Consider the following 142,501-nt stretch of genomic DNA (forward strand, 5'->3'; position numbering starts at 1 on the left):
AAGGATGTGAGGCCTCCGGTCGCAATGAGGCGGAGAACTAGGTCATTCTCTGTGGTCTCCACAGGGGATTCAGACAACCCTTCGTCTTGGGAGATGCAAGACGAGCCTGCATTCAATTCACTGCAGGCATATCCGGCCTTACTTCGAGTCAGAGCATCTCGCTGCCCATTCCACTTTGGCCACAAACTCAGGGTCCCTCTCACATACCTGTAGCTGAGAGAAGCCTCCTCTTGAGTGGCCTGTGGAAAGTTCGTATTCCTCTTGAGTCGAAGCCAGGGACTAAGCTCTCATCTCGAGTTGATTTGGGGTCCACGGAGCCCTTTCGTGTTGCTCCAGTGACCTCAGGATCCCTCTAGACTTGAGACAGTGATCTTGGGTTTTCTCTGGAGTGCCATCAAGGAAATCAAGGCTCCTTTCACGTTTGATATGGAACACGTAATTGCTCTGCACGCAGTGCAGGGGAATCGGGCCTCATCTCGCGGTGAGGGGAAATCTCATGGTTTTTCTCGAGTTGCGGCCGGAACCTGGGGTATATTCTCGAGTTACGACGGGGAGGGCCCTTCCAGACACGTGTTTGTTCAGCGATGTCAGGACTCCCGTCTAGGTGCGAGGGACACCTCGGGATTCTCCTCGAGTCTTGGCATGGCAATTGGCACACGTCTCCACGTGAGGCGGGAGACACAGGGTCCCTTTCCACGTGCCACAGGGATCCTGGGACTCCTATCCATTTTCAAGAGGAGTCAGGCATCGTCTCCTTTGGAAGCATTGATCGCCGCAGACCTGTCAAGTTCTCATAGGATGTGAGGCCTCCGGTCGCGATGAGGCAGAGTACTAGGTCTTTCTCTGTCGTCTCCACAGGGGATTCAGACATCCCTTCGTCTTGGGAGATGCAAGACGAGCCTGCATTCAATTCACTGCAGGGATATCCGGGCTTACTTCGAGTCAGAGAATCTCGGTGTCCTTTCCACTTGAGGCCACACACTCAGGGTCCCTCTCACATACCTGTAGCTGAGAGAATCCTCCTCTTGAGGTGCTTGTGGAAAGTTGGTATTCCTCTTGAGTCGAAGCCAGGGACTAAGCTCTCATCTCGATTTGATTTGGGGTACACGGAGCCCTTTCATGTTGCTAAAGTGACCTCAGGATCCCTCTAGACTTGAGACAGTGATCTTGGGTTTTCTCTAGAGTGCCATCAAGGAAATCAAGGCTCCTTTCACGTTTGATGTGGAACACGGAATTGCTCTGCACGCAGTGCAGGGTAATCGGGCCTCATCTCGTGGCGAGGGGGAAGTCTCATGGTTTATCACGAGTTGCGGCCAGAACCTGGGGTATATTCTCGAGTTCCGACGGGGAGGGCCCTTCAGGACACGTGTTTGTTCAGCGACTTCAGGACGCCTGCCTAGGTGCGAGGGACACCTCGGGATTCTCCTCGAGTCTTGGCATGGCAATTGGGACGTGTCTCCACGTGAGGCGGGAGACCCAGTTTCAGTTTCAACGTGCCACAGGGATCCTGGGACTTCTATCTATTTTCCAGAGGAGTCAGGCATCGTCGCCTTTGGAAGCATTGATCTCCGCGGACCTCTCGAGTTTTCAAAGGATGTGAGGCCTCCGGTCGCCTTGAGGTGGAGGGCTAGGTCTCTCTGTGGTCTCCACAGGGGATTCAGACCTCCCTTCATCTTGGGAGATGCAAGACGAGCCTGCATTCAATTCACTGCAGAGACATCCAGCCTACTTCGAGTCAGAGCATCTCGGTGTCCATTCCACTTGAGGCCACAAACTCAGGGTCCCTCTCACATACCTGTAGCTGAGAGAATCCTCCTCTTGAGGTGCTTGTGGAAAGTTGGTATTCCTCTTGAGTCGAAGCCAGGGACTAAGATATCATCTCGAGTTGATTTGGCGTACACGGAGCCTTTTCATGTTGCTCCAGTGACCTCAGGATCCCTCTAGACTTGAGACAGTGATCTTGGGTTTTCTCTGGAGTGCCATCAAGGAAATCAAGGCTCCTTTCACGTTTGATATGGAACACGTAATTGCTCTGCATGCAGTGCAGGGGAATCGGGCCTCATCTCGCGGTGAGGGGAAATCTCATGGTTTTTCTCGAGTTGCGGCCGGAACCTGGGGTATATTCTCGAGTTACGACGGGGAGGGCCCTTCCAGACACGTGTTTGTTCAGCGATGTCAGGACTCCCGTCTAGGTGCGAGGGACACCTCGGGATTCTCCTCGAGTCTTGGCATGGCAATTGGCACACGTCTCCACGTGAGGCGGGAGACACAGGGTCCCTTTCCACGTGCCACAGGGATCCTGGGACTCCTATCCATTTTCAAGAGGAGTCAGGCATCGTCTCCTTTGGAAGCATTGATCGCCGCAGACCTGTCAAGTTCTCATAGGATGTGAGGCCTCCGGTCGCGATGAGGCAGAGTACTAGGTCTTTCTCTGTCGTCTCCACAGGGGATTCAGACATCCCTTCGTCTTGGGAGATGCAAGACGAGCCTGCATTCAATTCACTGCAGGGATATCCGGGCTTACTTCGAGTCAGAGAATCTCGGTGTCCTTTCCACTTGAGGCCACACACTCAGGGTCCCTCTCACATACCTGTAGCTGAGAGAATCCTCCTCTTGAGGTGCTTGTGGAAAGTTGGTATTCCTCTTGAGTCGAAGCCAGGGACTAAGCTCTCATCTCGATTTGATTTGGGGTACACGGAGCCCTTTCATGTTGCTAAAGTGACCTCAGGATCCCTCTAGACTTGAGACAGTGATCTTGGGTTTTCTCTAGAGTGCCATCAAGGAAATCAAGGCTCCTTTCACGTTTGATGTGGAACACGGAATTGCTCTGCACGCAGTGCAGGGTAATCGGGCCTCATCTCGTGGCGAGGGGGAAGTCTCATGGTTTATCACGAGTTGCGGCCAGAACCTGGGGTATATTCTCGAGTTCCGACGGGGAGGGCCCTTCAGGACACGTGTTTGTTCAGCGACTTCAGGACGCCTGCCTAGGTGCGAGGGACACCTCGGGATTCTCCTCGAGTCTTGGCATGGCAATTGGGACGTGTCTCCACGGGAGCCGGGAGACCCAGGGTCACTTTCAACGTGCCACAGGGATCGTGGGACTCCTAGCCATTTTCAAGAAGAGTCAGGCATCGTCTCCTTTGGAAGCATTGATCTCCGCAGACCTCTCGAGTTTTCAAAGGATGTGAGGCCTCCGGTCTTGATGAGGCGGAGGACTAGGTCTTTCTCTGTGGTCTCCACAGGGGATTCAGACATCCCTTCGTCTATGGAGATGCAAGACGAGCCTGCATTCAATTCACTGCAAGGATATCCGGCCTTACTTCGAGTCAGAGCATCTCGGTGTCCATTCCACTCGAGGACACAAACTCAGGGTCCCTCTCACATACCTGTAGCTGAGAGAAGCCTCCTCTTGAGGTGCTTGTGGAAAGTTGGTATTCCTCTTGAGTCGAAGCCAGGGACTAAGCTCTCATCTCGAGTTGATTTGGGGTCCACGGAGCCCTTTCCTGTTGGTCCAGTGACCTCAGGATCCCTCTAGACTTGAGACAGTGATCTTGGGATTTCTCTGGAGTGCCATCAAGGAAATCAAGGCTCCTTTCACGTTTGATGTGGAACACGGAATTGCTCTGCACGCAGTGCAGGGAAATTGGGCGTCATCTCGCGGCAAGGAGGATGTATCATGGTTTTTCTAAGTAGCGGCCGGAACCTGGGGTATATTCTCGAATTACGACGCGGAGGGCCCTTCCAGACACGTGTTAGTTCAGCGACTTCAGGACTACTGCCTAGGTGAGAGGGACACCTCGGGATTCTCCTCGAGTCTTGGCATGGCAATGGGGACGCGTCTCCACGTGAGGCGGGAGACCCAGTGTCCCTTTCCACGTGCCACAGGGATCCTGGGACTCCTATCCATTTTCAAGAAGAGTCAGGCATCGTCTCCTTTGGAAGCATTGATCTCCGCGGACCTCTCGAATTTTCAAAGGATGTGAGGCCTCCGGTCGCAATGAGGCGGAGAACTAGGTTTTCTCTGTGGTCTCCACACGGGATTCAGACATCCTTTCGTCTTGGGAGATTGAAGACGACCCTGCATTCAATTCACTGCAGGCATATCCGGCCTTACTTCGAGTCAGAGCATCTCGGTGTCCATTCCACTTGAGGCCACAAACTCAGGGTCCCTCTCACATACCTGTAGCTGAGAGAAGCCTCCTCGTGAAATGCTTGTGGAAAGTTGGTATTCCTCCTGAGTCGAAGCCAGGACTAAGCGCTCATCTCGAGTTGATTTGGGGTCCACGGAGCGCTTTCGTGTTGCTCCAGTGACTTCAGGATCCCTCTAGACTTGAGACAGTGATCTTGGGTTTTCTCTGGAGTGCCATCAAGGAAATCAAGGCTCCTTTCACGTTTGATGTGGAACTCGGAATTGCTCTGCACGCAGTGCAGGGGAATCGGGCCTCATCTCGCGGCGAGGGGGAAGTCTCTTGGTTTTTCTCGAGTTGCGGCCGGAACCTGATTTATATTCTCGAGTTACAACGGGGAGGGCCCTTCCAGACACGTGTTTGTTCAGCGACGTCAGGACTCCTGCCTAGGTGCGAGGGACACCTCGGGATTCTCCTCGAGTCTTGGCATGGCAATTGGGACGCGTCTCCACATGAGGCGGGATACCCAGGGTCCCTTTCCACGTGCCACAGCGATCCTGGGACTCCTATCCATTTTCAAGAGGAGTCAGGCATCGTCTCCTTTGGAAGCATTGATCTCCGCGGACCTCTCGAGTTTTCAAAGGATGTGAGGCCTCCGGTCGCGATGAGGCGGAGGACTAGGTCTTTCTCCGTGGTCTTCACAGGGGATTCAGACATCCCTTCGTCTTGGGAGATGCAAGACGAGCCTGCATTCACTTCACTGCAGGGATATCCGGCCTGACTTCGAGTCCGAGCATCTCGGTGTCCATTCCACTTGAGGCCACAAACTCAGGGTCCCTCTCACATACCTGTAGCTGAGAGAAGCCTCCACTTGAGGTGCTTGTGGAAAGTTGGTGTTCCTCTTGAGTCGAAGCCAGGGACTAAGCTCTCATCTCGAGTTGATTTGGGGTCCACGGAGCCCTTTCGTGTTGCTACAGTGACCTCAGGATCCCTCTAGACTTGAGACAGTGTTCTTGGGTTTTCTCAGGAGTGCCATCAAGGAAATCAAGGCTCCTTTCACGTTTGATGTGGAACACGGAATTGCTCAGCACGCAGTGAAGGGGAATTGGGGCTCATCTCGTGGCGAGGGGGAAGTCTCATGGTTTTTCTCGTGTTGCGGCCATAACCTGGGGTATATTCTCGAGTTAAGATGGGGAGGGCCCTTCCAGACAAGTGTTTGTTCAGCGACGTCAGGACTCCTGCCTAGGTGCGAGGGACCCTTCGGGATTCTCCTCGAGTCTTGGCATGGCAATTGCGAGGCGTCTCCACGTGAGGCGGGAGACCCAGTGTCCCTTTCCACCTGCCACAGGGATCCTGGGACTACTATCTATTTTCAAGAGGCGTCAGGCATCGTCTCCTTTGGAAGCATTGATCTCCGCGGACCTCTCGAGTTTTCAAAGAATGTGAGGCCTCCGGTCGCGATGAGGCGAGAACTAGGTCTTTCTCTGTGGTATCCACAGCGGATTCAGACATGCCTTCGTTTTGGGAGATGTAAGACGAGCCTGCATTCAATTCACTGCAGGGATATCTGGCCTTACTTCGAATCAGAGCATCTCGGTGTATATTCCTCTTGAGGCCACAAATTCAGGGTCCCTCTCACATACCTGTAGCTGAGAGAAGCCTCCTCTTGAGGTGCTTCGAAAGTTGGTATTCCTCTTGATTCGAAGCCAGGGACTAAGCTCTCATCTCGAGTTGATTTGGGGTCCACTGAGCCCTTTCGTGTTGCTACAGTGACCTCAGGTTCCCTCTAGACTTGAGACAGTTATCTTGGGTTTTCTCTGGAGTAAAATCAAGGAAATCAAGTCTCCTTTCACATTGGATGTGGAACACGGGATTGCTCTGCACTCAGTGCAGGGGAATCGGGCCTCATCTCGCGGCGAGGGGGAAGTCTCATGGTTTTTCTCGAGTTGCGGCCAGAACTTGGGGTATATTCTCGAGTTACGACGGGGAGGTCCCTTCCAGACACGTGTTTGTTCAGCGACGTCAGCACTCCTGCCTAGGTGCGAGGGACACCTCAGGATTCTCCTCGAGTATTGGCATGGCAATTGGGACGGGTCTCCACGTGAGGCGGGAGCCCCAGGGTCCCTTTTCACGTGCCACAGGGATCCTGGCACTCCTATCCATTTTGGAGAGGAGTCAGGCATCTTCTCCTTTGGAAGCATTGATCTCCGCGGACCTCTCAAGTTTTCAAAGGATGTGAGGCCTCCTGTCGCGATGAGGCGGAGAACTAGTACTTTCTCTGTGGTCTGCACATTGGATTCAGACATCCCTTCGTCTTGGGAGATGCAAGACGAGCCTGCATTCAATTCACTGCAGGGATATCCGGCCTTACTTCGAGTCAGAGCATCTCGGTGTCCATTCCACTTGAGGCCAGAAACTCAGGGTCCCTCTCACATACCTGTAGCTGAGAGAAGCCTCCTATAGGTGCTTGTGGAAATTTGGTATTCCTCTTGAGTCAAAGCCAGGGACTAAGCTCACATCTCGAGTTGATTTGGGGTCCACGGAGCCCTTTCATTTTGCTCCAGTGACCTCAGGATCCCTCTAGACTTGAGACAGTGATCTTGGGTTTTCTCTGGAGTGCCATGAAGGAAATCAAGGCTCCTTTCACGTTTGATGTGGAACACGGAATTGCTCTGCCCGCAGTGCAGGGGAATCGGACCTCATCTCGGGGCGAGGGGGAAGTCTCATGGTTTTTCTCTAGTTTCCGCCAGAACCTGGGGTATATTCTCGAGTTACGACGGGGAGGGCCCTTCCAGACAAGTGTTTGTTCAGCGACGTCAGGACAACTGCCTAGGTGCGAGGGACACCTCGGGATTCTCCTCGAGTCTTGGCATGGCAATTGGGACGCGTCTCCACGTGAGGCGGGAGACCCAGGGTCCCTTTCCACGTGCCACAGGGATCCTGGGACTCCTATCCATTTTCAAGAGGAGTCAGGCATCGGCTCCTTTGAAAGCATTGATCTCCGCGGACCTCTCGAGTTTTCAAAGGATGTGAGGCCTCCGGTCGCGATGAGGCGGAGGACTAGGTCTTTCTCTGTCGTCTCCACAGGGGATTCAGACAACCCTTCGTCTTGGGAGATTCAAGACGAGTCTGCATTCAATTCACTGCAGGGATATCTGGCCTTACTTCGAGTCAGAGCATCTCGGTGTCCATTTCACTTGAGGCCAAAAACTCAGGGTCCCTCTCACATACTTGTAGCTGAGAGAAGCCTCCACTTGAGGTGCTTGTGGAAATTTGGTATTCCTCTTGAGTCGAAGCCAGGGACTAAGCTCTCATCTCGAGTTGATTTGGGGTCCACGGAGCCCTTTCGTGTTGCTCCAGTGACCTCAGGATCCCTCTAGACTCTAGACAGTGATCTTGGGTTTTCTCTGGAGTGCCATCAAGGAAATCAAGGCTCCTTTCACGTTTGATGTGGAACACGGAATTGCTCTGCCAGCAGTGCAGGGGAGTCGGGCCTCATCTCGCGGCGAGGGGGAAGTCTCATGGTTTTTCTCGAGTTGCGGCCAGAACCTGGGGTATATTCTGGAGTTACGACGGGGAGGGCCCTTCCTGACACGTGTTTGTTCATCGACGTCAGGACTCCTGCCTAGGTGCGAGGGACACCTCGGGATTCTCCTCGAGTCTTGGCATGGCAATTGAGACGCGTCTCCACGTGAGGCGGGAGACCCAGGGTCCCTTTCCACGTGCCACAGGGATCCTGGGGCTCCTATCCATTTTCAAGAGGAGTCAGGCATCGTCTCCTTTGGAAGCATTGATCTCCGCGGACCTCTCGAGTTTTCAAAGGATGTGATGCCTCCGGTCGCGATGAGGCGGAGGACTAGGTCTTTCTCTGTGGTCTCCACAGGGGATTCAGACATTCCTTCGTCTTGGGAGATGCAAGACGAGCCGTCATTCAATTCACTGCAGGGATATCCGGCCTAACTTCGAGTCAGAGCATCTCGGTGTCCATTTCACTTGAGGCCACAAACTGAGGGTCCCTCTCACATACCTGTAGCTGAGAGAAGCCTCCTCTTGAGGTGCTTGTGGAAATTTGGTATTCCTCTTGAGTCGAAGCCACGGACTAAGCTCTCATCTCGAGTTGATTTGGGGTCCACGGAGCCCTTTCGTGTTGCTCCAGTGACCTCAGGATCCCTCTAGACTCTAGACAGTGATCTTGGGTTTTCTCTGGAGTGCCATCAAGGAAATCAAGTCTCCTTTCACGTTTGATGTGGAACACGGAATTGCTCTGCACGCAGTGCAGGGGAATCGGGCCTCATCTCGGGGCGAGGGGGAAGTCTCATGGTTTTTCTCGAGTTGTGGCCAGAACCTGGGGTATATTCTCGAGTTACGACGGGGAGGGCCCTTCCAGACACGTGTTTGTTCAGCGACGTCAGGACTCCTGCCTAGGTGCGAGGGACACCTCGGGATTCTCCTCGAGTCTTGGCATGGCAATTGAGACGCGTCTCCACGTGAGAGGGGAGACCCAGGGTCCCTTTCCACGTGCCACAGGGATCCTGGGACTCCTATCCATTTTCAAGAGGAGTCAGGCATCGTCTCCTTTGGAAGCATTGATCTCCGCGGACCTCTCGAGTTTTCAAAGGATGTGAGGACTCCGGTCGCAATGAGGCGGAGGACTAGGTCTTTCTCTGTGGTCTCCACAGGGGATTCAGACATCCCTTCGTCTTGGGAGATGCAAGACGAGCCTGCATTCAATTCATTGCAGGGATATCCGGCCGTACTTCGCGTCAGAGCATCTCGCTGTCCATTCCACTTGAGGCCACAATCTCAGGGTCCCTCTCACATACCTGTAGCTGAGAGAAGCCTCCTCTTGAGGTGCTTGTGGAAAGTTGGTATTCCTCTTGAGTCGAAGCCAGGGACTAAGCTCTCATCTCGAGTTTATTTAGGGTCCATGGAGCCGTTTCGTGTTGCTCCAGTGACGTCAGGATCCCTCTAGACTTGAGACAGTGATCTTGGGTTTTCTCTGGAGTGCCATCAAGGAAATCAAGGCTCCTTTCACGTTTGATGTGGAACACGGAATTGCTCTGCACGCAGTGCAGGGGAATCGGGCCTCATCTCGCGGCAAGGGGGAAGTCTCATGGTTTTTCTCGAGTTGCGGCCGGAACCTGGGGTATATTCTCGAGTTACGACGGGGAGGGCCCTTCCAGACACGTGTTTGTTCAGCGACGTCAGGACTCCTGCCTAGGTGCGAGGGACAACTCTGTATTCTCCTCGAGTCTTGGCATGGCAATGGGGAAGCGTCTCCACGTGAGGCGGGAGACCCAGGGTCCCTTTCCACGTGCCACAGGGATCCTGGGACTCTTATCCATTTTCAAGAGGAGTCAGGCATCGTCTCCTTTGGAAGCATTGATCTCCGCAGACCTCTTGAGTTTTCAAAGGATGTGAGGCCTCCGGTCTTGATGAGGCGGAGGACTAGGTCTTTCTCTGTGGTCTCCACAGGCGATTCAGACATCCCTTCGTCTATGGAGATGCAAGACGAGCCTGCATTCAATTCACTGCAGGGATATCCGGCCTTACTTCGAGTCACAGCATCTCGGTGTCCATTCCACTTGAGGCCACAAACTCAGGGTCCCTCTCACATACCTGTAGCTGAGAGAAGCCTCCTCTTGAGGTGCTTGTGGAAAGTTGGTATTCCTCTTGAGTCGAAGCCAGGGACTAAGCTCTCATCTCGAGTTTATTTGTGGTCCACGGAGCCGTTTCGTGTTGCTCCAGTGACCTCAGGATCCCTCTAGACTTGAGACAGTGATCTTGGGTTTTCTCTGGAGTGCCATCAAGGAAATCAAGGCTCCTTTCACGTTTGATTTGGAACACGGAATTGCTCTGCACGCAGTGCAGGGGAATCGGGCCTCATCTCGCGGCAAGGGGGAAGTCTCATGGTTTTTCTCGAGTTGCGGCCGGAACCTGGGGTATATTCTCGAGTTACGACGGGGAGGGCCCTTCCAGACACGTGTTTGTTCAGCGACATCAGGACTCCTGCCTAGGTGCGAGGGACACCTCTGTATTCTCCTCGAGTCTTGGCATGGCAATTAGGACGCGTCTCCACGTGAGGCGGGAGACCCAGGGTCCCTTTCCACGTGCCACACGCATCCTGGGACTCCTATCCATTTTCAAGAGGAGTCAGGCATCGTCTCCTTTGGTAGCATTGATCTCCGCGGACCTCTCGAGTTTTCAAATGATGTGAGGCCTCCGGTCGCGTTGAGGCGGAGGACTAGGTCTTTCTCTGTGGTCTCCACAGGGGATTCAGACAACCCTTCGTCTTGGGAGATGCAAGACGAGCCTGCATCCAATTCACTGCAGGGATATCCGGCCTTACTTCGAGTCAGAGCATCTCGGTATCCATTCCACTTGAGGCCACAAACTCGGGGTCCCTCAAATATACCTGAAGCTGAGAGAAGCCTCCTCTTGACGTGCTTGTGGAAAGTTGTTATTCCTCTTGACTCGAAGCCAGGGACTAAGCTCTCATCTCGAGTTGATTTGGGGTCCACGGAGCCTTTTCGTGTTGCTACAATGACCTCAGGATCCCTCTGGACTTGAGACAGTGATCTTGGGTTTTCTCTGGAGTGCCATCAAGGAAATCAAGGCTCCTTTCACGTTTGATGTGGAACACGGAATTGCTCTGCACGCAGTGCAGGGGAATCGGGCCTCATCTCGCGGCGAGGGGGAAGTCTTGGTTTTTCGCGAGTGGCGGCCGGAACCTGGGGTATATTCTCGAGTTACGACGGGGCGGGCCCTTCCAGACACGTGTTTCTTCAGCGAAGTGAGGACTCCTGACTAGGTGCGAGGGACACCTCGGGGTTCTCCTCGAGTCTTGGCATGGCAATTGGGACGCGTCTCCATGTGAGGCGGGAAACCCAGGGTCCCTTTCCACGTGCCACAGGGATCCTGGGACTCCTATCCATTTTCAAGAGGAGTCAGGCATCGTCTCCTTTGGAAGCATTGATCTCCGCAGACCTCTCGAGTTTTGAAAGGATGTGAGGCCTCCGGTCGCGATGAGCCGGAGAACTAGTTCTTTCTCTGTGGTCTCCACAGGGGATTCAGACATCCCTTCCTCTTAGGAAATGCAAGACGAGCCTGCTTTCAATTCCCTGCAGGAATATCCGGCCTTACTTCGAGTCAGAGCATCTCGGTGTCCATTCCACTTGAGGCCACAAACTCAGGGTCCCTCTCACATACCTGTAGCTGAGAGAAGCCTCCTCTTGAGGTGCTTGTGGAAAGTTGGTATTCCTCTTGACTCGAAGCCAGGGACTAAGCTCTCATCTCGAGTTGATTTGGGGTCCACGGAGCCCTTTCGGGTTGCTCCAGTGACCTCAGGATCCCTCTAGACTTGAGACAGTGATCTTGCGTTTTCTCTGGAGTGCCATCAAGGAAATCAAGGCTCCTTTCACGTTTGATATGGAACATGAAATTGCTCTGCATGCAGTGCAGGGGAATCGGGCCTCATCTCGTGGCGAGGGGGAAGTCTCATGGTTTTTCTCGAGTTGCGGCCGGAACCTGGGGTATATTCTCGAGTTACGAAGGGGAGGTCTCTTCCAGACACGTGTTTGTTCAGCGACCTCAGGACTCCTGCCTAGGTGCGAGGGACAACTCGGGATTCTCCTCGAGCCTTGGCATGGCAATTGGGACGCGTCTCCACGTGAGGCGGGAGACCCAGGGTCCCTTTCCACGTGCCACAGGGATCCTGGGACTCCTATCCATTTTCAGTAGGAGTCAGGCATCGGCTCCTTTGGAAGCATTGATCTCCGCGGACCTCTCGAGTTTTCAAAGGATGTGAGGCCTCCGGTCGCGATGAGGCGGAGGACTAGGTCTTTCTCTGTGGTCTCCACAGGGGATTCAGGCAACCCTTCGTCTTGGGAGATGCAAGACGAGCCTGCATTCAATTCACTGCAGGGATATCCGGCCTTACTTCGAGTCAGAGCATCTCGGTGTCCATTCCACTTGAGGCCACAAACTCAGGGTCCCTCTCACATACATGTAGCTGAGAGAAGCCTCCTCTTGAGGGGCTTGTGGAAAGTTCGTATTCCTCTTGAGACGAAGCCAGGGACTAAGCTCTCATCTCGAGGTGATTTGGGGTCCACGGAGCCCTTTCCTGTTGGTCCAGTGACCTCAGGATCCCTCTAGTCTTGAGACAGTGATCTTGGGTTTTCTCTGGAGTGCCATCAAGGAAATCACGGCTCCTTTCAAGATTGATGTGGAACACGGAATTGCTCTGCATGCAGTGCAGGGGAATCAGGCCTCAACTCGCGGCGAGGGGTAAATCTCATGGTTTTTCTCGAGTTGCGGCCCGAACCTGGGGTATATTCTCGAGTTACGACGGGGAGGGCCCTTCCAGACACGTGTTTGTTCAGCGACGTCAGGACTCCTGCCTAGGTGCGAGGGACACCTCGGGATTCTCCTCGAGTCTTGGCATGGCAATTGGGACGCGTCTCCACGTGAGGCGGGAGACCCAGGTTCCCTTTCCACGTGCCACAGGGATCCTGGGACTCCTATCCATTTTCAAGAGGAGTCAGGCATCGTCTCCTTTGGAAGCATTGATCTCCGCGGACCTCTCGAGTTTTCAAAGGATGTGAGGCCACCGGTCGCGATGAGGCAGAGAACTCGGTCTTTCTCTGTGGTCTCCACAGGGGATTCAGACATCCCTTCGTCTTGGGAGATGCAAGATGAGCCTGCATTCAATTCACTGCAGGGATAACCGGCCTTACTTCGAGTCAGAGCATCTCGGTGTCCATTCCACTTGAGGCCACAAACTCAGGGTCCCTCTCACATACCTGTAGCTGAGAGAAGCCTCCTCTTGAGGTGCTTGTGGAAAGTTGGTATTCCTCTTGAGTCGAAGCCAAGGACTAAGCTCTCATCTCGAGTTGATTTGGGGTCCACGGAGCCCTTTCGTGTTGCTCCAGTGACCTCAGGATCCCTCTAGACTTGAGACAGTGATCTTGGGTTTTCTCTGGAGTGCCATTAAGGAAATCAAGGCTCCTTTCACTTTTCATGTGGAACTCGGAATTGCTCTGCAAGCAGTGCAGGGGAATCGGGCCTCATCTCGCGGCGAGGGGGAAGTCTCATGGTTTTTCTCGAGTTCCGGCCGGAACCTGTGGTATATTCTCGAGTTACGACGGGGAGGGCCCTTCCAGACACGTGTTTGTTCAGCGACGTCAGGACTCCTGCCTAGGTGCGAGGGACACCTCGGGATTCTCCTCGAGTCTTGGCATGGCAATTGGGACGCGTCTCCACATGAGGCGGGAGACCCAGGGTCCCTTTCCACGTGCCACATGATCCTGGGACTCCTATTCATTTTCAAGAAGAGTCAGGCATCATCTCCTTTGGAAGCATTGATCTCCGCGGACCTCTCGAATTTTCAAAGGATGTGAGGCCTCCGGTCGCAATGAGGCAGAGGACTAGGTCTTTCTCTTAGGTCTCCACAGGGGATTCAGACATCCCTTCGTCTTGGGAGATACAAGACGAGCCTGCATTCACTTCACTGCAGGGATATCCGGCCTTACTTCGAGTCAGAGAATCTCGGTGTCCATTCGATTTGAGGCCACAAACTCAGGGTCCCTCTCACATACCTGTAGCTGAGAGAAGCCTCCTCTTGTGGTGCTTGTGGAAAGTTGGTATTCCTCTTGAGTCGAAGCCAAGGACTAAGCTCTCATCTCGAGTTGATTTGGGGTCCACGGAGCCCTTTCGTGTTGCTCCAGTGACCTCAGGATCCCTCTAGACTTGAGACAGTGATCTTGGGTTTTCTCTGGAGTGCCATCAAGGAAATCAAGGCTCCTTTCACTTTTCATGTGGAACACGGAATTGCTCTGCATGCAGGGCAGGGGAATCGGGCCTCATCTCGCGACGTGGGGGAAGTCTCATGGTTTTTCTCGAGTTGCGGCCGGAACCTGGTGTATATTCTCGAGTTACGACGGGGAGGGCCCTTCCAGACACGTGTTTGTTCAGCGACGTCAGGACTCCTGCCTAGGTGCGAGGGACACCTCGGGATTCTCCTGGAGTCTTGGCATGGCAATTGGGACGCGTCTCCACGTGAGGCGGGAGACCCAGGGTCCCTTTCCACGTGCCACAGGGATCGTGGGACTCCTATCCATTTTCAAGAGGAGTCAGGCATCGTCTCCTTTGGAAGCATTGATCTCCGCATACCTCTCGAGTTTTCAAAGGATGTAAGGCCTCCGGTCGCGATGAGTGGGAGGACTAGGTCTTTCTCTGTGGTGTCCACTGGGGATTCCGACATCCCTTCATCTTGGGAGATGCAAGACGAGCCTGCATTCAATTCATTGCAGGGATATCCGGCCTTACTTCGAGTCAGAGCATCTCGGTGTCCATTCCACTTGAGGCCACAAACTCAGGGTCCCTCTCACATACCTGTAGCTGAGAGAAGCCTCCTCTTGAGATGCTTGTGGAAAGTTGGTATTCCTCTTGAGTCGAAGCCAGGGACTAAGCTCTCATCTCGAGTTGATTTGCGTTCCACGGAGCCCTTTCGTGTTGCTACAGTGACCTCAGGATCCCTCTAGACTTGAGACAGTGATCTTGGGTTTTGTCTGAAGTGCCATCAAGGAAATCAAGGCTCCTTTCATGTTTGATGTGGAACACGGAATTGCTCTGCACGCAGTGCAGAGGAATCGGGCCTCATCTCACGGCGAGGGGGAAGTCTCATGGTTTTTCTCGAGTTGCGACCGGAACCTGGTGTATATTCTCGAGTTACGACGGGGCAGGCCCTTCCAGACACGTGTTTGTTCAGCAACGTCAGGACTCCTGCCTATGTGCGAGGGACACCTCGGGATTCTCCTCGAGTCTTGGCATGGCAATTGGGACGCGTCTCCACGTGAGGTGGGAGACCCAGATCCCAATTCACGTGCCATAGGGATGCTGGGACTCCTATCCATTTTCAAGAGGAATCAGACATCGTCTCCTTTGGAAGCATTGTTCTCGCGGACCTCTCGAGTTTTCAAAGGATGTGAGGCCTCCGCTCTCGATGATGCGGAGAACTCGGTCTTTCTCTGTCGTCTCCACAGGGGATTCAGACATCCCTTCATCTCGGGAGATGCAAGAAGAGCCTGCATCCAATTCACTGCAGGGATATCCGGCCTTACTTCGAGTCAGAGCATCTCGGTGTCCATTCCACTTGAGGCCACAAACTCAGGGTCCCTCTCACATACCTGTAGCTGAGAGAAGCCTCCTCTTGAGGTGCTTGTGGAAAGTTAGTATTCCTCTTGTGTCGAAGCCAGGGACTAAGCTCTCATCTCGAGTTGATTAGCGGTCCATGAAGCCCTTTCGTGTTGCTCCAGGGACCTCAGGATCCCTCTAGACTTGAGACAGTGAACTTGGGTTTTCTCTGGAGTGCCATCAAAGAAATCAAGACTCCTTTCACGTTTGATGTGGAACACGGAATTGCTCTGCACCCAGTGCAGGGGAATCCGGCCTCATCTGGCGGCGAGGGGGAAGTCTCATGGTTTTTCTCGAGTGGCGGCCGGAACCTGGGGTATATTCTCGAGTTACGACGGGGAGGGCCCTTCCAGACACGTGTTTGTTCAGCGACGTCAGGACTCCTGCCTAGGTGCGAGGGACCCCTAGGGATTCTCCTCGAGTCTTGGCATGGCAATTGGGACGCGTATCCACGTGAGGCGGGAGACCCAGGGTCCCTTTCCACGTGCCACAGCGATCCTGGGACTCCTAACCATTTTCCAGAGGAGTCAGGCATCGTCTCCTTTGAAGGATTGATCTCCGCGGACCTCTCGAGTTTTCAAAGGATATGAGGCCTCTGGTCGCGATGAGGCGGAGAACTCAGTCTTTCTCTGTCATCTCCACAGGGGATTCAGACATCCCTTCGTCTTGGGAGATGCAAGACGAGCCTGCATTCAATTCACTGCAGGGATATCCGGCCTTACTTCTAGTCAGAGCATCTCGGTGTCCATTCCTCTTGAGGCAACAAACTCAGGGGCCCTCTCACATACCTGTAGCTGAGAGAAGCCTCCTCTTGAGGTGCTTGTGGAAAGTTGGTATTCCTCTTGAGTCGAAGCCAGGAACTAAGCTCTCATCTCGAGTTGATTTGGGGTCCACGGAGCCCTTTCGTGTTGCTCCAGTGACCTCAGGATCCCTCTAGACTTGAGACAGTGATCTTGGGTTTTCTCTGGAGTGTCATCAAGGAAATCAAGGCTCCTTTCACGTTTGATGTGGAACACGGAATTGCTCTGCACGCAGTGCAGGGGAATCGGGCCTCATCTCGCGGCGAGGGGGAAGTCTCATGGTTTTTCTCGAGTTGCGGCCCGAACCTGGGGTATATTCTCGAGTTACGACGGGGAGGGCCCTTCCAGACACGTGTTTGTTCAGCGACATCAGGACTCCTGCCTTGGTGCGAGGGACACCTCGGGATTCTCCTGGAGTCTTGGCATGGCAATTTGGACGCGTCTCCACGTGAGGCGGGAGACCCAGGGTCCCTTTCCACATGCCACAGGGATCCTGGGACTCCTATCCATTTTCAAGAGGAGTCAGGCATCGTCTCCTTTGGAAGCATTGATCTCCGCATACCTCTCGAATTTTCAAAGAATGTGAGGTCTCCGGTCGCGATGAGGCGGAGGACTCAGTCTTTCTCTGTTGTCTCCACAGCGGATTCAGACATCCCTTCGTCTTGGGAGATGCAAGACGAGCCTGCATTCAATTCACTGCAGGGTTCTCCGGCCTTACTTCGAGTTAGAGCATCTCGGAGTCCATTCCATTTGAGGCCACAAACTCAGGGTCCCTCTCACATACCTGTAGTTGAGATAAGCCTTCTCTTGAGGTGCTTGTGGAAAGTTGGTATTCCTCTTGATTCGAAGCCAGGGACTAAGCTCTCATCTCGAGTTGATTTGGGGTCCCCGGAGCCCTTTCGTGTTGCTCCAGTGACCTCAGGATCCCTCTAGACTTGAGACAGTGATCCTGGGTTTTCTCTGGAGTGCCATCAAGGAAATCAAGGCTCCTTTCACGTTTGATGTGGAACACGGAATTGCTCTGCACGCAGTGCAGGGGAATCGGGTCTCATCTCGCGGCGAGGGGGAAGTCTCATGGTTTTTCTCGAGTTGCGGCCAGAACCTGGGGTATATTTTCGTTTTACGATGGGGAGGGCACTTCCGGACACGTGTTTGTTCAGCGACGTCAGGACTCCTGCCTAGGTGCGAGGGACACCTCGGGATTCTCCTGGAGTCTTGGCATGGCAATCGGGACGCGTCTCCACGTGAGGCGGGAGACCCAGGGTCCCTTTCCACGTGCCACAGGGATCGTGGGACTCCTATCCATTTTCAAGAGGAATCAGGCATCGTCTCCTTTGGAAGCATTGATCTCCGCATACCTCTCGAATTTTCAAAGGATGTGAGTCTCCGGTCGCCATGAGACGGAGGACTAGGTCTTTCTCTGTTGTCTCCACAGCGGATTCAGACATCCCTTCGTCTTGGGAGATGCAAGACGAGCCTGCATTCAATTCACTGCAGGGATATCCGGCCTTACTTCGAGTCAGAGCATCTCGGTGTCCATTCCACTTGAGGCCACAAACTCAGGGTCCCTCTCACATACCTGTAGCTGAGAAAAGCCTCCTCTTGAGGTGCTTGTGGAAAGTTGGCATTCCTCTTGAGTCGAAGCCAAGGACTAAGCTCTCATCTCGAGTTGATTTGGGGTCCACGGAGCCTTTTCGTGTTGCTACAGTGACCTCAGGATCCCTCTAGACTTGAGACAGTGATCTTGGGTTTTCTCTGGAGTGCCATCAAGGAAATCAAGGCTCCTTTCACGTTTGATGTGGAACACGGAATTGCTCTGCACGCATTGCAGGGGAATCGGGCCTCATCTCACGGCGAGGGGGAAGTCTCATGGTTTTTCTCGAGTTGCGGCAGGAACCTGGGGTATATTCTCGAGTTACGACGGGGAGGGCCCTTCCAGACACGTGTTTGTTCAGCGACGTCAGGTCTCCTGCCTAGGTGCGAGGGACACCTCGTGATTCTCTTCGAGTCTTGGCATGGCAATTCGGACGCGTCTCCACGTGAGACGCGGGACCCAGCGTCCCTTTCCCCGTGCCACAGGGATCCTGGGACTCCTATCCATTTTCAAGAGGAATCAGGCATCGTCTCCTTTGGAAGCATTGATCTCCGAGGACCTCTCGAGTTTTCAAAGGATGTGAGGCCTCCGGTCGCGATGAGTGGGAGGACTAGGTCTTTCTCTGTGGTCTCCACTGGGGATTCCGACATCCCTTCATCTTGGGAGATGCAAGACGAGCCTGCATTCAATTCATTGCAGGGATATCCGGCCTTACTTCGAGTCAGAGCATCTCGGTGTCCATTCCACTTGAGGCCACGAACTCAGGGGCCCTCTCACATACCTGTAGCTGAGAGAAGCCTCCTCTTGAGGTGCTTGTGGAAAGTTGGTATTCCTCTTGAGTCGAAGCCAGGGACTAAGCTCTCATCTCGAGTTGATTTGCGTTCCACGGAGCCCTTTCGTGTTGCTACAGTGACCTCAGGATCCCTCTAGACTTGAGACAGTGATCTTGGGTTTTGTCTGAAGTGCCATCAAGGAAATCAAGGCTCCTTTCATGTTTGATGTGGAACACGGAATTGCTCTGCACGCAGTGCAGGGGAATCGGGCCTCATCTCACGGCGAGGGGGAAGTCTCATGGTTTTTCTCGAGTTGCGACCGGAACCTGGTGTATATTCTCGAGTTACGACGGGGAAGGCCCTTCCAGACACGTGTTTGTTCAGCAACGTCAGGACTCCTGCCTATGTGCGAGGGACACCTCGGGATTCTCCTCGAGTCTTGGCATGGCAATTGGGACGCGTCTCCAGGTGAGGTGGGAGACCCAGATCCCAATTCACGTGCCATAGTGATGCTGGGACTCCTATCCATTTTCAAGAGGAGTCAGGCATCGTCTCCTTCGGAAGTATTGATATCCGAGGACCTCTCGAGTTTTCAAAGGATATGAGGCCTCCGGTTGCTTTGAGGTGGAGGAATAGGTCTTTCTCTGAGGTCTCCACAGAGGATTCAGACATCCCTTCATCTTGGGAGATGCAAGACGAGCCTGCATTCAATTCACTGCAGGGATATCCGGCCTTACTTCGAGTCAGAGCATCTCGGTGTCCATTCCACTTGAGGCCACAAACTCAGGGTCCCTCTCACATACCTGTAGCTGAGAGAAGCCTCCTCTTGAGGTGCTTGTGGAAAGTTGGTATTCCTCTTGAGTCGAAGCCAGGGACTAAGCTCTCATCTCGAGTTGATTTGGGGTCCACGGAGCCCTTTCGTGTTGCTACAGTGACCTCAGGATCCCTCTAGACTCTAGACAGTGATCTTGGGTTTTCTCTGGAGTGCCATCAAGGAAATCAAGTCTCATTTCACGTTTGATGTGGAACACGGAATTGCTCTGCACGCAGTGCAGGGGAATCGGGTCTCATCTCGCGGCGAGGGGGAAGTCTCATGGTTTATCTCGAGTTGCGGCCGGAACCTGGGGTATATTCTCGGGTTACCACGGGGAGGGCCCTTCCAGACACGTGTTTGTTCAGGGACGTCAGGACCCCTGCCTAAGTGCGAGGGACACCTCGGGATTCTCCTCGAGTCTTGGCATGGCAATTGGGAGGCGTCTCCACGTGAGGCGGAGGCCTAGGGTCCCTTTCCACGTCCCACAGGGATCCTGGGACTCCTATCCATTTTCCAGAGGAGTCAGGCATCGTCTCCTTTGAAGGATTGATCTCCGCGGACCTCTCGAGTTTTCAAAGGATATGAGGCCTCTGGTCGCGATGAGGCGGAGAACTCAGTCTTTCTCTGTCATCTCCACAGGGGATTCAGACATCCCTTCGTCTTGGGAGATGCAAGACGAGCCTGCATTCAATTCACTGCAGGGATATCCGGCCTTACTTCTAGTCAGAGCATCTCGGTGTCCATTCCTCTTGAGGCAACAAACTCAGGGGCCCTCTCACATAACTGTAGCTGAGAGAAGCCTCCTCTTGAGGTGCTTGTGGAAAGTTGGTATTCCTCTTGAGTCGAAGCCAGGAACTAAGCTCTCATCTCGAGTTGATTTGGGGTCCACGGAGCACTTTCGTGTTGCTCCAGTGACCTCAGGATCCCTCTAGACTTGAGACAGTGATCTTGGGTTTTCTCTGGAGTGTCATCAAGGAAATCAAGGCTCCTTTCTCGTTTGATGTGGAACACGGTATTGCTCTGCACGCAGTGCAGGGGAATCGGGCCTCATCTCGCGGCGAGGGGGAAGTCTCATGGTTTTTCTCGAGTTGCGGCCAGAACCTGGGGTATATTCTCGAGTTACGACGGGGAGGGCCCTTCCAGACACGTGTTTGTCCAGCAACGTCAGGACTCCTGCCTAGGTGCGAGGGACACCTCGGGATTCTCCTCGAGTCTTGGCATGGATATTGGGACGCGTCTCCACGTGAGGCGCGAGTCCCAGGGTCCTTTTCCACGTGCCACAGGGATCCTGGGACTCCTATCCATTTTCGAGAGGAGTCAGGCATCGTCTCCTTTGGAAGCATTGATCTCCGCGGACCTCTCGAATTTTCAAAGGATGTGAGACCTCCGGTCGCGATGAGGCGTAGAACTAAGGCTTTCTCTGTGGTCTCCACATTGGATTCAGACATCCCTTCGCTTGTGAGATGCAATTCAATTCAACGAGCCTGCATTCAATTCACTGCAGGGATATCCAGCCTTACTTCGAGTCAGAGCATCTCGGTGTCCATTCCACTTGAGGCCACAAACTCAGGGTCCCTCTCACATACCTGTAGCTGAGAGAAGCCTCCTCTTGAGGTGCTTCTGGAAAGTTGGTATTCCTCTTGAGTGGAAGCCAGGGACTAAGCTCTCATCTCGAGTTGATTTGGGGTCCACGGAGCCCTTTCGTGTTGCTAGAGTGACCTCAGGATCCCTCTAGACTTGAGACATTGATCTTGGGTTTTCTCTGGAGTGCCATCAAGGAAATCAAGGCTCCTTTCACGTTTGATGAGGATCACGGAATTGCTCTGCACGCAGTGCAGGGGAATCGGGCCTCATCTCTTGGCGAGGGAGAAGTCTCATGGTTTTTCTCGAGTTGCGGCCGGAACCTGGGGTATATTCTCGAGTTACGACGGGGAGGGCCCTTCCAGACACATGTTTGTTCAGCGACGTCAGGACTCCTGCCTAGGTGGGAGGGACACCTCGGGATTCTCCTCGAGTCTTGGCATGGCAATTGGGACGCGTCTCCACGTGAGGCGGGAGACCCAGGGTCCCTTTCCACGTGCCACAGGGATCCTGGGACTCCTATCCATTCTCAAGAGGAGTCAGGCATCGTCTCCTTTGGAAGCATTTATCTCCGCGGACCTCTCGAATTTTCAAAGGATGTGAGGCCTCCGGTCGCGATGAGGCGGAGAACTAAGTCTTTCTCTGTGGTCTCCACAGGGGATTCAGACATCCCTTCGTCTTGGGAGATGCAAGACGAGCCTGCATTCAATTCACTGCAGGGATATCCGGCCTTACTTCGAGTCAGAGCATCTCGGTGTCCATTCCACTTGAGGCCACAAACTCAGGGTCCCTCTCACATACCTGTAGCTGAGAGAAGCCTCCTCTTGAGGTGCTTATGGAAAGTTGGTATTCCTCTTGAGTGGAAGCCAGGGACTAAGCTCTCATCTCGAGTTGATTTGGGGTCCACGGAGCCCTTTCTTGTTGCTACAGTGACCTCAGGATCCCTCTAGACTTGAGACATTGATCTTGGGTTTTCTCTGGAGTGCCATCAAGGAAATCAAGGCTCCTTTCACGTTTGAGGAGGATCATGGAATTGCTCTGCACGCAGTGCAGTGGAATCGGGCATCATCTCTCGGCGAGGGAGAAGTCTCATGGTTTTTCTCGAGTTGCGGTTGGAACCTGAGGTATATTCTCGAGTTACGACGGGGAGGGCCCTTCCAAACACATGTTTGTTCAGCGACGTCAGGACTCCTGCCTAGGTGGGAGGGACACCTCGGGATTCTCCTCGAGTCTTGGCATGGCAATTGGGACGCGTCTCCACGTGAGGGGGGTGACCCAGGGTCCCTTTCCACGTGCCACAGGGATCCTGGGACTCCTATCCATTTTCAAGAGGAGTCAGGCATCGTCTCCTTTGGAAGCATTGATCTCTGCGGTCCTCTCGAGTTTTCAAAGTATGCGTGGCCTCCGTTCGCGAAGAAACGGAGAACTAGGACTTTCTCTGTGGTCTCCACAGGGGATTCAGACACCCCTTCTTTTTGGGAGATGCAAGACGAGCCTGCATTCAATTCACTGCAGGGATATCCGGCCTTACATCGAGTCAGAGCATCACGGTGTCCATTCCACTTGAGGCCACAAACTCGGGGTCCGTCTCAAATACCTGTAGCTGAGAGAAGCCTCCTCTTGAGGTGCTTGTGGAAAGTTGGTATTCCTCTTGAGTCTAAGCCAGGGACTAAGCTCTCATCTCGAGTTGATTTGGGGTCCACGGAGCCCTTTCCTGTTGGTCCAGTGACCTCAGGATCCCTCTAGACTTGAGACAGTGATCTTGGGTTTTCTCTGGAGTGCCATCAAGGAAATCAAGGCTCCCTTCACGTTTGATGTGGAACACGGAATTGCTCTGCATGCAGTGCAGGGGAATCAGGCCTCATCTCGCGGCGAGGGGGAAATCTCATGGTTTTTCTCGAGTTGCGGCCCGAACCTGGGGTATATTCTCGAGTTACGACGGGAAGGGCCTTCCAGACACGTGTTTGTTGAGCGACGTCAGGACTCCTGCCTAGGTGCGAGGGACACCTCGGGATTCTCCTCGAGTCTTGGCATGGCAATTTGGAAGCGTCTCCACGTGAGGCGGGAGACCCAGGTTCCCTTTCCACGTGCCACAGTGATCCTGGGACTCCTATCCATTTTCAAGAAGAGTCAGGCATCGTCTCCTTTGGAAGCATTGATCTCCGCGGACCTCTCGAGTTTTCAAAGGATGTGAGGCCTCCGGTCGCGATGAGGCGGAGAACACGGTCTTTCTCTGCGGTCTCCACAGGGGATTCAGACATCCCTTCGTCTTGGGAGATGCAAGACGAGCCTGCATTCAATTCACTGCAGGGATATCCGGCCTTACTTCGAATCAGAGCATCTCGGTGTCCATTCCACTTGAGGCCACAAACTCAGGGTCCGTCTCACATACCTGTAGCTGAGAGAAGCCTCCTCTTGAGGTGCTTGTGGAAAGTTGGTATTCCTCTTGAGTCGAAGCCGGGGACTAAGCTCTCATCTCGAGTTGATCTGGGGTCCCCGGAGCCCTTTCCTGTAGCTACAGTGACCTCAGGGTCCCTCTAGACTTGAGACAGTGATCTTGGGTTTTCTCTGGAGTGCCATCAAGGAAATCAAGGCTCCTTTCACGTTTGATGTGGAAAACGGAATTGCTCTGCACGCAGTGCAGGGGAATCGGGCCTCATCTCGCGACGAGGGGGAAGTCTCATGGTTTTTCTCGAGTTGCGGCCGGAACCTGGGGTATATTCTCGAGTTACGACGGGGAGGGCCCTTCCAGACACGTGTTTGTTCAGCGACGTAAGGACTCCTGCCTAGGTGGGAGGGACACCTCGGGATTCTCCTCGAGTCTTGGCATGGCAATTGGGACGCGTCTCCACGTGAGGCGGGAGACCCAGGGTCCCTTTTGACATGCCACAGGGATCCTGGGACTCCTATCCACTTTCAGGAGGAGTCAGGCATCGTCTCCTTTGGAAGCATTGATCTCTGCAGACCTCTCGAGTTTTCAAAGGATGTGAGGCCTCCGGTCACGATGAGGCGGAGGATTAGGTCTTTCTCTGTGGTCTCCAGAGGGGATTCAGACATCCCTTCGTCTTGGGAGATGCAAGACGAGCCTTCATTCAATTCACTGCAGGGATATCCGGCCTTACTTCGTGTCAGAGCATCTCGGTGACCATTCCAATTGAGGCCACAAACTCAGGGTCCCTCTCACATAATTGTAGCTGAGAGAAGCTTCCTCTTGAGGTGCTTGTGGAAAGTTGGTATTCCTCTTGAGTCGAAGCCAGGAACTAAGCTCTCATCTCGAGTTGATTTGGGGTCCACGGAGCCCTTTCGTGTTGCTCCAGTGACCTCAGGATCCCTCTAGTCTTGAGACAGTGATCTTGGGTTTTCTCTGGAGTGCCATCAAGGAAATCAAGGCTCCTTTCACGTTTGATGTGGAACACGGAATTGCTCTGAACGCAGTGCAGGGGAATCGGGCCTCATCCAGCAGCGAGGGGGAAGTCTCATGGTTTTTCTCGAGTTGCGGCCGGAACCTGGGGTATATTCTCGAGTTACGACGGTGAGGGCCCTTCCAGACACGTGTTTTTTCAGCGACGTCAGGACTCCTGCCTAGGTGCGAGGGACACCACGGGATTCTCCTCGAGTCTTGGCATGGCAATTTGGACGCGTCTCCACGTGAGTCGGGAGGCCCAGGGTCCCTTTCCACGTGCCACAGTGATCCTGGGACTCCTATCCATTTTCAAGAGGAGTCAGGCATCGTCTCCTTTGGAAATATTGATCTCCGCGGACCTCTCGAGTTTTCAAAGGATGTGAGGCCTCTGGTCGCGATGAGGCGGAGAACTTTGTCTTTCTCTGTGGTCTCCACAGGGGATTCAGACATCCCTTCGTCTTGGGAGATGCAAGACGAGCCTGCATTCAATTCACTGCAGGGATATCTGGCCTTACTTCGAGTCAGAGCATCTCTGTGTCCATTCCACTTGAGGCCACAAACTCAGGGTCCCTCTCACATACATGTAGCTGAGAGAAGCCTCCTCTTGAGGGGCTTGTGGAAAGTTCGTATTCCTCTTGAGACGAAGCCAGGGACAAAGCTCTCATCTCGAGTTGATTTGGGGTCCACGGAGCCCTTTCCTGTTGCTCCAGTGACCTCAGGATCCCTCTAGACTTGAGACAGTGATCTTGGGTTTTCTCTGGAGTGCCATCAAGGAAATCACGGCTCCTTTCACGATTGATGTGGAACACGGAATTGCTCTGCATGCAGTGCAGGGGAATCAGGCCTCAACTTGCGGCGAGGGGGAAGTCTCATGGTTTCTCTCGAGTTGCGGCCCGAACCTGGGGTATATTCTCGAGTTACGACGGGGAGGGCCCTTCCAGACACGTGTTTGTCAGCGACGTCAGGACTCCTGCATAGGTGCGAGGGACACCTCGGGATTCTCCTCGAGTCTTGGCATGGCAATTGGGACGCGTCTCCACGTGAGGGGGGAGACCCAGGGTCCCTTTCCACGTGCCACAGGGATCCTGGGACTCCTATCCATTTTCAAGAGGAGTCAGGCCTCGTCTCCTTTGGAAGCATTGACCTCCGCAGACCTCTCGAGTTTTCAAAGGATGTGAGGCCTCCAGTCACGATGAGGCGGAGGACTAGGTCTTTCTCTGTGGTCTCCACAGAGGATTCAGACATCCCTTCGTCTTGGGAGATGCAAGACGGGCCTGCATTGAATTCACTGCAGGGATATCCGGCCCTACCTGAGTCAGAGCATCTCGGTGTCCATTACACTTGAAGCCACAAATTCAGGGTCCCTCTCACATAACCGTAGCTGAGAGAAGCCTCCTCTTGAGGTGCTTGTGGAAAGTTGGTATTCCTCTTGAGTCGAAGCAAGGGACTAAGCTCTCATCTCGAGTTGATTTGGGGTCCACGGAGCCCTTTTGTGTAGCTCCAGTGACCTCAGGATCCCTCTAGACTTGAGACAGTGATCTTGGGTTTTCTCTGGAGTGCCAACAAGGAAATCAAGGCTCCCTTCACGTTTGATGTGGAACACGGAATTGCTCTGCACGCAGTGCAGGGGAATCGGGCCTCATCTCGTGGCAAGGGGGATGTCTCATGGTTTTTCTCAAGTTGCGGCCGGAACCTGGGGTATATTCTCGAGTTAAGACGGGGAGGGCCCTTCCAGACACGTGTTTGTTCAGCGACGTCAAGACTCCTGCCTAGGTGCGAGGGACACCTCAGGATTCTCCTCGAGTCTTGGCATGGCAATTGGGACGTGTCTCCATGTGAGGCGGGAGACTCAGGGTCCCTTTCCACGTGCCACAGGTATCCTGGGTCTCCTATCCATTTTCAAGAAGAGTCAGGCATCGTCTCCTTTGGAAGCATTGATCTCCGCGGACTTCTCGAGTTTTCAAAGGATGTGAGGCCTCCGGTCGCGTTCAGGCGGAGGACTAGGTCTTTCTCTGTGGTCTCCACAGGGGATTCAGACAACCCTTCGTCTTGGGAGATGCAAGACGAGCCTGCATCCAATTCACTGCAGGGATATCCGGCCTTACTTCTAGTCAGAGCATCTCGGTGTCCATTCCACTTGAGGCCACAAACTCGGGGTCCCTCAAATATACCTGAAGCTGAGAGAAGCCTCCTCTTGAGGTGCTGGTGGAAACTTGTTATTCCTCTTGACTCGAAGCCAGCGACTAAGCTCTCATCTCGAGTTGATTTGGGGTCCAGGGAGCCTTTTCGTGTTGCTACAGTGACCTCAGGATCCCTCTGGACTTGAGACAGTGATCTTGGGTTTTCTCTGGAGTGCCATCAAGAAAATCAAGGCTCCTTTCACGTTTGATGTGGAACACGGAATTGCTCTGCATGCAGTGCAGGGGAATTGGGCCTCATCTCGCGGCGAGGGGGAAGTCTTGGTTTTTCTCGAGTTGCGGCCGGAACCTGGGGTATATTCTCGAGTTACGACGGGGAGGGCCTTTCAGACACGTGTTTCTTCAGCGAAGTGAGGACTCCTGCCTAGGTGCGAGGAACACCTCGGGGTTCTCCTCGAGTGTTGGCATGGCAATTGGGACGCGTCTCCATGTGAGGCGCGAGACCCAGGGTCCCTTTCCACGTGCCACAGGGATCCTGGGACTCCTATCCATTTTCAAGAGGAGTCAGGCATCGTCTCCTTTGGAAGCATTGATCTCCGCAGACCTCTCGAGTTTTGAAAGGATGTGAGGCCTCCGGTCGCGATGAGCGGGAGAACTAGTTCTTTCTCTGTGATCTCCACAGGGGATTCAGACATCCCTTCCTCTTGGGAGATGCAAGACGAGCCTGCTTTCAATTCACTGCAGGAATATCCGGCCTTACTTCGAGTCAGAGCCTCTCGGTGTCCATTCCACTTGAGGCCACAAACTCAGGGTCCCTCTCACATACCTGTAGCTGATGGAAGCCTCCTCTTGAGGTGCTTGTGGAAAGTTGGTATTCCTCTTGAGTCGAAGCCAGGGACTAAGCTCTCATCTCGAGTTGATTTGGGGTTCACGGAGCGCTTTCGAGTTGCTCCAGTGACTTCAGGATCCCTCTGGACTTGAGACAGTGATCTTGGGTTTTCGCTGGAGTGCCATCAAGGAAATCAAGGCTCATTTCACATTTGATGTGGAACACGGAATTGCTTTGCACGCAGTGCAGGGGAATCGGGCCTCATCTCGCGGCGAGGGGGAAGTCTCATGGTTTTTCTCGAGTTGCGGCCGGAACCTGGGGTATATTCTCGAGTTAGGACGGGGAGGGCCCGTCCAGACACGTGTCTGTTCAGCGACGTCAGAACTCCTGCCTAGGTTCGATGGACACCTCGGTATTCTCCCCAAGTCTTGGCATGGCAATTGGGACGCGTCTCCACGTGAGGCGGGAGACCCAGGGTCCCTTTCCACGTGCCACAGGAATCCTGGGACTCCTATCCATTTTCAAGAGGAGTCAGGAATCGTTGCCTTGGGAAGCATTGGTCTCCGCGGACCTCTCAAGTTTTCAATGGATGTGAGGCCTCCGGTCGCGATGAGGCGGAGAACTAGGTCTTTCTCATTGGTCTCCACAGGGGATTCAGACATGCCTTCGTCTTGGGAGATGAAAGACGAGCCTGCTTTCAATTCACTGCAGGGATATCCGGCCTTACTTCGAGTCAGAGCATCTCGGTGTCCATTCCACTTGAGGCCACAAACTCAGGGTCCCTCTCACATACCTGTAGCTGAGAGAAGCCTCCTCTTGAGGTGCTTGTGGAAAGTTGCTATTCCTCTTGAGTCGAAGCCAGGGACTAAGCTCTCATCTCGAGTTGATTTGGTGTCCACGGAGCATTTTTGTGTTGCTCCAGTGACCTCAGGATCCCTCTAGAATTGAGAGAGTGATCTTGGGATTTCTCTGGAGTGCCATCAAGGAAATCAAGGCTCCGTTCACGTTTGATGTGGAACACGGAATTGCTCTGCACGCAGTGCACGGAATCGGGCCTCATCTCGGGGCGAGGGGGAAGTCTCATGGTTTTTCTCGAGTTGCGGACGGACCCTGGGGTATATTCTCGAGTTACGACGGGAGGGCCCTTCCAGACACGTGTTTGTTCAGCGACGCCAGGCCTCGGGCCTAGGTGAGAGGGACACCTCGGGATTCTCCTCGAGTCTTGGCATGGCAATTGGGACGCGTCTCCACGTGAGGCGGGAGACCCAGGGTCCCTTTCCACGTGCCACATGCATCCTGGGACTCCTATCCATTTTCAAGAGGAGTCAGGCATCGTCTCCTTTGGTAGCATTGATCTCCGCGGACCTCTCGAGTTTTCAAATGATGTGAGGCCTCCGGTCGCGTTGAGGCGGAGGACTAGGTCTTTCTCTGTGGTCTCCACAGGGGATTCAGACAACCCTTCGTCTTGGGAGATGCAAGACGAGCCTGCATCCAATTCACTGCAGGGATATCCGGCCTTACTTCGAGTCAGAGCATCTCGGTATCCATTCCACTTGAGGCCACAAACTCGGGGTCCCTCAAATATACCTGAAGCTGAGAGAAGCCTCCTCTTGACGTGCTTGTGGAAAGTTGTTATTCCTCTTGACTCGAAGCCAGGGACTAAGCTCTCATCTCGAGTTGATTTGGGGTCCACGGAGCCTTTTCGTGTTGCTACAGTGACCTCAGGATCCCTCTGGACTTGAGACAGTGATCTTGGGTTTTCTCTGGAGTGCCATCAAGGAAATCAAGGCTCCTTTCACGTTTGATGTGGAACACGGAATTGCTCTGCACGCAGTGCAGGGTAATCGGGCCTCATCTCGCGGCGAGGGGGAAGTCTTGGTTTTTCGCGAGTGGCGGCCGGAACCTGGGGTATATTCTCGAGTTACGACGGGGAGTGCCCTTCCAGACACGTGTTTGTTCAGCTACGTCAGGACTCCTGCCTAGGTGCGAGGGACACCTCGGGATTCTCCTGGAGTCTTGGCATGGCAATTGGGACGCGTCTCCACGTGAGGCGGGAGACCCAGGGTCCCTTTCCACGTGCCACAGGGATCGTGGGACTCCTATCCATTTTCAAGAGGAGTCAGGCATCGTCTCCTTTGGAAGCATTGATCTCCGCATACCTCTCGAGTTTTCAAAGGATGTAAGGCCTCCGGTCGCGATGAGTGGGAGGACTAGGTCTTTCTCTGTGGTGTCCACTGGGGATTCCGACATCCCTTCATCTTGGGAGATGCAAGACGAGCCTGCATTCAATTCATTGCAGGGATATCCGGCCTTACTTCGAGTCAGAGCATCTCGGTGTCCATTCCACTTGAGGCCACAAACTCAGGGTCCCTCTCACATACCTGTAGCTGAGAGAAGCCTCCTCTTGAGATGCTTGTGGAAAGTTGGTATTCCTCTTGAGTCAAAGCCAGGGACTAAGCTCTCATCTCGAGTTGATTTGCGTTCCACGGAGCCCTTTCGTGTTGCTACAGTGACCTCAGGATCCCTCTAGACTTGAGACAGTGATCTTGGGTTTTGTCTGAAGTGCCATCAAGGAAATCAAGGCTCCTTTCATGTTTGATGTGGAACACGGAATTGCTCTGCACGCAGTGCAGAGGAATCGGGCCTCATCTCACGGCGAGGGGGAAGTCTCATGGTTTTTCTCGAGTTGCGACCGGAACCTGGTGTATATTCTCGAGTTACGACGGGGAAGGCCCTTCCAGACACGTGTTTGTTCAGCAACGTCAGGACTCCTGCCTATGTGCGAGGGACACCTCGGGATTCTCCTCGAGTCTTGGCATGGCAATTGGGACGCGTCTCCACGTGAGGTGGGAGACCCAGATCCCAATTCACGTGCCATAGGGATGCTGGGACTCCTATCCATTTTCAAGAGGAATCAGACATCGTCTCCTTTGGAAGCATTGTTCTCGCGGACCTCTCGAGTTTTCAAAGGATGTGAGGCCTCCGCTCTCGATGATGCGGAGAACTCGGTCTTTCTCTGTCGTCTCCACAGGGGATTCAGACATCCCTTCATCTCGGGAGATGCAAGAAGAGCCTGCATCCAATTCACTGCAGGGATATCCGGCCTTACTTCGAGTCAGAGCATCTCGGTGTCCATTCCACTTGAGGCCACAAACTCAGGGTCCCTCTCACATACCTGTAGCTGAGAGAAGCCTCCTCTTGAGGTGCTTGTGGAATGTTGGTATTCCTCTTGTGTCGAAGCCAGGGACTAAGCTCTCATCTCGAGTTGATTTGGGGTCAACGGAGCCCTTTCGTGTTGCTCCAGTGACCTCAGGATCCCTCTAGACTTGAGACAGTGAACTTGGGTTTTCTCTGGAGTGCCATCAAAGAAATCAAGACTCCTTTCACGTTTGATGTGGATCACGGAATTGCTCTGCACCCAGTGCAGGGGAATCCGGCCTCATCTCGCGGCGAGGGGGAAGTCTCATGGTTTTTCTCGAGTGGCGGCCGGAACCTGGGGTATATTCTCGAGTTACGACGGGGAGGGCCCTTCCAGACACGTGTTTGTTCAGCGACGTCAGGACTCCTGCCTAGGTGCGAGGGACACCTCGGGATTCTCCTCGAGTCTTGGCATGGCAATTGGGACGCGTATCCACGTGAGGCGGGAGACCCAGGGTCCCTTTCCACGTGCCACAGCGATCCTGGGACTCCTATCCATTTTCAAGAGGAGTCAGGCATCGTCTCCTTCGGAAGTATTGATATCCGAGGACCTCTCGAGTTTTCAAAGGATATGAGGCCTCCGGTTGCTTTGAGGTGGAGGAATAGGTCTTTCTCTGAGGTCTCCACAGGGGATTCAGACATCCCTTCGTCTTGGGAGATGCAAGACGAGCCTGCATTCAATTCACTGCAGGGATATCCGGCCTTACTTCGAGTCAGAGCATCTCGGTGTCCATTCCACTTGAGGCCACAAACTCAGGGTCCCTCTCACATACCTGTAGCTGAGAGAAGCCTCCTCTTGAGGTGCTTGTGGAAAGTTGGTATTCCTCTTGAGTCGAAGCCAGGGACTAAGCTCTCATCTCGAGTTGATTTGGGGTCCACGGAGCCCTTTCGTGTTGCTACAGTGACCTCAGGATCCCTCTAGACTCTAGACAGTGATCTTGGGTTTTCTCTGGAGTGCCATCAAGGAAATCAAGTCTCCTTTCACGTTTGATGTGGAACACGGAATTGCTCTGCATGCAGTGCAGGGGAATCGGGTCTCATCTCGCGGCGAGGGGGAAGTCTCATGGTTTATCTCGAGTTGCGGCCGGAACCTGGGGTATATTCTCGGGTTACGACGGGGAGGGCCCTTCCAGACACGTGTTTGTTCAGGGACGTCAGGACCCCTGCCTAGGTGCGAGGGACACCTCGGGATTCTCCTCGAGTCTTGGCATTGCAATTGGGAGGCGTCTCCACGTGAGGCGGGAGGCCTAGGGTCCCTTTCCACGTCCCACAGGGATCCTGGGACTCCTATCCATTTTCCAGAGGAGTCAGGCATCGTCTCCTTTGAAGGATTGATCTCCGCGGACCTCTCGAGTTTTCAAAGGATATGAGGCCTCTGGTCGCGATGAGGCGGAGAACTCAGTCTTTCTCTGTCATCTCCACAGGGGATTCAGACATCCCTTCGTCTTGGGAGATGCAAGACGAGCCTGCATTCAATTCACTGCAGGGATATCCGGCCTTACTTCTAGTCAGAGCATCTCGGTGTCCATTCCTCTTGAGGCAACAAACTCAGGGGCCCTCTCACATACCTGTAGCTGAGAGAAGCCTCCTCTTGAGGTGCTTGTGGAAAGTTGGTATTCCTCTTGAGTCGAAGCCAGGAACTAAGCTCTCATCTCGAGTTGATTTGGGGTCCACGGAGCCCTTTCGTGTTGCTCCAGTGACCTCAGGATCCCTCTAGACTTGAGACAGTGATCTTGGGTTTTCTCTGGAGTGTCATCAAGGAAATCAAGGCTCCTTTCACGTTTGATGTGGAACACGGAATTGCTCTGCACGCAGTGCAGGGGAATCGGGCCTCATCTCGCGGCGAGGGGGAAGTCTCATGGTTTTTCTCGAGTTGCGGCCAGAACCTGGGGTATATTTTCGTTTTACGATGGGGAGGGCACTTCCGGACACGTGTTTGTTCAGCGACGTCAGGACTCCTGCCTAGGTGCGAGGGACACCTCGGGATTCTCCTGGAGTCTTGGCATGGCAATCGGGACGCGTCTCCACGTGAGGCGGGAGACCCAGGGTCCCTTTCCACGTGCCACAGGGATCGTGGGACTCCTATCCATTTTCAAGAGGAATCAGGCATCGTCTCCTTTGGAAGCATTGATCTCCGCATACCTCTCGAATTTTCAAAGGATGTGAGGTCTCCGGTCGCCATGAGGCGGAGGACTAGGTCTTTCTCTGTTGTCTCCACAGCGGATTCAGACATCCCTTCGTCTTGGGAGATGCAAGACGAGCCTGCATTCAATTCACTGCAGGGATATCCGGCCTTACTTCGAGTCAGAGCATCTCGGTGTCCATTCCACTTGAGGCCACAAACTCAGGGTCCCTCTCACATACCTGTAGCTGAGAAAAGCCTCCTCTTGAGGTGCTTGTGGAAAGTTGGCATTCCTCTTGAGTCGAAGCCAAGGACTAAGCTCTCATCTCGAGTTGATTTGGGGTCCACGGAGCCTTTTCGTGTTGCCACAGTGACCTCAGGATCCCTCTAGACTTGAGACAGTGATCTTGGGTTTTCTCTGGAGTGCCATCAAGGAAATCAAGGCTCCTTTCAAGTTTGATGTGGAACACGGAATTGCTCTGCACGCATTGCAGGGGAATCGGGCGTCATCTCACGGCGAGGGGGAAGTCTCATGGTTTTTCTCGAGTTGCGGCAGGAACCTGGGGTATATTCTCGAGTTACGACGGGGAGGGCCCTTCCAGACACGTGTTTGTTCAGCGACGTCAGGTCTCCTGCCTAGGTGCGAGGGACACCTCGTGATTCTCTTCGAGTCTTGGCATGGCAATTCGGACGCGTCTCCACGTGAGACGCGGGACCCAGCGTCCCTTTCCCCGTGCCACAGGGATCCTGGGACTCCTATCCATTTTCAAGAGGAATCAGGCATCGTCTCCTTTGGAAGCATTGATCTCCGAGGACCTCTCGAGTTTTCAAAGGATGTGAGGCCTCCGGTCGCGATGAGTGGGAGGACTAGGTCTTTCTCTGTGGTCTCCACTGGGGATTCCGACATCCCTTCATCTTGGGAGATGCAAGACGAGCCTGCATTCAATTCATTGCAGGGATATCCGGCCTTACTTCGAGTCAGAGCATCTCGGTGTCCATTCCACTTGAGGCAACAAACTCAGGGGCCCTCTCACATACCTGTAGCTGAGAGAAGCCTCCTCTTGAGGTGCTTGTGGAAAGTTGGTATTCCTCTTGAGTCGAAGCCAGGGACTAAGCTCTCATCTCGAGTTGATTTGCGTTCCACGGAGCCCTTTCGTGTTGCTACAGTGACCTCAGGATCCCTCTAGACTTGAGACAGTGATCTTGGGTTTTGTCTGAAGTGCCATCAAGGAAATCAAGGCTCCTTTCATGTTTGATGTGGAACACGGAATTGCTCTGCACGCATTGCAGGGAAATTGGGCCTCATCTCGCGGCGAGGGGGAAGTCTCATGGTTTTTCTCGAGTTGTGGCCGGAACCTGGGGTATATTCTCGAGTTACGACGGGGAGGGCCCTTCCAGACACGTGTTTGTTCAGCGACGTCAGGACTCCTGCCTAGGTGCGAGGAACACCTCGGGATTCTCCTCGAGTCTTGGCATGGCAATTGGGACGCCTCTTCACGTGAGGCCGGAGACCCAGGGTCCCTTTCCACGTGCCACAGGGATCCTGGGACTCCTATCCATTTTCAAGAGGAGACGGGCATCGTCTCCTTCGGAAGCATTGATCTCCGCGGACCTCTCGAGTTTTCAAAGGATGTGAGGCCTCCGGTCACGTTGAGGCGGAGGACTAGGTCCTTCTCTGTGGGTTCCACAGGGGATTCAGACATCCCTTCGTCTTGGGAGATGCAAGATGAGCCTGCTTTCAATTCACTGCAGGGATATCCGGCCTTACTTCGAGTCAGAGCATCTCGGTGTCCATTCCACTTGAGGCCACAAACTCAGGGTCCCTCTGAAATACCTGTAGCTGAGAGAAGCCTCCTCTTGAGGTGCTTGTGGAAAGTTGGTATTCCTCTTGAGTCGAAGCCAGGGACTAAGCTCTCATCTCGAGTTGATTTGGGGTCCACGGAGCCCTTTCGTGTTGCTCCAGTGACCTCAGGATCCCTCTAGACTTGAGACAGTGATCTTGGGTTTTCTCTGGAGTGCCATCAAGGAAATCAAGGCTCCTTTCACGTTTGATGTGGAACACGGAATTGCTCTGCACGCATTGCAGGGGAATCGGGCCTCATCTCGTGGCGAGGGGGAAGTCTCATGGTTTTTCTCGAGTTGCGGCCGGAACCTGGGGTATATTTTCGAGTTACGACGGGGAGGGCCCTTCCAGACAAGTGTTTGTTCAGCGACGTCAGGACTCCTGCCTAGGTGCGAGGGACACCTCGGGATTCTCCTCGAGTCTTGGCATGGCAATTGGGACGCGTCTCCACGTGAGGCGGGAGACCCAGTTTCCCTTTCCACGTGCCACAGGGATCCTGGGACTCCTATCCATTTTCAAGAGGCGTCAGGCATCTTCTCCTTTGGAAGCATTGATCTCCGCGGACCTCTCGAGTTTTCAAAGGATGTGAGGCCTCCAGTCGCGATGAGGCGGAGGACTAGGTCTTTCTCTGTGGTCTCCACAGGGGATTCAGACATCCCTTCGTCTTGGGAGATGCAAGACGAGCCTGCATTCAATTCACTGCAGGGATATCCGGCCTTACTTCGATTCAGAGCATCTCGGTGTCCATTGCACTTGAGGCCACAAACTCAGGGTTCCTCTCACATACCTGTAGCTGAGAGAAGCCTCCTCTTGAGGTGCTTGTGGATAGTTGGTATTCCTCTTGAGTCTAAGCCAGGGACTAAGTTCTCATCTCGAGTTGATTTGGGTTATATGGAGGCCTTTCATGTTGCTCCAGTGACCTCAGGATCCCTCTAGACTTGAGACAGTGATCTTGGGTTTTCTCTGGAGTGCCATCAAGGAAATCAAGGCTCCTTTCACGTTTGATGTGGAACACGGAATTGCTCTGCACGCAGTGCAGGGGAATCGGGCCTCAACTCGCGGCGAGGGGGAAATCTCATGGTTTTTCTCGAATTGCGGCCGGAACATAGGGTATATTCTCGAGTTACGACGGGGAGGGCCCTTCCAGACACGTGTTTGTTCAGCGATGTCAGGACTCCTGCCTAGGTGCGAGGGACACCTCGGGATTCTCCTCGAGTCTTGGCATGGCAATTGGGACGCGTCTCCACGTGAGGCGGGAGACCCAGGGTCCCTTTCCACGTGCCACAGGAATCCTGGGACTCCTATCCATTTTCAAGAGGAGTCAGGCATCGTCTCCTTTGGAAGCCTTGATCTCCGCGGACCTCTCGAGCTTTCAAAGGATGTGATGCCTCCGGTCGCGATCAGGCGGAGAACTACTTCTTTCTCTGTTGTCTCCACAGGGGATCCGACATCCCTTCGTCTTGGGAGATGCAAGACGAGCCTGCATTCAATTCACTGCAGGGATATCTGGCCTTACTTCAAGACAGAGCATCTTGGTGTCCATTCCACTTGAAGACACAAACTCAGGGTCCCTCTCACATACATGTAGCTGAGAGAAGCCTCCCCTTGAGGTGCTTCTGGAAAGTTGGTATTCCTCTTGAGTCGAAGCCAGGGACTAAGCTCTCATCTCGAGTTGATTTGGGGTCCACGGAGCCCTTTCGTGTTGCTACAGTGACCTCAGGATCCCTCTAGACTTGAGACAGTGATCTTGGGTTTTCTCTGGAGTGCCATCAAGGAAATCAAGGCTCCTTTCACGTTTGATGTGGAACAACGAATTGCTCTGCACTTAGTGCAGGGGAATCGGGCCTCATCTCGCGGCGAGGGGGAAGTCTCATGGTTTTTCTCGAGTTGAGGCCGGAACCTGGGGTGTATTCTCGAGTTACGACGGGGAGGGCCCTTCCAGACACGTGTTTGTTCAGCGACGTCAGGACTCCTGCCTAGGTGCGAGGGACACCTCGGGATTCTCCTCGAGTCTTGGCATGGCAATTGGGACGCGTCTCCACGTGAGGCCGGAGACCCAGGGTCCCTTTCCACGTGCCACAGGGATCCTGGGACTCCTATCCATTTTCAAGAGGAGTCAGGCATCGTCACCTTTGGAAGCATTGATCTCCGCGGACCTCTCCAGTTTTCAAAGGATGTGAGGCCTCCGGTCGCGATGAGGCGGAGAACTAGGTCTTTCTCTGTGGTCTCCACAGGGGATTCAGACATCCCTTCGTCTTGGGAGATGCAAGACGAGCCTGCATTCAATTCACTGCAGAGATATCCGGCCTTACATCGAGTTAGAGCATCTCGGGTCCATTCAACTTGACGCCACAAACTCAGGGTCCTTCTCACATACTTGTAGCTGAGAGAAGCCTGCTCTTGAGGTGCTTGTGGAAAGTTGGTATTCCTCTTGAGTCGAAGCCAGGGACTAAGCTCTCATATCGAGTTGATTTGGGGTCCACGGAGCCCTTTCCTGTTGCTCCAGTGACCTCAGGATCCCTCTAGACTTGAGACAGTGATCTTGGGTTTTCTCTGGAGTGCCATCAAGGAAATCAAGGCTCCTTTCACGTTCGATGTGGAACACGGAATTGCTCTGCACGCAGTGCAGTGGAATCTAGCCTCATGTCGTGGCGAGTGTGAAGTCTCATGGTTTTTCTCGAGTTGTGGCCCAAACCTGGGGTATATTCTTGAGTTAAGACGGGGAGGGCCGTTCCAGACACGTGTTTGTTAAGCGACATCAAGACTACTGCCTAGGTGCTAGGGACACCTCGGGATTCTCCTCGAGTCTTGGCATGGCAATTGCGACGTGTCTCCAGGTGAGGCGGGAGCCCCAGAGTCCCATTCCACGTGGCACAGAGATCCTGGGACTCCTATCCATTTTCAAGAGGAGTCAGGAATCGTCTCCTTTGGAAGCATTGATCTCTGGGGACCTCTTGAATTTTCAAAGGATGTGAGGCCTCCGGTCACGATGAGAGGGAGAACTAGGTCTTTCTCTGTGGTCTCCAAAGTTGATTCAGACATCCCTTCATCTTGAGAGATGCAAGACGAGCCTGCATTCAATTCACTGCAGGGATATCCGGCCTTACATCGAGTCAGAGCATCTCGGTGTCCATTCCACTTGAGGCCACAAACTCAGGGTCCCTCTCACATACCTGTAGCTGAGAGAAGCCTCCTCTTGAGGTGCTTATGGAAAGTTGGTATTTCTCTTGAGTCGAAGCCAGGGACTATGCTCACATCTCGAGTTGATTTGGGGTCCACGGAGCCCTTTCGTGTTTCTCCAGTGACCTCAGGATCCCTCTAGACTTGAGACAGTGATCTTGGGTTTTCTCTGGAGTGCCATCAAGGAAATCAAGGCTCCCTTCTCGTTTGATGTGGAACATGGAATTGCTCTGCAGGCAGTGCAGGGGAATCGGGCCTCATCTCGAGGCGAGGGGGAAGTCTCATGGTTTTTCTCGAGTTGCGGCTGGAACATGGGGTATATTCTCGATACGATGGGGAGGGCTCTTCCATTCACGTGTTTTTTCAGCGACGTCAGGACTCCTGCCTAGGTGCGATGGACACCTCGGCATTCTCCTCGAGTCTTGGCATGGCAATTGGGACGCGTCTCCACGTGAGGCGGGAGTCGCAGGGTCCCTTTCCAAATGCCACAGGGATCCTGGGACTCCTATCCATTTTCAAGAGGAGTCAGGCATCGTCTCCTTTGGAAGCCTTGATCTCCGCGGACCTCTCGAGCTTTCAAAGGATGTGATGCCTCCGGTCGCGATCAGGTGGAGAACTACTTCTTTCTCTGTAGTCTCCACAGGGGATTCAGACATCCCTTCGTCTTGGGAGATGCAAGACGAGCCTGCATTCAATTCACTGCAGGGATATCTGGCCTTACTTCAAGACAGAGCATCTCGGTGTCCATTCCACTTGAAGACACAAACTCAGGGTCCCTCTCACATACCTGTAGCTGAGAGAAGCCTCCTCTTGAGGTGCTTGTGGAAAGTTGGTATTCCTCTTGAGTCGAAGCCAGGGACTAAGCTCTCATCTCGAGTTGATTTGGGGTCCACGGAGCCCTTTCGTGTTGCTCCAGTGACCTCAGGATCCCTCTAGACTTGAGACAGTGATCTTGGGTTTTCTCTGGACTGCCATCAAGGAAATCAAGGCTCCTTTCACGTTTGATGTGGTACACGGAATTGCTCTGCACGCAGTGGAGGGGAATCGGCTCTCATCTCGCCACAAGGGGGATGTCTCATGGTTTTTCTCAAGTTGCGGCCGAAACCTGGGGTATATTCTCGAGTTACGACGGGGAGGGCCCTTCCAGACACGTGTTTGTTCAGCGACGTCAGGACTCCTGCCTAGGTGCGAGGGACACCTCGGGATTCTCCTTGAGTCTTGGCATGGCAATTGGGACGCGTCTCCACGGGAGGCCTGAGACCCAGGGTCCCTTTCCACGTGCCACAGGGATCCTGGGACTCCTATCCATTTCCAAGAAGAGTCAGGCATCTTCTCCTTTGGAAGCATTGATCTCCGCGGACCTCTCGAGTTTTCAAAGGATGTGAGGCCTCCGGTTCCGTAGAGGCGGAGGACTAGGTCTTTCTCTGTGGCCTCCACAAGGGATTCAGACAACCCTTCGTCTTGGGAGATGCAAGAAGAGCCTGCATTCAATTCACTGCAGGGATATCCGGCCTTACTTCAAGTCAGAGCATCTCGGTGTCCATTCCACTTGAGGCCACAAACTCAGGGTCCCTCAAATATACCTGTAGCTGAGAGAAGCCTTCTCTTGAGGTGCTTGTGGAAAGTTGGTATTCCTCTTGAGTCGAAGCCAGGGACTAAGCTCTCATCTCGAGTTGATTTGCGGTCATGGAACCCTTTCGTGTTGCTCCAGTGACCTCAGGATCCCTCTAGACTTGAGACAGTGATCTTGGGTTTTCTCTGGTGTGCCATCAAGGAAATCAAGGCTCCTTTCACGTTAGATGTGGAACACGGAATTGCTGTGCATGCAGTGCAGGGGAATCGGGCCTCATCTCGCGGCGAGGGGGAAATCTCATGGTTTTTCACTAGTTGCGGCCGGAAAATGGGGTGTATTCTCGAGTTACGACGGGGAGGGCCCTTCCAGACACGTGTTTGTTCAGCGACGTCAGGACTCCTGCCTAGGTGCGAGGGACACCTCGGGATTCACCTCGAGTCTTGGCATGGCAATTGGGACGCGACTCCAGTCAGGCGGGAGACCCAGTGTCCCTTTCCCTGTGCCACAGGGTTCCTGGGACTCCTATCCATTTTCAAGAAGAGTCAGGCATCGTCTCCCTTGAAGGATTAATCTCCGCGGACCTCTCGAGTTTTCAAAGGATGTGAGGCCTATGTTCGCGATGAGGTGGAGAACTCGGTCTTTTTCTGTGGTCTCCACAGGGGATTCAGACATCCCTTCTTCTTGGGAGATGCAAGACGAGCCTGCATTCAATTCACTGCAGGTATATCTGGCCTGACTTCGAGTCAGAGCATCTCGGTGTCCATTACACTTGAGGCCATAAACTCAGGGTCCCTCTCACATACCTGTAGTTGAGAGAAGCCTCCTCTTGAGGTGTTTGTGGAAAGTTGGTATTCCTCTTGAGTTCAAGCCAGGGACTAAGCTTTCATCTCGAGTTGATTTGGGGTCCACGGAGCCCTTTCCTGTTGGTCCAGTGACCTCAGGATCCCTCTAGACTTGAGACAGTGATCTTGGGTTTTCACTGGAGTGCCATCAAGGAAATCAAGGCTCCTTTCACGTTTGATGTGGAACACGGAATTGCTCTGCATGCAGTGCAGGGGAATCGGGCCTCAACTCGCGGCGAGGGGGAAATCTCATGGTTTTTCTCGAGTTGCGGCCGGAACCTGGGGTATATTCTCGAGTTACGACGGCGAGGGCCCTTCCAGACACGTGTTTGTTCAGCGACGTCAGGACTCCTGCCTAGGTGCGAGGGACACCTCGGGATTCTCCTCGAGTCTTGGCATGGCAATTGGGACGCGTCTCCACGTGAGGCGGGAGACCCAGGGTCCCTTTCCACGTGCCACAGGGATCCTGGGACTCCTATCCATTTTCAAGAGGAGTCAGGCATCGTCTCCTTTGGAAGCATTGATCTCCCCTTACCTCTCGAGTTTTCAAAGGATGTGAGGCCTCCGGTCTCGATGAGGCGGTGAACGAGGTCTTTCTCTGTGGTCTCCACAGGGGATTCAGACATCCCTTCTTCTTGGGAGATGCAAGACGAGCCAGCATTCAATTCACTGCAGGGATATCCGGCCTTACTTCGAGTCAGAGCATCTCGGTGTCCATTCCACTTGAGGCCACAAACTCAGGGGCCCTCTCACATACCTGTAGCTGAGAGAAGCCTCCTCTTGAGGTGCTTGTGGAAAGTTGGTATTCCTCTTGAGTCGAAGCCAGGGACTAAGCTCTCATCTCGAGTTGATTTGGGGTCCACGGAGCCCTTTCCTGTTGCTCCAGTGACCTCAGGATCCCTCTAGACTTGAGACAGAGATCTTGGGTTTTCTCTAGTGCCATCAAGGAAATCAAGGCTCCTTTCACGTTTGATGTGGAACACGGAATTGCTCTGCACGCATTGCAGGGGAATCGAGCCTCATCTCGCGGCGAGGGAGAAATCTCATGGTTTTTCTCGAGTTGCGGCCGGAACCTGGGGTATATTCTCGAGTTACGATGGGGAGGGCCCTTCCAAACACGTGTTTGTTCAGCGACGTCAGGACTCCTGCCTAGGTGCGAGAGACACCTCAGCATTCTCCTCGAGTCTTGGCATGGCAATTGGGATGCGTCTCCACGTGAGGCGGGAGACCCAGGGTCCCTTTCCACGTACCACAGGGATCCTGGGACTCCTATCCATTTTCAAGAGGAGTCAGGCATCGTCTCCTTTGGAAGCATTGATCTCCGCGGACCTCTCGAGTTTTCAAAGGATGTGAGGCCTCCGGTCTCGATGAGGCGGAGAACGAGGTCTTTCTCTTTGGTCTCCACAGGGGATTCAGACAACACTTCGTCTTGGGAGATGCAAGACGAGCCTGCATTCAATTCACTGCAGGGATATCCGGCCTTACTTCGAGTCAGAGCATCTCGATGTCCATTCCACTTGAGGCCACAAACTCAGGGTCCCTCTCACATAACTGTAGCTGAGAGAAGCCTCCTCTTGAGGTGCTTGTGGAAAGTTGGTATTCCTCTTGAGTCCAAGCCAGGGACTAAGCTCACATCTCGAGTTGATTTGGGGTCCCCGGAGCCCTTTCTTGTTGCTCCAATGACCTCAGGATCCCTCTAGACTTGAGACAGTGTTCTTGGGTTTTCTCTGGAGTGCCATCAAGGAAATCAAGGCTCCTTTCACGTTTGATGTGGAACACGGAATTGCTCTGCATGCAGTGCAGGGGAATCGGGCCTCAACTCGCGGCGAGGGGGAAGTCTCATGGTTTTTCTCGAGTTGCGGCCGGAACCTGGGGTATATTCTCGAGTTACGACGGGGAGGACCCTTCCAGACACGTGTTTGTTCAGCGACGTCAGGACACCTGCCTAGGTGCGATGGACACCTCGGGATTCTCCTCGAGTCTTGGCATGGCAATTGGGACGCGACTCCATGTCAGGCGGGAGACCCAGTGTCCCTTTCCACGTGCCACAGGGATACTGGGACTCCTATCCATTTTCAAGAGGAGTCGGGCATCGGCTCCTTTGGAAGCATTGATCTCTGCAGACCTCTCGAATTTGCAAAGGATGTGAGGCCTCTGGTCGCGATGAGGCGGAGGACTAAGTCTTTCTCTGTGGTCTCCACATGGGATTCAGACATCCCTTCGTCTTGGGAGATGCAAGACGAGCCTGCATTCAATTCACTGCAGGGATATCCGGCCTTACTTCGAGTCAGAGCACCTCGGTGTCCTTTCCACTTGAGGCCACAAACTCGGGGTCCCTCAAATATACCTGTAGCTGAGAGAAGCCTCCTCTTGAGGTGCTTGTGGAAAGTTGGTATTCCCATTGAGTCAAAGCCAGGGACTAAGCTCTCATCTCGAGTTGAATTGGGGTCCACGGAGCCCTTTCATGTTGCTCCAGTGACCTCAGGATCCCTCTAGACTTGAGACAGTGAACTTGGGTTTTCTCTGGAGTGCCATCAAGGAAATCAAGGCTCCTTTCACGTTTGATGTGGAAAACGGAATTGCTCTGCAGGCAGTGCAGGGGAATCGGGCCTCATCTCGCGGCGAGGGGGAAGTCTCAGGGTTTTTCTCGAGTTGCGGCCGGAACCTTGGGTATATTCTCGAGTTACGATGGAGAGGACCCTTCCAGACACGTGTGTGTTCAGCGACGTCAGGACTCATGCCTAGGTGCGAGGGACACCTCGGGATTCTCCTCGAGTCTTGGCATGGCAATTGGGACGCGTCTCCACGTGAGGCGGGAGACCCAGGGTCCCTTTCCACGTGCCACAGGGATCCTGGGACTCCTATCCATTTTCGAGAGGAGTCAGGCATCGTCTCCTTTGGAAGCATTGATCTCCCCTTACCTCTCGAGTTTTCAAAGGATGTGAGGCCTCCGGTCGCCATGAGGCGGAGAACTCGGTCTTTCTCTGTGGTCTCCACAGGGGATTCAGACATCCCTTCGTCTTGGGAGATGCAAGACGAGCCTGCATTCAATTCACTGCAGGGATATCCGGCCTTACTTTGAGTCAGAGCACCTCGGTGTCCTTTCCACTTGAGGCCACAAACTCAGGGGCCCTCTCACATACCTGTAGCTGAGAGAAGCCTCCTCTTGAGGTGCTTGTGAAAAGTTGGTATTCCTCTTGAGTCGAAGCCAGGGACTAAGCTCTCATCTCGAGTTGATTTGGGGTCCACGGAGCCCTTTCGTGTTGCTACAGTGACCTCTGGATCCCTCTAGACTAGAGACAGTGATCTTCGGTTTCTCTGTAATGCCATCAAGGAAATCAAGGCTCCTTTCACGTTTGATGTGGAACACGGAATTGCTCTGCACGCAGTGCAGGGGAATCGGGCCTCATTTCGCGGCGAGGGGGAAGTCTCATGGTTTTTCTCGAGTTGCGGCCGGAACCTGGGGTATATTCTCGAGTTACGATGGGGAGGGCCCTTCCAGACACGTGTTTGTTCAGCGACCTCAGGACTCCTGCCTAGGTGCGAGGGACACCTCGGGATTCTCCTGGAGTCTTGGCATGGCAATCGGGACGCGTCTCCACGTGAGGCGGGAGACCCAGGGTCCCTTTCCACGTGCCACACGGATCCTGGGACTCCTATCCATTTTCAAGAGGAGTCAGGCATCGTCTCCTTTGGAAGCATTGATCTCCGTGGACCTCTCGAATTTTCAAAGGATGTGAGGCCTCCGGTCGCGATGAGGCGGAGGACTAGGTCTTTCTCTGTGGTCTCCACAGGGGATTCAGACATCCCTTCGTCTTGGGAGATGCAAGACGAGCCTGCATTCAATTCACTGCAGGGATATCCGGCCTTACTTCGAGTCAGAGCATCTCGGTGTCCATTCCACTTGAGGCCACAAACTCAGGGTCCCTCTCACATACCTGTAGATGAGAGAAGCCTCCTCTTGAGGTGCTTGTGGAAAGTTGGTATTCCTCTTGAATCGAAGCCAGGGACTAAGCTCTCATCTCGAGTTGATTTGAGGTCCACGGAGCCTTTTCGTGTTGCTACAGTGACCTCAGGATCCCTCTAGACTTGAGACAGTGATCTTGGGTTTTCTCTGGAGTGCCATCAAGGAAATCAAGGCTCCTTTCAAGTTTGATGTGGAACACGGAATTGCTCTGCACGCATTGCAGGGGAATCGGGCCTCATCTCACGGCGAGGGGGAAGTCTCATGGTTTTTCTCGAGTTGTGGCAGGAACCTTGGGTATATTCTCGAGTTACAACGGGGAGGGCCCTTCCAGACACGTGTTTGTTCAGCGACGTCAGGTCTCCTGCCTAGGTGCGAGGGAAACCTCGTGATTCTCTTCGAGTCTTGGCATGGCAATTTGGACGCGTCTCCACGTGAGACGGGGGACCCAGCGTCCCTCTCCCCGTGCCACAGGGATCCTGGGACTCCTATCCATTTTCAAGAGGAATCAGGCATCGTCTCCTTTGGAAGCATTGATCTCCGAGGACCTCTCGAGTTTTCAAAGGATGTGAGGCCTCCGGTCGCGATGAGTGGGAGGACTAGGTCTTTCTCTGTGGTCTCCACTGGGGATTCCGACATCCCTTCATCTTGGGATATGCAAGACGAGCCTGCATTCAATTCATTGCAGGGATATCCGGCCTTACTTCGAGTCAGAGCATCTCGGTGTCCATTCCACTTGAGGCCACAAACTCAGGGGCCCTCTCACATACCTGTAGCTGAGAGAAGCCTCCTCTTGAGGTGCTTGTGGAAAGTTGGTATTCCTCTTGAGTCGAAGCCAGGGACTAAGCTCTCATCTCGAGTTGATTTGCGTTCCACGGAGCCCTTTCGTGTTGCTACAGTGACCTCAGGATCCCTCTAGACTTGAGACAGTGATCTTGGGTTTTCTCTGGAGTGCCATCAAGGAAATCAAGGCTCCTTTCATGTTTGATGTGGAACACGGAATTGCTCTGCACGCAGTGCAGGGGAATCGGGCCTCAACTCGCGGCGAGGGGGAAGTCTCATGGTTTTTCTCGAGTTGCGACCGGAACCTGGTGTATATTCTCGAGTTACGACGGGGAAGGCCCTTCCAGACACGTGTTTGTTCAGCAACGTCAGGACTCCTCCTATGTGCGAGGGACACCTCGGGATTCTCCTCGAGTCTTGGCATGGCAATTGGGACGCGTCTCCACGTGAGGTGGGAGACCCAGAGTCCCAATTCACGTGCCATAGGGATGCTGGGACTCCTATCCATTTTCAAGAGGAATCAGACATCGTCTCCTTTGGAAGCATTGATCTCCGCGGACATCTCGAGTTTTCAAAGGATGTGAGGAATCAGGTCGCAATGAGGCGGAGGACTAGGTCTTTCTCTGTGGTCTCCACAGGGGATTAAGACATCCCTTCGTCTTGGGAGATGCAAGAGGAGCCTGCATTCAAATCACTGGAGTCATATCCGGCCTTACTTCGAGTCAGAGCATCTCGGTGTCCATTCCACTTTAGGCCACAAACTCAGGGGCCCTCTCACATACCTTAGCTGAGAAAAGCCTCCTCTTGAGGTGCTTGTGGAAACTTGGTATTCCTCTTGAGTCGAAGCCAGGGACTAAGCTCTCATCTCGAGTTGATTTGGGGTCCACGGAGCCCTTTCGTGTTGCTCCAGTGACCTCAGGATCCCTCTAGACTTGAGACAGTGATCTTGGGTTTTCTCTGGAGTGCCATCAAGGAAATCAAGGCTCCTTTCACGTTTGATGTGGAACACGGAATGGCTCTGCACGCAGTGCAGGGGAATTGGGGCTCATCTCGCGTCGAGGGAGAAGTCTCATGTTTTTTTTCGAGTTGCGGTCGGAACCTGGGGTATATTCTCGAGTTACAACGGGGAGGGCCCTTCCAGACACGTGTTTGTTCAGAGACGTCAGGACTCCTGCCTAGGTGCGAGGGACAACTCGGGATTCTCCTCGAGTCTTGGCATGGCAATTGGGATGCGTCTCCATGTGAGGCGGGAGACCCAGCGTCCCTTTCCACGTGCCACAGGGATCCTGGGACTCCTATCCATTTTCAAGAGGAGTCAGGCATTGTCTCCTTTGGAAGCATTGTTCTCGCGGACCTCTCGAGTTTTCAAAGGATGTGAGGCCTCCGCTCTCGATGATGCGGAGAACTCGGTCTTTCTCTGTCGTCTCCACAGGGGATTCAGACATCCCTTCATCTCGGGAGATGCAAGACGAGCCTGCATTCAATTCACTGCAGGGATATCCGGCCTTACTTCGAGTCAGAGCATCTCGGTGTCCATTCCACTTGAGGCCACAAACTCAGGGTCCCTCTCACATACCTGTAGCTGAGAGAAGCCTCCTCTTGAGGTGCTTGTGGAAAGTTGGTATTCCTCTTGAGTCGAAGCCAGGGACTAAGCTCTCATCTCGAGTTGATTTGGGGTCAACGGAGCCCTTTCGTGTTGCTCCAGTGACCTCAGGATCCCTCTAGACTTGAGACAGTGAACTTGGGTTTTCTCTGGAGTGCCATCAAGGAAATCAAGACTCCTTTCACGTTTGATGTGGAACACGGAATTGCTCTGCACCCAGTGCAGGGGAATCGGGCCTCATCTCGCGGCGAGGGGGAAGTCTCATGGTTTTTCTTGAGTTGCGGCCGGAACCTGGGGTATATTCTCGAGTTACGACGGGGAGGGCCCTTCCAGACACGTGTTTGTTCAGCGACGTCAGGACTCCTGCCTAGGTGCGAGGGACACCTCGGGATTCTCCTGGAGTCTTGGCATGGCAATTTGGACGTGTCTCCAGGTGAGGCGGGAGACCCAGGGTCCCTTTCCACGTGCCACAGGGATCCTGGGACTCCTATCCATTTTCTGGAGGTGTCAGGCATCGTCTCCTTTGGAAGCATTGATCTCCGCAGACTTCTCGAGTTTTCAAAGGATTTGAGGCCTCCGGACGCGATGAGGCGGAGGAGTACTTCTTTCTCTGTGGTCTCCACAGGGGATTCAGACATCCCTTCGTCTTGGGAGATGCAAGACGAGCCTGCATTCAATTCACTGCAGGGATATCCAGCCTTACTTCGAGTCGAGCATCTCGGTGTCCTTTCCACTTGAGGCCACAAACTCAGGGTCCCTCTCACATACCTGTAGCTGAGAGAAGCCTCCTCTTGAGGTGCTTGTGGAAACTTGGTATTCCTCTTGAATCGAAGCCAGGGAATAAGCTCTCATCTCGAGTTGATTTGGGGTCCCCGGAGCCCTTTCATGTTGCTCCAGTGACCTCAGGTTCCCTCTAGACTTGAGACAGTGATCTTGGGTTTTCCTTGGAGTGCCATCAAGGAAATTAAGGCTCCTTTCACGTTTGATGTGGAACACGGAATTGCTCTGCATGCAGTGCAGGGGAATCAGGCCTCATCTCGCGGCGAGGGGGAAATCTCATGGTTTTTCTCGAGTTGCGGCCTGAACATGGGGTATATTCTCGAGTTACGACGGGAAGGGCCTTCCAGACACGTGTTTGTTGAGCTACGTCAGGACTCCAGCCTAGGTGCGAGGGACACCTCGGGATTCTCCTCGAGTCGTGGCATGGCAATTTGGACGCGTCTCCACGTGAGGCGGGAGACCCAGGTTCCCTTTCCACGTGCCACAGGGATCCTGGGACTCCTATCCATTTTCAAGAGGAGTCAGGCATCGTCTCCTTTGGAAGCATTGATCTCCGCGGACCTCTCGAGTTTTCAAAGGATGTGAGGCCTCCAGTCGCGATGAGGCGGAGAACTCGGTCTTTCTCTGCGGTCTCCACAGGGGATTCAGACATCCCTTCGTCTTGGGAGATGCAAGACGAGCCTGCATTCAATTCACTGCAGGGATATCCGGCCTTACTTCGAATCAGAGCATCTCGGTGTCCATTCCACTTGAGGCCACAAACTCAGGGTCCGTCTCACATACCTGTAGCTGAGAGAAGCCTCCTCTTGAGGTGCTTGTGGAAAGTTGGTATTCCTCTTGATTCGAAGCCGGGGACTAAGCTCTCATCTCGAGTTGATTTGGGGTCCACGGAGCCCTTTCCTGTTGGTCCAGTGACCTCAGGATCCCTCTAGACTTGAGACAGTGATCTTGGGTTTTCTCTGGAGTGCCATCAAGGAAATCAAGGCTCCTTTCACGTTTGATGTGGAACACGGAATTGCTCTGCATGCAGTGCAGGGGAATCTGGCCTCATCTCGCGGCAAGGAGGATGTCTCATGGTTTTTCTAAGTAGCGGCCGGAACCTGGGGTATATTCTGAGTTACGACGCGGAGGGCCCTTCCAGACACGTGTTTGTTCAGCGACGTCAGGACTCATGCCTAGGTGCGAGGGACACCTCGGGATTCTCCGCGAGTCTTGGCATGGCAATTGGGACGCGTCTCCACGTGAGGCGGGAGACCTTGGGTCCCTTTCCACGTGCCACAGGGATCCTGGGACTCCTATCCATTTTCAAGAAGAGTCAGGCATCTTCTCCTTTGGAAGCATTGATCTCCGCGGACCTCTCGAATTTTCAAAGGATGTGAGGCCTCCGGTCGCGATGAGGCGGAGAACTAGGTCTTTCTCTGTGGTCTCCACAGGGGATTCAGACAACCCTTCGTCTTGGGAGATGCAAGACGAGCCTGCATTCAATTCACTGCAGGCATATCCGGCCTTACTTCGAGTCAGAGCATCTCGCTGTCCATTCCACTTTGGCCAAAAACTCAGGGTCCCTCTCACATACCTGTAGCTGAGAGAAGCCTCCTCTTGAGTGGCCTGTGGAAAGTTCGTTTTCCTCTTGAGTGGAAGCCAGGGACTAAGCTCTCATCTCGTGTTGATTTGGGGTCCCCGGAGCCCTTTAATGTTGCTCCAGTGACCTCAGGATCCCTCTAGACTTGAGACAGTGATCTTGGGTTTTCTCTGGAGTTCCATCAAGGAAATCAAGTCTCCTATCATATTTGATGTGGAACACGGAATTCCTCTGCACGCAGTGCAGGGGAATCGGGCCTCATCTCGCGGCGAGGGGGAAGTCTCATGGTTTTTCTCGAGTTGCGGCCGGAACTTGGGGTATATTCTCGAGTTACGACGGGGAGGGCCCTTCCAGACACGTGTTTGTTCAGCGCCGTCAGGACTCCTGCCTAGGTGTGAGGGACAACTCGGGATTTTCCTCGAGTCGTGGAATGGCAATTGGGACGCGTCTCCACGTGAGGCGCGAGACCCAGGGTCCCTTTCCACGTGCCACAGGGATCCTGGGACTCCTATCCATTTTCAAGAGGAGTCAGGCATCGTCTCCTTTGGAAGCATTGATCTCCTCGGATCCCTCGAGTTTTCAAAGGATGTGAGGCCTCCGGTCGCGATGAGGAGGAGAACTAGGTCTTTCTCTGTGGTCTGCACAGGGTACTCAGACATCCTTTCGCCTTGGGAGATGCAAGACGAGCCTGCATTCAATTCACTGCAGGGACATTCGGCCTTACTTCGAGTCAGAGTATCTCGGTGTCCACTCCACTTGAGGCCACAAATTCGGGGTCCCTCTCACATACCTGTAGCCGAGAGAAGCCTCCCCTTGAGGTGCTTGTGGAAAGTTGGTATTCGTCTTGAGTCGAAGCCAGGGACTACGCTCTCATCTCAAGTTAATTTGGGGTCCATGGAGCACTTTCGTGTTGCTCCAGTGACCTCAGGATCCCTCTAGTCCTGAGACAGTGATCTTGGGTTTTCACTGGAGTGCGATCAAGGAAATCAAGGCTCCTTTCAAGTTTGATGTGGAACACGGAATTGCTCTGCACGCAGTGCAGGGGAATCGGGCCTCATCTCACGGCGAGGGGGAAATCTCATGGTTTTCTCGAGTTGCGGCCGGAACCTGGTGTATATTCTCGAGTTACGACGGGGAGGGCCATTCCAGACACGTGTTTGTTCAGCGACGTCAGGACTCCTGCCTAAGTGCGAGGGACATGTCTAGATTCCCCTCGAGTCTTGGCATGGCAATTGGGACGCATCTCCACGTGAGGCGGGAGACCCAGTGTCCCTTTCCACGTGCCACAGGGATCCTGGGATTCCTATCCATTTTCAAGAGGAGTCAGGCTTCGTCTCCTTTGGAAGCATTGATCTCCGCGGACCTCTCGAGTTTTCAAAGGATGTGAGGCCTCTGGTCGCGTTGAGTCGGAGAATTAGGTCTTTCTCTGTGGTCTCCACAGGGGATTCAGACATCCCTTCGTCTTGGGAGATGCCAGACGAGCCTGCATTCAATTCACTGCAGGGATATCCGGCCTTACTTCGAGTCAGAGCATCTCGGTGTCCATTCCACTTGAGGCGACAAAATCAGGGTCCCTCTCACATACCTGTAGCTGAGAGAAGCCTCCTCTTGAGGAGCTTGTGGAAAGTTGGTATTCCTCTTGAGTCGAAGCCAGGGACTAAGCTCTCATCTCAAGTTAATTTGGGGTCCATGGAGCCCTTTCGTGTTGCTCCATTGACCTCAGGATCCCTCTAGACTTGAGACAGTGATCTTGGGTATTCTCTGGAGTGCCATCAAGGAAATCAAGGCTCCTTTCACTTTTGATGTGGAACACGGAATTGCTCTGCACGCAGTGCAGGGGAATCGGGCCTCATCTCGCGGCGAGGGGGAAGTCTCATGGTTTGTCTCGAGATGCGGCCGGAACTTGGGGTATATTCTCGAGTTATGACGGGGAGGGCCCTTCCAGACACGTGTTTGTTCAGCGACGTCTGGACTCCTGCCTAGGTGCTAGGTACACCTCGGGATTCTCCTCGAGTCTTCGCGGCAATTGGGACGCGTCTCCACGTGAGGCGGGAGACCCAGGGTCCGTTTTCACGTGCCACAGGGATCCTGGGACTCTTATCTATTTTCAAGAGGAGTCAGGCATCGTCTACTTTGGAAGCATTGATCTCCGCGGACCTCTTGAGTTTTCAAAGGATGTGAGGCCTCCGGTCGCGATGAGGCGGAGAAGTAGTTCTTTCTCTGTGGTCTCCACAGGGGATTCAGACATCCCGTCGTCTTGGGAGATGCAAGACGAGCCTGCATTCAATTCACTGCAGGCATATCCGGCTTTACTTCGAGTCAGAGCATCTCGGTGTCCATTCTACTTGAGGCCACAAATTCCAGGTGCCTCTCACATACCTGTAGCTGAGAGAAGCCTCCTCTTGAGGTGCTTGTGGAAAGTTGGTATTCCTCTTGAGTCGAAGCCAGGGACTAAGCTCTCATCTCGAGTTGATGTGGGGACCACGGAGCCCTTTCGTATTGCTCCAGTGACCTCAGGATTCCTCTAGACTTGAGACAGTGATCTTGGGTTTTCTCTGGAGTGCCATCAAGGAAATCAAGGCTCCTTTCACTTTTGATGTGGAACACGGAATTGCTCTGCACGCAGTGCAGGGGAATCGGGCCTCATCTCGCGGCGAGGGTGAAGTCTCATTGTTTTTCTCGAGTTCCGTCCGGAACATGGGGTATATTCTCGACTTACAATGGGGAGGGCCCTTCCAGACACGTGTTTGTTCAGCGACGTCAGGACTCCTGCCTAGGTGGGAGGGACTCCCGGGATTCTCCTGGAGTCTCGGCATGCCAATTGGGACGCGTCTCCACGTGAGGCGGCAGACCCAGGGTCCCTTTCCACGTGCCACAGGGAACCTGCGTCTCCTATCCATTTTCAAGAGGAGTCAGGCATCGTTTCCTTTGGAGGCATTGATCTCCGCGGACCTCTCGAGTTTTCAAAGGATGTGAGGCCTCCGGTCGCGAAGAGGCGGAGAACTAGGTCTTTCTCTGTGGTCTCCACAGGGGATTCAGACATCCCTTCGTATTGGGAGATGCAAGACGAGCCTGCATTCAATTCACTGCAGGGATATCCAGCGTTACTTCGTGTCAGAGCATCTCGGTGTCCATTCCACTTGAGGCCACAAACTCAGGGTCCCTATCACATACCAGTAGCTGAGAGAAGCCTCCTCTTGAGGTACTTGTGGAAATTTGGTATTCCCCTTGAGTCGAAGCCAGGGACTAAGCTCTCATCTCAACTTGATTTGGGGTCCACGGAAACCTTTCATGTTGCTACAGTGACCTCTGGATCCCTCTAGACATGAGACAGTGATCTTGGGTCTCCTCTGGAGTGCCATCAAGGAAATCAAGGCTCCTTTCATGTTTGTTGTGGAACACGGAATTGCTCTGCACGCAGTGCAGGGGAATCGGGCCTCATCTCGCGGCGAGGGGGAAGTCTCATGGTTTTTCTTGAGTTGCGGCCGGAACCTGGGGTATATTCTCGAGTTACGACGGGGAGGGCCCTTCCAGACACGGGTTTATTCAGCGACGTCAGGACTCCTGCCTAGGTGCGAGGGACACCTCGGGATTCAGCTCGAGTCTAGGCAAGGAAATTGGGATGCCTCTCCACGTGAGGCGTGAGAACCAGTGTCCCTTTCCACGTGCCACAGGGATCCTGGGACTCCTATCCATTTTCAAGAGGAGTCAGGCATCGTCTCCTTTGGAAGCATTGATCTCCACGGACCTCTCGAGTTTTCAAAGGATGTGAGGCCTCTGGTCGCGATGAGGCGGAGAACTAAGTCTTTCTCTGTGGTCTCCACAGGGGATTCAGACATCCCTTCGTCTTGGGAGATGCAAGACGAGCCTGCATTCAATTCACTGCAGGGATATCCGGCCTTACTTCGAGTCAGAGCATCTCGGTGTCCATTCCACTTGAGGCCACAAACTCAGGGTCCCTCTCACATACCTGTAGCTGAGAGAAGCCTCCTCTTGAGGTGCTTGTGGAAAGTTGGTATTCCTCTTGAGTCGAAGCCAGGGACTAAGCTCACATCTCGAGTTGATTTGGGGTCCCCGGAGCCCTTTCTTGTTGCTCCAATGACCTCAGGATCCCTCTAGACTTGAGACAGTGATCTTGGGTTTTCTCTGGAGTGCCATCAAGGAAATCAAGGCTCCTTTCACGTTTGATGTGGAACACGGAATTGCTCTGCATGCAGTGCAGGGGAATCGGGCCACATCTCGCGGCGAGGTGGAAGTCTCATTGTTTTTCTCGAGTTGCGGCCGGAACCTGGGGTATATTCTCGAGTTACGATGGGGAGGGCCCTTCCAGACACGGGTTTATTCAGCGACGTCCTGACTCCTGCCTAGGTGCGAGGGACACCTCGGGATTCTCCTCGAGTCTTGGCAAGGAAATTGGGATGCCTCTCCACGTGAGGCGGGAGACCCAGGGTCCCTTTCCACGTGCCACAGGGATCCTGGGACTCCTATCCATTTTCAAGAGGAGTCAGGCATCGTCTCCTTTGGAAGCATTGATCTCCACGGACCTCTCGAGTTTTCAAAGGATGTGAGGCCTCTGGTCGCGATGAGGCGGAGAACTAGGTCTTTCTCTGTGGTCTCCACAGGGGATTCAGATATCCCTTCGTTTTGGGAGATGCAAGACGAGCCTGCATTCAATTCACTGCAGGGATATCCGGCCTTACTTCGAGTCAGCGCATCTCGGTGTCCATTCCACTTGAGGCCACAAACTCAGGGTACCTCTCACATACCTGTAGCTGTGAGAAGCCTCCTCTTGAGGTGCTTGTGGAAAGTTGGTATTCCTCTTGAGTCGAAGCCAGGGACTAAGCTCACATCTCTAGCTGATTTGGGGTCCACGGAGCCCTTTCTTGTTGCTCCAGTGACCTCAGGATCCCTCTAGACTTGAGACAGTGATCTTGGGTTTTCTCTGGAGTGCCATCAAGGAAATCAAGGCTCCTTTCACGTTTGATGTGGAACACGGAATTGCTCTGCACGCATTGCAGGGGAATCGGGCCTCATCTCGCGGCGAGGGTGAAGTCTCATTGTTTTTCTCGAGTTGCGGCCGGAACCTGGGGTATATTCTCGAGTTACGACGGGGAGGGCCTTTCCAGACACGTGTTTGTTCAGCGACATCAGGACTCCTGCCTAGGTGCGAGGGACACCTCGGGATTATCCTCGAGTCTTGGCATGGCAATTGGGACGCGTCTCCACGTGAGGCGGGAGACCCAGGGTCCCTTTCCACGTGCCACAGTGATCCTGGGACTCCTATCCATTTTCAAGAGGAGTCAGGCATCGTCTCCTTTGGAAGCGTTGATTGCCGCGGACCTCTCGAGTTTTCAAAGGATGTGAGGCCTCCGGTCGCAATCAGGCGGAAAACTAGGTCTTTCTCTGTGGTCTGCACAGGGTACTCAGACATCCTTTCGCCTTGGGAGACGCAAGACGAGCCTGCATTCAATTCACTGCAGGGATATCCGGCCTTACTTCGAGTCAGAGCATCTCGGTGTCCATTCCACTTGAGGCCACAAACTCAGGGTCCCTCTCACATACCAGTAGCTGAGAGAAGCCTCCTCTTGAGGTGCTTGTCGAAAGTTGGTATTCCTCTTGAGTCCAAGCCAGGGACTAAGCTTTCATCTCTAGTTGATTTGGGGTCCACGGAGTCCTTTCGTGTTGCTCCAGTGACCTCAGGATCCCTCTAGACTTGAGACAGTGATCTTGGGTTTTGTCTGGAGTGCCATCAAGGAAATCAAGGCTCCTTTCACGTTTGATGTGGAACACCGAATTGCTCTGCACCCAGTGCAGGGGAATCGGGCCTCATCTCGCGGAGAAATGGAAGTCTCATGGTTTTTCTCGAGTTGAGGCCGGAACCTGGGGTATATTCTCGAGTTACGACTGGGAGGGCCCTTCCAGACACGTGTTTGTTCAGCGACGTCAGGACTCCTGCCTAGGTGCGAGGGACAACTCGGGATTCTCCTCGAGTCTTGGCAAGGAAATTGGGATGCCTCTCAACGTGAGGTGGGAGACCCAGGGTCCCTTTCCACGTGCCAGAGGGATCCTGGGACTCCTATCCATTTTCAAGAGGAGTCAGGCATCGTCTCCTTTGGAAGCATTGATCTCCGCGAACCTCTCGAGGTTTCAAAGGATGTGAGGCCTCTGGTCGCGATGAGGCGGAGAACTAGTTCTTTCTCTGTGGTCTGCACAGGGTATTCATACATCCCTTCGCCTTGGGAGATGCAAGACGAGCCTGCATTCAATTCACTGCAGGGATATCCGGCCTTACTTCGAGTCAGAGCATCTCGGTGTCCATTCCACTTGAGGCCACAAACTCAGGGTCCCTCTCACATACCTGTAGCTGAGAGAAGCCTCCTCTTGAGGTGCTTGTGGAAAGTTGGTATTCCTCTTGAGTCGAAGCCAGTGACTAAGCTCACATCTCGAGTTGATTTGGGGTCCACGGAGCCCTTTCGTGTTGCTCCATTGACCTCAGGATCCCTCTAGACTTGAGACAGTGATCTTGGGTTTTCTCTGGAGTGCCATCAAGGAAATCAAGGCTCCTTTCACGCTTGATGTGGAACACGGAATTTCTCTGCATGCAGTGCAAGGGGAATCGGGCCTCATCTCGCGGAGAGGGGGAATTCTCATGGTTTTTCTCGAGGTGCGGCCGGAACCTGGGGTATATTCTCGAGTTACGACGGGGAGGGCCCTTCCAGACACGTGTTTGTTCAGCGCCGTCAGGACTCCTGCTAGGTGTGAGGGACACCTCGGGATTTTCCTCGAGTCGTGGAATGGCAATTGGGACGCGTCTCAACGTGAGGCGGGAGACCCAGGGTCCCTTTCCACGTGCCACAGGGATCCTGGGATTCCTATCCATTTTCAAGAGGAGTCAGGCATCGTCTCCTTTGGAAGCATTGATCTCCTCGGATCCCTCGAGTTTTCAAAGGATGTGAGGCCTCCGGTCGCGATGAGGAGGAGAACTAGGTCTTTCTCTGTGGTCTGCACAGGGTACTCAGACATCCTTTCGCCTTGGGAGATGCAAGACGAGCCTGCATTCAATTCACTGCAGGGACATTCGGCCTTACTTCGAGTCAGAGTATCTCGGTGTCCATTCCACTTGAGGCCACAAATTCGGGGTCCCTCTCACATACCTGTAGCCGAGAGAAGCCTCCCCTTGAGGTGCTTGTGGAAAGTTGGTATTCCTCTTGAGTCGAAGCCAGGGACTACGCTCTCATCTCAAGTTAATTTGGGGTCCATGGAGCACTTTCGTTTTGCTCCAGTGACCTCAGGATCCCTCTAGTCTTGAGACAGTCATCTTGGGTTTTCTCTGGAGTGCGATCAAGGAAATCAAGGCTCCTTTCAAGTTTGATGTGGAACACGGAATTGCTCTGCACGCAGTGCAGGGGAACCGAGCCTCATCTCGCGGCGAGGGGGAAATCTCATGGTTTTCTCGAGTTGCGGCCGGAACCTGGTGTATATTCTCGAGTTACGACGGGGAGGGCCATTCCAGACACGTGTTTGTTCAGCGACGTCAGGACTCCTGCCTAAGTGGGAGGGACTCCCGGGATTCTCCTCGAGTCTCGGCATGCCAATTGGGACGCGTCTCCACGTGAGGCGGCAGACCCAGGGTCCCTTTCCACGTGCCACAGGGAACCTGCGACTCCTATCCATTTTCAAGAGGAGTCAGGCATCGTCTCCTTTCGAAGCATTGATCTCCGCGGACCTCTCGAGTTTTCAAAGGATGTGAGGCCTCCGGTCGCGAAGAGGTGGAGAACTAGGTCTTTCTCTGTGGTCTCCACAGGGGATTCAGACATCCCTTGGTATTGGGAGATGCAAGACGAGCCTGCATTCAATTCACTGCAGGGATATCCAGCCTTACTTCGAGTCAGAGCATCTCGGTGTCCATTCCACTTGAGGCCACAAACTCAGGGTCCCTATCACATACCAGTAGCTGAGAGAAGCCTCCTCTTGAGGTACTTGTGGAAATTTGGTATTCCCCTTGAGTCGAAGCCAGGGACTAAGCTCTCAGCTCAACTTGATTTGGGGTCCACGGAAACCTTTCATGTTGCTACAGTGACCCCTGGATCCCTCTAGACATGAGACAGTGATCTTAGGTCTCCTCTGGAGTGCCATCAAGGAAATCAAGGTTCCTTTCATGTTTGTTGTGGAACACGGAATTGCTCTGCACGCAGTGCAGGGGAATCGGGCCTCATCTCGTGGCGAGGGGGAAGTCTCATGGTTTTTCTCGAGTTGCGGCCAGAACCTGGGGTATATTCTCGAGTTACGATGGGGAGGGCCCTTCCAGACACGTGTTTGTTCAGCAACGTCAGAACTCCTGCCTAGGTTCGATGGACACCTCGGTATTCTCCCGAAGCCTTGGCATGGCAATTGGGACGCGTCTCCACGTGAAGTGGGAGACTCACGGTCCCTTTCCACCTGCCACAGGGATCCTGGGACTCCTATCCATTTTCAAGAGGAGTCAGGCATCGTCTCCTTTGGAAGCATTGATCTCCGCGAACCTCTCGAATTTTCAAAGGATGTGAGGCCTCCGGTCGCGATGAGGCGGAGAACTAGTTCTTTCTCTGTGGTCTCCACAGGGGATTCAGACATCCCGTCGTCTTGGGAGATTCAAGACGAGCCTGCATTCAATTCACTGCAGGGATATCCGGCCTTACTTTGAGTCAGAGCATCTCGGTGTCCATTCCACCTGAGGCCACAAATTCAGGGTCTTTCTCACATACCTGTAGCTGAGAGAAGCCTCCTCTTGAGGTCCTTTTGGAAAGTTGGTATTCCTCTTGAGTCTAAGCCAGGGTCTAAGCTCTCATCTCGAGTTGATTTGGGGTCCACGAAGCCCTTTCCTATTGGTCCAGTGACTTCAGGATCCCTCTAGACTTGAGACAGTGATCTTGGGTTTTCTCTGGAGTGCCATCAAGGAAATCAAGGCTCCTTTCACGTTTGATGAGGAACACGGAATTGCTCTGCACGCAGTGCAGGGGAATCGGGCCTCAACTCGCGGCAAGGGGTAAATCTCATGGTTTTTCTCGAGTTGCGGCCGGAACCTGGGGTATATTCTCGAGTTACGACGGGGAGGGCCCTTCCAGACACGTGTTTGTTCAGCAACGGCAGGACTCCTGCCTAGGTGCGAGGGACACCTCGGGATTCTCCTCGAGTCTTGGCATGGCAATTTGGACGCGTCTCCACGTGAGGCGGGAGACCCAGGGTCCCTTTCCACGTGCGACAGGGATCCTGGGACTCCTATCCATTTTCGAGAGGAGTCAGGCATCGTCTCCTTTGGAAGCATTGATCTCAGCAGACCTCTGGAGTTTTCAAAGGATGTGAGGCCTCCGGTCGCGATGAGGCGGAGAATTAGGTCTTTCTCAGTTGTCTCCACAGGGGATTCAGACATCCCTTCGTATTGGGAGATGCAAGACGAGCCTGCATTCAATTCACTGCAGGGATATCCGGGCTTACTTCGATTCAGACCATCTCGGTGTCCATTCCACTTGAGGCCAGCAACTCAGGGTCCCTCTCACATACCTGTAGCTGAGAGAAGCCTCCTCTTGAGGTGCTTGTGGAAAGTTGGTATTCCTCTTGACTCGAAGCCAGGGACTAAGCTCTCATCTCGAGTTGATTTGGGGTGCACGGAGCCCTTTCGTTTTGCTCCAGTGACCTCAGGATCCCTCTAGACTTGAGACAGTGATCTTCGGTTTTCTCTGGAGTGCCATCAAGGAAATCAAGGCTCCTTTCACGATTGATGTGGAACACGGAATTGCTCTGCACGCAGTGCACGGATATCGGGTCTCATCTCGCGGCGAGGGGGAAGTCTCATGGTTTTTCTCGAGTTGCGGCCGGAACCTGGGGTATATTCTCGAGTTACGACGGGGAGGGCCCTTCCAGACACGTGTTTGTTCAGCGACGTCAGGACTCCTGCCTAGGTGCGAGGATACCTCGGGATTCTCCTCGAGTCTTGGCATGGCAATTGGGACGCGTCCCCACGGGAGCCGGGAGACCCAGTGTCCCATTCCACGTGCCACAGGGATCCTGGGACTCCTATCCATTTTCAAGAGGAGTCAGGCATCGTCTCCTTTGGAACCATTGATCTCCGCGGACCTTTTGAGTTTTCAAAGGATGTGAGGCCTCCGGTCGCGATGAGGCGGAGAACTAGGTGTTTCTCTGTGGTCTCCACAGGGGATTCAGACATCCCTTCGTCTTGGGAGATGCAAGACGAGCCTGCATTCAATTCACTGCAGGGATATCCGGGCTTACTTCGATTCAGACCATCTCGGTGTCCATTCCACTTGAGGCCAGCAACTCAGGGTCCCTCTCACATACCTGTAGCTGAGAGAAGCCTCCTCTTGAGGTGCTTGTGGAAAGTTGGTATTCCTCTTGAGACGAAGCCAGGGACTAAGCTCTCATCTCGAGTTGATTTGGGGTGCACGGAGCCCTTTCGTGTTGCTCCAGTGACCTGAGGATCCCTCTAGACTTGAGACAGTGATCTTGGGTTTTCTCTGGAGTGCCATCAAGGAAATCAAGGCTCCTTTCACGTTTGATGTGGAACACGGAATTGCTCTGCATGCAGTGCAGGGGAATCGGGCCTCATCTCGCGGCGAGGGGGAAGTCTCCTGGTTTTTCTCGAGTTGCGGCCGGAACCTGGGGTATATTCTCGAGTTACGACGGGGAGGGCCCTTCCAGACACGTGTTTGTTCAGCGACGTCAGGACTCCTGCCTAGGTGCGAGGGACACCTCGGGATTCTCCTCGAGTCTTGGCATGGCAATGGGGAAGCGTCTCCACGTGTGGCGGGAGACCCAGGGTCCCTTTCTACGTGCCACAGGGATCCTGGGACTCCTATCCATTTTCAAGAGGAGTCAGGCATCGTCTCCTTTGGAAGCATTGATCTCCGCGGACCTCTCGAATTTTCAAAGGATGTGAGGCCCCCGGTCGCTATGAGGCGGAGAATTAGGTCTTTCTCTGTGGTCTCCACAGGGGATTCAGACATCCCTTCGTCTTGGGAGATGCAAGACGAGCCTGCATTCAATTCACTGCAGGGATATCCGGCCTTACTTCGAGTCAGAGCATCTCGCTATCCATTCCACTTGACCACAAACTCAGGGTCCCTCAAATATACCTGTAGCTGAGAGAAGCCTCCTCTTGAGGTCCTTGTGGAAAGTTGGTATTCCTCTTGAGTCTAAGCCAGGGTCTAAGCTCTCATCTCGAGTTGATTTGGGGTCCACGAAGCCCTTTCCTGTTGGTCCAGTGACTTCAGGATCCCTCTAGACTTGAGACAGTGATCTTGGGTTTTCTCTGGAGTGCCATCAAGTAAATCAAGGCTCCTTTCACGTTTGATGAGGAACACGGAATTGCTCTGCACGCAGTGCAGGGGAATCGGGCCTCAACTCGCGGCGAGGTGTAAATCTCATGGTTTTTCTCGAGTTGCGGCCGGAACCTGGGGTATATTCTCGAGTTACGACGGGGAGGGCCCTTCCAGACACGTGTTTGTTCAGCAACGGCAGGACTCCTGCCTAGGTGCGAGGGACACCTCGGGATTCTCCTCGAGTCTTGGCATGGCAATTTGGACGCGTCTCCACGTGAGGCGGGAGACCCAGGGTCCCTTTCCACGTGCGACAGGGATCCTGGTACTCCTATCCATTTTCAAGAGGAGTCAGGCATCGTCTCCTTTGGAAGCATTGATCTCAGCAGACCTCTGGAGTTTTCAAAGGATGTGAGGCCTCCGGTCGCGATGAGGCGGAGAATTAGGTCTTTCTCAGTTGTCTCCACAGGGGATTCAGACATCCCTTCGTATTGGGAGATGCAAGACGAGCCTGCATTCAATTCACTGCAGGGATATCCGGGCTTACTTCGATTCAGACCATCTCGGTGTCCATTCCACTTGAGGCCAGCAACTCAGGGTCCCTCTCACATACCTGTAGCTGAGAGAAGCCTCCTCTTGAGGTGCTTGTGGAAAGTTGGTATTCCTCTTGACTCGAAGCCAGGGACTAAGCTCTCATCTCGAGTTGATTTGGGGTGCACGGAGCCCTTTCGTTTTGCTCCAGTGACCTCAGGATCCCTCTAGACTTGAGACAGTGATCTTCGGTTTTCTCTGGAGTGCCATCAAGGAAATCAAGGCTCCTTTCACGTTTGATGTGGAACACGGAATTGCTCTGCACGCAGTGCACGGATATCGGGTCTCATCTCGCGGCGAGGGGGAAGTCTCATGGTTTTTCTCGAGTTGCGGCCGGAACCTGGGGTATATTCTCGAGTTACGACGGGGAGGGCCCTTCCAGACACGTGTTTGTTCAGCGACGTCAGGACTCCTGCCTAGGTGCGAGGACACCTCGGGATTCTCCTCGAGTCTTGGCATGGCAATTGGGACGCGTCCCCACGGGAGCCGGGAGACCCAGTGTCCCATTCCACGTGCCACAGGGATCCTGGGACTCCTATCCATTTTCAAGAGGAGTCAGGCATCGTCTCCTTTGGAACCATTGATCTCCGCGGACCTTTTGAGTTTTCAAAGGATGTGAGGCCTCCGGTCGCGATGAGGCGGAGAACTAGGTCTTTCTCTGTGGTCTCCACAGGGGATTCAGACATCCCTTCGTATTGGGAGATGCAAGACGAGCCTGCATTCAATTCACTGCAGGGATATCCGGGCTTACTTCGATTCAGACCATCTCGGTGTCCATTCCACTTGAGGCCAGCAACTCAGGGTCCCTCTCACATACCAGTAGCTGAGAGAAGCCTCCTCTTGAGGTGCTTGTGGAAAGTTGGTATTCCTCTTGACTCGAAGCCAGGGACTAAGCTCTCATCTCGAGTTGATTTGGGGTGCACGGAGCCCTTTCGTTTTGCTCCAGTGACCTCAGGATCCCTCTAGACTTGAGACAGTGATCTTGGGTTTTCTCTGGAGTGCCATCAAGGAAATCAAGGCTCCTTTCACGTTTGATGTGGAACACAAAATTGCTCTGCACGCAGTGCACGGATATCGGGTCTCATCTCGCGGCGAGGGGGAAGTCTCATGGTTTTTATCGAGTTGCGGCCGGAACCTGGGGTATATTATCGAGTTACGACGGGGCGGGCCCTTCCAGACAAGTGTTTGTTCAGCGACGTCTGGACTCCTGCCTAGGTGTGAGGGACACCTCGGGATTCTCCTCGAGTCTTGGCATGGCAATTGGGACGCGTCTCCACGTGAGGCAGGAGATCCAGGGTCCCTTTCCACGTGCCACAGGGATCCTGGGACTCCTATCCATTTTCAGGAGGAGTCAGGCATCGTCTCCTTTGGAAGCATTGATCTCCGCGGGCCTCTCGCGTTTTCAAAGGATGTGAGGCCTCCGGTCGCGATGAGGCAGAGAACTAGGTCTTTCTCTGTGGTCTCAACAGGGGATTCAGACATCCCTTCGTCTTGGGAGATGCAAAACGAGCCTGCATTCAATTCACTGCAGGGATATACGGCCTTACTTCGAGTCAGAGCATCTCGGTGTCCATTCCACTTGAGGCCACAAACTCAGGGTCCCTCTCACATACCTGTAGCTGAGAGAATCCACCTCTTGACGTGCTTGTGGAAAGTTGGTATTCCTCTTGAGTCGAAGCCAGGGACTAAGCTCTCATCTCGAGTTGATTTGCGGTCCATGGAGCCCTTTCGTGTTGCTCCAGTGACCTCAGGATCCCTCTAGACTTGAGACAGTGATCTTGGGTTTTCTCTGGAGTGCCATCAAGGAAATCAAGGCTCCTTTCACGTTTGATGTGGAACTCGGAATTGCTCTGCACGCAGTGCAGGGGAATCTGGCCTCATATCGCGGCGAGGGGGAAGTCTCATTGTTTTTCTCGAGTTCCGGCCGGAACCTGGGGTTTATTCTCGAGTTACGACGGGGAGGGCCCTTCCAGACACGTGTTTGTTCAGCGACGTCAGGACACCTGCCTAGGTGCGAGGGACACCTCGGGATTCTCCTCGAGTCTTGGCATGGAAATTGGGACGCGTCTCCACGTGAGGCGGGAGACCCAGGGTCCCTTTCCACGTGCCACAGTGATCCTGGGACTCCTATCCATTTTCAAGAGGAGTCAGGCATGGTCTCCTTTGGAAGCATTGATCTCCGCAGACCTCTCGAGTTTTCAAAGGATGTGAGGCCTCCGGTCGCGATGAGGCGGAGAACTAGGTCTTTCTCTGTGGTCTGCACAGGGTATTCAGACATCCCTTCGCCTTGGGAGACGCAAGACGAGCCTGCATTCAATTCACTGCAGGGACATCCGGCCTTACTTCGAGTCAGAGCATCTCGGTGTCCATTCCGCTTGAGGCCACAAACTCTGGGTCCCTCTCACATACCTGTAGCTGAGAGAAGCCTCCTCTTGAGGTGCTTGTGGAAAGTTGGTATTCCTCTTGAGTGGAAACCAGGGACTAAGCTCTAATCTCGAGTTGATTTGGGGTCCACGGAGCCCTTTCGTGTTGCTCCAGTGACCTCAGGATCCATCTAGACTTGAGATAGAGATCTTGGGTTTTCTCTGGAGTGCCATCAAGGAAATCAAGGCTCCTTTCACGTTTGATGTGGAACTCGGAATTGCTCTGCACGCAGTGCAGGGGAATTGGGCCTCATCTCGTTGCGAGGGGGAAGTCTCATGGTTTTTCTCGAGTTGCGGCCGGAACCTGGGGTATATTCTCGAGTTACGACGGGGAGGGCCCTTCCAGACACGTGTTTGTTCAGCGACGTCAGGACTCCTGCCTAGGTGTGAGGGACTCCTCAGGATTCTCCTTGAGTCTTGGCATGGCCATTGGGACACGTCTCCACATGAGGCGGGAGACCCAGGGTCCCTTTCCACGTGCCACAGGGATCCTGGGACTCCTATCCATTTTCAAGAGGAGTCAGGCATCGTCTCCTTTAGAAGCATTGATCTCTGCGGACCTCACGAGTTTTCAAAGGATGTGAGGCCTCCGGTCGCGATGAGGCCGAGAACTCCGTCTTTCTCTGTGATCTCCACAGGGGATTCAGACATCCCTTCGCTTGGGAGATGCAAGACGAGCCTGCATTCACTTCACTGCAGGGATATCCGGCCTTACTTCGAGTCAGAACATCTCGGTGTCCATTCCACTTGAGGCCACAAACTCAGGGTCCGTCTCACATACCTGTAGCTGAGACAAGCCTCCTCTTGAGGTGCTTGTGGAAAGTTGGTATTCCTCTTGAGTGGAAGCCTGGGACTGAGCTCTCATCTCGAGTTGATTTGGGGTCCACGGAGCCCTTTCGTGTTGCTCCAGTGACCTCAGGATCCGTCTAGACTTGAGACAGTGATCTTGGGTTTTCTCTGGAGTGCAATTAAGGAAATCAAGGCTCCGTTCACGTTTGATGCAGAACACGGAACTGCTCTGCACGCAGTGCAGGGGAATCGGGCCTCATCCCGCGGCGAGGGGGAAGACTCATGGTTTTTCTCAGGTTGTGGCCCGAACCTGTGGTATATTCTGGAGTTACGAAGGGGAGGGCCCTTCCAGACACGTGCTTGTTCAGCGACGTCAGGACTCCTGCCTAGGTGCGAGGGACACCTCGGGATTCTCCTCAAGTCTTGGCATGGCTGTTGGGACGCGTCTCCACGTGAGGCGCGAGTCCCAGGGTCCCTTTCCACGTGCCACAGGGATCCTGGGTCTCCTATGCATTTTCGAGAGGAGTCAGGAATCGTCTCCTTTGGAAGCATTGATCTCCGCGGACCTCTCGAATTTTCAAAGGATGTGAGACCTCCGGTCGCGATGAGGCTGAGAACTAAGGCTTTCTCTGTGGTCTCCACATTGGATTCAGAAATCCCTTCGCTTGGGAGATGCAAGACGAGCCTGCATTCAATTCACTGCAGGTATATCCGGCGTTCCTTCGAGTCAGAGCATCTCGGTGTCCATTCCACTTGAGGCCACAAACTCAGGGTCCCTCTCACATACCTTTAGCTGAGAGAAGCCTCCTCTTGAGGTGCTTGTGAAAAGTTGGTATTCCTCTTGAGTCGAAGCTAGGGACTAAGCTCTCATCTTGAGTTGATTTATCGTCCACGGAGCCCTTTTGTGTTGCTCCAGTGACCTCAGGATCCCTCAAGACTGGAGACAGTGATCTTGGGTTTCCTCTGGAGTGCCATCAAGGAAATCATGGCTCCTTTCATGTTTGATGTGGAACACGAAATTGGTCTGCAAGCAGTGCTGGGGAATCGGCCTTAATCTCGCCGGGCGAGGGGGAAGTCTCATGGTGTTTCTCGAGTTGCGGCCGAAACCTGGGGTATATTCTCGAGTTACGACGGGGAGGGCCCTTCCAGACCCGTGTTTGTTCAGCGACGTCAGGACTTCTGCCTACGTGCGAGGGACACCTCGGTATTATCCTCGAGTCTTGGCATGGCAATTGGGACGCGTCTCCTCGTGAGGCACGAGACCCAGTGTCCCTTTCCACGTCCCACAGGGATGCTGGGACTCCTATCCATTTTCAAGAGGAGTCAGGCATCGTCTCCTTTGTAAGCATTGATCTCGGCAGACCTCTCGAGATTTCAAAGGATTTGAGGCCTCCGGTCGCGATGAGGCGGAGAACTAGGTCTTTCTCTGTGGTCTCCACGGGAGATTCAGACATCCCTTCGTCTTGGGAGATGCAAGACGATTCTGCATTCAAATCACTGCAGGGATATCCGGTTTACTTCGAGTCAGAGCATCTTGGTGTCCATTCCACTTGAGGCCACAAACTCAGGGTCCCTCTCACATACCTGTTGCTTAGAGAATCCTCCACTTGAGGTGCTTCTGAATAGTTGGTATTCCTCTGGAGTCGAAGCCAGGGATTAAGCTCTCATCTTGAGTTGATTTGGGGTCCACGGAGCCCTTTCGTGTTGCTACAGTGACCTCAGGATCCCTCTAGACTTGAGACAGTGATCTTGGGTTTTCTCTGGAGTGCCATCAAGGAAATCAAGGCTCCTTTCACTTTTGATTTGTCACACGGAATTGCTCTGCACGCAATGCAGGGGAATCGGGCCTCATCTCGCAGAGAGGGGGAAGTCTCATGGTTGTTCTCGAGTTGCGGCTGGAACCCGGGGTATATTCTCGAGTTACAACGGGGAGGCCGCTTCCACACACGTGTTTGTTCAGCGACGTCAGGACTCTTGCCTAGGTGTGAGGGACACCTCGGGATTCTCCTCGAGGCTTGGCATGGCAATTGGGACGCGTCTCCACGTGAGGCGGGAGACCCAGGGTCCCTTTCCACGTGCCAAAGGGATCCTGGGAATCCTATCCATTTTCAAGAGGAGTCAGGCATCGTCTCCTTTGGAAGCATTGATCTCCGCAGTCCTCTCGAGTTTTCAAAGGAAGCGTGGCCTCCGGTCACGATGAGGCGGAAAACTAGGTCTTTCTCTGTGGTCTCCACAGGGGATTCAGACATCCCTTCTTCTTGGGAGATGCAAGACGAGCCTGCATTCAATTCACTGCAGGGATATCCGGCCTTACTTCGAGTCAGAGCATCTCGGTGTCCATTCCACTTGAGGCCACAAACTCAGGGTCCCTCTCACATACATGTAGCTGAGAGAAGCCTCCTCTTGAGGTGCTTGTGGAAAGTTGGTATTTCTCTTGAGTCGAAGCCAGGGACTAAGCTCTCATCTCCAGTTGATTTGGGGTCCACGGAACACTTTCCTGTTGCTACAGTGACCTCATGATCCCTCTAGACTGGAGACAGTGATCTTGGGTTTTCTCTGGAGTGCCATCAAGGAAATCAAGGCTCCTTTCATGTTAGATGTGGAACAGCGAATTGCTCTGCACGCAGTGCAGGGGAATAGGGCCTCATCTCGCGGCGAGGGGGAAGTCTCATGGTTTTTCTCGAGTTGCGGCCCGAACCTGGGGTATATTATCGAGTTACGACTGGGCGGGCCCTTCCAGACAAGTGTTTGTTCAGCGACGTCTGGACTCCTGCCTATGTGTGAGGGACACCTCGGGATTCTCCTCGAGTCTTGGCATGGCAATTGGGACGCGTCTCCACGTGAGGCAGGAGACCCAGGGTCCCTTTCCACGTGCCACAGGGATCCTGGGACTCCTATCCATTTTAAAGAGGAGTCAGGCATCGTTTCCTTTGGAAGCATTGATCTCCGCAGACCTCTCGAGTTTTCAAAGGATGTGAGGCCTCCGGTCGCGATGAGGCAGAGAACTAGGTCTTTCTCTGTGGTCTCCACAGGGGATTCAGACATCCCTTCGTCTTGGGAGATGCAAGACGAGCCTGCATTCAATTCACTGCAGGGATATCCGGCCTTACTTTGAGTCAGAGCATCTCGGTGTCCATTCCACTTGAGGCCACAATCTCAGGGTCCCTCTCACACACCTGTAGCTGAGAGAAGCCTCCTCTTGAGGTGCTTATGGAAAGTTGGTATTCCTCTTGAGTCGAAGCCAGGGACTAAGCTCCCATCTCGAGTTGATTTGGGTTCCAAGTGGAAATTTCGTGTTGCTCCAGTGACTTCAGGATCCCTCTAGACTTGAGACAGTGATCTTTGGTTTTCTCTGGAGTGCCATCAAGGAAATCAAGGCTCCTTTCACGTTTGATGTGGAACACGGAATTGCTCTGCAGGCAGTGCAGGGGAAACGGGCCTCAACTCGCGGCGAGGGGGAAATCTCATGGTTTTTCTCGAGTTGCGGCCGGAACCTGGGGTATATTCTCGAGTTACGATGGGAAGGGCCCTTCCAGACACGTGTTTGTTCAGCGACGTCAGGACTCCTGCCTAGGTGCGAGGGACACCTCGGGATTCTCCTCGAGTCTTGGCATGGCAATGGGGAAGCGTCTCCACGTGAGGCGGGAGACCCAGGGTCCCTTTCCACGTGCCACAGGGATCCTGGGACTCCTATCCATTTTCAAGAGGAGTCAGGCATCGTCTCCTTTGGAAGCATTGATCTCCGCGGACCTCTCGAATTTTCAAAGGATGTGAGGCCCCCGGTCGCTATGAGGCGGAGAATTAGGTCTTTCTCTGTGGTCTCCACAGGGGATTCAGACATCCCTTCGTCTTGGGAGATGCAAGACGAGCCTGCATTCAATTCACTGCAGGGATATCCGGCCTTACTTCGAGTCAGAGCATCTCGCTATCCATTCCACTTGAGGCCACAAACTCAGGGTCCCTCAAATATACCTGTAGCTGAGAGAAGCCTCCTCTTGAGGTCCTTGTGGAAAGTTGGTATTCCTCTTGCGTCTAAGCCAGGGTCTAAGCTCTCATCTCGAGTTGATTTGGGGTCCACGAAGCCCTTTCCTGTTGGTCCAGTGACTTCAGGATCCCTCTAGACTTGAGACAGTGATCTTGGGTTTTCTCTGGAGTGCCATCAAGGAAATCAAGGCTCCTTTCACGTTTGATGAGGAACACGGAATTGCTCTGCACGCAGTGCAGGGGAATCGGGCCTCAACTCGCGGCGAGGGGTAAATCTCATGGTTTTTCTCGAGTTGCGGCCGGAACCTGGGGTATATTCTCGAGTTACGACGGGGAGGGCCCTTCCAGACACGTGTTTGTTCAGCAACGGCAGGACTCCTGCCTAGGTGCGAGGGACACCTCGGGATTCTCCTCGAGTCTTGGCATGGCAATTTGGACGCGTCTCCACGTGAGGCGGGAGACCCAGGGTCCCTTTCCACGTGCGACAGGGATCCTGGGACTCCTATCCATTTTCGAGAGGAGTCAGGCATCGTCTCCTTTGGAAGCATTGATCTCAGCAGACCTCTGGAGTTTTCAAAGGATGTGAGGCTTCCGGTCGCGATGAGGCGGAGAATTAGGTCTTTCTCAGTTGTCTCCACAGGGGATTCAGACATCCCTTCGTATTGGGAGATGCAAGACGAGCCTGCATTCAATTCACTGCAGGGATATCCGGGCTTACTTCGATTCAGACCATCTCGGTGTCCATTCCACTTGAGGCCAGCAACTCAGGGTCCCTCTCACATACCTGTAGCTGAGAGAAGCCTCCTCTTGAGGGGCTTGTGGAAAATTCGTATTCCTCTTGAGTCGAAGCCAAGGACTAAGCACTCATCTCTCTAAGCACTCAGTGCAGGGGAATCGGGCCTCATCTTGCGGCCAGGGGGAAGTCTGATGGTTTTTCTCGAGTTGCGGCCGGATCCTGGGGTATATTCTCGAGTTAAGACGGGGAGATCCCTTCCAGACACGTGTTTGTTCAGCGATGTCAGGACTCCAGCCTAGGTGCGAGGGACACCTCGTGATTCTCCTCGAGTCTTGCCATGGCAATTCGGATGCCTCTCCACGTGAGGCGGGAGACCCAGGGTCCCTTTCCACGTGGCACAGTGATCCTGGGACTCCTTTCCATTTTCAAGAGGCATCGTCTCCTTTGGAAGCATTGATCTCCGGGGACCTCTCGAGTTTTCAAAGGATGTGAGGCCTCCGTTCGCGATGAGGTGGAGAACTAGGTCTTTCTCTTTGGTCTCCAAAGGGTATTCAGACATCCATTCGTCTTGGGAGATGCAAGTCGAGCCTGCATCCAATTCACTGCAGGGATATCCGGCCTTACTTCGAGTCAGAGCATCTCGGTGTCCATTCCACTTGAGGCCACAAACTCAGGGTTAGTCTCACATACCTGTAGCTGAGAGAAGCCTCCTCTTGAGGTGCTTGTGGAAAGTTGGTATTCCTCTTGAGTCAAAGTCAGGGATTAAGCTCTCATCTCGAGTTGATTTGCGGTCCAAGGAGTCTTTTAGTGTTGCTCCAGTGACCTCAGGATCCCTCTAGACTTGAGAAAGTGATCTTGGGTTTTCTCCGGAGTTCCATCAAGGAAATCAAGGCTCCTTTCACGTTTGATGTGGAACACGGAATTGCTCTGCACGCAGTGCAGGGGAATCGGGCCTCATCTTGCGGCCAGGGGGAAGTCTGATGGTTTTTCTCGAGTTGCGGCCGGATCCTGGGGTATATTCTCGAGTTAAGACGGGGAGATCCCTTCCAGACACGTGTTTGTTCAGCGACGTCAGGACTCCAGCCTAGGTGCGAGGGACACCTCGGGATTCCCCTCGAGTCTTGGCATGGCAATTCGGATGCCTCTCAACGTGAGGCGGGAGACCCAGGGTCCCTTTCCACGTGCCACAGGGACCCTGGGACTCCTTTCCATTTTCAAGAGGAGTCAGGCATCGTCTCCTTTGGAACCATTGATCTCCACGGACCTCTCCAGTTTTCAAAGGATGTGAGGCCTCCGGTCGCGATCAGGCGGAGAAATAGATCTTTCTCTGTGGTCTCCACCGGGGATTCAGACATCCCTTCGTCTTGGGAGATGCAAGACGAGCCTTCATTCAATTCACTGCAGGGATATCCGGCCTTACTTCTAGTCAGAGCATCTCGGTGTCCATTCCACTTGAGGCCACAAACTCAGGGTCCCTCTCACATACCTGTAGCTGAGAGAATCCACCTCTTGACGTGCTTGTGGAAAGTTGGTATTCCTGTTGAGTCGAAGCCAGGGACTAAGCTCTCATCTCGAGTTGATTTGCGGTCCACGGAGCCCTTTCGTGTTGCTCCAGTGACCTCAGGATCTCTCTAGACTTGAGACAGTGATCTTGGGTTTTCTCTGGAGTGCCATCAAGGAAATCAAGGCTCCTTTCACGTTTGATCTGGAACTCGGAATTGCTCTGCACGCAGTGCAGGGGAATCTGGCCTCATGTCGCGGCGAGGGGGAAGTCTCATTGTTTTTCTCGAGTTCCGGCCGGAACCTGGGGTATATTCTCGAGTTACGACGGGGAGGGCCCTTCCAGACACGTGTTTGTTCAGCGACGTCAGGACTCCTGCCTAGGTGCGAGGGACACCTCGGGATTCTCCTCGAGTCTTGGCATGGCAATTGGGACGCGTCTCCACGTGAGGCGGGAGACCCAGTGTCCCTTTCCACGTGCCACAGGGATCCTGGGACTCCTATCCATTTTCAAGAGGAGTCAGGCATCGTCTGCTTTGGAAGCACTGATCTCCGCGGACCTCTCGAGTTTTCAAAGGATGTGAGGCCTCTGGTCGCGATGAGGCGGAGAACTCCGTCTTTCTCTGTGGTCTCCACATTGGATTCAGACATCCCTTCGCTTGGGAGATGCAAGACGAGCCTGCATTCAATTTACTGCAGGTATATCCGGCGTTCCTTCGAGTCAGAGCATCTCGGTGTCCATTCCACTTGAGGCCACAAACTCAGGGTTCCTCTCACATACCTTTAGCTGAGAGAAGCCTCCTCTTGAGGTGCTTATGAAAAGTTGGTATTCCTCTTGAGTCGAAGCCAGGGACTAAGCTCTCATCTCGAGTTGATTTATCGTCCACGGAGCCCTTTTGTGTTGCTCCAGTGACCTCAGGATCCCTCAAGACTTGAGACAGTGATCTTGGGTTTTCTCTGCAGTGCCATCAAGGTAATAAAGGCTCATTTCATGTTTGATGTGGAACACGGAATTGCTCTGCACGCAGTGCAGGGGAATCTGGCCTCATCTCGCGGCGAGGGGGAAGACTCATGGTTTTTCTCGAGTTGCAGCCGGAACCTGGGGTATATTCTCGAGTTACGACGGGGAGGGCCCTTCCAGACACGTGTTTGTTCAGCGACGTCAGGACTCCTGCCTAGGTGCGAGGGACATCTCGGGATTCTCCTCGAGTATTGGCATGGCAATGGGGACGCGTCTCCTTGGGAGCCGGGAGACCCAGGCTCCCTTTCAACGTGCCACAGGGATCCTGGGACTCCTATCCATTTTCAAGAGGAGTCAGGCATCGTCTCCTTTGGAAGCATTGATATCCGCGGACCTCTCTAATTTTCAAAGGATGTGAGGCCCCCGGTCGCTATGAGGCGGAGAATTAGGTCTTTCTCTGTGGTCTCCACAGGGGATTCAGACATCCCTTCGTCTTGGGAGATGCAAGACGAGCCTGCATTCAATTCACTGCAGGGATATCCGGCCTTACTTCGAGTCAGAGCATCTCGGTGTCCATTCCACTTGAGGCCACAAACTCAGGGTCCCTCAAATATACGTGTAGCTGAGAGAAACCTCCTCTTGAAGTCCTTGTGGAAAGTTGGTATTCTTCTTGAGTCTAAGCCAGGGTCTAAGCTCTCATCTCGAGTTGATTTGGGGTCCACAAAGCCCTTTCCTGTTGGTCCAGTGACTTCAGGATCCCTCTAGACTTGAGACAGTGATCTTGGGTTTTCTCTGGAGTGCCATCAAGGAAATCAAGGCTCCTTTCACGTTTGATGTGGAACACGGAATTGCTCTGCACGCAGTCCAGGGGAATCGGGCCTCAACTCGCGGCGAGGGGGAAGTCTCATGGTTTTTCTCCAGTTGCGGACGGAACCTGGGGTATATTCTCGAGTTACGACGGGGAGGGCCCTTCCAGACACGTGTTTCTTCAGCGACGTCAGGACTCCTGCCTAGGGGCGAGGGAAAACTCGGGATTCTCCTCGAGTCTTGGCATGGCAATTGGGACGCGTCTCCACGTGAGGCCGGAGACCCAGGGTCCCTTTCTACGTGCCACAGGGATCCTGGGACTCCTATCCATTTTCAAGAGGAGTCAGGCATCGTCTCCTTTGGAAGCATTGATCTCTGGAGACCTCTCTAGTTTTCAAAGGATGTGAGGCCTCCGGTCGCTATGAGGCGGAGAATTAGGTCTTTCTCTGTGGTCTCCACAGGGGATTCAGACATCCCTTCGTCTTGGGAGATGCAAGACGAGCCTGCATTCAATTCACTGCAGGGATATCCGGCCTTACTTCGAGTCAGAGCATCTCGGTGTCCATTCCACTTGAGGCCATAAACTCAGGGTCCCTCTCACATACCTGTAGCTGAGAGAAGCCTCCTCTTGAGGTGCTTGTGGAAAGTTGGTATTCCTCTTGAGTCGAAGCCAGGGACTAAGCTCTCATCTAGAGTTGATTTGGGGTCCACGGAGCTCTTTCGTGTTGCTCCAGTGACCTCAGGATCGCTCTAGACTTGAGACAGTGATCTTGGGTTTTCTCTGGAGTGCCATCAAGGAAATCAAGGCTCCTTTCACGTTTGATGTGGAACACGGAATTGCTCTGCAGGCAGTGCAGGGGAATCGGGCCTCATCTCGCGGCGAGGGGGAAGTCTCATGGTTTTTCTCGAGTTGCGGCCGGAACCTCGGGTATATTCTCGAGTTACGACGAGGAGGGCCCTTCCAGACACGTGTTTGTTCAGCGATGTCAGGACTCCGGCCTAGGTGCGAGGGACACCTCGGGATTCTCCTCGAGTCTTGGCATGGCAATGGGGACTTGTCTCCATGGGAGCCGGGAGACCCAGGCTCCCTTTCAACGTGCCACACGGATCGTGGGACTCCTATCCATTTTCAAGAAGAGTCAGGCATCGTCTCCTTTGGAAGCATTGATCTCCGCAGACCTCTCGAGTTTTCAAAGGATGTGAGGCCTCCGGTCGCGTTGAGGCGGAGGACTAGGTCTTTCTCTGTGGTCTCCACAGGGGATTCAGACAACCCTTCGTCTTGGGAGATGCAAGACGAGCCTGCATTCAATTCACTGCAGGGATATCCGGCCTTATTTCGAGTCAGAGCATCTCGGTGTCCATTCCACTTGAGGCCACAAACTCAGGGTCCCTCAAATATACCTGTAGCTGAGAGAAGCCTCCTCTTCAGGTCCTTGTGGAAAGTTGGTATTACTCTTGAGTCTAAGCCAGGGTCTAATCTCTCATCTCGAGTTGATTTGGGGTCCACGAAGCCCTTTCCTGGTGGTCCAGTGACCTCAGGATCCCTCTAGACTTGAGACAGTGATCTTGGGTTTTCTCTGGAGTGCCATCAAGGAAATCAAGGCTCCTTTCACGTTTGATGTGGAACACGGAATTGCTCTGCATTCAGTGCAGGGGAATCGGGCCTCAACTCGCGGCGAGGGGGAAATCTCATGGTTTTTCTCGAGTTGCGGCCGGAACCTGGGGTATATTCTCTAGTTACGACGGGGATTGCCCTTCCAGACACGTGTTTGTTCAGCGACGTCAGGACTCCTGCCTAGGTGCGAGAGACACCTCGGGATTCTCCTCGAGTCTTGGCATGGCAATTTGGACGCGTCTCCACGTGAGGCGCGAGACCCAGGGTCCCTTTCCACGTGCCACAGGGATCCTGGGACTCCTATCCATTTTCAAGAGGAGTCAGGCATCGTCTCCTTTGGAAGCATTGATCTCCGCGGACCTCTCGAGTTTTCAAAGGATGTGATGCCTCTGGTCGCGATGAGGCGGAGAAGTCGGTCTTTCTCTGAGGACTCCACAAGGGATTCAGACATCCCTTCGTCTTGGGAGATGCAAGACGAGCCTGCATTCAATTCACTGCAGGGATATCCGGCCTTACTTCGAGTCAGAGCATCTCGGTGTCCATTCCACCTGAGGCCACAAATTCAGGGTCCCTCTCACATACTTGTAGATGAGAGAAGCCTCCGCTTGAGGTGCTTGTGGAAAGTTGGTAGTCCTCTTGAGTAGAAGCCAGGTACTAAGCTCTCATCTCGAGTTGATTTGGGGTCCACGGAGCCCTTTCGTGTTGCTCCAGTGACCTTAGGATCCCTCTAGACTTGAGACAGTGATCTTGGGTTTTCTCTGGAGTGCCATCAAGGAAATCAAGGCTCCTTTCACGTTTGATGTGGAACACGGAATTGCTCTACACGCAGTGCAGGGGAATCGGGCCTCATCTCGCGGCGAGGGGGAAGTCTCATGGTTTTTCTCGAGTTGCGGCCGGAACCTGGGGTATATTCTCGAGTTACGACGGGGAGGGCCCTTCCAGACACGTGTTTGTTCAGCGACGTCGAACTCCTGCCTAGGTGCGAAGGTCACCTCGGGATTCTCCTCGAGTCTTGTCATGGCAATTGGGACGCGTCTCCACGGGAGCCGGGAGACCCAGGGTCCCTTTCAACGTGCCACAGGGATCGTGGGACTCCTATCCATTTTCAAGAAGAGTCAGGCATCGTCTCCTTTGGAAGCATTGATCTCCGCAGACCTCTCGAGTTTTCAAAGGATGTGAGGCCTCCGGTCTTGATGAGGCGGAGGACTAGGTCTTTCTCTCTGGTCTCCACAGGGGATTCAGACATCCCTTCGTCTTGGGAGATGCAAGACGAGCCTGCATTCAATTCACTGCCGGGATATCCAGCCTTACTTCGAGTCAGAGCATCTCGGTGTCCATTCCACTTGAGGCCACACACTCAGGGTCCCTCTCACATACCTGTAGCTGAGAGAAGCCTCCTCTTGAGGTGCTTATGGAAAATTGGTATTCCTCTTGACTCGAAGCCAGGGACTAAGCTCTCATCTCGAGTTGATTTGGGGTCCAAGGGGAAATTTCGTGTTGCTCCAGTGACCTCAGCATCCCTCTAGAGCTGAGACAGTGATCTTGGGTTTCCTCTGGAGTGCCTTCAAGGATATCAAGGCTCCTTTCACGTTTGATGTGGAACACGGAATTGCTCTGCACGCAGTCCAGGGGAATCGGGCCTCAACTCGCGGCGACGGGGAAATCTCATGGTTTTTCTCGAGTTGCGGACGGAACCTGGGGTATATTCTCGAGTTACGACGGGGAGGGCCCTTACAGACACGTGTTTGTTCAGCGACGTCAGGACTCTTGCCTAGGTGCGAGGGACACCTCGGGATTCTCCTCGAGTCTTGGCATGGCAATTGGGACGCGTCTCCACGTGAGGCCGGAGACCCAGGGTCCCTTTCCACGTGCCACAGGGATCCTGGGACTCCTATCCATTTTCAAGAGGAGTCAGGCATCGTCTCCTTTGGAAGCATTGATCTCCGCGGACCTCTCGAGTTTTCAAAGGATGTGAGGCCCCCGGTCGCTATGAGGCGGAGAATTAGGTCTTTCTCTGTGGTCTCCACAGGGGATTCAGACATCCCTTCGTCTTGGGAGATGCAAGACGAGCCTGCATTCAATTCACTGCAAGGATATCCGGCCTTATTTCGAGTCAGAGCATTTCGGTGTCCATTCCACTTGAGGCCACAAACTCAGGGTCCCTCAAATATACCTGTAGCTGAGAGAAGCCTCCTCTTCAGGTCCTTGTGGAAAGTTGGTATTCCTCTTGAGTCTAAGCCAGGGTCTAAGCTCTCATCTCGAGTTGATTTGGGGTCCACGAAGCCCTTTCCTGGTGGTCCAGTGACCTCAGGATCCCTCTAGACTTGAGACAGTGATCTTGGGTTTTCTCTGGAGTGCCATCAAGGAAATCAAGGCTCCTTTCACGTTTGATGTGGAACACGGAATTGCTCTGCATTCAGTGCAGAGGAATCGGGCCTCACCTCGCGGCGAGGGGGAAATCTCATGGTTTTTCTCGAGTTGCGGCCGGAACCTGGGGTATATTTTCGAGTTACGACGGGGAGGGCCCTTCCAGACACGTGTTTGTTCAGCGACGTCAGGACTCCTGCCTAGGTGCGAGGGACACCTCGGGATTCTCCTCGAGTCTTGGCATGGCAATTTGGACGCGTCTCCACGTGAGGCGGGAGACCCAGGGTCCCTTTCCACGTGCCACAGGGATCCTGGGACTCCTATCCATTTTCAAGAGGAGTCAGGCATCGTCTCCTTTGGAAGCATTGATCTCCGCAGACCTCTCGAGTTTTCAAAGGATGTGAGGCCTCCGGTCGCGATGAGGCGGAGAAGTCGGTCTTTCCCTGAGGTCTCCACAGGGGATTCAGACATCCCTTCGTCTTGGGAGATGCAAGACGAGCCTGCATTCAATTCACTGCAGGGATATCCGGACTTACTTCGAGTCAGAGCATCTCAGTGGCCATTCCACTTGAGGCCACAAACTCAGGGTCCCTCTCACACACCTGTAGCTGAGAGAATCCTCCTCTTGAGGTGCTTATGGAAAATTGGTATTTCTCTTGAGTCGAATCCAGGGACTAAGCTCTCATCTCGAGTTGATTTGGGGTCAAAGGGGAAATTTCGTGTTGCTCCAGTGACCTCAGGATCCCTCTAGACTTGAGAGAGTGATCTTGGGTTTTCTCTGGAGTGCCATCAAGGAAATCAAGGGTCCTTTCACGTTTGATGTGGAACACGGAATTGCTCTGCATGCAGTGCAGGGGAATCGGGCCTCAACTCGCGGCGAGAGGGAAATCTCATGGTTTTTCTCGAGTTGCGGCCGGAACCTGGGGTATATTTTCGAGTTACGATGGGCAGGGCCCTTCCAGACACGTGTTTGTTCAGCGACGTCAGGACTCCTACCTAGGTGCGAGGGACACCTCGGGATTCACCTCGAGTCTTGGAATGGCAATTGGGACGCGTCTCCACGTGAGCCGGGAGAGCCAGTGTCCCTTTCCACGTGCCACAGGGATCCTGGGACTCCTATCCATTTTCAAGAGGAGTCAGGCATCGTCTCCTTTGGAAGCATTGATCTCCACGGACCTCTCGAGTTTTCAAAGGATGTGAGGCCTCCGGTCGCGTTGAGGCGGAGGACTAGGTATTTCTCTGTGGTCTCCACAGGGGATTCAGACAACCCTTCGTCTTGGGAGATGCAAGACGAGCCTGCATTCAATTCACTGCAGGGATATCCGGCCTTACTTCGAGTCAGAGCATCTCGGTGTCCATTCCACTTGAGGCCACAAACTCATGGTCCCTCTCACATACCTGTAGCTGAGAGAAGCCTCCTCTTGAGGTGCTTGTGGAAAGTGGGTATTCCTCTTGAGTAGAAGCCAGCGTCTAAGCTCTCATCTCGAGTTGATTTGGGGTCCACGGAGCCCTTTTGTGTCGCTCCAGTGACCTCAGGATCCCTCTAGACTTGAGACAGTGATCTTGGGTTTTCTCTGGAGTGCCATCAAGGAAATCAAGGCTCCTTTCACGTTTGATGTGGAACACGGAATTGCTCTGCACGCAGTGCAGGGGAATCAGACCTCATCTCGCGGCGAGGGGGAAGTCTCATGGTTTTTCTCGAGTTGCGGCCGGAACCTGGGGTATATTCTCGAGTTACGAGGGGGAGGGCCCTTCCAGACACGTGTTTGTTCAGTGACGTCAGGACTCCTGGCTAGGTGCAAGGGACACCTCGGGATTCTCCTCGAGTCTTGGCATGGCAATGGGGACGCGTCTCCACGTGAGGCGGGAGACCCAGGGTCCCTTTCCACGTGCCACAGTGATCCTGGGACTCCTATCCATTTTCAAGAGGAGTCAGGCATCGTCTCCTTTTGAAGCATTGATCTCCACGAACCTCTCGAGTTTTCAAAGGATGTGAGGCCCCCGGTCGCTATGAGGCGGAGAATTAGGTCTTTCTCTGTGGTCTCCACAGGGGATTCAGACATCCCTTCGTCTTGGGAGATGCAAGACGAGCCTGCATTCAATTCATGCAGGGATATCCGTCCTTACTTCGAGTCAGAGCATCTCGGTGTCCATTCCACTTGAGGCCACAAACTCAGGGTCCCACAAATATACCTGTAGCTGAGAGAATCCACCTCTTGAGGTCCTTGTGGAAAGTTGGTATTCCTCTTGAGTCTAAGCCAGGGTCTAAGCTCTCATCTCGAGTTGATTTGGGGTCCACAAAGCCCTTTCCTGTTGGTCCAGTGACCTCAGGATCCCTCTAGGCTTGAGACAGTGATCTTGGGTTTTCTCTGGAGTGCCATCAAGGAAATCAAGGCTCCTTTCACGTTTGATGTGGAACACGGAATTGCTCTGCATTCACTGCAGGGGAATCGGGCCTCAACTCGCGGCGAGGGGAAAATCTCATGGTTTTTCTCGAGTTGCGGCCGAAACCTGGGGTATATTCTCGAGTTACGACGGGGAGGGCCCTTCCAGACACGTGTTTGTTCAGCGACGTCGAACTCCTGCCTAGGTGCGAGGGTCACTTCGGGATTCTCCTCGAGTCTTGTCATGGCAATTGGGACGCGTCTCCACGGGAGACGGGAGACCCAGGGTCCCTTTCAACGTGCCACAGGGATCGTGGGACTCCTATCCATTTTCAAGAAGAGTCAGGCATCGTCTCCTTTGGAAGCATTGATCTCCGCAGACCTCTCGAGTTTTCAAAGTATGTGAGGCCTCCGGTCTTGATGAGGCGGAGGACTAGGTCTTTCTCTGAGGTCTCCACAGGGGATTCAGACATCCCTTCGTCTTGGGAGATGCAAGACGAGCCTGCATTCAATTCACTGCAGGGATATCCGGACTTACTTTGAGTCAGAGCATCTCAGTGGCCATTCCACTTGAGGCCACAAACTCAGGGTCCCTCTCACACACCTGTAGCTGAGAGAATCCTCCTCTTGAGGTGCTTATGGAAAGTTGGTATTTCTCTTGGTTCGAATCCAGGGACTAAGCTCTCATCTCGAGTTGTATTGGGGTCAAAGGGGAAATTTCGTGTTGCTCCAGTGACCTCAGGATCCCTCTAGACTTGAGAGAGTGATCTTGGGTTTTCTCTAGAGTGCCATCAAGGAAATCAAGGCTCCTTTCACGTTTGATGTGGAACACGGAATTGCTCTGCATGCAGTGCAGGGGAATCGGGCCTCAACTCGCGGCGAGAGGGAAATCTCATGGTTTTTCTCGAGTTGCGGCCGGAACCTGGGGTATATTTTCGAGTTACAACGGGCAGGGCCCTTCCAGACACGTGTTTGTTCAGCGACGTCAGGACTCCTACCTAGGTGGGAGGGACACCTCGGGATTCACCTCGAGTCTTGGCATGGCAATTGGGACGCGTCTCCACGTGAGGCGGGAGAGCCAGTGTCCCTTTCCACGTGCCACAGGGATCCTGGGACTCCTATCCATTTTCAAGAGGAGTCAGGCATCGTCTCCTTTGGAAGCATTGATCTACGCGGACCTCTCTAGTTTTCAAAGGATGTGAGGCCTCCGGTCGCGTTGAGGCGGAGGACTAGGTCTTTCTCTGTGGTCTCCACAGGGGATTCAGACAACCCTTCGTCTTGGGAGATGCAAGACGAGCCTGCATTCAATTCACTGCAGGGATATCCGGCCTTACTTCGAGTCAGAGAATCTCGGTGTCCATTCCACTTGAGGCCACAAACTCAGGGTCCCTCTCACATACCTGTAGCTGAGAGAAGCCTCCTCTTGAGGTGCTTGTGGAAAGTGGGTATTCCTCTTGAGTAGAAGCCAGCGTCTAAGCTCTCATCTCGAGTTGATTTGGGGTCCACGGAGCCCTTTTGTGTTGCTCCAGTGACCTCAGGATCCCTCTAGACTTGAGACAGTGATCTTGGGTTTTCTCTGGAGTGCCATCAAGGAAATTAAGGCTCCTTTCACGTTTGATGTGGAACACGGAATTGCTCTGCACGCAGTGCATGGGAATCTGGCCTCATCTCGCGGCGAGGGGGAAGACTCATGGTTTTTCTCGAGTTGCGGCCCGAACCTATGGTATATTCTCGAGTTACGACGGGGAGGGCCCTTCCAGACACGTGTTTGTTCAGCGACGTCAGGACTCCTGCCTAGGTATGAGGGACTCCTCAGGATTCTCCTTGAGTCTTGGCATGGCAATTGGGACTCTCTCCACATGAGGCGGGAGACCCAGGGTCCCTTTCCACGTGCCAAAGGGATCCTGGGACTCCTATCCATTTTCAAGAGGAGTCAGGCATCGTCTCCTTTAGAAGCATTGATCTCTGCGGACCTCACGAGTTTTCAAAGGATGTGAGGCCTCCGGTCGCGATGAGGCGGAGAACTCGGTCTTTCTCTGTGATCTCCACAGGGGATTCAGACATCCCTTCGCTTGGGAGATGCAAGACGAGCCTGCATTCACTTCACTGCAGGGATATCCGGCCTTACTTCCAGTCAGAGCATCTCGGTGTCCATTCCACTTGAGGCCACAAACTCAGGGTCCGTCTCACATACCTGTAGCTGAGACATGCCTCCTCTTGAGGTGCTTGTGGAAAGTTGGTATTCCTCTTGAGTGGAAGCCCGGGACTGAGCTCTCATGTCGAGTTGATTTGGGGTCCACGGAGCCCTTTCGTGTTGCTCCAGTGACCTCAGGATCCCTCTAGACTTGAGACAGTGACTTTGGGTTTTCTCTGGAGTGCCATCAAGGAAATCAAGGCTCCTTTCACGTTTGATGTGGAACACGGAACTGCTCTGCACGCAGTGCAGGGGAATCGGGCCTCATCTCACGTCGAGGGGGAAGTCTCATGGTTTTTCTCGAGTTGCGGCCGGAACCTGGGCTATATTCTCGAGTTACAACGGGGAGGGCCCTTCCAGACATTTGTTTGTTCAGCGACGTCAGGACTCCTGCCTAGGTGCGAGGGACACCTCGGGATTCTCCTCGAGTCTTGGCATGGATATTGGGACGCGTCTCCACGTGAGGCGCGAGTCCCAGGGTCCTTTTCCACGTGCCACAGGGATCCTGGGACTCCTATCCATTTTCGAGAGGAGTCAGGCATCGTCTCCTTTGGAAGCATTGATCTCCGCGGACCTCTCGAATTTTCAAAGGATGTGAGACCTCCGGTCGCGATGAGGCGGAGAACTAAGGCTTTCTCTGTGGTCTCCACATTGGATTCAGACATCCCTTCGCTTGGGAGATGCAATTCAATTCAACGAGCCTGCATTCAATTCACTGCAGGGATATCCGGCCTTCCTTCGAGTCAGAGCATCTCGGTGTCCATTCCACTTGAGGCCACAAACTCAGGGTCCCTCTCACATAGCTTTAGCTGAGAGAAGCCTCCTCTTGAGGTGCTTATGAAAAGTTGGTATTCCTCTTGAGTCGAAGCCAGGGACTAAGCTCTCATCTCGAGTTGATTTATAGTCCACGGAGCCCTTTTGTGTTGCTCCAGTGAGCTCAGGATCCCTCTAGACTTGAGACAGTGATCTTGGGTTTTCTCTGCAGTGCCATCAAGGAAATAAAGGCTCCTTTCATGTTTGATGTGGAACACGGAATTGCTCTGCACGCAGTGCATGGGAATCTGGCCTCATCTCGCGGCGAGGGGGAAGACTCATGGTTTTTCTCGAGTTGCGGCCCGAACCTGTGGTATATTCTGGAGTTACGAAGGGGAGGGCCCTTCCAGACACGTGCTTGTTCAGCGACGTCAGGACTCCTGCCTAGGTGCGAGGGACACCTCGGGATTCTCCTCGAGTCTTGGCATGGCAATTGGGACGCCTCTCTATGTGAGGCGGGAGCCCCAGGTTCCCTTTCCACGTGCCACAGGAATCCTGGGACTCCTATCCATTCTCAAGAAAAGTCAGGCATCGTCTCCTTTGGAAGCATTTATCTCCGCGGACCTCTCGAGTTTTCAAAGGATGTGAGGCCTCCGGTCGCGATGAGGAGGAGAACTAGGTCTTTCTCTGTGGTCTCCACAGGGGATTCAGACATCCCTTCGTCTTGGGAGATGCAAGACGAGCCTGCATTCAATTCACTGCAGGGATATCCAGCCTTACTTCGAGTCAGAGCACCTCGGTGTCCATTCCACTTGAGGCCACAAACTCAGGGTCCCTCTCACATACCTGTAGCTGAGAGAAGCCTCCTCTTGAGGTGTTTCTGGAAAGTTGGTATTCCTCTTGAGTGGAAGCAGGGACTAAGCTCTCATCTCGAGTTGATTTGGGGTCCACGGAGCCCTTTCATGTTGCTACAGTGTCCTCAGGATCCCTCTAGACTTGAGACATTGATCTTGGGTTTTCTCTGGAGTGCCATCAAGGAAATCAAGGCTCCTTTCACGTTTGAGGAGGATCATGGAATTGCTCTGCACGCAGTGCAGGGGAATCGGGCATCATCTCTCGGCGAGGGAGAAGTCTCATGGTTTTTCTCGAGTTGCGGTTGGAACCTGGGGTATATTCTCGAGTTACGACGGGGAGGGCCCTTCCAAACACATGTTTGTTCAGCGACGTCAGGACTCCTGCCTAGGTGGGAGGGACACCTCGGGATTCTCCTCGAGTCTTGGCATGGCAATTGGGACGCGTCTCCACGTGAGGGGGGAGACCCAGGGTCCCTTTCCACGTGCCACAGGGATCCTGGGACTCCTATCCATTTTCAAGAGGAGTCAGGCATCGTCTCCTTTGGAAGCATTGATCTCCGCAGACCTCTCGAGTTTTCAAAGGATGTGAGGCCTCCGGTCGCGATGAGGAGGAGAAGTCGGTCTTTCTCTGAGGTCTCCACAGGGGATTCAGACATCCCTTCGTCTTGGGAGATGCAAGACGAGCCTGCATTCAATTCACTGCAGGGATATCCGGACTTACTTCGAGTCAGAGCATCTCAGTGGCCATTCCACTTGAGGCCACAAACTCAGGGTCCCTCTCACACACCTGTAGCTGAGAGAATCCTCCTCTTGAGGTGCTTATGGAAAGTTGGTATTTCTCTTGAGTCGAATCCAGGGACTAAGCTCTCATCTCGAGTTGATTTGGGGTCAAAGGGGAAATTTCGTGTTGCTCCAGTGACCTCAGGATCCCTCTAGACTTGAGAGAGTGATCTTGGGTTTTCTCTGGAGTGCCATCAAGGAAATCAAGGGTCCTTTCACGTTTGATGTGGAACACGGAATTGCTCTGCATGCAGTGCAGGGGAATCGGGCCTCAACTCGCGGCGAGAGGGAAATCTCATGGTTTTTCTCGAGTTGCGGCCGGAACCTGGGGTATATTTTCGAGTTACGACGGGCAGGGCCCTTCCAGACACGTGTTTGTTCAGCGACGTCAGGACTCCTACCTAGGTGGGAGGGACACCTCGGGATTCACCTCGAGTCTTGGAATGGCAATTGGGACGCGTCTCCACGTGAGCCGGGAGAGCCAGTGTCCCTTTCCACGTGCCACAGGGATCCTGGGACTCCTATCCATTTTCAAGAGGAGTCAGGCATCGTCTCCTTTGGAAGCATTGATCTCCACGGACCTCTCGAGTTTTCAAAGGATGTGAGGCCTCCGGTCGCGTTGAGGCGGAGGACTAGGTATTTCTCTGTGGTCTCCACATGGGATTCAGACAACCCTTCGTCTTGGGAGATGCAAGACGAGCCTGCATTCAATTCACTGCAGGGATATCCGGCCTTACTTCGAGTCAGAGCATCTCGGTGTCCATTCCACTTGAGGCCACAAACTCATGGTCCCTCTCACATACCTGTAGCTGAGAGAAGCCTCCTCTTGAGGTGCTTGTGGAAAGTGGGTATTCCTCTTGAGTAGAAGCCAGCGTCTAAGCTCTCATCTCGAGTTGATTTGGGGTCCACGGAGCCCTTTTGTGTCGCTCCAGTGACCTCAGGATCCCTCTAGACTTGAGACAGTGATCTTGGGTTTTCTCTGGAGTGCCATCAAGGAAATCAAGGCTCCTTTCACGTTTGATGTGGAACACGGAATTGCTCTGCACGCATTGCAGGGGAATCAGACCTCATCTCGCGGCGAGGGGGAAGTCTCATGGTTTTTCTCGAGTTGCGGCCGGAACCTGGGGTATATTCTCGAGTTACGAGGGGGAGGGCCCTTCCAGACACGTGTTTGTTCAGTGACGTCAGGACTCCTGGCTAGGTGCAAGGGACACCTCGGGATTCTCCTCGAGTCTTGGCATGGCAATGGGGACGCGTCTCCACGTGAGGCGGGAGACCCAGGGTCCCTTTCCACGTGCCACAGTGATCCTGGGACTCCTATCCATTTTCAAGAGGAGTCAGGCATCGTCTCCTTTTGAAGCATTGATCTCCACGGACCTCTCGAGTTTTCAAAGGATGTGAGGCCCCCGGTTGCGATGAGGCGGAGAATTAGGTCTTTCTCTGTGGTCTCCACAGGGGATTCAGACATCCCTTCGTCTTGGGAGATGCAAGACGAGCCTGCATTCAATTCATGCAGGGATATCCGGCCTTACTTCGAGTCAGAGCATCTCGGTGTCCATTCCACTTGAGGCCACAAACTCAGGGTCCCACAAATATACCTGTAGCTGAGAGAATCCACCTCTTGAGGTCCTTGTGGAAAGTTGGTATTCCTCTGGAGTCGAAGCCAGGGATTAAGCTCTCATCTCGAGTTGATTTGGGGTCCAAGGAGCCCTTTCGTGTTGCTACAGTGACCTCAGGATCCCTCTAGACTTGAGACAGTGATCTTGGGTTTTCTCTGGAGTGCCATCAAGGAAATCAAGGCTCCTTTCACGTTTGATGAGGAACACGGAATTGCTTTGCATGCAGTGCAGGGGAATCGGGCCTCATCTCTCGGCGAGGGGGAAGTCTCATGGTTTTTCTCGAGCTGTGGCCGGAACCTGGGGTATATTCTCGAGGTACGACGGGGAGTGCCTTTCCAGACATGTGTTTGTTCAGCGACGTCAGGACTCCTGCCTAGGTGCGAGGGACACCTCGGGATTCTCCTCGAGTCTTGGCATGGCAATTGGGACGCGTCTCCACGTGAGACGGGAGACCCAGGGTCCCTTTCCACGTGCCACAGGGATCCTGGGACTCCTATCCATTTTCCGGGGGTGTCAGGCATCGTCTCCTTTGGAAGCATTGATCTCCGCAGACCTCTCGAGTTTTCAAAGAATGTGAGGCCTCCGGACGCGATGAGGCAGAGGACTAGGTCTTTCTCTGTGGTCTCCACAGGGGATTCAGACATCCCTTCGTCTTGGGAGATGCAAGACGAGCCTGCATTCAATTCACTGCAGGGATATCCGGCCTTACTTCGAGTCAGAGCATCTCGGTGTCCATTCCACTTGAGGCCACAAAATCAGCGTCCCTCTCACATACATGTAGCTGAGAGAAGCCTCTTCTTGAGGTGCTTGTGGAAAGTTGGTATTCCTCTTGAGTCGAAGCCAGGGACTAAGCTCTCATATCGAGTTGATTTGGGGTCCACGGAGCCCTTTCGTGGTGCTCCAGTGACCTCAGGATCCCTCTAGACTTGAGACAGTGATCTTGGGTTTCTCTGGAGTGCCATCAAGAAATCAAGGCTCCTTTCAAGTTTGATGTGGAACACGGAATTGTTCTGCACGCAGTGCAGGGGAATCGGGCCTCATCTCAGGGCGAGGGGGATGTCTCATGGTGTTTCTCGAGTTGCGGCCGGAACCTGGGGTATATTCTCGAGTTATGACTGGGAGGGCCCTTCCAGACACGTGTTTGTTCAGCGACGTCAGGACTTCTGACTAGGGGCGAGGGACACCTCGGGATTCTCCTCGAGTATTGGCATGGCAATTGGAACGCGTCTCCAAGTGAGGGGGGAGACCCAGGGTCCCTTTCTACGTGCCACAGTGATCCTGGGACTCCTATCCATTTTCAAGAGGAGTCAGGCTTCGTCTCCTTTGGAAGCATTGATCTCCACGGACCTCTCGAGTTTTCAAAGGATGTGAGGCCTCCGGTGGCGATGAGGCGGAGGACTAGGTCATTCTCTGTGGCCTCCACAGTGGATTCAGACATCCCTTCGTCTTGGGAGATGCAAGACGAGCCTGCATTCAATTCACTGCAGGGATATCCGGCCTTACTTCGAGTCAGAGCATCTCGCTGTCCATTCCACTTGAGGCCACAAACTCAGGGTCCCTCTCACATACCTGTAGCTGAGACAGTTCTCCTCTTGTGGTGCTTGTGGAAAGTTTGTGTTCCTCTTGAGTCGAATCCAGGGACTAAGCTCTCATCTCGAGTTGATTTGGGGTCCACGGAGCCCTTTCGTGTTGCTCCAGTGACCTCAGGATCCCTCTAGACTTGAGACAGTGATCTTGGGTTTTCTCTGGAGTGCCATCAAGGAAATCAAGGCTCCTTTCACGTTTGATGTGGAACACGGAATTGCTCTGCACAAAGTGCAGGGGAATCGGGCCTCATCCAGCGGCGAGGGGGAAGTCTCATGGTGTTTCTCGAGTTGCGGCCGGAACCTGGGGTATATTCTCGAGTTACGACGGGTAGGGCCTTTCCAGACACGTGTTTGTTCAGTGACGTCAGGACTCCTACCTAGGTGCTAGGGACACCTCGGGATTCTCCTCGAGTCTTCCATGGCAATTGGGACAAATCTCCACGTGAGGCGGGAGACCCAGGGTCCCTTTCCACGTGCCACAGGGATCCTGGGACTCCTATCCATTTTCAAGAGGAGTCAGGCATCGTCTCCTTTGGAAGCATTGATCTCCGCGGTCCTCTCTAGTTTTCAAAGGATGTGAGGCCTCCGGTCGCGTTGAGGCGGAGAACTAGGTCTTTCTCTGTGGTCTCCACAGGGGATTCAGACAACCCTTCGTCTTGGGAGATGAAAGACGAGCCTGCATTCAATTCACTGCAGGGATATCCGGCCTTACTTCGAGTCAGAGCATCTCGGTGTCCATTCCACTTGAGGCCACAAACTCAGGGTCCCTCTCACATACCTGTAGCTGAGAGAAGCCTCCTCTTGAGGTGCTTGCGGAAAGTTGGTATTCCTCTTGAGTCAAAGCCAGGGACTAAGCTCTCATCTCGAGTTGATTTGGGGTCCACGGAGCCCTTTCGTGTTGCTCCAGTGACCTCAGGATCCCTCTAGACTTGAGACAGTGATCTTGGGTTTTCTCTGGAGTGCCATCAAGGAAATCAAGGCTCCTTTCACGTTTGATGTGGAACACGGAATTGCTCTGCACGCAGTGCAGGGGAATCAGGCCTCATCCAGCGGCGAGGGGGAAGTCTCATGGTGTTTCTCGAGTTGCGGCCGGATCCTGGGGTATATTCTCGAGTTACGACGGGGAGGGCCCTTCCAGACACCTGTTTGTTCAGCGACGTCAGGACTCCTGCCTAGGGGCGAGGGACACCTCGGGATTCTCCTCGAGTCTTGGCATGGCAATTGGGACGCGTATCCACGTGAGGCGGGAGACCCAGGGTCCCTTTCCACGTGCCACAGGGATCCTGGGACTCCTATCCTTTTTCAAGAGGAGTCAGGCATCCTCTCCTTTGGAAGCATTGATCTCCGCGGACCTTTCGAGTTTTCAAAGGATGTGAGGCCTCCGGTCGCGATGAGGCGGAGGACTAGGTCTTTCTCTGTGGTCTCCACAGGGGATTCAGACATCCCTTCGTCTTGGGAGATGCAAGACGAGCCTGCATTCAATTCACTGCAGGGATATCCGGCCTTACTTCGAGTCAGAGCATCTCGGTGTCCATTCCACTTGAGGCGACAAACTCAGGGTCCCTCTCACATACCATTAGGTTAGAGTAGCCTCCTCTTGAGGGGCTTCTGTAAAGTTGGTATTCCTCTTGAGTCGAAGCCAGGGACTAAGCTCTCATCTCGAGTTGATTTGGGGTCCACGGAGCCCTTTCGCGTTGCTCCAGTGACCTTAGGATCCCTCTAGACTTGAGACAGTGATCTTGGGTTTTCTCTGGAGTGCCATCAAGGAAATCAAGGCTCCTTTCACGTTTGATGTCGGACACGGAATTGCTCTGCAAGCAGTGCAGGGGAATCGGGCCTCATCTCGCGGCGAGGGGGAAGTTTCATGGTTTTTCTCGAGTTGCGGCCGGAAGCTGGGGTATATTCTCGAGTTACGACGGGGAGGGCGTTCCAGACACGTGTTTGTTCAGCGACGTCAGCACTCCTTCCTAGGTGCGAGGGACACCTCGGGATTCTCCTCGAGTCTTGGCATGGAAATTGGGACGCGTCTCCACGTGAGGCGGGAGACCCAGGGTCCATTTCCACGTGCCACAGGGATCCTGGGACTCCTATCCATTTTCAAGAGGAGTCAGGCATCGGCTCCTTTGGTAGCATTGATCCCTGCGGACCTCTCGAGTTTCCAAAGGATGTGAGGCCTCCTGTCGCGTTGAGGCGGAGGACTTGGTCTTTCTCTGTGGTCTCCACAGGTGATTCAGACATCCCTTCGTCTTGGGAGAGGCAAGACGAGCCTGCATTCAATTCACTGCAGGGATATCCGGCCTTACTTCGAGTCAGAGAATCTCGGTGTCCATTCCACTTGAGGCCACAAACTCAGGGGCCCTCTCACATACCTGTAGCTGAGAGAGTTCTCCTCTTGTGGTGCTTGTGGAAAGTTTGTGTTCCTCTTGAGTCGAATCCAGGGCCTAAGCTCTCATCTCGAGTTGATTTGGGGTCCACGGAGACCTTTCGTGTTGCTCCAGTGACCTCAGGATCCCTCTAGACTTGAGACAGTGATCTTGGGTTTTCTCTGGAGTGCCATCAAGGAAATCAAGGCTCCTTTCACGTTTGATGTGGAACACGGAATTGTTCTGCACGCAGTGCAGGGGAATCGGGCCTCATCCAGCGGCGAGGGGGAAGTCTCATGGTTTTTATCGAGTTGCGGCCGGAACCTGCGGTATATTCTCGAGTTACGACCGGGAGGGCCCTTCCAGACACGTGTTTGTTCAGTGACGTCAGGACTCCTGCCTAGGTGCGAGGGACACCTCGGGATTCTCCTCGAGTCTTGGCATGGCAATTGGGACGCGTCTCCACGTAAGTCGGGAGACCCAGGGTCCCTTTCCACGTGCCACACGGATCCTGGGACTCCTATCCATTTTCAAGAGGAGTCAGGCATCGTCTCCTTTGGAAGCATTGATCTCCGCGGACCGCTCGAGTTTTCAAAGGATGTGAGGCCTCCGGTCGCGTTGAGGCGGAGAACTAGGTCTTTCTCTGTGCTCTCCACAGGGGATTCAGACATCCCTTCGTCTTGGGAGATGCAAGACGAGCCTGCATTCAATTCACTGCAGGGATATCTGGCCTTACTTCGAGTCAGAGCATCTCGGTGTCCATTCCACTTGAGGCCACAAAGTCAGGGTCCCTCTCACATACCATTAGCTGAGAGTAGCCTCCTCTTGAGGTGCTTGTGGAAAGTTGGTATTCCTCTCGATTTGAAGGCAGGGAATAAGCTCTCATCTCGAGTTGATTTGGGGTCCACGGAGCCCTTTCGTGTTGCTCCAGTGACCTCAGGATCCCTCTAGACTTGAGACAGTGATCTTGGGTTTTCTCTGGAGTGTCATCAAGGAAATCACGGCTCCTTTCATTTTTGATGTGGAAACGGAATTGCTCTGCACGCAGGGCAGGGGAATCGGGCCTCATCTCGCGTCGATGGGGAAGTCTCATGGTTTTTCTCGAGTTGCGGCCGGAACCTGGGGTATATTCTCGAGTTACGACGGGGAGGGCCCTTCCAGACACTTGTTTGTTCAGCGACGTCAGGACTCCGGCCTAGGTGCGAGGGACACCTCAGGATTCTCCTCGAGTCTTGGCATGGTAATTGGGGCGCGTCTCCACGTGAGGCGGTAGACCCAGTGTCCCTTTCCACGTGCCACAGTGATCCTGGGACTCCTATCCATTTTCAAGAGGAGTCAGGCATCGTCTCCTTTGGAAGCATTGATCTCCGCGGACCTCTCGAGTTTTCAAAGGATGTGAGGCCTCCGGTCGCGATGAGGCAGAGGACTAGGTCTTTCTCTGTGGTCTCCACAGGGGATTCAGACATCCCTTCGTCTTGGGAGATGCAAGACGAGCCTGCATTCAATTCGCTGCAGGGATAACCGGCCTTACTTCGAGTCAGAGCATCTCGGTGTCCATTCCACTTGAGGCCACAAACTCAGGGTCCCTCTCACATACCTGTAGCTGAGAGAAGCCTCCTCTTGAGGTGCTTGTGGAAAGTTTGTATTCCTCTTGAGTCAAAGCCAGGGACTAAGCTCTCATCTCGAGTTGATTTGGGGTCCACGGAGCCCTTTCGTGTTGCTCCAGTGACCTCAGGATCCCTCTAGACTTGAGACAGTGATCTTGGGTTTTCTCTGGAGTGCCATCAAGGAAATCAAGGCTCCTTTCACGTTTAATGTGGAACACGGAATTGCTCTGCACAAAGTGCAGGGGAATCGGGCCTCATCCAGCGGCGAGGGGGAAGTCTCATGGTGTTTCTCGAGTTGCGGCCGGAACCTGGGATATATTCTCGAGTTACGACGGGTAGGGCCTTTCCAGACACGTGTTTGTTCAGTGACGTCAGGACTCCTACCTAGGTGCTAGGGACACCTCGGGATTCTCCTCGAGTCTTCCATGGCAATTGGGACAAATCTCCACGTGAGGCGGGAGACCCAGGGTCCCTTTCCACGTGCCACAGGGATCCTGGGACTCCTATCCATTTTCAAGAGGAGTCAGGCATCGTCTCCTTTGGAAGCATTGATCTCCGCGGTCCTCTCTAGTTTTCAAAGGATGTGAGGCCTCCGGTCGCGTTGAGGCGGAGAACTAGGTCTTTCTCTGTGGTCTCCACAGGGGATTCAGACAACCCTTCGTCTTGGGAGATGAAAGACGAGCCTGCATTCAATTCACTGCAGGGATATCCGGCCTTACTTCGAGTCAGAGCATCTCGGTGTCCATTCCACTTGAGGCCACAAACTCAGGGTCCCTCTCACATACCTGTAGCTGAGAGAAGCCTCCTCTTGAGGTGCTTGCGGAAAGTTGGTATTCCTCTTGAGTCAAAGCCAGGGACTAAGCTCTCATCTCGAGTTGATTTGGGGTCCACGGAGCCCTTTCGTGTTGCTCCAGTGACCTCAGGATCCCTCTAGACTTGAGACAGTGATCTTGGGTTTTCTCTGGAGTGCCATCAAGGAAATCAAGGCTCCTTTCACGTTTGATGAGGAACACGGAATTGCTCTGCACGCAGTGCAGGGGAATCAGGCCTCATCCAGCGGCGAGGGGGAAGTCTCATGGTGTTTCTCGAGTTGCGGCCGGATCTTGGGGTATATTCTCGAGTTACGACGGGGAGGGCCCTTCCAGACACCTGTTTGTTCAGCGACGTCAGGACTCCTGCCTAGGGGCGAGGGACACCTCGGGATTCTCCTCGAGTCTTGGCATGGCAATTGGGACGCGTATCCACGTGAGGCGGGAGACCCAGGGTCCCTTTCCACGTGCCACAGGGATCCTGGGACTCCTATCCTTTTTCAAGAGGAGTCAGGCATCCTCTCCTTTGGAAGCATTGATCTCCGCGGACCTTTCGAGTTTTCAAAGGATGTGAGGCCTCCGGTCGCGATGAGGCGGAGGACTAGGTCTTTCTCTGTGGTCTCCACAGGGGATTCAGACATCCCTTCGTCTTGGGAGATGCAAGACGAGCCTGCATTCAATTCACTGCAGGGATATCCGGCCTTACTTCGAGTCAGAGCATCTCGGTGTCCATTCCACTTGAGGCGACAAACTCAGGGTCCCTCTCACATACCATTAGGTGAGAGTAGCCTCCTCTTGAGGGGCTTCTGTAAAGTTTGTATTCCTCTTGAGTCGAAGCCAGGGACTAAGCTCTCATCTCGAGTTGATTTGGGGTCCACGGAGCCCTTTCGCGTTGCTCCAGTGACCTTAGGATCCCTCTAGACTTGAGACAGTGATCTTGGGTTTTCTCTGGAGTGCCATCAAGGAAATCAAGGCTCCTTTCACGTTTGATGTCGGACACGGAATTGCTCTGCAAGCAGTGCAGGGGAATCGGGCCTCATCTCGCGGCGAGGGGGAAGTTTCATGGTTTTTCTCGAGTTGTGGCCGGAAGCTGGGGTATATTCTCGAGTTACGACGGGGAGGGCGTTCCAGACACGTGTTTGTTCAGCGACGTCAGCACTGCTTCCTAGGTGCGAGGGACACCTCGGGATTCTCCTCGAGTCTTGGCATGGAAATTGGGACGCGTCTCCACGTGAGGCGGGAGACCCAGGGTCCATTTCCACGTGCCACAGGGATCCTGGGACTCCTATCCATTTTCAAGAGGAGTCAGGCATCGGCTCCTTTGGTAGCATTGATCTCTGCGGACCTCTCGAGTTTCCAAAGGATGTGAGGCCTCCTGTCGCGTTGAGGCGGAGGACTTGGTCTTTCTCTGTGGTCTCCACAGGTGATTCAGACATCCCTTCGTCTTGGGAGAGGCAAGACGAGCCTGCATTCAATTCACTGCAGGGATATCCGGCCTTACTTCGAGTCAGAGAATCTCGGTGTCCATTCCACTTGAGGCCACAAACTCAGGGGCCCTCTCACATACCTGTAGCTGAGAGAGTTCTCCTCTTGTGGTGCTTGTGGAAAGTTTGTGTTCCTCTTGAGTCGAATCCAGGGACTAAGCTCTCATCTCGAGTTGATTTGGGGTCCACGGAGCTCTTTCGTGTTGCTCCAGTGACCTCAGGATCCCTCTAGACTTGAGACAGTGATCTTGGGTTTTCTCTGGAGTGCCATCAAGGAAATCAAGGCTCCTTTCACGTTTGATGTGGAACACGGAATTGTTCTGCACGCAGTGCAGGGGAATCGGGCCTCATCCAGCGGCGAGGGGGAAGTCTCATGGTTTTTATCGAGTTGCGGCCGGAACCTGCGGTATATTCTCGAGTTACGACCGGGAGGGCCCTTCCAGACACGTGTTTGTTCAGTGACGTCAGGACTCCTGCCTAGGTGCGAGGGACACCTCGGGATTCTCCTCGAGTCTTGGCATGGCAATTGGGACGCGTCTCCACGTAAGTCGGGAGACCCAGGGTCCCTTTCCACGTGCCACACGGATCCTGGGACTCCTATCCATTTTCAAGAGGAGTCAGGCATCGTCTCCTTTGGAAGCATTGATCTCCGCGGACCGCTCGAGTTTTCAAAGGATGTGAGGCCTCCGGTCGCGTTGAGGCGGAGAACTAGGTCTTTCTCTGTGCTCTCCACAGGGGATTCAGACATCCCTTCGTCTTGGGAGATGCAAGACGAGCCTGCATTCAATTCACTGCAGGGATATCTGGCCTTACTTCGAGTCAGAGCATCTCGGTGTCCATTCCACTTGAGGCCACAAAGTCAGGGTCCCTCTCACATACCATTAGCTGAGAGTAGCCCCCTCTTGAGGTGCTTGTGGAAAGTTGGTATTCCTCTCGATTTGAAGGCAGGGAATAAGCTCTCATCTCGAGTTGATTTGGGGTCCACGGAGCCCTTTCGTGTTGCTCCAGTGACCTCAGGATCCCTCTAGACTTGAGACAGTGATCTTGGGTTTTCTCTGGAGTGTCATCAAGGAAATCACGGCTCCTTTCATTTTTGATGTGGAAACGGAATTGCTCTGCACGCAGGGCAGGGGAATCGGGCCTCATCTCGCGTCGATGGGGAAGTCTCATGGTTTTTCTCGAGTTGCGGCCGGAACCTGGGGTATATTCTCGAGTTACGACGGGGAGGGCCCTTCCAGACACTTGTTTGTTCAGCGACGTCAGGACTCCGGCCTAGGTGCGAGGGACACCTCAGGATTCTCCTCGAGTCTTGGCATGGTAATTGGGGCGCGTCTCCACGTGAGGCGGTAGACCCAGTGTCCCTTTCCACGTGCCACAGTGATCCTGGGACTCCTATCCATTTTCAAGAGGAGTCAGGCATCGTCTCCTTTGGAAGCATTGATCTCCGGGGACCTCTCGAGTTTTCAAAGGATGTGAGGCCTCCGGTCGCGATGAGGCAGAGGACTAGGTCTTTCTCTGTGGTCTCCACAGGGGATTCAGACATCCCTTCGTCTTGGGAGATGCAAGACGAGCCTGCATTCAATTCGCTGCAGGGATATCTGGCCTTACTTCGAGTCAGAGAATCTCGGTGTCCATTCCACTTGAGGCCACAAACTCAGGGTCCCTCTCACATACCTGTAGCTGAGAGAAGCCTCCTCTTGAGGTGCTTGTGGAAAGTTTGTATTCCTCTTGAGTCAAAGCCAGGGACTAAGCTCTCATCTCAGGTTGATTTGGGGTCCACGGAGCCCTTTCGTGTTGCTCCAGTGACCTCAGGATCCCTCTAGACTTGAGACAGTGATCTTGGGTTTTCTCTGGAGTGCCATCAAGGAAATCAAGGCTCCTTTCACGTTTGATGTGGAACACGGAATTGCTCTGCACAAAGTGCAGGGGAATCGGGCCTCATCCAGCGGCGAGGGGGAAGTCTCATGGTGTTTCTCGAGTTGCGGCCGGAACCTGGGGTATATTCTCGAGTTACGACGGGTAGGGCCTTTCCAGACACGTGTTTGTTCAGTGACGTCAGGACTCCTACCTAGGTGCTAGGGACACCTCGGGATTCTCCTCGAGTCTTCCATGGCAATTGGGACAAATCTCCACGTGAGGCGGGAGACCCAGGGTCCCTTTCCACGTGCCACAGGGATCCTGGGACTCCTATCCATTTTCAAGAGGAGTCAGGCATCGTCTCCTTTGGAAGCATTGATCTCCGCGGTCCTCTCTAGTTTTCAAAGGATGTGAGGCCTCCGGTCGCGTTGAGGCGGAGAACTAGGTCTTTCTCTGTGGTCTCCACAGGGGATTCAGACAACCCTTCGTCTTGGGAGATGAAAGACGAGCCTGCATTCAATTCACTGCAGGGATATCCGGCCTTACTTCGAGTCAGAGCATCTCGGTGTCCATTCCACTTGAGGCCACAAACTCAGGGTCCCTCTCACATACCTGTAGCTGAGAGAAGCCTCCTCTTGAGGTGCTTGCGGAAAGTTGGTATTCCTCTTGAGTCAAGGCCAGGGACTAAGCTCTCATCTCGAGTTGATTTGGGGTCCACGGAGCCCTTTCGTGTTGCTCCACTGACCTCAGGATCCCTCTAGACTTGAGACAGTGATCTTGGGTTTTCTCTGGAGTGCCATCAAGGAAATCAAGGCTCCTTTCACGTTTGATGTGGAACACGGAATTGCTCTGCACGCAGTGCAGGGGAATCAGGCCTCATCCAGCGGCGAGGGGGAAGTCTCATGGTGTTTCTCGAGTTGCGGCCGGATCCTGGGGTATATTCTCGAGTTACGACGGGGAGGGCCCTTCCAGACACCTGTTTGTTCAGCGACGTCAGGACTCCTGCCTAGGTGCGAGGGACACCTCGGGATTCTCCTCGAGTCTTGGCATGGCAATTGGGACGCGTATCCACGTGAGGCGGGAGACCCAGGGTCCCTTTCCACGTGCCACAGGGATCCTGGGACTCCTATCCTTTTTCAAGAGGAGTCAGGCATCGTCTCCTTTGGAAGCATTGATCTCTGAAGATCTCTCGAGTTTTCAAAGGATGTGAGGCCTGTGGTCTCGATGAGGCGGTGAACTAGTTCTTTCTCTGTGGTCTCCACTGGGGATTCAGACATCCCTTCGTCTTGGGAGATGCAAGACGAGCCTGCATTCAGTTCACTGCAGGGATATCCGGCCTTACTTCGAGTCAGAGCATCTCGGTGTCCATTCCACTTAAGGCCACAAACTCGGGGTCCCTCTCAAATACCTGTAGCTGAGAGAAGCCTCCTCTTGAGGTGCTTGTGGAAAGTTGGTATTCCTCTTGAGTCTAAGCCAGGGACTAAGCTCTCATCTCGAGTTGATTTGGGGTCCACGGAGCCCTTTCCTGTTGGTCCAGTGACCTCAGGATCCCTCTAGACTTGAGACAGTGATCTTGGGTTTTCTCTGGAGTGCCATCAAGGAAATCAAGGCTCCTTTCACGTTTGATGTGGAACACGGAATTGCTCTGCATGCAGTGCAGGGGAATCAGGCCTCATCTCGCGGCGAGGGGGAAATCTCATGGTTTTTCTCGAGTTGCGGCCTGAACCTGGGGTATATTCTCGAGTTACGACGGGAAGGGCCTTCCAGACACGTGTTTGTTGAGCGACCTCAGGACTGCTGCCTAGGTGCGAGGGACACCTCGGGATTCTCCTCGAGTCGTGGCATGGCAATTTGGACGCGTCTCCACGTGAGGCGGGAGACCCAGGTTCCCTTTCCACGTGCCACAGGGATCCTGGGACTCCTATCCATTTTCAAGAGGAGTCAGGCATCGTCTCCTTTGGAAGCATTGATCTCCGCGGACCTCTCGAGTTTTCAAAGGATGTGAGGCCTCCGGTCGCGATGAGGCGGAGAACTCGGTCTTTCTCTGCGGTCTCCACAGGGGATTCAGACATCCCTTCGTCTTGGGAGATGCAAGACGAGCCTGCATTCAATTCACTGCAGGGATATCCGGCCTTACTTCGAATCAGAGCATCTCGGTGTCCATTCCACTTGAGGCCACAAACTCAGGGTCCGTCTCACATACCTGTAGCTGAGAGAAGCCTCCTCTTGAGGTGCTTGTGGAAAGTTGGTATTCCTCTTGATTCGAAGCCGGGGACTAAGCTCTCATCTCGAGTTGATTTGGGGTCCACGGAGCCCTTTCCTGTTGGTCCAGTGACCTCAGGATCCCTCTAGACTTGAGACAGTGATCTTGGGTTTTCTCTGGAGTGCCATCAAGGAAATCAAGGCTCCTTTCACGTTTGATGTGGAACACGGAATTGCTCTGCATGCAGTGCAGGGGAATCTGGCCTCATCTCGCGGCAAGGAGGATGTCTCATGGTTTTTCTAAGTGGCGGCCGGAACCTGGGGTATATTCTGAGTTACGACGCGGAGGGCCCTTCCAGACACGTGTTTGTTCAGCGACGTCAGGACTCATGCCTAGGTGCGAGGGACACCTCGGGATTCTCCGCGAGTCTTGGCATGGCAATTGGGACGCGTCTCCACGTGAGGCGGGAGACCTTGGGTCCCTTTCCACGTGCCACAGGGATCCTGGGACTCCTATCCATTTTCAAGAAGAGTCAGGCATCTTCTCCTTTGGAAGCATTGATCTCCGCGGACCTCTCGAATTTTCAAAGGATGTGAGGCCTCCGGTCGCGATGAGGCGGAGAACTAGGTCTTTCTCTGTGGTCTCCACAGGGGATTCAGACAACCCTTCGTCTTGGGAGATGCAAGACGAGCCTGCATTCAATTCACTGCAGGCATATCCGGCCTTACTTCGAGTCAGAGCATCTCGCTGTCCATTCCACTTTGGCCAAAAACTCAGGGTCCCTCTCACATACCTGTAGCTGAGAGAAGCCTCCTCTTGAGTGGCCTGTGGAAAGTTCGTATTCCTCTTGAGTCGAAGCCAGGGACTAAGCTCTCATCTCGTGTTGATTTGGGGTCCCCGGAGCCCTTTAATGTTGCTCCAGTGACCTCAGGATCCCTCTAGACTTGAGACAGTGATCTTGGGTTTTCTCTGGAGTGCCATCAAGGAAATCAAGGCTCCTATCATATTTGATGTGGAACACGGAATTGCTCTGCATGCAGTGCAGGGGAATCGGGCCTCATCTCGCGGCGAGGGGGAAGTCTCATGGTTTTTCTCGAGTTGCGGCCGGAACTTGGGGTATATTCTCGAGTTACGACGGGGAGGGCCCTTCCAGACACGTGTTTGTTCAGCGACGTCAGGACTCCTGTCTAGGTGCGAGGGACACCTCGGGATTCTCCTCGAGTCTTGGCATGGCAATTGGGACGCGCCTCCATGTGAGGCGGGAGACCCAGGGTCGCTTTCCACGTGCCACAGGGTTCCTGGGACTCCTATCCATTTTCAAGAGGAGTCAGGCATCGTCTCCTTTGGAAGCATTGATCTACGCCCACCTCTCGAGTTTTCAAAGGATGTGAGGCCTCCGGTCTCGAGAAGGCGGAGAACTAGGTTTTTCTCTGTGGTCTCCACGGGGGATTCAGACATCCCTTCGTCTTGGGAGATGCAAGACGAGTCTGCATTCAAATCACTGCAGGGATATCCGGCCTTACTTCGAGTCAGAGCATCTCGGTGTCCATTCCACTTGAGGCCACAAAATCAGGGTCCCTCTCACATACATGTAGCTGAGAGAAGCCTCCTCTTGAGGTGCTTGTGGAAAGTTGGTATTCCTCTTGATTCGAAGGCAGGGACTAAGCTCTCATCTCGAGTTGATTTGGGGTCCACGGAGCCCTTTCGTCTTGCTCCAGTGACCTCAGGATCCCTCTAGACTTCAGACAGTGATCTTGGGTTTTCTCTGGAGTGCCATCAAGGAAATCAAGGCTCCTTTCAAGTTTGATGTGGAACACGGAATTGCTCTGCACGCAGTTCAGGGGAATCGGGCCTCATCTCGCGGCAAGGGGGATGTCTCATGGTTTTTCTCGACTTGGGGCCGGAACCTGGGGTATATTCTCGAGTTACGACGGGGAGGGCCCTTCCAGACACGGGTTTGTTCAGCGACGTCAGGACTCCTGCCTAGGTGCGAGGGACACCTCGGGATTCTCCTCGAGTCTTGGCATGGCAATTGGGATGCGTCTCCACATGAGGCGGGAGAACCAGGGTCCCTTTCCCCGTGCCACAAGGATCCTCGGACTCCTATCCATTTTCAAGAAGAGTCAGGCATCGTCTCCTTTGGAAGCATTTATCTCCGCGGACCTCTCGAGTTTTCAAAGGATGTGAGGCCTCCGGTCTCGATGAGGCGGTGAACTAGTTCTTTCTCTGTGGTCTCCACTGGGGATTCAGACATCCCTTCGTCTTGGGAGATGCAAGACGAGCCTGCATTCAGTTCACTGCAGGGATATCCGGCCTTACTTCGAGTCAGAGCATCTCGGTGTCCATTCCACTTAAGGCCACAAACTCGGGGTCCCTCTCAAATACCTGTAGCTGAGAGAAGCCTCCTCTTGAGGTCCTTGTGTAAAGTTGGTATTCCTCTTGAGTCTAAGCCAGGGACTAAGCTCTCATCTCGAGTTGATTTGGGGTCCACAAAGCCCTTTCCTGTTGGTCCAGTGACCTCAGGATCCCTCTAGACTTGAGACAGTGATCTTGGGTTTTCTCTGGAGTGCCATCATGGAAATCAAGGCTCCTTTCACGTTTGATGTGGAACACGGAATTGCTCTGCATGCAGTGCAGGGGAATCGGGCCTCATCTCGCGGCGAGGGGGAAGTCTCATGGTTTTTCTCAAGTTGTGGCCGGAACCTGGGGTATATTCTCGAGGTACGACGGGGAGGGCCCTTCCAGACATGTGTTTGTTCAGCGACGGCAGGACTCCTGCCTAGGTGCGAGGGACACCTCGGGATTCTCCTCGAGTCTTGCCATGGCAATTGGGACGCGTCTCCACGTGAGGCAGGAGACCCAGTGTCCCTTTCCACGTGCCACAGGGATCCTGGGACTCCTATCCATTTTCAAGAGGAGTCAGGCATCGTCTCCTTTGGAAGCATTGATCTCCGTGGGCCTCTCGCGTTTTCAAAGGATGTGAGGCCTCCGGTCGCGAAGAAGCAGAGAACTAGGTCTTTCTCTGTGGTCTCCACAGGGGATTCAGACATCCCTTCTTCTTGGGAGATGCAAGACGAGGCTGCATTCAATTCACTGCAGGGATATCCGGCCTTACTTCGAGTCAGAGCATCTCGGTGTCCATTCCACTTGAGGCCACAAACTCAGGGTCCCTCTCACATACATGTAGCTGAGAGAAGCCTCCTCTTGAGGTGCTTGTGGAAAGTTGGTATTCCTCTTGAGTCGAAGCCAGGGACTAAGCTCTCATCTCGAGTTGATTTGGGGTCCACGGAGCCCTTTCGTGTTGCTCCAGTGACCTCAGTATCCCTCTAGACTTGAGACAGTGATCTTGGGTTTTCTCTGGACTGCCATCAAGGAAATCAAGGCTCCTTTCACGTTTCATGTGGAACACGGAATTGCTCTGCACGGAGTGCAGGTGAATCGGGCCTCATCTCGCGGCGAGGGGGAAGTCTCATGGTTTTTCTCGAGGTGCGGCCGGATCCTGGGGTATATTCTCGAGTTACGAGGGGAGGGCCTTTCCAGACACGTGTTTGTTCAGCGATATCAGGACTCCTGCCTAGGTGCGAGGGACACCTCGGGATTCTCCTCGAGTCTTGGCATGGCAATTGGGACGCGTCTCCACGTGAGGCGGGAGACCCAGGGTCCCTTTCCACGTGCCACAGGGATCCTGGGACTCCTATCCATTTTCAAGAGGAGTCAGGCATCGTCTCCTTTGGAAGCGTTGATTGCCACGGACCTCTCGAGTTTTCAAAGGATGTGAGGCCTCCGGTCGCAATCAGGCGGAAAACTAGGTCTTTCTCTGTGGTTTGCACAGGGTACTCAGACATCCTTTCGCCTTGGGAGACGCAAGACGAGCCTGCATTCAATTCACTGCAGGGATGTACGGCCTTACTTCGAGTCAGAACATCTCGGTGTCCATTCCACTTGAGGCCACAAACTCAGGGTCCCTCTCACATACCAGTAGCTGAGAGAAGCCTCCTCTTGAGGTGCTTGTCGAAAGTTGGTATTCCTCTTGAGTCCAAGCCAGGGACTAAGCTTTCATCTCGAGTTGATTTGGGGTCCACGGAGTCCTTTCGTGTCGCTCCAGTGACCTCAGGATCCCTCTAGACTTGAGACAGTGATCTTGGGTTTTGTCTGGAGTGCCATCAAGGAAATCAAGGCTCCTTTCACGTTTGATGTGGAACACCGAATTGCTCTGCACCCAGTGCAGGGGAATCGGGCCTCATCGCGCGGAGAAAGGGAAGTCTCATGGTTTTTCACGAGTTGCGGCCGGAACATGGGGTATATTCTCGACTTACAATGGGGAGGGCCCTTCCAGACACGTGTTTGTTCAGCGACGTCAGGACTCCTGCCTAAGTGGGAGGGACTCCAGGGATTCTCCTCGAGTCTCCGCATGCCAATTGGGACGCGTCTCCACGTGAGGCTGCAGACCCAGGGTCCCTTTCCACGTGCCACAGGGAACCTGCGACTCCTATCCATTTTCAAGAGGAGTCAGGCATCGTCTCCTTTCGAAGCATTGATCTCCGCGGACCTCTCGAGTTTTCAAAGGATGTGAGGCCTCCGGTCGCGAAGAGGCGGAGAACTAGGTCTTTCTCTGTGGTCTCCACAGGGGATTCAGACATCCCTTGGTATTGGGAGATGCAAGACGAGCCTGCATTCAATTCACTGCAGGGATATCCAGCCTTACTTCGAGTCAGAGCATCTCGGTGTCCATTCCACTTGAGGCCACAAACTCAGGGTCCCTATCACATACCAGTAGCTGAGAGAAGCCTCCTCTTGAGGTACTTGTGGAAATTTGGTATTCCCCTTGAGTCGAAGCCAGGGACTAAGCTCTCATCTCAACTTGATTTGGGGTCCACGGAAACCTTTCATGTTGCTACAGTGACCTCTGGATCCCTCTAGACATGAGACAGTGATCTTAGGTCTGCTCTGGAGTGCCATCACGGAAATCAAGGTTCCTTTCATGTTTGTTGTGGAACACGGAATTGCTCTGCACGCAGTGTAGGGGAATCGGGCCTCATCTCGTGGCGAGGGGGAAGTCTCATGGTTTTTCTCGAGTTGCGGCCAGAACCTGGGGTATATTCTCGAGTTACGATGGGGAGGGCCCTTCCAGACACGTGTTTGTTCAGCAACGTCAGAACTCCTGCCTAGGTTCGATGGACACCTCGGTATTCTCCCGAAGTCTTGGCATGGCAATTGGGACGCGTCTCCACGTGAAGCGGGAGACTCACGGTCCCTTTCCACCTGCCACAGGGATCATGGGACTCCTATCCATTTTCAAGAGGAGTCAGGCATCGTCTCCTTTGGAAGCATTGATCTCCGCGAACCTCTCGAATTTTCAAAGGATGTGAGGCCTCCGGTCGCGATGAGGCGGAGAACTAGTTCTTTCTCTGTGGTCTCCACAGGGGATTCAGACATCCCGTCGTCTTGGGAGATGCAAGACGAGCCTGCATTCAATTCACTGCAGGGATATCCGGCCTTACTTCGAGTCAGAGCATCTCGGTGTCCATTGCACCTGAGGCCACAAATTCAGGGTCTTTCTCACATACCTGTAGCTGAGAGAAGCATCCTCTTGAGGTGGTTGTGGAAAGTTGGTATTCCTCTTGAGTCGAAGCCAGGGACTAAGCTCTCATCTCGATTTGATTTGGGGTCCACGGAGCCCTTTCTTTTTGCTCCAGTGTCCTCAGGATCCCTCTAGACTTGGGACAGTGATCTTGGGTTTTCTCTGGAGTGCAATCAAGGAAATCAAGTCTCCATTCTCGTTTCATGTGGAACATGGAATTGCTCTGCACGCAGTGTAGGGGAATCGGGCCTCATCTCGCAGAGAGGCGGAAGTCTCACGGTTTTTCTCGAGTCTCGGCCGGAACCTGGGGTATATTCTCGAGTTACGACGGGGAGTGCCCTTCCAGACACGTGTTTGTTCAGCGACGTCAGGCCTCCTGCCTAGGTGCGAGGGACACCTCGGGATTCTCCTCGAGTCTTGGCATGGCAATTGGGTCGTGTCTCCACGTGAGGCGGGAGACCCAGTGTCCCGTTCCACGTGCCACAGGGATCCTGGGACTCCTATCCATTTTCAAGAGGAGTCAGGCATCCTCTTCTTTGGAAGCATTGATCTCCGCGGACCTCTCGAGTTTTCAAAGGATGTGAGGCCTCCGTCGCGATGAGGCGGAGAACTAGGTCTTTCTCTGTGGTCTCCACAATGGATTCAGACATCCCCTCGTCTTGGGAGATGCAAGACGAGCCTGCATTCAATTCACTGCAGGGATATCCGGCCTTACTTCGAGTCAGAGCATCTCGGTGTCCATTGACCTTGAGGCCACAAACTCAGGGTCCCTCTCACATACCTGTAGCTGAGAGAAGCTTCCTCTTGAGGTGCTTGTGGAAAGTTGGTATTCCTCTTGAGTGGAAGCCAGGGACTAAGCTCTCATCTCGAGTTGATTGTGGTCCACGGAGCCCTTTCGTGTTGCTCCTGTGACCTCAGGATCCCTCTAGACTTGAGACAGTGATCTTGGGTTTTCTCTGGACTGCCATCAAGAAAATCAAGGCTCCTTTCAGGTTTGATGTGGAACACGGAATTGCTCTGCACGGAGTGCAGGGGAATCGGGCCTCATCTTTCGGCGAGGGGAAGTATCATGGTTTTTCTCGAGGTGCGGCCGGATCCTGGGGTATATTCTCGAGTTACGACGGGGAGGGCCCTTCCACACACGAGTTTGTTCAGCGACGTCAGGACTCCTGCCTAGGTGCGAGGGACACCACGGGATTCTCCTCGAGTCTTGGCATGTCAATTGGGATGCCTCTCCACATGAGGCGGGAGACCCAGGGTCCCCTTCCACGTGCCACAGGGATCCTGGGACTCCTATCCATTTTCAAGAGGAGTCAGGCATCATCTCCTTTGGAAGCATTGATCTCCGCGGACCTCTCGAGTTTTCAAAGGATGTGAGGCCTCCGGTCGCGATGAGGCGGAGAACCAGGTCTTTCTCTGTGGTCTCCACAGGAGATTCAGACATCCCTTCGTCTTGGGAGATGCAAGACGAGAATGCATTTAATTCACTGGAGGGATATCCGGCCTTACTTCGAGTCAGAGCATCTCGGTGTCCATTCCACTTGAGGCCACAAACTCAGGGTTCCTCTCACATACCTGTAGCTGAGAGAAGCCTCCTCTTGAGGTGCTTGTGGAAAGTTGGTATTCCCCTTGAGTCCAAGCCAGGGACTAAGCTCTCATCTCGAGTTGATTGGGGGTCCACGGAGCCCTTTCCTGTTGCTCCAGGGACCTCAGGATCCCTCTAGACTTGAGACAGTGATCTTGGGTATTCTCTGGAGTGCCATCAAGGAAATCAAGGCTCCTTTCATGTTTGATGTGGAACACGGAATTGCTCTGCACGCAGTGCAGGGGAATCTGGTCTCATCTCGCGGCGAGGGGGAAGACTCATGGTTTTTCTCGAGTTGCGGCCCGAACCTGTGGTATATTCTGGAGTTACGACGGGGAGGGCCCTTCCAGACACGTGCTTGTTGAGCGACGTCAGGACTCCTGCCTAGGTGCGAGGGACACCTCGGGATTCTCCTCGAGTCTTGGCATGGCAATTGGGACGCCTCTCTATGTGAGGCGGGAGCCCCAGGTTCCCTTTCCAGGTGCCACAGGAATCCTGGGACTCCTATCCATTCTCAAGAGGAGTCAGGCATCGTCTCCTTTGGAAGCATTGATCTCCGTGGACCTCTAGAGTTTTCAAAGGATGTGAGGCCTCCGGTCGCGATGAGGCGGAGAACTAGGTCTTTCTCTGTGGTCTCCACAGGGGATTCAGACATCCCTTCGTCTTGGGAGATGCAAGACGAGCCTGCATTCAATTCACTGCAGGGATATCCGGCCTTACTTCGAGTCAGAGCATCAAGGTGTCCATTCCACTTGAGGCCACAAAATCAGGGTAACTCTCATATACTTGTACCTGAGAGAAGCCTCCTCTTGAGGTGCTTGTGGAAAGTTGGTATTCCTCTTGAGTCGAAGCCAGGGACTAAGCTCTCATCTCGAGTTGATCTGGGGTCCCCGGAGCCCTTTCCTGTAGCTACAGTGACCTCAGGGTCCCTCTAGACTTGAGACAGTGATCTTGGGTTTTCTCTGGAGTGCCATCAAGGAAATCAAGGCTCCTTTCACGTTTGATGTGGAAAACGGAATTGCTCTGCACGCAGTGCAGGGGAATCGGGCCTCATCTCGCGACGAGGGGGAAGTCTCATGGTTTTTCTCGAGTTGCGGCCGGAACCTGGGGTATATTCTCGAGTTACGACGGGGAGGGCCCTTCCAGACACGTGTTTGTTCAGCGACATAAGGACTCCTGCCTAGGTGGGAGGGACACCTCGGGATTCTCCTCGAGTCTTGGCATGGCAATTGGGACGCGTCTCCACGTGAGGCGGGAGACCCAGGGTCCCTTTTGACATGCCACAGGGATCCTGGGACTCCTATCCACTTTCAGGAGGAGTCAGGCATCGTCTCCTTGGGAAGCATTGATCTCCTCGGACCTCTAGAGTTTTCAAAGGATGTGAGGCCTCCGTTCGCGTTGAGGCGGACGACTAGGTCTTTCTCTGTGGTCTCCACAGGGGATTCAGACATCCCTTCGTCTTGGGAGATGCAAGAAGAGCCTGCATTCAATTCACTGCAGGGATATCCGGCCTTACTTCGAGTCAGAGCATCTCGGTGTCCCTCCCACTTGAGGCCACAATCTCAGGGTCCCTCTCACATACCTGTAGCTGAGAGAAGCCTCCTCTTGAGGTGCTCTTGGAAATTTGGTATTCCTCTTGAGTCGAAGCCAGGGACTAAGCTCTCATCTCGAGTTGATTTGGGGTCCACGGGGCCCTTTCGTATTGCTCCAGTGACTTCAGGATCCCTCTAGACTTGAAACAGTGTTCTTGGGTTTTCTCTGGAGTGCCATCAAGGAAATCAAGGCTCCTTTCACGTTTGATGTGGAACACGGTATTGCTCTGCACGCAGTGCAGGGGAATCGGGCCTCATCTCGCGGCGAGGGGGAAGTCTCATTGTTTTTCTCGAGTTGCGGCCGGAACCTGGGGTATATTCTCGAGTTACGACGGGGAGGGCCCTTCCAGACACGTGTTTGTTCAGCGACGTCAGGACTCCTGCCTAGGTGCGAGGGACACCTCGGGATTCTCCTCGAGTCTTGGCATGGCAATTGGGACGCGTCTCCACGTGAGGCGGTTGACCCAGTGTCCCTTTCCACGAGCCACAGTGATCCTGGGACTCCTATGCATTTTCAAGAGGAGTCAGGCATCGTCTCCTTTGGAAGCATTGATCTCTGCAGACCTCTCGAGTTTTCAAAGGATGTGAGGCCTCCGGTCACGATGAGGCGGAGGATTAGGTCTTTCTCTGTGGTCTCCAGAGGGGATTCAGACATCCCTTCGTCTTGGGAGATGCAAGACGAGCCTTCATTCAATTCACTGCAGGGATATCCGGCCTTACTTCGTGTCAGAGCATCTCGGTGACCATTCCACTTGAGGCCACAAACTCAGGGTCCCTCTCACATAACTGTAGCTGAGAGAAGCTTCCTCTTGAGGTGCTTGTGGAAAGTTGGTATTCCTCTTGAGTCGAAGCCAGGAACTAAGCTCTCATCTCGAGTTGATTTGGGGTCCACGGAGCCCTTTCGTGTTGCTCCAGTGACCTCAGGATCCCTCTAGTCTTGAGACAGTGATCTTGGGTTTTCTCTGGAGTGCCATCAAGGAAATCAAGGCTCCTTTCACGTTTGATGTGGAACACGGAATTGCTCTGAACGCAGTGCAGGGGAATCGGGCCTCATCCAGCGGCGAGGGGGAAGTCTCATGGTTTTTCTCGAGTTGCGGCCGGAACCTGGGGTATATTCTCGAGTTACGACGGGGAGGGCCCTTCCAGACACGTGTTTTTTCAGCGACGTCAGGACTCCTGCCTAGGTGCGAGGGACACCACGGGATTCTCCTCGAGTCTTGGCATGGCAATTTGGACGCGTCTCCACGTGAGTCGGGAGGCCCAGGGTCCCTTTCCACGTGCCACAGGGATCCTGGGACTCCTATCCATTTTCAAGAGGAGTCAGGCATCGTCTCCTTTGGAAATATTGATCTCCGCGGACCTCTCGAGTTTTCAAAGGATGTGAGGCCTCCGGTCGGGATGAGGCGGAGAACTTTGTCTTTGTCTGTGGTCTCCACAGGGGATTCAGACATCCCTTCGTCTTGGGAGATGCAAGACGAGCCTGCATTCAATTCACTGCAGGGATATCCGGCCTTACTTCGAGTCAGAGCATCTCTGTGTCCATTCCACTTGAGGCCACAAACTCAGGGTCCCTCTCACATACATGTAGCTGAGAGAAGCCTCCTCTTGAGGGGCTTGTGGAAAGTTCGTATTCCTCTTGAGACGAAGCCAGGGACAAAGCTCTCATCTCGAGTTGATTTGGGGTCCACGGAGCCCTTTCCTGTTGGTCCAGTGACCTCAGGATCCCTCTAGACTTGAGACAGTGATCTTGGGTTTTCTCTGGAGTGCCATCAAGGAAATCACGGCTCCTTTCACGATTGATGTGGAACACGGAATTGCTCTGCATGCAGTGCAGGGGAATCAGGCCTCAACTTGCGGCGAGGGGGAAGTCTCATGGTTTCTCTCGAGTTGCGGCCCGAACCTGGGGTATATTCTCGAGTTACGACGGGGAGGGCCCTTCCAGACACGTGTTTGTCAGCGACGTCAGGACTCCTGCCTAGGTGCGAGGGACACCTCGGGATTCTCCTCGAGTCTTGGCATGGCAATTGGGACGCGTCTCCACGTGAGGGGGGAGACCCAGGGTCCCTTTCCACGTGCCACAGGGATCCTGGGACTCCTATCCATTTTCAAGAGGAGTCAGGCCTCGTCTCCTTTGGAAGCATTGATCTCCGCAGACCTCTCGAGTTTTCAAAGGATGTGAGGCCTCCAGTCACGATGAGGCGGAGGACTAGGTCTTTCTCTGTGGTCTCCACAGATGATTCAGACATCCCTTCGTCTTGGGAGATGCAAGACGGGCCTGCATTGTATTCACTGCAGGGATATCCGGCCTTACCTGAGTCAGAGCATCTCGGTGTCCATTACACTTGAGGCCACAAATTCAGGGTCCCTCTCACATAACCGTAGCTGAGAGAAGCCTCCTCTTGAGGTGCTTGTGGAAAGTTGGTATTCCTCTTGAGTCGAAGTAAGGGACTAAGCTCTCATCTCGAGTTGATTTGGGGTCCACGGAGCCCTTTTGTGTAGCTCCAGTGACCTCAGGATCCCTCTAGACTTGAGACAGTGATCTTGGGTTTTCTCTGGAGTGCCAGCAAGGAAATCAAGGCTCCCTTCACGTTTGATGTGGAACACGGAATTGCTCTGCACGCAGTGCAGGGGAATCGGGCCTCATCTCGTGGCAAGGGGGATGTCTCATGGTTTTTCTCAAGTTGCGGCCGGAACCTGGGGTATATTCTCGAGTTACGACGGGGAGGGCCCTTCCAGACACGTGTTTGTTCAGCGACGTCAAGACTCCTGCCTAGGTGCGAGGGACACCTCGGGATTCTCCTCGAGTCTTGGCATGGCAATTGGGACGCGTCTCCATGTGAGGCGGGAGACTCAGGGTCCCTTTCCACGTGCCACAGGTATCCTGGGTCTCCTATCCATTTTCAAGAAGAGTCAGGCATCGTCTCCTTTGGAAGCATTGATCTCCGCGGACTTCTCGAGTTTTCAAAGGATGTGAGGCCTCCGGTCGCGTTCAGGCGGAGGACTAGGTCTTTCTCTGTGGTCTCCACAGGGGATTCAGACAACCCTTCGTCTTGGGAGATGCAAGACGAGCCTGCATCCAATTCACTGCAGGGATATCCGGCCTTACTTCGAGTCAGAGCATCTCGGTGTCCATTCCACTTGAGGCCACAAACTCGGGGTCCCTCAAATATACCTGAAGCTGAGAGAAGCCTCCTCTTGAGGTGCTTGTGGAAAGTTGGGATTCCTCTTGATTCGAATCCAGGGACTAAGCTCTCATCACGAGTTGATTTGGGGTCCATGGAGCCTTTTGGTGTTGCTCCAGTGACCTCAGGATCCCTCTAGACTTGAGACAGTGATCTTGGGTGATCTCTGGAGTGCCATCAAGGAAATCAAGTCTCCTTTCACGTTTAGTGTGGAACACGGAATTGTTCTGCACGCAGTGCAAGGGAATCGGACCTCATCTCGCGGCGAAGGGGAAGTCTCATGGTGTTTCTCGAGTTGTGGCCGGAACCTGGGGTATATTCTCGAGTTACGACGGGGAGGGCCCTTCCAGACACGTGTTTGTTCAGCGACGTCAGGACTCCTGCCTAGGTGCGAGGGACACCTCGGGATACTCCTCGAGTCTTGGCATGGCAATTGGGACGCGTATCCACGTGAGGGGGGAGACCCAGGCTCCCTATCCACGTGCCACAGGGATCCTGGGACTCCTATCCATTTTCAAGAGAAGTCAGGCATCGTCCCCTTTGGAAGCATTGATCTCCTCAGACATCTCGAGTTTTCAAAGGATGTGAGGCCTCCGGTCGCGTTGAGGCGGAGGACTAGGACATTCTCTGTGATCTCCACAGGGGATTCAGACATCCCTTCGTCTTGGGAGATGCAAGACGAGCCTGCATTCAATTCACTGCAGGGATATCCAGCCTTACTTCGAGTCGAGCATCTCGGTGTCCATTCCACTTAAGGCCACAAACTCGGGGTCCCTCTCACATACCTGTAGCTGAGAGAAGCCTCCTCTTGAGGTGCTTGTGGAAAGTTGGTATTCCTCTTGAGTCGAAGCCAGGGACTAAGCTCACATCTCTAGCTGATTTGGGGTCCACGGAGCCCTTTCTTGTTGCTCCAGTGACCTCAGGATCCCTCTAGACTTGAGACAGTGATCTTGGGTTTTCTCTGGAGTGCCATCAAGGAAATCAAGGCTCCTTTCATTTTTGATGTGGAATACGGAATTGCTCTGCACGCAGGGCAGGGGAATCGGGCCTCATATCGCGGCGAGGGGGAAGTCTCATGGTTTTTCTCGAGTTGTGGCCGGAACATGGGTATATTCTCGAGTTACGACGGGGAGGGCCCTTCCAGACACGTGTTTGTTCAGCGAGGTCAGGACTCCTGCCTAGGTGCGAGGGACACCTCGGGATTCTCCTCGAGTCTTGGCATGGCAATTGGGACGCGTCTCCACGTGAGGCGGGAGACCCAGTGTCCCTTTCCACGTGCCACAGGGATCCTGGGAATCCTGTCCATTTTCTGGAGGTGTCAGGCATCGTCTCCTTTGGAAGCATTGATCTCCGCAGACCTCTCGAGTTTTCAAAGGATGTGAGGCCTCCGGTCTCGTTGAGGCGGAGGACTAGGACATTCTCTGTGATCTCCACAGGGGATTCAGACATCCCTTCGTCTTGGGAGATGCAAGACGAGCCTGCATTCAATTCACTGCAGGGATATCCAGCCTTACTTCGAGTCGAGCATCTCGGTGTCCTTTCCACTTGAGGCCACAAAATCAGGGTCCCTCTCACATACCTGTAGCTGAGAGAAGCCTCCTCTTGAGGTGCTTGTGGAAACTTGGTATTCCTCTTGAATCGAAGCCAGGGAATAAGCTCTCATCTCGAGTTGATTTGGGGTCCCCGGAGCCCTTTCATGTTGCTCCAGTGACCTCAGGATCCCTCTAGACTTGAGACAGTGATCTTGGGTTTTCCCTGGAGTGCCATCAAGGAAATCAAGGCTCCTATCATGTTTGATGTGGAACACGGAATTGCTCTGCACGCAGTGCAGGGGAATCGGGCCTCACCTCGCGGCGAGGGGGATGTCTCATGGTTTTTCTCGAGTTGCGGCCAGAACTTGGGATATATTCTCGAGTTACGGACGGGGAGGGCCCTTCCAGACACGTGTTTGTTCAGCGACGTCAGGACTCCTGCCTAGGTGCGAGGGACACCTCGGGATTCTCCTCGAGTCTTGGCATGGCAATTGGGATGCGTCTCCACGTGAGGCGGGAGACCCAGGGTCCCTTTCCACGTGCCACAGGGATCCTGGGACTCCTATCCATTTTCAAGAGGAGTCAGACATCGTCTCCTTCGGAAGTATTGATCTTCGCGGTCCTCTCGAGTTTTCAAAGGATATGAGGCCTCCGGATGCGTTGAGGTGGAGGACTAGTTCTTTCTCTGTGGTCTCCACAGGGGATTCAGACAACCCTTCGTCTTGGGAGATGCAAGACGAGCCTGCATTCAATTCACTGCAGGGATATCCGGCCTTACTTCGAGTCAGAGCATCACGGTGTCCATTCCACTTGAGGCCACAAACTCGGGGTCCGTCTCAAATACCTGTAGCTGAGAGAAGCCTCCTCTTGAGGTGCTTGTGGAAAGTTGGTATTCTTCTTGAGTCTACGCCAGGGACTAAGCTCTCATCTCGAGTTGATTTGGGGTCCACGGAGCCCTTTCCTGTTGGTCCAGTGACCTCAGGATCCCTCTAGACTTGAGACAGTGATCTTGGGTTTTCTCTGGAGTGCCATCAAGGAAATCAAGGCTCCTTTCACGTTTGATGTGGAACACGGAATTGCTCTGCATGCAATGCAGGGGAATCAGGCCTCATCTCGCGGCGAGGGGGAAGTCTCATGGTTTTTCTCGAGTTGCGGCCGGAACCTGGGGTATATTCTCGAGTTACGACGGGGAGGGCCCTTCCAGACACGTGTTTGTTCAGCGACGTCAGGACTCCTGCCTAGGTGCGAGGGACAACTCGGGATTCTCCTCGAGTCTTGGCATGGCAATTGGGACGCGTATCCACGTGAGGCGGGAGACCCAGGGTCCCTTTCCACGTGCCACAGCGATCCTGGGACTCCTATCCATTTTCAAGAGGAGTCAGGTATCGACTCCTTCGGAAGTATTGATATCCGAGGACCTCTCGAGTTTTCAAAGGATATGAGGCCTCCGGTTGCTTTGAGGTGGAGGAATAGGTCTTTCTCTGAGGTCTCCACAGGGGATTCAGACATCCCTTCGTCTTGGGAGATGCAAGACGAGCCTGCATTCAATTCACTGCAGGGATATCCGGCCTTACTTCGAGTCAGAGCATCTCGGTGTCCATTCCACTTGAGGCCACAAACTCAGGGTCCCTCTCACATACCTGTAGCTGAGAGAAGCCTCCTCTTGAGGTGCTTGTGGAAAGTTGGTATTCCTCTTGAGTCGAAGCCAGGGACTAAGCTCTCATCTCGAGTTGATTTGGGGTCCACGGAGCCCTTTCGTGTTGGTCCAGTGACCTCAGGATCCCTCTAGACTTGAGACAGTGATCTTGGGTTTTCTCTGGAGTGTCATCAAGGAAATCAAGGCTCCTTTCACGTTTGATGTGGAACACGGAATTGCTCTGCACGCAGTGCAGGGGAATCGGGCCTCATCTCGCGGCGAGGGGGAAGTCTCATGGTTTTTCTCGAGTTGCGGCCCGAACCTGGGGTATATTCTCGAGTTACGACGGAGAGGGCCCTTCCAGACACGTGTTTGTTCAGCGACATCAGGACTCCTGCCTTGGTGCAAGGGACACCTCGGGATTCTCCTGGAGTCTTGGCATGGCAATTTGGACGCGTCTCTACGTGAGGCGGGAGACCCAGGGTCCCTTTCCACGTGCCACAGGGATCCTGGGACTCCTATCCATTTTCAAGAGGAGTCAGGCATCGTCTCCTTTGGAAGCATTGATCTCCGCATACCTCTCGAATTTTCAAAGAATGTGAGGTCTCCGGTCGCAATGAGGCGGAGGACTAGGTCTTTCTCTGTGGTCTCCACAGCGGATTCAGACATCCCTTCGTCTTGGGAGATGCAAGACGAGCCTGCATTCAATTCACTGCAGGGTTCTCCGGCCTTACTTCGAGTCAGAGCATCTCGGAGTCCATTCCATTTGAGGCCACAAAATCAGGGTCCCTCTCACATACCTGTAGTTGAGAGAAGCCTTCTCTTGAGGTGCTTGTGGAAAGTTGGTATTCCTCTTGATTCGAAGCCAGTGACTAAGCTCTCATCTCGAGTTGATTTGGGGTCCACGGAGCCCTTTCGTCTTGCTCCAGTGACCTCAGGATCCCTCTAGACTTGAGACAGTGATCTTGGGTTTTCTCTGGAGTGCCATCATGGAAATCAAGGCTCCTTTCACGTTTGATGTGGAACACGGAATTGCTCTGCATGCAGTGCAGGGGAATCAGGCCTCATCTCGCGGCGAGGGGGAAATCTCATGGTTTTTCTCGAGTTGCGGCCTGAACCTGGGGTATATTCTCGAGTTACGACGGGAAGGGCCTTCCAGACACGTGTTTGTTGAGCGACGTCAGGACTGCTGCCTAGGTGCGAGGGACACCTCGGGATTCTCCTCGAGTCTTGGCATGGCAATTTGGACGCGTCTCCACGTGAGGCGGGAGACCCAGGTTCCCTTTCCACGTGCCACAGGGATCCTGGGACTCCTATCCATTTTCAAGAGGAGTCAGGCATCGTCTCCTTTGGAAGCATTGATCTCCGCGGACCTCTCGAGTTTTCAAAGGATGTGAGGCCTCCGGTCGCGATGAGGCGGAGAACTCGGTCTTTCTCTGCGGTCTCCACAGGGGATTCAGACATCCCTTCGTCTTGGGAGATGCAAGACGAGCCTGCATTCAATTCACTGCAGGGATATCCGGCCTTACTTCGAATCAGAGCATCTCGGTGTCCATTCCACTTGAGGCCACAAACACAGGGTCCGTCTCACATACCTGTAGCTGAGAGAAGCCTCCTCTTGAGGTGCTTGTGGAAAGTTGGTATTCCTCTTGATTCGAAGCCGGGGACTAAGCTCTCATCTCGAGTTGATTTGGGGTCCACGGAGCCCTTTCCTGTTGGTCCAGTGACCTCAGGATCCCTCTAGACTTGAGACAGTGATCTTGGGTTTTCTCTGGAGTGCCATCAAGGAAATCAAGGCTCCTTTCACGTTTGATGTGGAACACGGAATTGCTCTGCACGCAGTGCAGGGGAATCGGCCTCATCTCCCGGCGAGGGGGAAGTCTCATGGTTTTTCTCGAGTTGCGGCCGGAACCTGGGGTATATTCTCGAGTTACGACGGGGAGGGCCCTTCCAGACACGTGTTTGTTCAGCGACGTCAGGACTCCTGCCTAGGTGCGAGGGACACCTCGGGATTCTCCTCGAGTCTTGGCATGGAAATTGGGACGCGCCTCCATGTGAGGCGGGAGACCCAGGGTCGCTTTCCACGTGCCACAGGGTTCCTGGGACTCCTATCCATTTTCAAGAGGAGTCAGGCATCGTCTCCTTTGGAAGCATTGATCTCCGCCCACCTATCGAGTTTTCAAAGGATGTGAGGCCTCCGGTCGCGAGAAGGCGGAGAACTAGGTTTTTCTCTGTGGTCTCCACGGGGGATTCAGACATCCCTTCGTCTTGGGAGATGCAAGACGAGTCTGCATTCAAATCACTGCAGGGATATCCGGCCTTACTTCGAGTCAGAGCATCTCGGTGTCCATTCCACTTGAGGCCACAAAATCAGGGTCCCTCTCACATACATGTAGCTGAGAGAAGCCTCCTCTTGAGGTGCTTGTGGAAAGTTGGTATTCCTCTTGAGTCGAAGCCAGGAACTAAGCTCTCATCTCGGGTTGATTTGGGGTCCACGGAGCCCTTTCGTCTTGCTCCAGCCTCAGGATCCCTCTAGACTTCAGACAGTGATCTTGGGTTTTCTCTGGAGTGCCATCAAGGAAATCAAGGCTCCTTTGAAGTTTGATGTGGAACACGGAATTGCTCTGCACGCAGGTCAGGGGAATCGGGCCTCATCTCGCGGCAAGGGGGATGTCTCATGGTTTTTCTCGAGTTGCGGCCGGAACATGGGGTATATTCTCGAGTTACGACGGGGAGGGCCCTTTCAGACACGTGTTTGTTCAGCGACGTCAGGACTCCTGCCTAGGTGCGAGGGACACCTCGGGATTCTCCTCGAGTCTTGGCATGGCAATTGGCATGCGTCTCCACGTGAGGCGGGAGACCCAGGGTCCCTTTCCCCGTGCCACAAGGATCCTCGGACTCCTTTCCATTTTCAAGAAGAGTCAGGCATCGTTTCCTTTGGAAGCATTTATCTCCGCGGACCTCTCGAGTTTTCAAAGGATGTGAGGCCTCCGGTCTCGATGAGGCGGTGAACTAGTTCTTTCTCTGTGGTCTCCACTGGGGATTCAGACATCCCTTCGTCTTGGGAGATGCAAGACGAGCCTGCATTCAGTTCACTGCAGGGATATCCGGCCTTACTTCGAGTCAGAGCATCTCGGTGTCCATTCCACTTGAGGCCACAAACTCGGGGTCCCTCTCAAATACCTGTAGCTGAGAGAAGCCTCCTCTTGAGGTGCTTGTGGAAAGTTGGTATTCCTCTTGAGTCTAAGCCAGGGACTAAGCTCTCATCTCGAGTTGATTTGGGGTCCACGGAGCCCTTTCCTGTTGGTCCAGTGACCTCAGGATCCCTCTAGACTTGAGACAGTGATCTTGGGTTTTCTCTGGAGTGCCATCAAGGAAATCAAGGCTCCTTTCACGTTTGATGTGGAACACGGAATTGCTCTGCATGCAGTGCAGGGGAATCAGGCCTCATCTCGTGGCGAGGGGGAAATCTCATGGTTTTTCTCGAGTTGCGGCCTGAACCTGGGGTATATTCTCGAGTTACGACGGGAAGGGCCTTCCAGACACGTGTTTGTTGAGCGACGTCAGGACTGCTGCCTAGGTGCGAGGGACACCTCGGGATTCTCCTCGAGTCTTGGCATGGCAATTTGGACGCGTCTCCACGTGAGGCGGGAGACCCAGGTTCCCTTTCCACGTGCCACAGGGATCCTGGGACTCCTATCCATTTTCAAGAGGAGTCAGGCATCGTCTCCTTTGGAAGCATTGATCTCCGCGGACCTCTCGAGTTTTCAAAGGATGTGAGGCCTCCGGTCGCGATGAGGCGGAGAACTCGGTCTTTCTCTGCGGTCTCCACAGGGGATTCAGACATCCCTTCGTCTTGGGAGATGCAAGACGAGCCTGCATTCAATTCACTGCAGGGATATCCGGCCTTACTTCGAATCAGAGCATCTCGGTGTCCATTCCACTTGAGGCCACAAACTCAGGGTCCGTCTCACATACCTGTAGCTGAGAGAAGCCTCCTCTTGAGGTGCTTGTGGAAAGTTGGTATTCCTCTTGATTCGAAGCCGGGGACTAAGCTCTCATCTCGAGTTGATTTGGGGTCCACGGAGCCCTTTCCTGTTGGTCCAGTGACCTCAGGATCCCTCTAGACTTGAGACAGTGATCTTGGGTTTTCTCTGGAGTGCCATCAAGGAAATCAAGGCTCCTTTCACGTTTGATGTGGAACACGGAATTGCTCTGCATGCAGTGCAGGGGAATCTGGCCTCATCTCGCGGCAAGGAGGATGTCTCATGGTTTTTCTAAGTAGCGGCCGGAACCTGGGGTATATTCTGAGTTACGACGCGGAGGGCCCTTCCAGACACGTGTTTGTTCAGCGACGTCAGGACTCATGCCTAGGTGCGAGGGACACCTCGGGATTCTCCGCGAGTCTTGGCATGGCAATTGGGACGCGTCTCCACGTGAGGAGGGAGACCTTGGGTCCCTTTCCACGTGCCACAGGGATCCTGGGACTCCTATCCATTTTCAAGAAGAGTCAGGCATCTTCTCCTTTGGAAGCATTGATCTCCGCGGACCTCTCGAATTTTCAAAGGATGTGAGGCCTCCGGTCGCGATGAGGCGGAGAACTAGGTCTTTCTCTGTGGTCTCCACAGGGGATTCAGACAACCCTTCGTCTTGGGAGATGCAAGACGAGCCTGCATTCAATTCACTGCAGGCATATCCGGCCTTACTTCGAGTCAGAGCATCTCGCTGTCCATTCCACTTTGGCCAAAAACTCAGGGTCCCTCTCACATACCTGTAGCTGAGAGAAGCCTCCTCTTGAGTGGCCTGTGGAAAGTTCGTATTCCTCTTGAGTCGAAGCCAGGGACTAAGCTCTCATCTCGTGTTGATTTGGGGTCCCCGGAGCCCTTTAATGTTGCTCCAGTGACCTCAGGATCCCTCTAGACTTGAGACAGTGATCTTGGGTTTTCTCTGGAGTGCCATCAAGGAAATCAAGGCTCCTATCATATTTGATGTGGAACACGGAATTGCTCTGCACGCAGTGCAGGGGAATCGGGCCTCATCTCATGGCGAGGGGGAAGTCTCATGGTTTTTCTCGAGTTGCGGCCGGAACTTGGGGTATATTCTCGAGTTACGACGGGGAGGGCCCTTCCAGACACGTGTTTGTTCAGCGACGTCAGGACTCCTGCCTAGGTGCGAGGGACACCTCGGGATTCTCCTCGAGTCTTGGCATGGCAATTGGGACGCGCCTCCATGTGAGGCGGGAGACCCAGGGTCGCTTTCCACGTGCCACAGGGTTCCTGGGACTCCTATCCATTTTCAAGAGGAGTCAGGCATCGTCTCCTTTGGAAGCATTGATCTACGCCCACCTCTCGAGTTTTCAAAGGATGTGAGGCCTCCGGTCGCGAGAAGGCGGAGAACTAGGTTTTTCTCTGTGGTCTCCACGGGGGATTCAGACATCCCTTCGTCTTGGGAGATGCAAGACGAGTCTGCATTCAAATCACTGCAGGGATATCCGGCCTTACTTCGAGTCAGAGCATCTCGGTGTCCATTCCACTTGAGGCCACAAAATCAGGGTCCCTCTCACATACATGTAGCTGAGAGAAGCCTCCTCTTGAGGTGCTTGTGGAAAGTTGGTATTCCTCTTGAGTCGAAGCCAGGGACTAAGCTCTCATCTCGAGTTGATTTGGGGTCCACGGAGCCCTTTCGTCTTGCTCCAGTGACCTCAGGATCCCTCTAGACTTCAGACAGTGATCTTGGGTTTTCTCTGGAGTGCCATCAAGGAAATCAAGGCTCCTTTCACGTTTGATGTGGAACACGGAATTGCTCTGCATGCAGTGCAGGGGAATCAGGCCTAATCTCGCGGCGAGGGGGAAATCTCATGGTTTTTCTCGAGTTGCGGCCTGAACCTGGGGTATATTCTCGAGGTACGACGGGGAGGGCCCTTCCAGACATGTGTTTGTTCAGCGACGGCAGGACTCCTGCCTAGGTGCGAGGGACACCTCGGGATTCTCCTCGAGTCTTGCCATGGCAATTGGGACGCGTCTCCACGTGAGGCGGGAGACCCAGGGTCCCTTTCCACGTGCCACAGGGATCCTGAGACTCCTATCCATTTTCAAGAGGAGTCAGGCATCGTCTCCTTTTGAAGCATTGATCTCCGCGGACCTCTCGAGTTTTCAAAGGATGTGAGGCCTCCAGTCGCGATGAGTCGGAGAACCAGGTCATTCTCTCTGGTCTCCACAGGGGATTCATAAATCTCTTCGTCTTGGGAGATGCAAGACGAGCCTGCATTCAATTCACTGTTGGAATATCCGGCCTTACTTCGAGTCAGAGCATCAAGGTGTCCATTCCACTTGAGGCCACAAAATCAGGGTAACTCTCATATACTTGTAGCTGAGAGAAGCCTCCTCTTGAGGTGCTTGTGGAAAGTTGGTATTCCTCTTGAGTCGAAGCCAGGGACTAAGCTCTCATCTCGAGTTGATTTGGGGTCCACGGAGCCCTTTCCTGTAGCTACAGTGACCTCAGGGTCCCCCTAGACTTGAGACAGTGATCTTGGCTTTTCTCTGGGGTGCCATCAAGAAAATCAAGGCTCCTTTCACGTTTGATTTGTCACACGGAATTGCTCTGCACGCAATGCAGGGGAATCGGGCCTCATCTCGCAGAGAGGGGGAAGTCTTATGGTTGTTCTCGAGTTGCGGCTGGAACCCGGGGTATATTCTCGAGTTACAACGGGGAGGCCCCTTCCACACACGTGTTTGTTCAGCGACGTCAGGACTCTTGCCTAGGAGTGAGGGACACCTCGGGATTCTCCTCGAGGCTTGGCATGGCAATTGGGACGCGTCTCCACGTGAGGCAGGAGACCCAGGGTCCCTTTCCACGTGCCACAGGGATCCTGGGACTCCTATCCATTTTCAAGAGGAGTCAGGCATCGTCTCCTTTGGAAGCATTGATCTCCGCGGGCCTCTCGCGTTTTCAAAGGATGTGAGGCCTCCGGTCGCGATGAAGCAGAGAACTAGGTCTTTCTCTGTGGTCTCCACAGGGGATTCAGACATCCCTTCTTCTTGGGAGATGCAAGACGAGCCTGCATTCAATTCACTGCAGGGATATCAGGCCTTACTTCGAGTCAGAGCATCTCGGTGTCCATTCCACTTGAGGCCACAAACTCAGGGTCCCTCTCACATACATGTAGCTGAGAGAAGCCTCCTCTTGAGGTGCTTGTGGAAAGTTGGTATTCCTCTTGAGTCGAAGCCAGGGACTAAGCTCTCATCTCCAGTTGATTTGGGGTCCACGGAACACTTTCCTGTTGCTACAGTGACCTCAGGATCCCTCTAGACTGGAGACAGTGATCTTGGGTTTTCTCTGGAGTGCCATCAAGGAAATCAAGGCTCCTTTCATGTTAGATGTGGAACAGCGAATTGCTCTTCACGCAGTGCAGGGGAATAGGGCCTCATCTCGCGGCCAGGGGGAAGTCTCATGGTTGTTCTCGAGTTGCGGCCGGAACCTGGGGTATATTCTCGAGTTACGACGGGGCGGGCCCTTCCAGACAAGTGTTTGTTCAGCGACGTCTGGACTCCTGCCTAGGTGTGAGGGACACCTCGGGATTCTCCTCGAGTCTTGGCATGGCAATTGGGACGCGTCTCCACGTGAGGCAGGAGACCCAGTGTCCCTTTCCACGTGCCACAGGGATCCTGGGACTCCTATCCATTTTCAAGAGGAGTCAGGCATCGTCTCCTTTGGAAGCATTGATCTCCGTGGGCCTCTCGCGTTTTCAAAGGATGTGAGGCCTCCGGTCGCGATGAAGCAGAGAACTAGGTCTTTCTCTGTGGTCTCCACAGGGGATTCAGACATCCCTTCGTCTTGGGAGATGCAAGACGAGCCTGCATTCAATTCACTGCAGGGATATCCGGCCTTACTTCGAGTCAGAGCATCTCGGTGTCCATTCCACTTGAGGCCACAAACTCAGGGTCCCTCTCACATACATGTAGCTGAGAGAAGCCTCCTCTTGAGGTGCTTGTGGAAAGTTGGTATTCCTCTTGAGTCGAAGCCAGGGACTAAGCTCTCATCTCGAGTTGATTTGGGGTCCACGGAACCCTTTCGTGTTGCTCCAGTGACCTCAGTATCCCTCTAGACTTGAGACAGTGATCTTGGGTTTTCTCTGGACTGCCATCAAGGAAATCAAGGCTCCTTTCACGTTTCATGTGGAACACGGAATTGCTCTGCACGGAGTGCAGGGGAATCGGGCCTCATCTCGCGGCGAGGGGGAAGTCTCATGGTTTTTCTCGAGGTGCGGCCGGATCCTGGGGTATATTCTCGAGTTACGACGGGGAGGGCCCTTCCACAAACGAGTTTGTTCAGCGACGACAGGACTCCTGCCTAAGTGCGAGGGACATCTCGGGATTCTCCTCAAGTCTTGGCATGGCAATTGGGACGCGTCTCCACGTGAGGCGGGAGACCCAGGGTCCCTTTCCACGTGCCACAGGGATCCTGGGACTCCTATCCATTTTCAAGAGGAGTCAGGCATCGTCTCCTTTGGAAGCATTGATCTCCGCGGACCTCTCGAGTTTTCAAAGGATGTGAGGCCTGTGGTCTCGATGAGGCGGTGAACTAGTTCTTTCTCTGTGGTCTCCACTGGGGATTCAGACATCCCTTCGTCTTGGGAGATGCAAGACGAGCCTGCATTCAGTTCACTGCAGGGATATCCGGCCTTACTTCGAGTCAGAGCATCTCGGTGTCCATTCCACTTAAGGCCACAAACTCGGGGTCCCTCTCAAATACCTGTAGCTGAGAGAAGCCTCCTCTTGAGGTGCTTGTGGAAAGTTGGTATTCCTCTTGAGTCTAAGCCAGGGACTAAGCTCTCATCTCGAGTTGATTTGGCGTCCACGGAGCCCTTTCCTGTTGGTCCAGTGACCTCAGGATCCCTCTAGACTTGAGACAGTGATCTTGGGTTTTCTCTGGAGTGCCATCAAGGAAATCAAGGCTACTTTCACGTTTGATGTGGAACACGGAATTGCTCTGCACGCAGTGCAGGGGAATCAGGCCTCATCTCGCGGCGAGGGGGAAATCTCATGGTTTTTCCGAGTTGCGGCCTGAACCTGGGGTATATTCTCGAGTTACGACGGGAAGGGCCTTCCAGACACGTGTTTGTTGAGCGACCTCAGGACTGCTGCCTAGGTGCGAGGGACACCTCGGGATTCTCCTCGAGTCTTGGCATGGCAATTTGGACGCGTCTCCACGTGAGGCGGGAGACCCAGGTTCCCTTTCCACGTGCCACAGGGATCCTGGGACTCCTATCCATTTTCAAGAGGAGTCAGGCATCGTCTCCTTTGGAAGCATTGATCTCCGCGGACCTCTCGAGTTTTCAAAGGATGTGAGGCCTCCGGTCGCGATGAGGCGGAGAACTCGGTCTTTCTCTGCGGTCTCCACAGGGGATTCAGACATCCCTTCGTCTTGGGAGATGCAAGACGAGCCTGCATTCAATTCACTGCAGGGATATCCGGCCTTACTTCGAATCAGAGCATCTCGGTGTCCATTCCACTTGAGGCCACAAACTCAGGGTCCGTCTCACATACCTGTAGCTGAGAGAAGCCTCCTCTTGAGGTGCTTGTGGAAAGTTGGTATTCCTCTTGATTCGAAGCCGGGGACTAAGCTCTCATCTCGAGTTGATTTGGGGTCCACGGAGCCCTTTCCTGTTGGTCCAGTGACCTCAGGATCCCTCTAGACTTGAGACAGTGATCTTGGGTTTTCTCTGGAGTGCCATCAAGGAAATCAAGGCTCCTTTCACGTTTGATGTGGAACACGGAATTGCTCTGCATGCAGTGCAGGGGAATCTGGCCTCATCTCGCGGCAAGGAGGATGTCTCATGGATTTTCTAAGTAGCGGCCGGAACCTGGGGTATATTCTGAGTTACGACGCGGAGGGCCCTTCCAGACACGTGTTTGTTCAGCGACGTCAGGACTCATGCCTAGGTGCGAGGGACACCTCGGGATTCTCCGCGAGTCTTGGCATGGCAATTGGGACGCGTCTCCACGTGAGGCGGGAGACCTTGGGTCCCTTTCCACGTGCCACAGGGATCCTGGGACTCCTATCCATTTTCAAGAAGAGTCAGGCATCTTCTCCTTTGGAAGCATTGATCTCCGCGGACCTCTCGAATTTTCAAAGGATGTGAGGCCTCCGGTCGCGATGAGGCGGAGAACTAGGTCTTTCTCTGTGGTCTCCACAGGGGATTCAGACAACCCTTCGTCTTGGGAGATGCAAGACGAGCCTGCATTCAATTCACTGCAGGCATATCCGGCCTTACTTCGAGTCAGAGCATCTCACTGTCCATTCCACTTTGGCCAAAAACTCAGGGTCCCTCTCACATACCTGTAGCTGAGAGAAGCCTCCTCTTGAGTGGCCTGTGGAAAGTTCGTATTCCTCTTGAGTCGAAACCAGGGACTAAGCTCTCATCTCGTGTTGATTTGGGGTCCCCGGAGCCCTTTAATGTTGCTCCAGTGACCTCAGGATCCCTCTAGACTTGAGACAGTGATCTTGGGTTTTCTCTGGAGTGCCATCAAGGAAATCAAGGCTCCTATCATATTTGATGTGGAACACGGAATTGCTCTGCACGCAGTGCAGGGGAATCGGGCCTCATCTCGCGGCGAGGGGGAAGTCTCATGGTTTTTCTCGAGTTGCGGCCGGAACTTGGGGTATATTCTCGAGTTACGACGGGGAGGGCCCTTCCAGACACGTGTTTGTTCAGCGACGTCAGGACTCCTGCCTAGGTGCGAGGGACACCTCGGGATTCTCCTCGAGTCTTGGCATGGCAATTGGGACGCGCCTCCATGTGAGGCGGAAGACCCAGGGTCGCTTTCCACGTGCCACAGGGTTCCTGGGACTCCTATCCATTTTCAAGAGGAGTCAGGCATCGTCTCCTTTGGAAGCATTGATCTCCGCCCACCTCTCGAGTTTTCAAAGGATGTGAGGCCTCCGGTCACGAGAAGGCGGAGAACTAGGTTTTTCTCTGTGGTCTCCACGGGGGATTCAGACATCCCTTCGTCTTGGGAGATGCAAGACGAGTCTGCATTCAAATCACTGCAGGGATATCCGGTTTACTTCGAGTCAGAGCATCTTGGTGTCCATTCCATTTGAGGCCACAAACTCAGGGTCCCTCTCACATACCTGTTGCTTAGAGAATCCTCCTCTTGAGGTGCTTGTGAAAAGTTGGTATTCCTCTGGAATCGAAGCCAGGGATTAAGCTCTCATCTCGAGTTGATTTGGGGTCCACGGAGCCCTTTCGTGTTGCTCCAGTGACCTCAGGATCCCTCTAGACTTGAGACAGTGATCTTGGGTTTTCTCTGGAGTGCCATCAAGGAAATCAAGGCTCCTTTCACGTTTGATGAGGAACACGGAATTGCTTTGCATGCAGTGCAGGGGAATCGGGCCTCATCTCGCGGCGAGGGGGAAGTCTCATGGTTTTTCTCGAGTTGTGGCCGGAACCTGGGGTATATTCTCGAGGTACGACGGGGAGGGCCCTTCCAGACATGTGTTTGTTCAGCGACGGCAGGACTCCTGCCTAGGTGCGAGGGACACCTCGGGATTCTCCTCGAGTCTTGCCATGGCAATTGGGACGCGTCTCCACGTGAGGCGGGAGACCCAGGGTCCCTTTCCACGTGCCACAGGGATCCTGGGACTCCTATCCATTTTCAAGAGGAGTCAGGCATCGTCTCCTTTGGAAGCATTGATCTCCGCGGACCTCTCGAGTTTTCAAAGGATGTGAGGCCTCCAGTCGCGATGAGTCGGAGAACCAGGTCATTCTCTCTGGTCTCCACAGGGGATTCATAAATCTCTTCGTCTTGGGAGATGCAAGACGAGCCTGCATTCAATTCACTGTTGGGATATCCGGCCTTACTTCGAGTCAGAGCATCAAGGTGTCCATTCCACTTGAGGCCACAAAATCAGGGTAACTCTCATATACTTGTAGCTGAGAGAAGCCTCCTCTTGAGGTGCTTGTGGAAAGTTGGTATTCCTCTTGAGTCGAAGCCAGGGACTAAGCTCTCATCTCGAGTTGATTTGGGGTCCACGGAGCCCTTTCCTGTAGCTACAGTGACCTCAGGGTCCCCCTAGACTTGAGACAGTGATCTTGGCTTTTCTCTGGGGTGCCATCAAGGAAATCAAGGCTCCTTTCACGTTTGATTTGTCACACGGAATTGCTCTGCACGCAATGCAGGGGAATCGGGCCTCATCTCGCAGAGAGGGGGAAGTCTCATGGTTGTTCTCGAGTTGCGGCTGGAACCCGGGGTATGTTCTCGAGTTACAACGGGGAGGCCCCTTCCACACACGTGTTTGTTCAGCGACGTCAGGACTCTTGCCTAGGAGTGAGGGACACCTCGGGATTCTCCTCCAGGCTTGGCATGGCAATTGGGACGCGTCTCCACGTGAGGCAGGAGACCCAGGGTCCCTTTCCACGTGCCACAGGGATCCTGGGACTCCTATCCATTTTCAAGAGGAGTCAGGCATCGTCTCCTTTGGAAGCATTGATCTCCGCGGGCCTCTCGCGTTTTCAAAGCATGTGAGGCCTCCGGTCGCGATGAAGCAGAGAACTAGGTCTTTCTCTGTGGTCTCCACAGGGGATTCAGACATCCCTTCTTCTTGGGAGATGCAAGACGAGCCTGCATTCAATTCACTGCAGGGATATCAGGCCTTACTTCGAGTCAGAGCATCTCGGTGTCCATTCCACTTGAGGCCACAAACTCAGGGTCCCTCTCACATACATGTAGCTGAGAGAAGCCTCCTCTTGAGGTGCTTGTGGAAAGTTGGTATTCCTCTTGAGTCGAAGCCAGGGACTAAGCTCTCATCTCCAGTTAATTTGGGGTCCACGGAGCCCTTTCCTGTTGCTACAGTGACCTCAGGATCCCTCTAGACTGGAGACAGTGATCTTGGGTTTTCTCTGGAGTGCCATCAAGGAAATCAAGGCTCCTTTCATGTTAGATGTGGAACAGCGAATTGCTCTTCACGCAGTGCCGGGGAATAGGGCCTCATCTCGCGGCCAGGGGGAAGTCTCATGGTTGTTCTCGAGTTGCGGCCGGAACCTGGGGTATATTCTCGAGTTACGACGGGGCGGGCCCTTCCAGACAAGTGTTTGTTCAGCGACGTCTGGACTCCTGCCTAGGTGTGAGGGATACCTCGGGATTCTCCTCGAGTCTTGGCATGGCAATTGGGACGCGTCTCCACGTGAGGCAGGAGACCCAGTGTCCCTTTCCACGTGCCACAGGGATCCTGGGACTCCTATCCATTTTCAAGAGGAGTCAGGCATCGTCTCCTTTGGAAGCATTGATCTCCGTGGGCCTCTCGCGTTTTCAAAGGATGTGAGGCCTCCGGTCGCGATGAAGCAGAGAACTAGGTCTTTCTCTGTGGTCTCCACAGGGGATTCAGACATCCCTTCGTCTTGGGAGATGCAAGACGAGCCTGCATTCAATTCACTGCAGGGATATCCGGCCTTACTTCGAGTCAGAGCATCTCGGTGTCCATTCCGCTTGAGTCCACAAACTAAGGGTCCCACTCACATACCTGTAGCTGAGAGAAGCCTCCTTTTTAGGTGCTTGTGGAAAGTTGGTATTCCTCTTGAGTGGAAGCCAGGAACTAAGCTCTCATCTCGAGTTGATTTGGGGTCCACGGAGCCCTTTCGTGTTGCTCCAGTGACCTCAGGATCCATCTAGACTTGAGACAGAGATCTTGGGTTTTCTCTGGAGTGCCATCAAGGAAATCAAGGCTCCTTTCACGTTTGATGTGGAACACGGAATTGCTCTGCACGCAGTGCAGGGGAATCGGGCCTCATCTCGCGGCGAGGGGGAAGTCTAATGGTTTTTCTCGAGTTGCGGCCGGAACATGGGGTATATTCTCGACTTACAATGGGGAGGGCCCTTCCAGACACGGGTTTGTTCAGCGACGTCAGGACTCCTGCCTAAGTGGGAGGGACTCCCGGGATTCTCCTCGAGTCTCCGCATGCCAATTGGGACGCGTCTCCACGTGAGGCGGCAGACCCAGGGTCCCTTTCCACGTGCCACAGGGAACCTGCGACTCCTATCCATTTTCAAGAGGAGTCAGGCATCGTTTCCTTTGGAAGCATTGATCTCCGCGGACCTCTCGAGTTTTCCAAGGATGTGAGGCCTCCGGTCGCGAAGAGGCGGAGAACTAGGTCTTTCTCTGTGGTCTCCACAGGGGATTCAGACATCCCTTGGTATTGGGAGATGCAAGACGAGCCTGCATTCAATTCACTGCAGGGAAATCCAGCCTTACTTCGAGTCAGAGCATCTCGGTGTCCATTCCACTTGAGGCCACAAACTCAGGGTCCCTATCACATACCAGTAGCTGAGAGAAGCCTCCTGTTGAGGTACTTGTGGAAATTTGGTATTCCCCTTGAGTCGAAGCCAGGGACTAAGCTCTCATCTCAACTTGATTTGGGGTCCACGGAAACCTTTCATGTTGCTACAGTGACCTCTGGATCCCTCTAGACATGAGACAGTGATCTTAGGTCTCCTCTGGAGTGCCATCAAGGAAATCAAGGTTCCTTTCATGTTTGTTGTGGAACACGGAATTGCTCTGCACGCAGTGTAGGGGAATCGGGCCTCATCTCGTGGCGAGGGGGAAGTCTCATGGTTTTTCTCGAGTTGCGGCCAGAACCTGGGGTATATTCTCGAGTTACGATGGGGAGGGCCCTTCCAGACACGTGTTTGTTCAGCAACGTCAGAACTCCTGCCTAGGTTCGATGGACACCTCGGTATTCTCCCGAAGTCTTGGCATGACAATTGGGACGCGTCTCCACGTGAAGCGGGAGACTCACGGTCCCTTTCCACCTGCCACAGGGATCATGGGACTCCTATCCATTTTCAAGAGGAGTCAGGCATCGTCTCCTTTGGAAGCATTGATCTCCGCGAACCTCTCGAATTTTCAAAGGATGTGAGGCCTCCGGTCGCGATGAGGCGGAGAACTAGTTCTTTCTCTGTGGTCTCCAAAGGGGATTCAGACATCCCGTCGTCTTGGGAGATGCAAGACGAGCCTGCATTCAATTCACTGCAGGGATATCCGGCCTTACTTCGAGTCAGAGCATCTCGGTGTCCATTCCACCTGAGGCCACAAATTCAGGGTCTTTCTCACATACCTGTAGCTGAGAGAAGCCTCCACTTGAGGTGCTTGTGGCAAATTGGTATTCCTCTTGACTCGAAGCCAGGGACTAAGCTCTCATCTCGAGTTGATTTGGGGTCCACGGAGCCCTTTCGTGTTGCTCCAGTGACCTCAGGATCCCTCTAGACTTGAGACAGTGATCTTGGGTTTCTCTGGAGTGCCATCATGGAAATCAAGGCTCCGTTCACGTTTGATGTAGAACACGGAATTGCTCTGCATGCATTGCAGGGGAATCGGGCCTCATCTCGCGGCGAGGGGGAAGTCTCATGGTTTTTCTCGAGTTGCGGCCGGATCCTGGGGTATATTCTCGAGTTACGACGGGGAGGGCCCTTCCAGACACGTGTTTGTTCAGCGATGTCAGGACTCCTGCCTAGGTGCGAGGGACACCTCGGGACTCTCCTCGAGTCTTGGCATGGCAATTGGCACGCGTCTGCACGTGAGGCGGGAGACCCAGGTTCCCTTTCCACGTGCCACAGGGATCCTGGGACTCCTATCCATTTTCAAGAGGAGTCAGGCATCGTCTCCTTTGGAAGCATTGATCTCCTCGGACCACTCGAGTTTTCAAAGGATGTGAGGCCTCCGGTCGCGATGAGGCGGAGAACTAGGATTTTCTCTGTGGTCTGCACAGGGGATTCAGACATCCCTTCATCTTTGGAGATGCCAGAAGAGCCTGCATTCAATTCAGTGCAGGGATATCCGGCCTTACTTCGAGTCAGAGCATCTCGGTGTCCATTCCACTTGAGGCCACAAACTCAGGGTCCCTCTCACATACATGTAAATGAGAGAAGCCTCCTCTTGAGGTGCTTGTGAAAAGTTGGTATACCTCTTGAGTCGAAGCCAGGGACTAAGCTCTCATCTCGAGTTGATTTGGGGTCTACGGAGCCCTTTCGTGTTGCTACAGTGACCTCAGGATCCCACTAGACTAGAGACAGTGATCTTGGGTTTTCTCTTGAGTGCCATCAAGGAAATCAAGACTCCTTTCACTTTTGATGTGGAACACGGAATTGGTCTGCACGCAGGGCAGGGGAATCGGTCCACATCTCGCGGCGAGGGGGAAGTCTCATGGTTTTTCTCGAGTTGCGGCCGGAAACTGGGGTATATTCTCGAGTTACGACGGGGAGGGCCCTTCCAGACACGTGTTTGTTCAGCGACGTCAGGACTCCTGCCTAGGTGCGAGGGACACCTCGGGATTCTCCTCGAGTCTTGGCATGGCAATTGGGATGCGTCTCCACGTGAGGAGGGAGACCCAGGGTCCTTTTCCACGTGCCACAGGGATCCTGGGACTCCTATCCATTTTCAAGACGTGTCGGGCATCGTCTCCTTTGGAAGCATTGATCTCTGCAGACCTCTCGAGTTTTCAAAGGATGTGAGGCCTCCGGTCGCGATGAGGCAGAGGACTAGGTCTTTCTCTGTGGTCTCCACAGGGGATTCAGACCTCCCTTCGTCTTGGGAGATGCAAGACGAGCCTGCATTCAATTCACTGCAGGGATATCCGGCCTTACTTCGAGTCAGCGCATCTCGGTGTCCATTCCACTTGAGGCCACAAACTCGGGGTCGCTCATAAATACCTGTAGCTGAGAGAAGCCTCCTCTTGAGGTGCTTGTGGAAAGTCGGTATTCCTCTTGATTCGAAGCCAGTGACTAAGCTCTCATCTCGAGTTGATTTGGGGTCCACGGAGCCCTTTCGTGTTACTACAGTGACCTCAGGATCCCTCTAGACTTGAGACAGTGATCTTGGGTTTTCTCTGGAGTGCTATCAAGGAAATCAAGACTCCTTTCACGTTTGATGTGGAACACGGAATTGCTCTGCACGCAGTGCAGGGGAATCGGGCCTCATCTCGCGGCGAGGGGGAAATCTCATGGTTTTTCTCGAGTTGCGGCCGGAACCTGGGGTATATTCTCGAGTTACGACGGGGAGGACCCTTCCAGACACGTGTTTGTTCAGCGACGTCAGGACTCCTGCCTAGGTGCGAGGGACACCTCGGGATTCTCCTCGAATCTTGGCATGGCAATTGGGACGCGTCTCCACGTGAGGCGGGAGACCCAGGGTCCCTTTCCACGTGCCACAGGGATCCTGGGACTCCTATCCATTTTCAAGATGAGTCAGGCATCTTCTCCGTTTGAGCATTGATCTCCGCGGACCTCTCGAGTTTTCAAAGGATGTGAGGCCTCCGCTCGCGATGAGGCGGAGAACTCGGTCTTTCTCTGTCGTCTCCACAGGGGATTCAGACATCCCTTCCTCTTGGGAGATGCAAGACAAGCCTGCGCTCAATTGACTGCAGGGATATCCGGCCTTACTTCGAGTCAGAGCATCTCGGTGTCCATTCCACTTGAGGCCACAAACCAGGGGCCCTCTCACATACCTGTAGCTGAGAGAAGCCTCCACTTGAGGTGCTTGTGGAAAATTGGTATTCCTCTTGACTCGAAGCCAGGGACTAAGCTCTCATCTCGAGTTGATTTGGGGTCCACGGAGCCCTTTCGTGGTGCTCCAGTGACCTCAGGATCCCTCTAGACTTGAGACAGTGATCTTGGGTTTCTCTGGAGTGCCATCATGGAAATCAAGGCTCCGTTCACGTTTGATGTAGAACACGGAATTGCTCTGCATGCATTGCAGGGGAATCGGGCCTCATCTCGCGGCGAGGGGGTAGTCTCATGGTTTTTCTCGAGTTGCGGCCGGATCCTGGGGTATATTCTCGAGTTACGACGGGGAGGGCCCTTCCAGACACGTGTTTGTTCAGCGATGTCAGACTCCTGCCTAGGTGCGAGGGACACCTCGGGACTCTCCACGAGTCTTGGCATGGCAATTGGCACCCGTCTCCACGTGAGGCGGGAGACCCAGTGTCCCTTTCCACATGCCACAGGGATCCTGGGACTCCTATCCATTTTCAGGAGGAGTCAGGCATCGTCTCCTTTGGCAGCATTGATCTCTGCAGACCTCTCGAGTTTTCAAAGGATGTGAGTCTTCCGGACGCGATGAGGCGGAGGACTAGTTCTTTCTCTGTGGTCTCCACAGGGGATTCAGACATCCCTTCGTCTTGGGAGATGCAAGACGAGCCTGCATTTAACTCACTGCAGCGATATCCGGCCTTACTTCGAGTCAGAGCATCTCGGTGTCCATTCCACTTGAGACCACAAACTCAGGGTCCCTCTCACATACCTGTAGCTGAGAGAAGCCTCCTCTTGAGGTGCTTGTGGAAAGTTGGTATTCCTCTTGAGTCGAAGCCAGACACTAAGCTCTCATCTCGAGTTGATTTGGGGTCCACGGAGCCCTTTCGTGTTACTACAGTGACCTCAGGATCCCTCTAGACTTGAGACAGTGATCTTGGGTTTTCTCTGGAGTGCCATCAAGGAAATCAAGGCTCCTTTCACGTTTGATGTCGAACACGGAATTGCTCTGCACGCAGGGCAGGGGAATCGGGCCTCATCTCGCGGTGAGGGGGAAGTCTCATGGCTTTTCTCGAGTTGCGGCCGGAACCTGGGGTATATTCTCGAGTTACGTCGGCAGGGCCCTTCGAGACACGTGTTTGTTCAGCGACGTCAGGACTCCTGCCTAGGTGCGAGGGACACCTCGGTATTCTCCTCGAGTCTTGGCATGGCAATTGCGACGCGTCTCCTCGTGAGGCGGGAGACCCAGGGTCCCTTTCCCCGTGCCACAGGGATCCTGGGACTCCTATCCATTTTCAAGAGGAGTCAGGCATCGTCTCCTTTGGAAGCATTGATCTCCGCAAATCTCTCCAGTTTTCAACGGATGTGAGGCCTCCGGTCGCGATGAGGCGGAGAACTAGTTCTTTCTCTGTGGTCTGCACAGGGGATTCAGACATCCCTTCGTCTTGGGAGATGTAAGACGAGCCTGCATTCAATTCACTGCAGGGATATCTGGCGTTACTTCAAGTCAGAGCATCTCGGTGTCCATTCCACTTGAGGCCACAAACTCAGGGTCCCTCTCACATACCTGTAGCTGAGAGAAGCCTCCTCTTGAGGTGCTTGTTGAAAGTTGGTATTCCTCTTGAGTCGAAGCCAGGGACTAAGCTCTCATATCGAGTTGATTTGGGCTCCACGGAGCCCTTTCGTGTTGATACAGTGACCTCAGGATCCCTCTAGACTTGAGACAGTGATCTTGAGTTTTCTCTGGAGTGCCATCAAGGAAATCAAGGCTCCTTTCACGTTTGATGTGGAACACGGAATTTCTCTGCACGTAGTGCAGGGGAATCGGGCCTCATCTCACGGCGAGGGGGAAGTCTCATGGTTTTTCTCGAGTTGTGGCCGGAACCTGGGGTATATTCTCGAGTTACGACGGGGGGTTCCCTTCCAGACACGTGTTTGTTCAGCGAGGTCAGACCCATGCCTAGGTTCGATGGACACCTCGGTATTCTCCCCGCGGCTTGGCATGGCAATTGGGATGCGTCTCCAGGTGAGGCGGGAGACCCAGTGTCCCTTTCCACGTGCCACAGGGTCCTGGGACTCCTATCCATTTTCAAGAGGAGTCAGGCATCGTTTCCTTTGGAAGCATTGATCTCCTCGGACCTCTCGAGTTTTCAAAGGATGTGAAGCCTCCAGTCGCGATGTGGCGAGAACTAGGTCTTTCTCTGTAGTCTCCACAGGGGATTCAGACATCCCTTTGTCTTGGGAGATGCAAGACGAGCCTGCATTCAATTCACTGCAGGGATATCTGGCCTTACTTCGAGTCAGAGCATCTCGGTGTCCATTCCACTTGAGGCCACAAACTCAGGGTCCCTCTCACATACCTGTAGCTGAGAGAAGCCTCCTCTTGACGTGCTTGTGGAAAGTTGGTATTCCCCTTGAGTCGAAGCCAGGGACTAAGCTCTCATCTCGAGTTGATTTGGGGTCCACAGAGCCCTTTCGTGTTGCTCCATTGACCTCAGGATCCCTCTATACTTGAGACAGTGATTTTGGGTTTTCTCTGGAGTGCCATCAAGGAAATCAAGGCTCCTTTCAGGTTTCATGTGGAACACGTAATTGCTCTGCACGCAGTGCAGGGGAATCGGGCCTCATGTTGCGGCGAGGGGAAGTCTCATGGTTTTTCTCGAGATGTGGCCGGAACCTGGGGTATATTCTCGAGTTACGACGGGGAGGGCCCTTCCAGACACGTGTTTGTTCAGCGACGTCAGGACTCGGGCCTAGGTGCGAGGGACACCTCCGTATTCTCCTCGAGTCTTGGCATGGCAATTGGGACGCGTCTCCACCTGAGGCGGGAGACCCAGGGTCCCTTTCCACATCCCACATGGATCCTGGGACTCCTATCCATTTTCAAGAGGAGTCAGGCATCGTCTCCTTTGGAAGCATTGATCTCCGTGGACCTCTCGAATTTTCAAAGGATGTGAGGCCTCAGTTCGCGATGAGGCGGAGAACTAGGTCTTTCTCTGTGGTCTCCACAGGGGATTCAGACATCCCTTCATCTTGGGAGATGCAAGACAAGCCTGCATTCAATTCACTGCAGGGATATCCGGCCTTACTTCGAGTCAGAGCATCTCGGTGTCCATTCCACTTGAGGCCACAAACTCAGGGTCCCTCTCACATACCTGTAGCTGAGAGAAGCCTCCTCTTGAGGTGCTTGTGGAAAGTTGGTATTTCTCTTGACTCGAAGCCAGGGACTAAGCTCTCATCTCGAGTTGATTTGGGGTCCACGGAGCCCTTTTGTGTTGCTCCAGTGACCTCAGGATCCCTCTAGACTTGAGACAGTGATCTTGGATTTTCTCTGGAGTGCCATCAAGGAAATCAAGTCTCCGTTCACGTTTGATGTGGAACACGGAATTGCTCTGCACGCAGTCCAGGATAATCGGGCCTCATGTCGCGGCGAGGGGGAAGTCTCATGGTTTTTCTCGAGTTGCGGCCGGAACCTGGGGTATATTCTAGAGTTACGACGGGGAGGGCCCTTCCAGACACGTGTTTGTTCAGCGACGTCAGGACTCCTGCCTAGGAGCGAGGGACACCTCGGGATTCTCCTCGAGTCTTGGCATGGCAATTGGGAGGTGTCTCCATGTGAGGCGGGAGACCCAGGGTCCCTTTCCACGTGCCGTAGGGATCCTGGGATTCCTATCCATTTTCAAGAGGAGTCAGGCATCGTCTCCTTTGGAAGCATTGATCTCCGCGGACCTCTCGAGTTTTCAAAGGATGTGAGGCCTCCGCTCGCAATGAGGCGAAGATCTCGGTCTTTCTCTGTGGTCTCCACAGGGGATTCAGACATCCCTTCGTCTTGGGAGATGCAAGACGAGCCTGCATTCAATTCACTGCAGGGATATCCGGCCTTACTTCGACTCAGAGCATCTCGGTGTCGATTCCACTTGAGGCCACAAACTCAGGGTCCCTCTCACATACCTGTAGCTGAGAGAAGCCTCCTCTTGAGGTGCTTGTGGAAAGTTGGTATTCCTCTTGAGTCGAAGCCAGGGACTAAGCTCTCATCTTGAGTTGATTTGGGGTTCACGGAGCCCGTTCGTGTTGCTCCAGTGACCTCAGGATCCCTCTAGACTTGAGACTGTGATCTTGGGTTTTCTCTGGAGGGCCATCAAGGAAATCAAGGCTCCTTTCATGTTTGATGTAGAACACGGAATTGCTCTGCACGCAGTGCAGGGGAATCGGGCCTCATCTCGCGGCGAGGGGGAAGTCTCATGGTTTTTCTCGAGTTGCGGCCGGAACCTGGGGTATTTTCTCGGGTTAAGACGGGGAGGGCACTTCCATACACGTGTTTGTTCAGCGACGTCAGGACTCCTGCCTAGGTGCGAGGGACACCTCGGGATTCTCCTCGAGTCTTGGCATGGCAATTGGGACGCGTCTCCACGTGAGGCGGGAGACCCAGGGTCCCTTTCCACGTGCCACAGGGATCCTGGGACTCCTATCCATTTTCAAGAGGAGTCAGGCATCGTCTCCTTTGGAAGCATTGATCTCCGCGGACCTCTCGAGTTTTCAAAGGATGTGAAGCCTCCGGTCGCGTTGAGGCGGAGGACTACGTCTTTCTCTGTGGTCTCCACAGGGGAATCAGACATCCCTTCGTCTTGGGAGATGCAAGACGAGCCTGCATTCAATTCACTGCAGGGATATCCGGCCTTACTTCGAGTCAGAGCATCTCGGTGTCCATTCCACTTGAGGCCACAAACTCAGGGTCCCTCTCACATACCTGTAGCTGAGAGAAGCCTCCTCTTGAGGTGCTTGTGAAAAGTTGGTATTCCTCTTGAGTCGAAGCCAGGGACTAAGCTCTCATCTTGAGTTGATTTGGGGTTCACGGAGCCCGTTCGTGTTGCTCCAGGGACCTCAGGATCCCACTACACTTGAGACAGTGATCTTGGGTTTTCTCTGGAGTGCCATCAAGGAAATCAAGGCTCCTTTCACGTTTGATGTGGAACACGGAATTGCTCTGCACGCAGTGCAGGGGAATCGGGCCTCATCTCGCGGCGAGGGGGAAGTCTCATGGTTTTTCTCGAGTTGCGGCCGGAACCTGGGGTATATTCTAGAGTTACGACGGGGAGGGCCCTTCGAGACACGTGTTTGTTCAGTGACGTCAGGACACCTGCCTAGGTGCGAGGGACACCTTGGGATTCTTCTCGAGTCTTGGCATGGCAATTGGGACACGTCTCCACATGAGGCGGGAGAACCGGGGTCCCTTTCCACGTGCCACAGGGATCCTGGGACTCCTATCCATTTTCAAGAGGAGTCAGGCATCGTCTCCTTTGGAAGCATTGATCTCCGCGGACCTCTCGAGTTTTCAAAGGATGTGAGGCCTCCGTTCGCGTTGAGGCGGAGGACTAGGTCTTTCTCTGTGGTCTCCACAGGGGATTCAGACAACCCTTCGTCTTGAGAGATGCAAGACGAGCCTGCATTCAATTCACTGCAGGGATATCCGGCCTTACTTCGAGTCAGAGCATCTCGGTGTCCATTCCACTTGAGGCCACAAACTCTGGGTCCCTCTCAATACCTGTAGCTGAGAGAAGCCTCATCTTGAGGTGCTTGTGGAAAGTTGGTGTTCCTCTTGAGTCGAAGCCAAGGACTAAGTTCTCATCTCGAGGTGACTTGGTGTCCACAGAGCCCTTTCGTGTTGCTCCAGTGACCTCAGGATCCCTCTAGACTTGAGCCAGTGATCTTGGGTTTTCTCTGGAGTGCCATCAAGGAAATCAAGGCTCCTTTCACGTTTGATGTGGAACACGGAATTGCTCTGCACGCAGTGCAGGGGAATCGGGCCTCGTCTCACGGCGAGGGGGAAGTCTCATGGTTTTTCTCGATTTGCGGCCGGAACCTGGGGTATATTCTCAAGTTACGACGGGGAGGGCCCTTCCAGACACGTGTTTGTTCAGCGACGTCAGGACTCCTGCCTAGGTGCGAGGGACACCTCGGGATTCTCCTCGAGTCTTGGCATGGCAATTGGGAGGCGTCTCCACGTGAGGCGGGAGACCCAGGGTCCCTTCCCACGTGCCACAGGGATCCTGGGACTCCTATCCATTTTCAAGAGGAGTCAGGCTTCGTCTTCTTTGGAAGCATAGATCTCCGCGGACCTCTCGAGTTTTCAAGGATGTGAGGCCTCCGGTCGCGATGAGGCGGAGATCTAGGTCTTTCTCTGTGGTCTCCACAGGGGATTCAGACATCCCTTCTTCTTGGCAGATCCAAGACGAGACTGCATTCTATTCACTGCAGGGATATCCGGCCTTACTTCGAGTCAGAGCATCTCGGTGTCCATTCCACTTGAGGCCACATACTCGGGGTCCCTCTCACATACCTGTAGCTGAGAGAAGCCTCCTCTTGAGGTGCTTGTGGAAAGTTGGTATTCCTCTTGAGTCGAAGCCAGGGACTAAGCTCTCATTTCGAGTTGATTTGCGGTCCACGGAGCCCTTTCGTGTTTCTACAGTAACTTCAGGATCCCTCTAAACTTGAGACAGTGATCTTGGTTTTTCTCTGAAGCGCCATCAAGGAAATCAAGGCTCCTTTCACGTTTGATGTGGAACACGGAATTTCTCTGCACGCAGTGCAGGGGAATCGGGCCTCATCTCGCGGCGAGGCGGAAGTCTCATGGTTTTTCTCGAGTTGCGGCCGGAACCTGGGGTATATTCTCGAGTTAAGACGGGGAGGGCCCTTCCATACACGTGTTTGTTCAGCGACGTCAGGACTCCTGCCTAGGTGCGAGGGACACCTTGGGATTCTCCTCGAGTCTTGGCATGGCAATTGGGACGCTTCTACACGTGAGGCGGGAGACCTAGGGTCCCTTTCCACGTGCCACAGGGATCCTGGTACTCCTATCCATTTTCAAGAGGAGTCAGGCCTCGTCTCCTTTGGAAGCATTGACCTCCGCGGACCTCTCGAGTTTTCAAAGGATGTGAGGCCTCCGTTCGCATTGAGGCGGAGGCCTAGGTATTTCTCTGTGGTCTCCACAGGTGATTCAGACATCCCTTCGTCTTGGGAGATGCAAGACGAGCCTGCATTCATTTCACTGCAGGGATATCCGGCCTTACTTCGAGTCAGAGCAACTCGGTGTCCATTCCACTTGAGGCCACAAACTCAGGGTCCCTCTCACATACCTGTAGCTGAGAGAAGCCTCCTCTTGAGGTGCTTGTGGAAAGTTGGTATTCCTCTTGAGTCGAAGCCAGGGACTAAGCTCTCATCTCGAGTTGATTTGGGGTGCACGGAGCCCGTTCGTGTTGCTCCAGTGACTTCAGGATCCCTCTAGACTTGAGCCAGTGATCTTGGGTTTTCTCTGGAGTGCCATCAAGGAAATCAAGGCTCCTTTCACGTTTGATGTGGAACACGGAATTGCTCGGCACGCAGTGCAGGGGAATCGGGCCTCATCTCGCGGCGAGGGGGAAGTCTCATGGTTTTTCTCGAGTTGAGGCCGGAACCTGGGGTATAATCTCGAGTTACGATGGGGAGGGCCCTTCCAGACACGTTTTTGTTTAGCGACGTCAGGACCCCTGCCTAGGTGCGAGGGAAACATCCGGATTCTCCTCGAGTCTTGGCATGGCAATTGGGACACGTCTCCACGTGAGGCGGGAGACCCAGGGTCCCTTTCCACGTGCCACAGAGATCCTGGGACTCCTATCCATTTTCAAGAGGAGTCAGGCATCGTCTCCTTTGTAAGCATTGATCTCCGCGGACCTCTCGAGTTTTCAAAGGATGTGAGGCCTCCGGTCGCGTTGAGGCGGAGGACTAGGTCTTTCTCTGTGGTCTCCACAGGGGATTCAGACATCCCTTCGTCTTGGGAGATGCAAGACGAGCCTGCATTGAATTCACTGCAGGGATATCCGGCCTTACTTCAAGTCAGAGCATCTCGGTGTCCATTCCACTTGAGGCCACAAAATCAGGGTCCCTCTCACATATCTGTAGCTGAGAGAAGCCTCCTCTTGAGGTGCTTGTGAAAAGTTGGTATTCCTCTTGATTAGAAGCCAGGGACTAAGCTCTCATCTCGATTTGATTTGGGGTCCACGGAGCCCTTTCGTGTTGCTCCAGTGACTTCAGGTTCCCTCTAGACTTGAGACAGTGAACCTGGGTTTTCTCTGGAATGCCATCAAGGAAATCAAGGCTTCTTTCACGTTTGATGTGGAACACGGAATTGCTCTGCACGCAGTGCAGGGGAATCGGGCCTCATCTCGCGGTGAGGGGGAAGTCTCATGGTTTTTCTCGAGTTGCGGCCGGAACCTGTGGCATATTCTCGAGTTACGATGGGGAGGGCCCTTCCAGACACGTGTTTGTTCAGCTACGTCAGGACTCCTGCCTAGGTGCGAGGGACAGCTCGGGAGTCTCCTCGAGTCTTGGCATGGCAATTGGGACGCCTCTCCATGTGAGGCGGGAGACTGAAGGTCCCTTTCCACGTGCCACAGGGATCCTGGGACTCCTATCCATTTTCAAGAGGAGTCAGGCATCGTCTCCTTTGGAAGCATTGATCTCCGCGGACCTCTCGAGTTTTCAAAGGATGTGAGGCCTCCGTTCGCGTTGAGGCGGAGGACCAAGTCTTTCTCTGTGGCCTCCACAGGGGACTCAGACATCCCTTCGTCTTGGGAGATGCAAGGCGAGCCTGCATTCAATTCACTGCAGGGATATCCGGCCTTACTTCGAGTCAGAGCATCTCGGTGTCCATTCCCCTTGAGGCCACAAACTCAGGGTCCCTCTCACATACCTGTTCCTGAGAGAAGCCTCCTCTTGAGGTCCTTGTGGAAAGTTGGTATTCCTCTTGAGTCGAATCCAGGGACTAAGCTCTCATCTCGAGTTGATTTGGGGTCCATGGAGCCCTTTCGTGTTGCTCCAGTGACCTCAGGATCCCTCTAGACTTGAGCCAGTGATCTTGGGTTTTCTCTGGAGTGCCATCAAGGAAATCAAGGCTCCTTTCACTTTTGATGTGGAACACGGAATTGCTCTACACGCAGTGCAGGGGAATAGGGCCTCATCTCGCTGCGAGGGGGAAGTCTCATGGTTTTTCTCGAGTTGCGGCCGGAACCTGGGGTATATTCTCGAGTTACGACGGGGAGGGCCCTTCCAGACACGTGTTTGTTCAGCGACGTCAGGACTCCTGCCTAGGTGCGAGGGACACCTCGGGATTCTCCTCGAGTCTTGGCATGGCAATTGGGACGCGTCTCCACGTGAGTCGGGAGACCCAGGGTCCCTTTCCACATGCCACAGGGATCCTGGGACTCCTATCCATTTTCAAGAGGAGTCAGGCATCGTCTCCTTTGGAAGCATTGATCTCCGCGGACCTCTCGAGTTTTCAAAGGATGTGAGGCCTCCGGTCGCGTTGAGGCGGAGGACTAGGTCTTTCTCTGTGGTCTCCACAGGGGATTCAGACATCCCTTCGTCTTGGGAGATGCAAGACGAGCCTGCATTCAATTCACTGCAGGGATATCCGGCCTTACTTCGAGTCAGAGCATCTCGGTGTCCATTCCACTTGAGGCCACAAACTCAGGGTCCCTCTCACATACCTGTAGCTGAGAGAAGCCTCCTCTTGAGGTGCTTGTGGAAAGTTGGTATTCCTCTTGAGTCGACGCCAGGGACTAAGCTCTCATCTCGAGTTGATTTGGGGTTCACGGAGCCCTTCGTGTTGCTCCAGTGACCTCAGGATCCCTCTAGACTTGAGACTGTGATCTTGGGTTTTCTCTGGAGTGCCATCAAGGAAATCAAGGCTCCTTTCATGTTTGATGTGGAACACGGAATTGCTCTGCACGCAGTGCAGGGGAATCGGGCCTCATCTCGCGGCGAGGGGGAAGTCTCATGGTTTTTCTCGAGTTGCGGCCGGAACCTGGGGTATTTTCTCGGGTTAAGACGGGGAGGGCCCTTCCATACACGTGTTTGTTCAGCGACGTCAGGACTCCTGCCTAGGTGCGAGGGACACCTCAGGATTCTCCTCGAGTCTTGGCATGGCAATTGGGACGCGTCTCCACGTGAGGCGGGAGACCCAGGTTCCCTTTCCACGTGCCACAGGGATCCTGGGACTCCTATCCATTTTCAAGAGGAGTCAGGCATCGTCTCCTTTGGAAGCATTGATCTCCGCGGACCTCTCGAGTTTTCAAAGGATGTGAGGCCTCCGGTCGCGTTGAGGCGGAGGACTACGTCTTTCTCTGGGGTCTCCACAGGGGAATCAGACATCCCTTCGTCTTGGGAGATGCAAGACGAGCCTGCATTCAATTCACTGCAGGGATATCCGGCCTTACTTCGAGTCAGAGCATCTCGGTGTCCATTCCACTTGAGGCCACAAACTCAGGGTCCCTCTCACATACCTGTAGCTGAGAGAAGCCTCCTCTTGAGGTGCTTGTGAAAAGTTGGTATTCCTCTTGAGTCGAAGCCAGGGACGAAGCTCTCATCTTGAGTTGATTTGGGGTTCACGGAGCCCGTTCGTGTTGCTCCAGTGACCTCAGGATCCCTCTAGACTTGAGACAGTGATCTTGGGTTTTCTCTGGAGTGCCATCAAGGAAATCAAGGCTCCTTTCACGTTTGATGTGGAACACGGAATTGCTCTGCACGCAGTACAGGGGAATCGGGCCTCATCTCGCGGCGAGGGGGAAGTCTCATGGTTTTTCTCGAGTTGCGGCCGGAACCTGGGGTATATTCTCGAGTTACGACGGGGAGGGCCCTTCCAGACACGTGTTTGTTCAGTGACGTCAGGACACCTGCCTAGGTGCGAGGGACACCTTGGGATTCTTCTCGAGTCTTGGCATGGCAATTGGGACACGTCTCCACATGAGGCGGGAGAACCGGGGTCCCTTTCCACGTGCCACAGGGATCCTGTGACTCCTATCCATTTTCAAGAGGAGTCAGGCATCGTCTCCTTTGGAAGCATTGATCTCCGCGGACCTCTCGAGTTTTCAAAGGTTGTGAGGCCTCCGTTCGCGTTGAGGCGGAGGACTAGGTCTTTCTCTGTGGTCTCCACAGGGGATTCAGACAACCCTTCGTCTTGAGAGATGCAAGACGAGTCTGCATTCAATTCACTGCAGGGATATCCGGCCTTACTTCGAGTCAGAGCATCTCGGTGTCCATTCCACTTGAGGCCACAAACTCTGGGTCCCTCTCACATACCTGTAGCTGAGAGAAGCCTCCTCTTGAGGTGCTTGTGGAAAGTTGGTGTTCCTCTTGAGTCGAAGCCAAGGACTAAGTTCTCATCTCGAGGTGACTTGGTGTCCACAGAGCCCTTTCGTGTTGCTCCAGTGACCTCAGGATCCCTCTAGACTTGAGCCAGTGATCTTGGGTTTTCTCTGGAGTGCCATCAAGGAAATCAAGGCTCCTTTCACGTTTGATGTGGAACACGGAATTGCTCTGCACGCAGTGCAGGGGAATCGGGCCTCATCTCGCGGCGAGGGGGAAGTCTCATGGTTGTTCTCGAGTTGCGGCCGAAACCTGTGGTATATTCTCGAATTACGACGGGGAGGGCCCTTCCAGACACGTGTTTGTTCAGCGACGTCAGGACTCCTGCCTAGGTGCGAGGGACACCTCGGGATTCTCCTCGAGTCTTGGCATGGCAATTGGGACGCGTCTCCACGTGAGGCGGGAGACCCAGGGTCCCTTTCCACGTGCCACAGGGATCCTGGGACTCCTATCCATTTTCAAGAGGAGTCAGGCATCGTCTCCTTGGGAAGCATTGATCTCCTCGGACCTCTCGAGTTTTCAAAGGATGTGAGGCCTCCGTTCGCGTTGAGGGGGAGGACTAGGTCTTTCTCTGTGGTCTCCACAGGGGATTCAGACATCCCTTTGTCTTGGGAGATGCAAGACGAGCCTGCATTCAATTCACTGCAGGGATATCCAGCCTTACTTCGAGTCAGAGCATCTCGGTGTCCATTCCACTTGAGGCCACAAACTCAGGGTCCCTCTCACATACCTGTAGCTGAGAGAAGCCTCCTCTTGAGGTGCTTGTGGAAAGTTGGTATTCCTCTTGAGTCGAAGCCATGGACTAAGCTCGCATCTCGAGTTGATTTGGGTTCCACGGAGCCCTTTCGTGTTGCTCCAGTGACCTCAGGATCCCTCTAGACTTGAGACAGTGATCTTGGGTTTTCTCTGGAGTGCCATCAAGGAAATCAAGGCTCCTTTCACGTTTGATGTGGAACACGGAATTGCTCTGCACGCAGTGCAGGGGAATCGGGCCTCGTCTCACGGCGAGGGGGAAGTCTCATGGTTTTTCTCGATTTTCGGCCGGAACCTGGGGTATATTCTCAAGTTACGACGGGGAGGGCCCTTCCAGACACGTGTTTGTTCAGCGACGTCAGGACTCCTGCCTAGGTGCGAGGGACACCTCGGGATTCTCCTCGAGTCTTGGCATGGCAATTGGGAGGCGTCTCCACGTGAGGCGGGAGACCCAGGGTCCCTTCCCACGTGCCACAGGGATCCTGGGACTCCTATCCATTTTAAAGAGGAGTCAGGCTTCGTCTCCTTTGGAAGCATAGATCTCTGCGGACCTCTCGAGTTTTCAAGGATGTGAGGCCTCCGGTCGCGATGAGGCAAAGATCTAGGTCTTTCTCTGTGGTCTCCACAGGGGATTCAGACATCCCTTCTTCTTGGCAGAGCAAGACGAGCCTGCATTCAATTCACTGCAGGGATATCCGGCCTTACTTCGAGTCAGAGCATCTCGGTGTCCATTCCACTTGAGGCCACAAACTCAGGGTCCCTCTCACATACCTGTAGCTGAGAGAAGCCTCCTCTTGAGGTGCTTGTGGAAAGTTGGTATTCCTCTTGAGTCGAAGTCAGGGACTAAGCTCTCATCTCGAGTTGATTTGGCGTCCACGGAGCCCTTTCGTGTTGCTCCAGTGACCTCAGGATCCCTCTAGACTTGAGACAGTGATCTTGGGTTTTCTCTGGAGGGCCATCAAGGAAATCAAGGCTCCTTTCACGTTTGATGTGGAACACGGAATTGCTGTGCACGCAGTGCAGGGGAATCGGGCCTCATCTCGCGGCGAGGGGGAAGTCTCATGGTTTTTCTCGAGTTGCGGCCGGAACCTGGGGTATATTCTCGAGTTACGACGGGGAGGGCCCTTCCAGACACGTGTTTGTTCAGCGATGTCAGGACTCCTGCCTAGGTGCGAGGGACACCTCGGGATTCTCCTCGAGTCTTGGCATGGCAATTGGGACGCGTCTCCACGTGAGGCGGGAGACCCAGGGTCCCTTTCCACGTGAGAAAAGGATACTGGAACTCCTATCCATTTTCAAGAGGAGTCAGGCATCGTCTCCTTTGGAAGCATTGATCTCCGCGGACCTCTCGAGTTTTCAAAGGATGTGAGGCCTCCGGTCGCGTTGAGGCGGAGGACTACGTCTTTCTCTGTGGTCTCCACAGGGGAATCAGACATCCCTTCGTCTTGGGAGATGCAAGACGAGCCTGCATTCAATTCACTGCAGGGATATCCGGCCTTACTTCGAGTCAGAGCATCTCGGTGTCCATTCCACTTGAGGCCACAAACTCAGGGCCCTCTCACATACCTGTAGCTGAGAGAAGCCTCCTCTTGAGGTGCTTGTGAAAAGTTGGTATTCCTCTTGAGTCGAAGCCAGGGACTAAG

The sequence above is a fragment of the Dama dama genome, chromosome 25 (assembly GCF_033118175.1).
Source record: "Dama dama isolate Ldn47 chromosome 25, ASM3311817v1, whole genome shotgun sequence".
Classification (NCBI taxonomy): Eukaryota; Metazoa; Chordata; class Mammalia; order Artiodactyla; family Cervidae; genus Dama; species Dama dama.